The sequence below is a fragment of the Zingiber officinale genome, chromosome 8A, assembly GCF_018446385.1.
Source record: "Zingiber officinale cultivar Zhangliang chromosome 8A, Zo_v1.1, whole genome shotgun sequence".
Lineage (NCBI taxonomy): Eukaryota > Viridiplantae > Streptophyta > Magnoliopsida > Zingiberales > Zingiberaceae > Zingiber > Zingiber officinale.
The window spans coordinates 113,451,246-113,595,424 of NC_056000.1; the positions used below are offsets into that span (position 1 = coordinate 113,451,246).

Below are 144,179 nucleotides of genomic sequence, written 5' to 3' on the forward strand. Positions count from 1 at the left end.
AGCATGTTTCTTCGCTCGCGCTATCATCGTAGCTCGATCCGGACAATCAACGACCGATCGAATGACTGCCCACCGCCATATACCAAATGGAACGGTGACGCCCCTTCTTTGGCGCCGCTCGATGGCTCACAAGACGCCTAAGACTTCATCCGCCAACTTCCCCAAATGGTCGAGCCGAGCACGCAGACGGAGAATTTCCTGCATTTCACCGACTGCTGCTCGAGGATAGGCCACAGACGTGAAATGTTGCTCAATGCCGTAGCTCCTGCACCACTCTTCTAACATTTTCCCTGTGAACTGCCGCCCGTTGTCGGACACTAGTCGGCGGGGGATGCCGAACCGACAAATGATGTGTTGCCAGATGAATTTTTTAACCATTTGTTCAGTAATCTTTGCGAGTGGCTCGGCCTCCACCCACTTGGAGAAGTAGTCTACGCCACTAGTAAGCATTTCCTCTGCCCGGTCGCCATCGGAAATGGACCCACAATATCCATTCCCCATTGATCAAACGGACATGAGATGGTTGATGCCTTCATCTCCTCTGCCGGTCGGTGGATGAAGTTATGATACTTCTGGCATGAAAGGCATGTAGATACTGTCCGAGCGGCATCTGTTTGTAAGGTTGGCTAGTATCTCGCCAAGAGGATCTTCAACGAGCGCCGCCAGATGTCCTCCGATGATCCTTGATGTACTTCCCGGAGGATGTAAGTCGAGTCTTTCGAGCTTACATTTCAGCAAAGGGCTTTCTTGTAAAGCTGATCTCCGATGAGTGTAAACCGACCGACTCTTCTAAGGAGCCGGCCGCATATTCCTCGATGGTGTGGTCGAACGGAGGAATTCTATAATAGGTGTCCTCCACCACTTGGAAACGTGAGGCCTTGCATCCGTCGATATGCGCTACCAGCAGATTTTTCAATTGTTGTCAAGGGCGATCAGCTATCGAGCCTGCAAGTGGCTAACTCATCGCCCTGGTTCTCCGCCTGGGAATCTTCCTCAATAAGCACCTCTCGGAAAGCAATTTTGAGTTTTTCAAAGGCTCAACAGAGTTTGAGCCAACACGTTGATCCTGTGTGCCGAGAGTCGCCGAGCGCCAACCGGAATCCAAAGTGTCACCCGATCGGCTCCCACATGCCCGTGCATCCGCCATAAGGGCCTCATACCGCCTCATTGTTAGTAGCTTTGTAATCCAACCGGACGGATAGGTGCATCTTTTCTTCCCGAGGTGAGTAGTACTATTCCGATCCCACTTCCGAGCCGAGTGGAGGATCCATCCACATATATTCTCCACATAGCTTCCGGCTCGGCCTTTGCACTTCGGTCACAAAATCAGCCAAGGATTGGCTTTAATCACGAGCGGGTCCGATATTGGATGTCAAACTCGCTAATTTCGCCCACTGATGAGTCCGGACGCTCGATTCAACAAAGACTCTTCCGAGTGGACTGCCTGTCTCGACAATGATGGTGTGAGCCAAGAAATACGGCCAAGGCGACGAGCGGCTAGAACCAAAGCAAAGGCCAACTTCGAGCCTGTAACGAGACTCGTTTTTAAATGTGGCTCGGAAAATACACCTACCGCTTCTTCGCCGCTCACAAGTGCCGAGCCTAAAGATGCCAGCAATGATTATAGATACATAAAGTGACTCACCTCGCTGGCTTTGCCAAGACAGTGTAGAATTTAGATATGTTTTCAACTCTTCAAATGCTCGGGTCACACTCTTCATCCCACGAACTTAGTAGCCTTTTGCGCAGATCTTGAAGAATGGCAGTTCCGGCCAAGGTTTTGAGATGAATCGACAATGTGTTATCCGACCGGTCAACTGTTGTACCTTTGTGTTTCTAGGAGGAAGCATGTTTTACTGAGCTTTCACCTTGTCAGTTGGTTTCATTCCTGTCACTATATATCCCAAGAAATGCCTCCTTTGCTCCGAACAGCACTTCGGGGATTGACTTGACTTCATATGCTGCTCGGAAGGTTTCTTCCATGTCCTTGCAGAGATCTACCGCTCGGACGGATTTAATAAGAATATCGCCACATAAACTTCCGATTCCGCCCGATCCGCTCCGGAATACTTTGTTCATCAAGCGCTGATAGGTGGCCCCGACATTCTTCAATCCGAACGGCATCACTTTGTAGCAATAAGTGCCATCACCGGATTTACTTTTTCTTGATCTTCCCGAGCGAGCGGCACTTGATGATATCCTTGGTAGGCGCCAAGCATGCAGATTAATTCACACTGACCGAGAGTCCACCAAATGATCTATCCGGCAGAGGATAAAAATCCTTGGGACATGCTTTGTTCAAGTCCCGAAGTCGATGCAACTCTCCATTTGCCGCCCGCTTGAGACTAATACTACGCTAGCCCAACTCGAGAACCTGCACTCACAGACGCGCGCCTTCGTAAGTTTTTCATCGCCCGGATGATGGCATTCTCGCCGCATCAAATCTCTTTTTCTCTGCATGACGCCGAGCATCCGTCGGACATGTAACTCATGTCGCGCTATGCTCGTGAAATTCCTGCAATTCATGTGTCGACTGCATAAGACATCGTGATTTCGCTGAGGCATTGGATCGCCTTCTCCTTCTGCTCTTCCTCCGCATCCGAGGTGATAAAAGTGGCCTCCGATCGGGTTGATGGATATGAACTTCCTCCTTTCATCATAAATTAAAGCAGAGGTTTCTCGTTATGACGTGTACCTCGATTCGGTGCCTTCCGAGCAAGCTTCGCCCGAATCATCTCTATATAGCACCGCCGAGCTCTAGCCGATCTCCGTGCACTTCTCCTATTTGGTCCTCCACCGAACTTTATCTTCGGTGGAAGGTTGAGACAACCGCCGGAATTCGCCGAGCGCCGGCCGTCCCAAAATGACGTTGGATGACGGGAGTCGACCACCACGAAGTTTATTGTCCCGGTCCTCCCGAGCGGCTCTTCTCCCAACGAGGTGGCTAGCTTGATCTCGCCCACCGATCAACTTGCGTTCTGAAACCCGTAGAGCGGGTCGTCATGGGCAGCAGTTCGGCTCGATCAATTTGTAACCGATCGAACACCTTCTTGAATATGATGTTGACCGAGCTCCCTGTGTCAATAAATATGCGGTGTAATTTATTACCGCTTTGATGAGCAAGCCGTCATGGGGCACTTCTACTCCTTCTAAATCTCCGGCCCGAAAGTACTCCGATCCACTTGCCCGGCTTGGCTACAAATGATCACAGGATCTCGAACAACGCCCGCCTTTCTCGGCTCGCTTGAGTCTCCTCGGTCGGTCCTCCAGAATAACGCCGATCTCGCCCGAAGTATTGCTCCCTTCCTCCTCCCGAGTGGACGGTCGGGACTGCTTCTCCGACGCCCGCGATTCTCCTGCCTTGGGATCGTGCCGACGGGCGTTCGTGATGTCGCCCGTGCGGGTCCGGCCACCATAGGTCCTCCGCCTTCTCGCCGAGGGAGGAGACCGTGCTCGCTCTTCTCGAATGGATTAGTCACAAAGGGAAGACTTCGACAACTCGTGGTTGTGCGATCCGATCGTGGAAGGAGGCAATGCAGGGGTCCACTTCTTCTTCGGTTTGGGCCGCTCGCCTGCGTTGTGGTGGGGGGAGATCGAATTGCTTCCGCCCTCGGTCCTCTAGGTGGTCGCTGAGCGGCGTGCTGCTTCCGCTCGGCAGTAGAGTTTCCTTTTTCCGAGCGGCTTGCGCTTCTTCCACGCTTATGTATTCGTTGGCTCGATGCAACATGTGATCATAATCTCGGGCGGCTTTCGGATGAGCGACCAAGAAGTCACCATCTACCGTGCCTTGTGTGAAGGCGTTCATCATCGCCTCCGATGTGGCCGTTGGGATGTCCATTGCCACTTGGTTGAATCGCTGGATAAGCCCAAGCGATTCTTTGATCCTGCTTGATGGCGAACAGGCCGACACTTGTCTTCCGATAACGCCGATCGCTAGCAAAGTGGTGGAGGAAGGCCGCTCGAAAATCCTTGAAGCTTGTGATAGATCCGTCTGGCAACCTCCGGAACCACCGCTGAGCCGAGAGTGTGGTAAGAAAGACGCGGCATTTCACCCATCGGTATGATGGAGCGTGGCCGTGTTATCAAACTTACCAGATGATCATCCAGTCCGTTGTTCCGCTGTACTCGCCGATCGTCGGAGGCACGGAGTGCTTGGGCAGAGGGTCTCGAGAATAGCCTCCAAAATTGGCTGGCCCGCCGGAGATGAGTCCGCCGGGAGCCTTACCTTTCCGTCATCCCGCCTTGGTATTTCGTCCAAGAAGAACTCTATCTCTTCGAAAGCGGTTTGAGGTTCTGAATAAGGCCCGTGAAATGCGACAGAGTGGAGGTGCTTCCGCCGCCACCAGACGCAGATGTCGCCGGGTTGCTCCCGCTGTCTACCGCTCGCTTTTGTTCAACAAGTTGGCCCATATCTCACCGTAGGCCGAGCTCTTCCTCGAAAGCGCCACCGTGTTTTGTCGCCCACCGCCCATTGTTACCGATCGGATGCAGGAGCGCCCCACGACGGCGCCAATTTGATCCCGTCCAACCGGAATCAGTGGACGCTGGCACGCGGGCGCTCGCTAGATCCTCGAATGCTCCGGTGAACCGCAACTAAACCGAGCCGAGGGGTGTCCCGGCGACGGCCCGCCCCAAGTCAGCGAGGAATAACAAAAGGTGGCTTCAAGATGAAGATTTTTATACCTCAAAGGAGAAATGGAAGCCTTATATAGATCTCAAAGAAGCCTGGGCGTGCAATCAAAGCAACCACCGCTTTGACCATGCCTGTATGGGTCCGCTGGGGCCATGTCTAAATACGGATCTGCTGGAAACGTCCATGAGACCATACTGCTACTGTATCAGCCTCTCCATGATGTGACGGCAAGATCGTGCGATCTTGTGTACGGCCTAATCATTAGACATGCTTCGGCTGACATCTCATATCTTGAGTCGAGCGCATAGGCCGCTCGACCCCCTTTATACTCTCGCCCCTATTTTGGCCGAACGGACAACCCCCTCGGCCCTTGGCCCCTGCCGATCGGACTCTCGCTCGGCCCTTCGGTCTTCCTGCCTGGGCGTCGGAAACATGAGCCCATGGATGGGTTTATCTATAGCTCCGTTCGGACCTACCCATCCGCTCGGCTCGGCCATCCACCGCACAGCCTTTCATCGGTTCTCAGACTGAGACCCTTCAGGAAGTGGGTCCCCCCTTCTTACTGCCGGATCAGCTATGTAGCTCAAAGCACTTTTAGGCCACAACACATTTAGTTAACGTGACAACTCTATAATGGTCTTGTCATGTCAAGAATCCACCCTAAATACTAAACCTTAACCCTTAACCCTTAACTCTTAACCCCTAAACCCTTAACCCTTAATCCTTAAACCTTAACCCTTAACCCCTAAACCCTTAACCCTTAACCCTTAACTCTTAATCCTTAACCCTTAACCCCGACAACCTTAACCCTTAACCCCGAAACCGTTAACCATTGACCCTTAATCCTTAACCCTTAAACCTTAACATTTAACCCTAAACCCTAAACCCTTAAACATTAACCCTTAACCCTTAACCCTTAACCTTTAACCCTTAACCCCTAAACCCTTAACCCTTAACCTTTAATCATTAACCCTTAACCCTTAACCCCTAACCCCAAACCTCTAACTGTTAACCATTAACCATTAACCCATAACCGTTAAACGTTAACCCTTAACTGATAACCGATAACCGTTAAACGGTAACCGTTTATCGATAACCGTTAACCGTTAACCCTTAATCCTTAATCGTTAACTGTTAACCCTTAACCGTTAACTGTTAACCCTTAACCGTTAACTGTTAACCGATAACCGATAATCGATAGCCGTTAACCGTTAATCGTTAACCGTTAAACGTTAAACATTAAATGTTAAACGTTAAACGTTAAACGTTAAACATTAACCGTTAATTGTTAAACGTTAAACGTTAAACATTAACCGTTAACCCTTAAACGTTAAACGTTAACCATTAACCGTTAACCCCTAACTGTTAACACTTAACCGTTAATCGTTAACCGTTAACCCTTAACCGTTAACCCTTAACCATTAACCGTTAACTGATAACCGATAACGTTAACCATTAATCGTTAACCGTTAACTTTTATCCCTTAAACCTTAAACCTTAACCGTTAACCGTTAACCGTTAACTTAACCGTTAAACGTTAAACGTTAACCCTTAACCGTTAACCCTAAACCCTTAACTGTTAACCCTTAACCGGTAACCCTTAACTGTTAACCATTACCCGTTAACCCTTAACTGTTAACCGTTAACCATTAACCCTTAACCATTAACCCTTAACCCTTAACTGTTAACCGTTAACCGTTAATTGATAACCGATAACCTTAATCGTTATCCGTTAACTGTTAACCCTTAAACCTTAAACCTTAACCGTTAACCATTAACCGTTAATCGTTAAACGTTAACAGTTAACCTTAACCCTTAACCCTTAACCATTAACCATTAACCATTAAATGTTAAACGTTAAATGTTAACTCTTAACCGTTAATCGTTAATCGTTAACCCTAAACCCTAATCCCTGTTGTTATTGTTGCTCGATCATTTTCACTGCTTGGTATTGCACAAGCATCTCCAGCTCCTCCTGAGTGAGTGGTACGGTGGTTAGTCGTCTAGCGTCCTCCATCTTCTTGGCTCGGATGCAAGCTAGATTCCCATAGACGGCGCAAAACATGATTCTGTTTGAAAGTCGATGAGATGGATGCTGGAGATGTGGTGCTCCGTTGACCTCCTATAGACATTGCTTTGCTCCTACAACACAAGCAACGTCAGTGCCTAGCCCTCCAACACTCAAGTCAATTTCCAGCGAGGAAGAAGAAGAAGCAAAGAGCGTAGCAAAGAGAACTGTAGTGCAATAGTAAAATATCACTGCCGGAGGGCTCCTCTTATAGAGACGTATGCGCTTCTCGTCCAAGGGTTCCTCCACTTCCAACTTTACTGCCGGAGGAGGCGGAGCCGAGTGCGGGGTGGAATCAAATCGGCGCTTGCAGGAATCCGACGACCAAACCATTTCACTGGAAGATATCCAAAGTAGGAACCCTAGAACGCCCAGTTTCGCTGCTTCTTCGCAGCTTTTATGCTTCGATCGTGTAGAGGTATTTCGCAGAAACAGAGGTGGAGGGATCTATTCGCATGGAAGGTTGACCAATTTCGCAGAGGACGACGAAGAAATTCTTTAATAGGGAATAATCTTGACTTAATTTAGTAAGTTTTGCCCACGTGGCATATACATTGCTTAGAGTATCCCTCAGTGGAGAAATTTGGGAGGGATATATTTATAAATATTTTCTAATTTTAAAAATCTCATCTCAAAAGGGATAAGGTTGCGTACAATGGATCCTTACTCGAAATCCCGCATGGCGGGAGATTCTTGCTCCGGACTGTTATTAAATATCATGGCTGAAAAAGGATATTTTCTAAAATATTTCCTAATCTCAAATATGTTTTTGAAATGAGATATTTTTTCTAAGTATTTTTGAAATTTAAATATTTCTGTTGAAAAGAAAATATTATAGAGGAGTTTGAATGTACCTATGTTTTTAAAAAATAAAAAATAAAAAACTTTATATTTATATGGAATTTGGGATATTTAATAGATGGTTATGCCAATATTTAATTTAAGAGATATTAAATTATATAATATTTGAAATATTTAAAAAGTGAGATACAAACCAGCACTAAGTTCATTAAGCACAAAGACCATGTAGGTCACACATCACATTTAGCATATAGGCCAAAGCCCAATTAGCTCATTTAACTCATGTAGGCCATTTAGCACATTTAGCCAATTTAGCCCATTATGCCCATTTAGCCCATTTATCGCATTTAGCTCATGTAGGTCATTTCCCATTTGAACCCATGACCATTTAGCCAAAAGCCCATTTGGACAAAACCCATCTAGGCAAAAGCTCATTTAGCACAATAGCTATGTAGCCCAAAGCACACTTAGGCCACAACACATTTAGTTAACGTGACAACTCTATAATGGTCTTGTCACATCAAGAATCCACCCTAAATCCTAAACCTTAACCCTTACCCCCTAAACCCTTAATCCTTAACCCTTAACCCGTATCGTCCTTCACACTAACTGCATCTTTTGCTGGACTCCCTATGCTCCTATGTTCTTGCATACTTAGACACAAGGTTAAATACAATAAGTCAAGTATAACTCAGCAATAAAGGCAAGTAAAATTGCTCATCATTTTTCTTTTTGGTGGACCGTATCACATAAAGTTACAAACACAAATAGGAGGAAAATAATGCGCAGAAAAATTCTGCCCAAAACAGAAAGATTGAATAGATTGCAAATACAAGAAAAGAATAAGAATAATGCATAGACAAAAACTTCCACAAGAACATACAAATAATAACAGGAAGGAGAGATGTATCATTTACATAAACCACCAAATTTTTCCTTATAAAATCCTCACCTCCCATGCCCCAATCCTCAAACATGTGGTTGTCATCAACTCCATACAATACGATATGATACGGTATGATACGTGACGAGACAATCTATAATACTACGAAACGTGATGATATGATACGATACGATACGTTCCAATGCAATACGATACGATACGTTCCTATGCGATACGATACGATACGTTCCTGTACGATATCTTCATCATTTATTTCCTTTATCTTTTTCCTCCGATAATGTGCAATTTTTTGTTACAATATTTTCCTTTCCCCCTTGTGCGTCCATTTAGCACAAAGCCCATTTGGACAGCATGCAATTTAGCACAAAGCTCATTGAGCACAAAGACCATGTAGGCCACATCACATTTAGCATATAGGCCAAAACCCAAATAGCCCATTTAACTCATGTAGGCCAATTAGGTCATTTAACCCATTTAGCCTATTTATCTCATCAAGCCCATTTAGCCCATTTATCGCATTTAGCCCAAGTAGGTCATTGCCCATATGAACCCATGACCATTTAGCCGAAAGCCCATTTGGACAAAGGCCATCTACGCAAAAGCTCATTTAGCACAATAGTCAGGTAGCCCAAAGCACACTTAGACCACAACACATTTAGTTGAAGTGACAACTTTATAATGGTCTTGTCACATCAAAAATCAACCCTAAACACTAAATCTTAAACCCTTAACCCTTAACCCATAACCCATAACCCCTAAACCCTTAACCCTTAACCCTTAATCCTTAACCCTTAACCCTTAACCTCTTACCCTTAACCCATATTTCATAACCCTTAACCCTTACCCCTTAACCCTTAATCCTTAACCCTAAACCCCTTAACCCTTAACCCTTAATTTTTATCCCTAAACCCTAACCCCTAACCCCTAACTCCTAACACATAATCGTTAACCATTAACCCTGAACCCTTAACCCTTAACCATGAACCCTTAACCATTAAACATTAACCCTTAACTGATAACCAATAACCGTTAATTGTTAAACGTTAACCATTAACCAATAACCGTTAACCGATAACCGTTAACCCTTAATCCTTAACTGCTTACCGTTAACCCTTAATCCTTAACCGTTAACCGCTAATCGTTAACCGTTAACCCTTAACCGTTAACCGTTAACCCATATCCGTTAACCCTTAACCGATAACCCTTAACACTTAATCCTTAACCATTAATCGGTAACCATTATCCGAAAACCGATATCCGTTAACCGTTAATTGTTAACCGTTAACCTTAACCCTTAACCCTTAACCGTTAAACGTTAAATGTTAACCCTTACTCGTTAACCCTAAACCCTTAACCTTTAACTGTTAACCCTTAACCGTTAACCCTTAACTGTTAACCGTTACCCGTTAACCCTTAATTGTTAACCGTTAATCGTTAACCCTTAACCGTTAACCCTTAACCGTTAACCGTTAACCGTTAACCGTTAATCGTTAATTGATAACCAATAACCTTAACCGTTAACCGTTAACTGTTAACCCTTAACCCTTAAACCTTAACCGTTAACCTTTAAGCGTTAACCGTTAAACATTAACCGTTAACCGTTAACCTTAACCCTTAACCATTAGTCGTTAAACGTTAAATGTTAACCCTTAGCCGTTAACCATTAACCCTAAACCGTAAACCCTAAACCTTGTTGTTATTGTTGCTCGATAATTTCATTGCTTGGTCTTGCATAAGCATCTCCAGCTCCTCCTGAGTGAGTGTCACGGTGGTTAGTCGTCTAGCGTCCTCCATCTTCTTGTCTCGGATGCAAGCTAGATTCCCAGAAACGACGCTAAACATGATTCTGTCCGAAAGTCGATGAGATGAATGCTGGAGATGTGGTGCTCCGTTTACCTCCTATGGACTTTGCTGTGCTCCTACAACACAAGCAGCGTCAGTGCCTAGCCTTCCAACACTCAAGTCAATTTCCAGCGAGGAAGAAGAAGAAGCAAAGAGTGTAGCAAAGAGAAGTGTAGCAAAGAGAAGTGTAGCGCAATAGTAAAATATCACTGTCGGAGGGTTCCTCTTGTAGAGACGTATGCGCTTCTCGTCCAAGGGTTCCTCCACATCCAACTTCACTGCCGGAGGAGGGTAAGCCGAGTGCGGGATGGAATCAGATCGGCGCTTGTAGGAATCCGACGACCAAATCATTTCGCGGGAAGATATCCAAAGTAGGAACCCTACAACGCCCAGTTTCGCTGCTTCTTCACAGCTTTTACGCTTCAATCGCGTAGAGGTATTTCGCAGAAATAGAGGTGGAGGGATATATTCGCAAGGAAGGTGGACCAATTTCGCAGAGGACGACGAAGGGATTCTTTAATAGGGAATAATCTTGACTTAATTTAGTAAGTTTTGCCCACGTGGCATATATATTGCTTAGAGTATCCCTCAGTGGAGAAATTTGTGAGGGATATATTTCTAAATATTTTCTAATTTTAAATATCTCCTCTCAAAAGGGATAAGGTTGCGTACAATGGATCCTTACTCGGAATCTCGCATATCGGGAGATTCGTACACCGGACTGTTCTTAAATATCCCGGCTGAAAAAGGATATTTTCTAAAATATTTCCTAATCACAAATATTCTTTTTGGAAAGAGATATTTTTTCTAAGTATTTTTTAAATTTAAATATTCCTGTTGAAAAGGAAATATTATAGAGGAGTTTGAATGTATCTATGTTTTTAAAAAATAAAAAAAATAAAAACTTTATATTTATATGGAATTTGGGATATTTAATAGATGGTTATGTCAATATTTAATTTATGAGATATTAAATTATATAATTTTGAGATATTTAGAAAGTGAGATACAAATCAACACCAAGCTCATTGAGCATAAAGACCATGTAAGCCACATAACATTTAGCATATAGGCCAAAGCCCAATTAGCCTATTTAACTCATGTAGGTCATTTAGCCCATTTAGCCTATTTAACCCATTAAGCCCATTTAGCCCATTTATCGCATTTAGCCCATGTAGGTCATTGCCCTTTTGAACCCATGACTATTTAGCCGAAAGCCCATTTGGACAAAACTCATCTAGGCAAAAGCTCATTTAGCACAATAGCTTTGTAGCCCAAAGCACTCCACAACACATTCAGTTAACATGACAACTCTATAATGGTCGTGTCATGTCAAGAATCCACCCCAAATACTAAGCCTTAACCCTTAACCCTTACCCCCTAAACCCTTAACCCTTAATCCTTAACCCTTAATCCTTAACCCTTAACCCTTAACCCCTAAACCCTTAACCCTTAACCCCTAATCCTTAACCCTTAACCCTTGAACCCTTAACCCTTAACACTTAATCCTAAACCCTTAACCCCTAAACCGTTAACCATTGACTCTTAATCCTTAACCCTTAACCCTTAACATTTAACCCTTAACCCCTAAACGCTTAACCCTTAACCCTTAATCATTAACCCTTAACCCCTAACCCCTAAACCCTAACCGTTAACCCTTAACCGTTAACCCATAACTGTTAATCGTTAACCATTAACCCTTAACCATTAACCCTTAACTGTTAACAGTTAACCCTTAACCCTTAACCTTTAACCGTTAACAGTTAACAGTTAATCGTTAACTGATAACCGATAACATTAACCATTAATCGTTAACCGTTAACCGTTAAGTGTTAACCCTTAAACCTCAAACCTTAACCGTTAACCGTTAAACGTTAACCGTTAACCGTTAACCCTTAACCGTTAAATGTTAAATGTTAACCCTTAACTGTTAACCCTAAACCTTTAACCCTTAACTGTTAACCCTTAACCGTTAACCCTTAACTGTTAATCGTTCACCGTTAATTGATAACTGATAACTTTAACTGTTAACCGTTAACTGTGAACCCTTAACCCTTAACCGTTAAACGTTAAATGTTAACCCTTAACCGTTAACCGTTAACCCAAAACCCTAAACCCTGTTGTTATTGTTGCTCGATCATTTTCACTGCTTGGTCTTGCACAAGCATCTCCAGCTCCTCCTGAGTGAGTGTCACGGTGGTTAGTCGTCTAGCGTCCTCCATCTTCTTGGCTCGGATGCAAGCTATATTCCCACAGACGGCGCTAAACATGATTCTGTCCGAAAGTCGATGAGATGGATGCTGGAGATGTGGTGCTCCGTTGACCTCCTACAGACTTTGCTCTGCTCCTACAACACAAGCAGTGTCAGTGCTTAGACCTCCAACACTCAAGTCAGTTTCCAACGAGGAAGAAGAAGAAGCAAAGAGCGTAGCAAAGAGAACTGTAGCGCAATAGTAAAATATCACTGCCGGAGGGTTCCTCTTGTAGAGACGTATGCGCTTCTCGTCCAAGGGTTCCTCCACTTCCAACTTCACTACCGGAGGAGGCGGAGCAGAGTGCGGGGTGGAATCAGATCGGCACTTGCAGGAATCCGACGACCAAACCATTTTGCTGGAAGATATCCAAAGTAGGAACCCTAGAACGCCCAGTTTCGCTGCTTCTTCGCAGCTTTTACGCTTCGATTGTGTAGAGATATTTCGCAGAAACAGAGGTGGAGGGATCTATTCGCATGGAAGGTTGACCAATTTCGCAGAGGACGACGAAGGGATTCTTTAATAGGGAATAATCTTGACTTAATTTAGTAAGTTTTTGCCAACGTGGCATATACATTGCTTAGAGTATCTCTCAGTGGAGAAATTTGGGAGGGATATATATCTAAATATTTTCTAATTTTAAAAATCTCATCTCAAAAGGGATAAGGTTGCGTACAATGGATCCTTACTCGGGATCCCGCATGGCGGGAGATTCGTGCACTGGAATGTTCTTAAATATCCTGGCTGAAAAAGGATATTTTCTAAAATATTTCCTAATCTCAAATATTCTTTTTGGAAAGAGATATTTTTTCTAAGTATTCTTTAAATTTAAATATTCCTGTTGAAAAGGAAATATTATAGAGGAGTTTGAATGTATCTATGTTTTTAAAAAATAAAAAATAAAAAATTTTATATTTATATGGAATTTGGGATATTTAATAGATGGTTATGTCAAAATTTAATTTATGAAATATTAAATTATATAATATTTGAAATATTTAAAAAGTGAGATACAAACCAGCACTAAGCTCATTGAGCACAAAGACCATGTAGGCCACATCACATTTAGCATATAGGTCAAAGCCCAATTAGACCATTTAACGCATGTAGGCCATTTAGCCCAGTTAGCCTATTTAGCCCATTATGCCCATTTAACCCATTTATCGCATTTGGCCCATGTAGGTCATTACCCATTTGAACCCATGACCATTTAGCCGAAAGCCCATTTGGACAAAGCCCATCTAGGCAAAAGCTCATTTAGCACAATAGCTATGTAGCCCAAAGCACACTTAGGCCACAACACATTTAGTTAACGTGACAACTCTATAATGGTCTTGTCACGTCAAGAATCCACCTTAAACCCTAAACCTTAACTCTTTACCCTCAACCCTTACCCCCTAAACCCTTAATTCTTAACCCTTAACCCTTAACCCCTAAACCCTTAACCGTTAACCATTAATCCTTAACCATTAACCCCGAAACCCTTAAGCCTTAAACCCTTAACCCTTAACCCTTAATCCTTAACCTTTAACCTTTAACCCCTAAACCGTTAACCCTTGACCCTTAATCCTTAACCCTTATCCTTAACTCTTATCCCTTAACCCTTAACCTTTTACCCTTAACCCCTAAACCCTTAACCCTTAACCCTTAATCATTAACCCTTAACCCTTATCCCTTATCCCTTAACCCTTAACCCCTAACCCCAAACCCCTAACCGTTAACCGTTAACCCTTAACCCTTAACCGTTAAACGTTAACCCTTAACTGATAACCGATAACCAATAACCGTTAACCGTTAACCGATAACCGTTAACCGTTAACCCTTAATCCTTAACCGTTAACTCTTAACCCTTAATCGTTAACTGTTAACCGATAACCGATAATCGATAGTCGTTAATCGTTAACTGTCAAACGTTAAATGTTAAACGTTAAACATTAACCGTTAACTGTTAAACGTTAACTATTAACCATTAACCCTTAATCGCTAACTGTTAACCCTTAACTCCTAACTGTTAACACTTAACCGTTAACCGTTAACCACTACAATAAAAATGGCTTTTCGCAGCGTGCAAATTCACTTTTCGCAGGGTGCATTGCGCGCTGCATAGTTAAAAGCTGTTGAAAGTCATAAATTATCCGCGCCGTGTGTTTACGCGCTGCGGATAGTATTTTCTGTAGCGCGCAAAGCACGTCGTGGATACTATTATCCGCGGTGTGCAAAGCACGCTGCGGATACTATTATCCGCGGTGTGCAAAGCACGCTGCGGATACTATTATCCGCGGCGTGCAAAGCACACCGCGAATAGTATTTTCCGCAGCACGCAAAGCATGCCGCGGATAATAGTATTTTCCGTAGCACGCAAAGCACGCCGCAGATAATAGTATCCACGGCGTGCTTTGCGCGCTACAGAAAATACTATCCGCAACGCGCAAACGTATGCTGTTGATGATCTTAACTATATTAAAAAAAATGACAAAAATAATAAATTAAAATTTTACATCAAATTTAGTGCAAATCAAATCCATACAAAATTAATAAAAGTCATAGTTTTTCATTATACCACAAAAACTCAAAACATCTAAAACAATATATGAAATATCTAACAAACTAGTAATTACATAACGATAATTCAACTTACAATCCAAACAAATTAGTATAATATATATCAATCACACAATACTATAAATATAGATAACCATGCAACCGTGCTTTCTATTGCATCATCGAGAAACTGCATTTCATCATTTGGTCGAATTAGGTCCACCTGAAATTGAACACATGTACCAACTCACAAGTAAAAAACAACTTGAACACATGTACAAGGAGGTATAGAAAAAACATTTTAGGCTGTATAAATAGATATCTTAAGTATAAATTCTTATGAAAAACAAGATCAGTGGAATAAAATATTAAAGAAATCTAAAATGAGTGGGCATGCTTACTATTTTCTCTCCAACAGCTTGAGTACTAGGCTTCCCATTTTTTTTTTCTTGTGACCTTCAATCCAAACTTGTGATCTTGTAATTTTTGTATCTACCAGACTTGTCTTTTCCTTAAATATAGAAATATATACAAAATCATTACATCACAATTCAAAAGATACATATATCATTACTTATTACTTAAATTATACAAAATTAAAAATAATTATCATAATGTGAGTCAAACGAGCATAACCTACCTGAATGGAGAAGCCTCAAATCCTGTTAAGGCACTACCACAACAAATCTACTGATATTTTGAGCTAGAAAATCCAAATTGGATACGCTTCAGCTGTTACCGATAAGAATTAAATCCACATAATTATTTAACAAAGAACATACAAGAAACTAAGACGGGAAAGTGAAACTATTCGACCAGAAGGAACGACTACATAATATCTTTTCGATCTTGTAGCAGCAAATTAAACTCAGAAAAGCAAGTAGCATGGAAGTTCCATCTCAGATATGCTCGTTGAGAAGAACTACCTTAGCACAAATCATGGAGCTTTCTAGATATGTAGCAAGCCAACAGAGACCAAGCCAACACTCAGACGCCATCACAATGCAAGACCAAACACTACTGTGCGGAAAAGAATTAGTGCTATCAATTCAACAGTACATTAAAGACATGAATCTAGTGGAATGCTTATATATAACATGCTTGCGAATATAAGTAAATACCTCTTCGTTCAAAACACCATTTGAAGATTATCTAGGTCTGTGTATGCCATCTTAGGGTCCTCTGGCATTTTAGTATCAAATAGAGGAGTAGCCAGCTTGGGAGGGTTCTAAACAAAGGTGAATCACTCATTAAGACGAAAAATCTCCAAAACAATCAAACATGCAAGTTGAGATATGGAGATATCGGAATAGAGTAAAGCTGATTTTGGAAAGCAAGTTCTAAATATTATAAATAGTCATACTTTCTCAAATAAGATAACATATCCATTAATGGAGTTAAACTGATTTTGGAAAACAAGTGACAACGCATTGTCACTCTATGCTACGATATCACCATTAATGGAGTTAAACTAAGAAATGAAATAACAAAACATTAAATGAACCTAAACTAGTAAATGAAAGACGATGCAAATAAGGAAACCTATTCTAACTTAAACTAAGATTGTAATGAAATTAAAGACAACATAAAGTAAGCATTGAATTAAAAATATAGAGCATTAAAGAAATCTAATCTAACATATCCTAATTGCATTTAATCAAAACTAGAACCTAACAAAATTGAAAGAACAAGACAAAGTAAAAATTAAACAAGTTAAAACGCATCAAATTGAACCTAACGACTTAAAGAAACATTTCATCGAACACATTTTATGCATGAAACAAAGTAGATAAAGTGTGTACAATCTAAACATGAGGATCTAAGTTTGCTACAAACATTTAATAAGAATTAACAAACATCAACAGTAAACATAAAATAAACTAAGACTTCCAACCATAATTCACACTTCCGCTTCCGATTCCAACTACTACCCTCGTCGTCACATGAAGACCTGGCTTGGAACCCCCAAAGTCGGTGGACAGAAGCTCATTGCCGGTTGCTGCTTGCTTAGACAACGAAGATGATGCGAATCTTCCACCGAGGAACCCCCTCAGATGGAAGTTGACCGGACTGTCATGGAGATCCTACCGTGCTGCCTTCTTCTTGCTGCCAACTGAACCTCAGAAGCTAAGAGTGAAGGAAGAACGTCAGGAGGTGAAGGATCTCACCGGAGAACCCCTCCGGTGAGGTGGAGTTGGTCGGAATCGTCGCGGTCGCCCGCTGCTCCCTGCCGTGTTCGCCTATGCCCTCGCCATTGGAAATCTAGAAGAGGAAGTGGGCTGTGGAGGTCCGGCCGGCGACGAGGAAAGGGAAGATGAAGAAGTCGCCGGCCGGTTGTGAGGAAGGAAGAAGATGCGCTGGTGAGGAGAGTTGTCGCGCCCTAGCTGCTGGAAGAAGAAACGCGAGCCGACAGGGTGAGAAGAAGGGCACTGTGCGCGTGTTTGCTTAAGAGGGGAATTTCTCCTCATTTAATCTAGGTCGTCCATCTTTGTAAGGGAGATGATGAAGATCTGGCCGTCTGATTTAGCTGATGGAGAGATGAGTGGTTTGGATCAAGCTGCCTTTATTCTTAGATCCAAGGGTCCATAGCATTTAGATCTAATCAAGGGCAGGATGCTTAGATCAAAATGAAGGAGCAAGATATCTCTTGATCTAGATCAACGGTCCACACTGTTCTGCTTGATCTACCCCATTTGACATCCAAATCAAGTCAAATTCAGTCCGGTTTGACTCTAATCCATAGCTCTTTTGATTTCCTACAAAATCACATAAAAATATGAAATTAAATTCTATAATTTGTAGGAAATTTATAATTAAGTTCAAAATGAGTTTCTACTCACAAAATATAATATAAACACCAAATTAAGTATGTGAGAAGGTAAAAATTGCAAGAATAAGAGCCAAAATAATGCACCAAAATACTCATTATCAGGCTTCGGCGAAGGGCATCGCGTGAGAGGACTTTGGTGGAGGGCTTCGCGTGAGAGGGCTTCGGCGGCGGAGGAGTTTGCGTGAGTGAGAGGTCTCACGTTTAGGTTTTTTTAAACTTAACGTGAAAAAAATAATAATTTTTTTTTATTTTTTTAAACTAATTGCAGCATGCTGCATGCGGTTTGATAATTTTAAAAAGTATTCGCGGCGTGCCTATTTTTGCATGCCGTTATTGTTATTAAATATTTATAGTATTAACGACATACTTTTAATGTGCGCCGTTAATATCTGGACGTAATTTTTTTCCTTCTTTAAGTTTATATTATTAACAGCGCGCAACAATATGCACGCTGTTAATAATACTATTAACGACGTGCTTTTAATGTGCGCTGTTAATAGCAAGCTGCGAAAAGCTATTTTTGTTGTAGTGAACCGTTAACTGTTAACCGTTAACCCTTAACCGTTAACCATTAACCCTTAACCATTAACCGTTAACCGTTAACTGATAACCGATAACCTTAACCATTAATCGTTAACCGTTAACTGTTAACCCTTAAACCTTAAACCTTAACCGTTAACCGTTAACCGTTAACCGTTAACCCTTAAGCCTTAACCGTTAAACGTTAAACGTTAACCCTTAACCGTTAACCCTAAGGTTACGTTTGGTAGCCTGTAATCTACCTTGTAATGTAATCCAGATTACATTACAAAGTCGATTATTTTGTTTGGTTTGATTTAAAACTTGTAATGTAATGTAATCTGGATTACAAAAGGTAGTGAAGATTTGTAATCTGGATTACAAAGCAAATGCTATGTAATCCGATTACATTACGAGGTCATTGTTTCACCAAAGTTTAAATGTCGAATATACCCCTAGTTTGTTGTCGACCGCCGCCCGCCACCGGTCGCCGACCTTCGTCGCCGGCCGCCCGCCGCCGGCCGCCGGTCGTCGCCGGTCGCTGCCGGTCGCCGCCGGCCGCCGGTCGTCGCCGGTCGCTGCCGGTCGCCGCCGGCCGCCGATCGTCGACCGCCGATCGCCGTCCGCCTCCGCCACCGTTGCCCACTGGTCGTCGCCCGCCTGCCGTCGCCCATCGCCGCCGATTGGCGAAGACGGTGGCCTGCTACGGCGACCGACGGTGGCCTGCTGCGGCGACCGACGATAGCGGCGGCAGCTGGTTGCCGATGGCTGCCGCAAACTCCGGCAGAGGTGTGACGACCGCCGATAGAGGTCACAGGATATTTTTGTCATTTTATAATAATATGAATTACATTCCTTATAATAAATAATGGACATCAAACAAAAGAATGTAATCACCTTTGTAATCAAATATTACATACATTAAATTACCAAACGTAGTAATGTAATCAAGATTACATTACATTACATTACAAATTTGATTACATTACAAGCTAGATTACATTACACCCAACCAAACGTAGCCTAAACCCTTAACTGTTAACCCTTAACCGTTAACTGTTAACCGTTAACCCTTAACTGTTAACCATTACCCGTTAACCCTTAACTATTAACCGTTAACCGTTAACCGTTAACCCTTAACCGTTAACCGTTAACCGTTAATTGATAACCGATAACCTTAATCGTTATCCGTTAACTGTTAATCCTTAACCCTTAAACCTTAAACCTTAACCGTTAACCATTAAACGTTAACCGTTAAACGTTAACCGTTAAACGTTAACCGTTAAACGTTAACCATTAACCTTAACCCTTAACCCTTAACCATTAACCGTTAAACATTAAACGTTAAATGTTAACTCTTAACCGTTAATCGTTAACTGTTAACCCTAAACCCTAAACCCTATTGTTATTGTTGCTCGATCATTTTCACTGCTTGGTCTTGCACAAGTATCTCCAGCTCCTCCTGAGTGAGTGTCACGGTGGTTAGTCGTCTAGCGTCCTCCATCTTCTTGGCTCGGATGCAAGCTAGATTTCCACTGTAATACCTCGGTTCTGAGATTCTGGTTAAGTATGACTTAAAAGGTTAGATGGTACTATCCATATCACCAAGGTGCACCTTCCTTTTCGGAAGCCCAAACTTAAGAACTCCAAAGTTAAGCGTGCTTGGATTGGAGAAATCTGAGGATGGGTGACCTCCTGGGAGTTTTCCAGGGTGCGTGCAAGTGAGGACAAAGCACGCTGAAAGGACCTCCGGTGGTCTGTGGAGCTAGTCATCAAACCAATAGGTAATTCTAGTGTCGTTCCTGGTTCGGTCCGGGTGGGGCTCGCCCGGGCCAGGGCGTTACAGATGGTATCAGAGCGACCTTGCGACCGTGATTGCGCCTGTGGCAGGAGCACCTAGGGCACCACCTAGCGAGGGAGATTCTGGGATTTGTTTGTGGTGTGATTTATGGTTACACAACGAGGACGTTGTGTCTTTAAGTGGGGGTGATTGTAATACCTCGGTTCTGAGATTCTGGTTAAGTATGACTTAAAAGGTTAGATGGTACTATCCATATCACCAAGGTGCACCTTCCTTTTCGGAAGCCCAAACTTAAGAACTCCAAAGTTAAGCGTGCTTGGATTGGAGAAATCTGAGGATGGGTGACCTCCTGGGAGTTTTCCAGGGTGCGTGCAAGTGAGGACAAAGCACGCTGAAAGGACCTCCGGTGGTCTGTGGAGCTAGTCATCAAACCAATAGGTAATTCTAGTGTCGTTCCTGGTTCGGTCCGGGTGGGGCTCGCCCGGGCCAGGGCGTTACATCCACAGACGGCGCTAAACATGATTCTGTCTGAAAGTCGATGAGATGGATGCTGGAGATGTGGTGCTCCGTTTACCTCCTATGGACTTTGCTGTGCTCCTACAACACAAGCAGCGTCAGTGCCTAGCCTTCCAACACTCAAGTCAATTTCCAGCGAGGAAGAAGAAGAAGCAAAGAGCGTAGCAAAGAGAATTGTAGCGCAATAGTAAAATATCACTGCCGGAGGGTTCCTCTTGTAGAGACGTATGCGCTTCTCGTCCAAGGGTTCCTCCACTTCTAACTTTACTGCCGGAGGAGGCGGAGCCGAGTGCGGGGTGGAATTAAATCGGCGCTTGAAGGAATCCGACGACCAAACCATTTCGCTGGAAAATATTCAAAGTATGAACCCTAGAACGCCCAGTTTCGCTGCTTCTTCGCAGCTTTTACGCTTCGATCGCGTAGAGGTATTTCACAGAAACAGAGGTGGAGGGATCTATTCGCAAGGAAGGTTGACCAATTTCGCAGAGGACGACGAAGGAATTCTTTAATAGGGAATAATCTTGACTTAATTTAGTAAGTTTTGCCCACGTGGCATATACATTGCTTAGAGTATCCCTCAGTGGAGAAATTTGGGAGGGATATATTTATAAATATTTTCTAATTTTAAAAATATCATCTCAAAAGGGATAAGGTTGCGTACAATGGATCTTTACTCGGGATCCCGCATGGCGGGAGATTCATGCTCCGGACTGTTCTTAAATATCCCGACTGAAAAAGGATATTTTCTAAAATATTTCCTAATCTCAAATATTCTTTTTGGAAAGAGATATTTTTCTAAGTATTTTTGAAATTTAAATATTTCTGTTGAAAAGGAAATATTATAGATGAGTTTGAATTTATCTATGTTTTTAAAAAATAAAAAATAAAAAACTTTATATTTATATGGAATTTGGGATATTTAATAGATGGTTATGTCAATATTTAATTTATGAGTTATTAAATTATATAATATTTGAGATATTTAAAAAGTGAGATACAAACCAGCACCAAGCTCATTGAGCACAAAGACCATGTAGGCCACATCACATTTAGCATATAGGCCAAAGCCCAATTAGCCCATTTAACTCATGTAGGTCATGCTAAATTACCTGAATTGCATGTTTTTTGGTTAGATAATCTTTTATTTCATAATCATAAATTCTTTTGCAAAACAAAAACAATTTAACCATTAGGTGTTCTTGGGTGTTGTTTTTTGATCGTGTCAAGTGTATAAATACACAACAAAGATAAGGAATAAACAAACACAATGCCCTGAGTATTTTACATGATCTGAAGACTCTGCAACTAATCCACATGTCTCATCACACCCATAAATTTTCATTAGAATCACCACTTCATAAGAATTATTAGAGCAAATCTATTACAATGCCAACGCTGGATGTTTACTAGTACGACTCCCTTTAAAATACAATGAAGCATAAAGGTAAAGGAGAATACCAATAGCTTGAGTTGCCTTCAACCTTGATCCAATCCCTAGTATTAGAAATGTTATATAATGAACTCTATGTTGGAGCAATCTGAGCACCCTAAGTTTTGATGTTTTGACAAATGTTTAAGTTAGATTTATTGTTGTATTTGATATGCATTGTGAGTGTGCAGGATATAGGTACAACAAGGAAAGTCCAAGTGTGATCTTGGCAAAGGAGAAAAGTCCAAGGATGGGTCTTGGCGGTGTAAGTCCAAGTATGTAGTTTTGGCAACGTAAGTCCAAGTGTGACTTGGCAATGGATGAAGTCTCGGAGGTGAGGAGCCTCTTGGCAAAGGAAGACCTGACAATAAGGACAAGATCGAAGGAAGCTTCAGAAGGCAAGACGTGAAGGATGGGGAGACATCCGAGGGATGCGAGACTGATGAAGGAGGCTAGAAGGCTAGGTCTAGGTTGGTCGAGCGAGGATGAGTGTTGAGTGATTGTACTCGGGGCAAAATCTTATATTTCTAGGAGTACTGTAGCAGTAATGTAGCGACACTGTAGCGACACTGTAGCAGTCAACTGGTTACTATAGCAGTCGACTGGTAGCCGACCGTTGGGTAACGATCAGCTTCACTTAAAGGACCAGTCGACTGGTAGCGGGAAAATAACTTAGTGTTTTCCTCTCGAGTTCTATTTAATAGAGCTCCGGGTGCTTGAGCATGGTTGATGAAATAGAGGTGGTTAACCCCTATTAGTAGTCTTCCAAAGCCTCCAAGCTCTTCTTGTGATCTAAGAGTGTTTGGATCAAGGTTGTGGTGAGGTTTCTCCACCGAGAAGGAGGTTTGAGCTAGTCGGAGGTTTTCGGGGAGTCATCCACCGACGGATCGGGATCGTCCACCTTACGGACAGCCGTGGAGTAGGAGCCCTAATCTCCGAACCACGAAGTGACGATTTGGGTGAGACGTTATTCACCCCCCTCTAGCGGCGTCAAGGTCCCAACACTCTATAGTGGCCACATTTTGTTGGCATCAAGATGATTGAAAAAAAAATCCTCCAGTCACTTGATTAGATAAATTTTACCGTCAAAAGTCAATGACCATATCGCTAGTTGATTGAATTTCACCTTACTTAATTGCTTAAGCGCTTGATCCTATTTTCAGATTTGATAGCGAGATACATTATGATGGTCGATATGCTTCAACTAGAAACATATATTCCTCTCATACTATGTGAGTTGAAACACATATTTCCACCTAATTTTTTTGATTCAATGAAACATTTACCGATACATTTACCATACGAGGCACGAATAGCTAGTTTTGTGCAGTACATATGGATGCATCCATTCGAATGATTTTTGAAGAAATTAAATAATAACATTCGTAACAAAGCAAGAGTTGAAGGATCAATATGTAATACTTATCTAGTTAAAGAAGCATCTTCTTTATGCTTCTATTATTTTACTAATAATGTGAAAACTAGATATCGTAAGTGTCCTAAACATTCTTATGATGCTCAGTCAGTAGATCTATCAATACTTTCTATTTTCAAGTTTCCTGATAAGATAATAGGTGCACCTATTTCTAGATGGCTAACTCAACAAAAATATTATGCTACAAGAACATACATACTCTTAACTGTGATGAGGTCAAAACCTATATAAAGTAAGTTGACTTCTCTAATCAAACATTTATTCTATTTTATTTGTTTGCTTGATATCCTAATTGTCTTAAAATTACCTTCTTTCCCATCTTATATGAACAACAACTATATCTACAAAATCCATCAAGGGGTGCAAGTGAGATAGCTGAAAATTTAGAGATCGAATTTGCATTATGGTTTCAAATATATGTAAGTTAGAGAATTTTTGAAATTTTTTTTGTTCATGTCTATTAAGTCCGGTCTTAATTTATATCATAACTATTTTTATAGGTGGGAAACAGTAGAATATCAAATATGCAAGATGATGGGATAATGAATCTTGCATCAGGACCCCTCTGTAAAATAATAGTGTACTCTGATTACTATGTTAATGACCTCAAATTCCATGTGGCACAACGAGATTGACAGAGATTAACCTATAATTCTTGTGCTTACGTTAAAAGACTTGTCGACAACAATAACACTAGCTAGGCATGGCCTGTGCCATAGCCGTGTGGAATCCACACGACCAAGGTTTGCCAAGGCTCTGATCCGGTGGCATGGCCATATGGATTCACACAGCCAAGTTCAGGTTCGGCTCTAGAAAATTCACACAGTCAATGCTTGCTCCTTCTTTAGAATGTTGCCACGACCATGTGAAATTCACACGGCCAAGATCTGCTCCTCCTCTATTTAGTGGCATGGCTATGTGGAATCCACACTGCCGAGTCCTTTTCCTTCATTTATTCTTTGAGTCATCTACAAGTGTTGTTTTCGCTCCAAAAGCATGTTCTGTCAACACGAATACATACAAAGAGCAGATCTTTGACAAAGAAAAGCAATTATGATGAAAATATGATAAGAGGTGTAAAAGTGCATAGATCAAGCGCAAATAAAGTACATGAATATGCATCAAAATATGCATAAAATGTATATAATCTACACATACCATTAAGTTAGGTCATGTTGTATTTGATCCTTGCGTCTAAGTGTGCAGAAGCTTAGGAATACAAGAAGTTGAGTAGAAGATACAGCTAGCGAGAATGATGGCACAGGAAAGGAGTTGATGGGCTTGTGCATCCGAAAGATGAGGTATTGCAGAAGAGTACACCCGTAGACGAGAAGGATGTGTGTGACGTTCGAGGGATGAGAAGATAGGGAGGAAGTCTACTAGAGGAGAAAGTCAGAGTTGGATTTGGGTGAGCTTAACTCCGGTTAACCGGAGCATCACCCATGCAAAGAGATCAGCTAAGGAGTTGATCTGCCTCATGGAAGGCGTCTTTCATGACTTGGAAGGCGCCTTCAATGAACAGTGTCGAAGGCGTCTTCCAGCCTATAGAAGGTGTCTTCCAGTGACCGTTAGCCAAAGATTAAATTTTATCTTTAGCGATAAAATTTCTCTAATTGAAGGCGCTTTAAACCCTATTGAAAACCCCTTCTATCTTTATATAAAGTTTTTCAGAGGCTATAAAAAGACCCCTGGAATTAGAAAATATTCAACAACTTCTGTATTAATCTCCTAGCAACTTTCTGAGCTTTTTAAAGAGTGTATGAGACTTCTCCGCCTTCATCAAAGGAGATATTTTTTAATGGAGCTTTGCAACCACCTTAGATTAACAATTACCTAGGTTGTAACCAAGTAAAAATCCTAGTCTCTTATCTATTTCTTTTTAAGTTGTTACTGATGTTAATGTTGTATTTGGTTAACTAATATTGTGTCATTGCTAAAACTAGCTTGAGATTATTCTAACTTATTTTCAGGGCAATTCCCCCCCCCCCCCCCCCCCCCCCCCCCTCTTGCCAGTCCAATAGCACCAACATGGGGGACGTCGGTCGAGGGCTAGGTGATAAAGCAGACTCACCAAGAGTACTCTGTCTATGCCCAGTACATCGAGACTGTCAACCAAAATTATTAAGATAAAGTAATTAAAAATTTTGATGCATAATACAGAATTTACAAAAAAAAAAAAACTTACCATATTTAATAACATATCAGAATGTGTGTGAAATAAAATCGTAAATGTCACCTCTAATGACCTATAGAAAAAAATATAGTGCATTAACCGATATAATATATAAATTTAATAATAAGACAATATATAAATAATTAATTGAGCTATGAGAGTTTTGTAATTTAGCAGATTAAAACTAAATTTACTTATAAATAAAATATTATCATATAAATGGAATATCATATTTTTGTATGAATGTCGGATAATAAAATTTACTCATCATCATAAATCAAAATTCTTATTGTCATTCTCATCCTCTTCCTCCTCATCATCATTTGTTTCATCATCATCATCATCATTCTCATAAATTTCACTTGCATCCACATGTATCACTACTTCGTTGAGATCTCATAACGTTGAAATAATATATTCCTCGATCTGAAACATGTTCGCAACTTCCTCTTGTTGATATACAATGCCTTCCAACGTTCCTTAATTTTTCCCATGCTTTTGTTTTACAAACAACCCATCAATCTTATCACGTTTCAGACTAGAATATAAATAATATAATATAATACTTTAATCGCTTGTTGTGCCGACATAAATAGTTCATTTCTTTCATAGAATCTTTTATGATTTATTTCAACCAAATTATACTGCGGATGCACCTTCACCTCTCAAATCAACCATACATAAATAATATAACTCACATTTCTAGATCAAGGTATTATATCTCTATAATTTCATCTAGCAAACTATAAAAATCATTACATATACCTCTATCATTAGATGACTGAACACTTATTCCATTATTCATTATAGTATTTCCTATTCCATATTCTTGAGTGTGAAAATTATATCTATTTATGAAATATGTCGACCAAGTGCATACCAATACTTTTAGACCCCATAATAAATGAAATAATAATTATTACTTAAGGTGAACTTAATTATCATAAACCTAAAATTAAATAAATATATTTGTAAATCTATATATGTAAATCAAATTGAGATGGTCTACGTACATATAATTTGAGTGGTCGTCAAAAAAAATTATTATTATTATTTCTTAGTGATAGTGAATTATATGGCGTTTTTTTTTTTTTGATTTTGTGAAATGTCAAAGTCAAAACTTTGACACAGTGGTGTCTGCCGAAAACATGGGAAATGATCAAAACTATTGGCTTGAAAAAATAATGACATATTCGCATGCATAACCTGAACTAATTAAGATTTTTAGCTATTAGCAAAGTCCCCACGTTTCCCATCAACAAAGCAAAATATGCCTTCTTCTCTCAAGAATTATATTCTTTTTTGTCCGACAGAGTGTGATGTAATACTAAAACAATAAGAGGATAAAAATTTAAATTTTAGTAGAGATGAATATTTTGGATATTAATCGTATAAATTATATTTTAAATTTATTACCGTCTATTTTCAGATTAGTTAAAGGAAACTTGAACACCTAAATTATTTTTCTAGAAAACTGTGGCAGTTAAGAAGTAGAGCATTGACTATTCAAGCTGGGAAAATGGAAAATATAACTAATAAAGTTGTTTCTTATTTAGAGAGGATCAAAAATATATATACAAAATAAACAAAATATTTCTGTCGCGTGGGGCTTTAAAATTGTAAGAAAACAGTGTGCGTGCTTAATTCATATGTGCGATCATATATATAAATAGATCGAATTCGCACGATGTTAATTACTTAAGAGAAAGGTAAGCGAAGAAGTTCAAGCATGGAGTCGTCGCCGGAGCCGTGCACATTATTCTCGTCGACGCCGGTGCAATATCTTACGGTGTGGCGCAAGTCGCTGCTGTTCAACGGCCATGGCTACACGGTGTATGACGACGCCGACGGAAGCATCGTCTTCCGCGTCGAAGACTACGCCCACGACTGGCGCCGCCACGCCCTCCTCATGGACCGCCACGGCAACGTCCTCCTCACCGTTCGCCGCTGCCGCTGCAACGTACGGTATCGCATTGCATACTGCTTCTCGTTGATCATTTTGCTTCTCCGGCCATGCATGCATGACATCGAATTAATTTGCAATTGAAATCGTTATAAAAAATTCATGCTTGATGATTCTATGAGAATTTCTTCTTCATCGTATCATGTCCTATTAGGGATGACAATGGACGAACTTGTCATCCCATTTGTCTAATCAGAAAATCTCCATCCTCATCCTCTTAAATCTCTATCTTCATTTCCATCTCCGCTTCAAATGCCCATAGTCATTAATTGGCAAAAAAAAAAAAATAATAATAATTTTTAATATATTTGAGAAAACTAGTAATACCAAAATCTAATGACCTATAAATATTAATATTGATTAAATAATATATTTATAATAACGTTAATAATCTATGATTTAATAAATAAAAAATCAAACTCTATTATTATTATTATTATCAGGACTGATTTAGAGATGGTGATAATTTCTCCAAGACATAGTACCGTGGTACATATTATTTGTAGATAATATTATTTTGATAGATGAGACACGTGAAGGAGTAAATGTTAAACTAGAATCTTGGAGGGAAACAATAGAAGGGAAAGATTTCAAGCTTAGTAGATTAAAGACAGAATATATGGAATTTAAGTTTAGCAATATTAGAAGTAATGAAACAATATAATTGTTAAGATAGGAGAGGACGAGTTGCCCGAAATCGAGAGATTTAAATATTTAGGATCATTTTTACAAAATGATGGAGGGATTGAGAGAGATGTCTTACATAGAATACAAGCAGGATGGGTGAAATGGAAGGAGCGTCAAGTGTTTTATGTGACCGTAAAGTACCTATTAAACTTAAAGGTAAGTTCTATAAAACCGCAGTTAGACCTGCTATTTTATATGGAGCTGCATGTTGGGCTATGACTCGAGCACATGAGCAGAAGATAAGAGTTACAAAGATGAGGATGTTAAGGTAGATGTGTGGGCATACGAGGATAGACAAAATAAGAAATGAAAGTATTAAAGAGAAAGTCGGAGTTGCATCTATTGAGAAAAACTCCATGAGACACATTTAAGATGGTACGGACATATACTTAGATGACCAATAAATGCTCCAGTTAGGCGATGTAAAACTATGATAAACATGCATATCAAACGAGGAAGAGGAAGACCAAAAAAGACTTGGTTAGCAACAATAAAATAAGATAAAATTTATTTAAATATAGATGATGATATAATAGGAGATAGAGCTCAATGACGTAAAATAATTCATACAGCCAACCCCACCTAATAAGAAAAGATTTGATTACTATTATTGTTGATAACCTCTCCATACCATCTTCGTTCAACTATGAAAATTTGAAAAATTTATGAACCCAAATTCAGACCGAAAAGACTCCCCAAACCTACCTTGTTTTGAATTATTTTCCACGGCCCTGAATTCATGGAAGAAATTATGGAAACTATGTCCTACCTATTTGATCATAGGCGTTGTTAAAAATTAAATTGCCTGAATGAAAATATATGAAAAATGTTTCAAAAAATATGATATTTTAGCAAAGGGCCCACTTAGTTTTCTTGATCACGTACCAAATATTGCACCTATTTTTTAAAATATTAATACTTGACTAGAATCATACCTGTTAAGTACTTAAGATAAAATAAAAAGATAGTTGGCTATGATTAGCTAGTTATTAATTCTACAGAGTCTTTGTTATAAAATATATATGGCAAAAATTAAAAAGATGCATGTTCTTATTGGAATCTTTTAAAAGACGTTCATTTTTCATTTATTATCAAAAAAGTGTCACATTCAACCATTGTACATTTTATTTTTAAAATTATCCATGATTTTGGCACTGTTATAATAGTTTTACGTTTGTAGTTGCTAAACAATTCTTACAGCTAATAGCTACTACATAAATAGTTATGATTTCATAATTATTAAAACATAGATCTTTCAATTATGAAACATTATATTTTAGCAATTATAGTGTATATATAATTGTTACAATATGGACACTTGTAGTAACACTTTAACTCTTATCAATATTAATAATATTGGGATGTAGAAATTGCATAACTATCACAATTTGAGTATTTTATCACTGGTTAACATTGATCAATACTAGTTAATGTTGATCAATATTATATTATAGTAGCTACAAATTATAATTGGTACTTTATGTTTAATCAACATCAGTCAATATTGTATTATAGAAATTATAGTCTCTTACGTAGCTGCTATAAATGTGTACTTGTAACAGTTGTAAAATTATAGTCACTATAATTATGTAGCAGTTACTGGATTGTAACTACTATAATTTTGTAATAGTTAATGGATCATAACTGTTATAATTGCATAGTAAGTATGATTTTAATTTATTCAAAAATAAAGATAATATTGAAAAGTAAAATGTAGAATAATAGAATGGAGCGCTTTTTTATAATAAATGAAAAAGAAACGACCTTTTTGATTATTTAAATAAAAATACAAGATGTCCTCTTGATTTTTACCCAAATATAAATATAGTTATTTTTAACATGGGAGTGGACTTTGAATAGCTTAATATATACCTAATTATTGTCAAATTATACATACCTGATGCGGTGATTAGGAGAGATCTCATCCTGCTGTCTCGGTGGAGGTCAAAAGAGGTCAGAGTCATGACAGTCAACGTGTATAGGGCATCATCTAGACGGATGAAGCAGACCCTAACCGGGCAAAGCATTCCTTGACTGGGAGAAAGGATCTGATCCACCGTAGCCCTCGACACAGGGAGCAGTCAAAGATCTGACGCTCAAGGGAGAACGACGTGCAGGAGTCGAGCCGAGTGGCTATCCTGCTCGACCGAGTAGCGGACTCAACACCAGCTGAGCACGCAGACAATGAGATTCCGGTCGAGCGGCAATCTCGCTCGGCACGACGACAGATCACGACGGAGGATTTCCGACCGAGCGGCTATCCCACTCGGCCTGATAGCAGATAGTACACGGGCAGAGGATTTCCGATCGAGCGGCTATCTCGCTCGGCACGACAGTAGGCAGTACATGGGCAGAGGATTTTTGGCCGAGTGGCTATCCCGCTCTGCCCGTCAGCAGATAGTACATGGGCAGTGGACTTCCGGCTGAGCGGCTATCTCGCTCGGCCTAGCAACAGACAGCACGCGGACAAGGGAGTTCCGGTCGAGTGGCTACTCAGCTTGGCCAACCAACAGACGCGGCAGGATATCTTTTGATATCCTTTTGGGAACTTGTGCCGCTGACAGGCGGCATGGTCAGACAGAGGATCGTATGGCGGAAGCTTCCACTGTCACTTCATAGATATGCTCGGCCCGTTAAGGTATTGTATCAAGGACACTTTACTGATACATCTTTTCAAGGAAAGCTTTGAGATGCGTGCTCACATTGGAAAGTGTGCACGCGCGCTTCCGAAGGTTTATATAAAGGGGGTTCAAGTATCGGCAGAGGTATGCTTTACACGCGATTTCTACTATTGCGCTACAGTTCTCGTTGCTTCTTCTTGTTTCTTGCTTCGCTGGAGACTAACTGGAGCGTCGGTATCGGGTACCCCTTCCCTGGCTCAGCACTGACGCTGTTTGTGTTGTAGGCAAGAGCGAAGTCCACAGGAGGTGGACAGGAGCGCCACATCCTCAGTATCCATCTGATCGACTTTCGGACATGATCAATATCTAATAGTAATATATAGCAATGAAATATAACGTTATCAAACCTATTCATTAATCACTGTGTTAGCCAACTAATATCACTATAAATCAAATCATAACCACTTAATGATGTCCTAATTAATGTAAGCATGTTGTCTTTTCCAATCAAATACTTGAATGTTAACTTGCTCTTGCTGGCTAAACTCAAAGTAATCATTAATACGTGAATTCTCTCGGCAGATACTGAACTTGTGGGAGAGTTGGAAAGCCTACAAGGGAGACGAAGATGCACAGATGATCACTAAGGGTGAAAGGCGGAGGCCATTGTTTAAGGCAATTAAAGACTTGGGGAGTTCTAGTTGCACCATCTCCATGTTCACCGAACAAGGATCACCGAGGTCGCCTTCTTTAGGTTATCGGATGAGCTGGTCGCGGACGAAGGAATGGTTTACCATATATCAAGTTGCTCCAATAAACACACTCGTAGCTGAGGTACACTTGTAACTTAGTTTGTACTGCAAGGATGGATATATGTAGCTTGGCCTTGAATCTTAATTAATATGAAAATATACAACTTAATTGACAGGCAAGTAGAAAATATGGATCATCGACGCCGATGAAATTACTCGACAAAGATGTTCTAGCACTGAGGGTGTTCCCCGGAATGGATCGAGCATTAGCAATGGCAATGATAATGATAACAAATTCAATGAGATAGTTATGCATATGTAGAGCTAGAGACCATGTCATATCTGCCAATTTTTTTCAAATTGTAAGAGTAATCTCAGTTAATGGTCCATGTGGTGGAATTAGTATTTCCTTCTTTGTAGAACGACACAAATGAACAAATAAAACAAGATCGTTTTGCCGTGTAAAGAATGTTATTTGACTAGTAAATTACTTGGAAACTTTTTAGGTATCTCTAGGGCTAACATGGGAAAGTTTAATTAATTACGAAGATTATTTTTTTGTAATTTAATACCTCATTACAGAATCCTAATTATTTAGGTATTAAGATTTAATAGAACATATAAAAAAGAATTGAGGTTATGAAGGGCTTTCAGCGTCCGAATTACTTATAGTTTTTTATAATTACGTTTGATTTAAAAGTTTGGGAATGAGGGAATTGATTCATTCCTAAATTTTATATTTAGTTGATGAGAATAAAATTAAGATTTTGGAATGAAACTTAAAAATTTAGGTATGGATGAAACTTACCCCTTCCCTTGGGTTTTGATGGAAGGGAATAAGAAGTAAGTTTTGGACGAAAATACCCTTAGTATATGATCCGGTGGTAAGAGCGGCCCCCCCCCCTCTTGCAATGTCAACGCCAAGTGGAAGTCACCGGAGTAGCCGCCCATCCGGGGAGAGTGTGGTCCGACCGGACGGACGACCATGGACGGCCGGTCCGACCGGATTGCCGGTCGGCCGATGGAATCGAATACCCGGATGGGTCCGGCCGGCTCGCACTTATGGTCGGAAGGCACCCTATCAAACCGGGGTTCCGACGCTCAGTTAAAAAGGTCATGGACCAAGCTGACCTTTTGACCGACCACAGTCATAAAGCACCCCTGTTTATTAGTCTCCACAAAGCACAAGTAAACCACTGCGGATGTCCGGTCGGATGTTGAGGGAGATGTCCGCTCGGACGACAAGTTTGGAGTAAGGGAAAAGACCCGAGGATTTCTTCTCTGACAACCGGTAGGTTTCACATGTGTGTCATGCTCCAAATCTTGTGACAAGGGATTCTGCTGTCCCATCGAGGGCATGCTTTGACTATAGCGATATGGGTCAGGTAAGCTTTCTGACAGCCGCATACCTAGGAAAGGACAGAGGACACGTATGTACCTAGGTACGCGTGCCCAAACCCTTCACAAGCTCTATATAAAGAACCTCAGGTTTCGCCGGGGAGGTACGTATTCTGAGACTTTGGAAGCCACTTTGTTCATCGTAGCTTACCTGACTTGAGCGTCGGAGGGTCGCCGCCGGGAACCCCTTCCCGGCTCAACTTCTGTGCAGGTTAGCCGGAGCATCGCGCCACCAGTGGAGGATCTACATCAGCGAGCCGAAGAGCGCCACGTGCCCAGCGTCTGTTGACTTCTGGTTCGGACAGGATCAATTTGGCGCAACCGGAAGAAGTCCCGAGATTATGATCACATGCTGCATCGGGCCAACGAATACATAAACGTGGAAGAAGCGCAAGCCGCTCGGAAAAAGGAAACTCCAACCGAGCGCGCACCTGTTCATGCCGAGCGGAAACAGCACGCCGCTCAGCAGCCACCCAGAGGACCGAGGACCGAAGCAATTCGATCCCCCCACGCCAGATCGCACGTACAAGAAGTGGATGCCGCTCGGCCCAAGCCAAAGAAGAGGTGGACCCCTATGTTCTGCTCCTTCCACCAGACGGATACGCACAACACGAGGGATTATCGAAGTCTTCCCTTCGTGGCCAATCCCGTTCCCAGGAAAGCCGAACGACGGTCTCCTCCCATTGACAGGAGACAAAGGACCCATGAAGCCGACCGGGCCCGCACCGAGAGGCGACATCAACAGACACCCGATCGACACAGATCTCCGAGACAGGAGAATCGCCGGGCGTCTAGAGAACGGTCACGACCGTCCACTCGGGAAGAGGAAAACAGGAGCAATACTTCCCGGGGCGAGATCAACGTTATTGCTGGCGGGCCGACCGGAGGAGACTCCAACCGAGCCAGAAAAGCGGGCGTCCGACAGCTGCAGATCCACGCAGTCGGCTGTAGCCAAGAGAGGGCAAGTGGACCGGAAATCACTTTCGGGCCCGGGGATTTAGAAGGAGTAGAAGTGCCCCACGATGACGCTCTGCTCATTAAAGCGGTAATAGCAAATTATACTATTCACCGTATATTTGTTGACACAGGGAGCTCAGTCAACATCATATTCAAGAAGGCGTTCGATCAGCTGCAAATTGATCAAGCCGAGCTGCTTCCCATGATGACCCCGCTCTACGGGTTTACGGGCAACGAAGTTCAGCCGGTCGGACAAATTCGGCTGGCTACCTCATTGGGAGAAGAGCCACTCAGGAGGACTAGGGCAATAAACTTCGTGGTGGTAGACTCTCCTTCGTCCTACAACGTCATTTTGGGATGACCGGCGCTCGGCGAATTCCGAGCGGTTGTCTCAACCTTCCACCAGAAGATAAAGTTCCCCGTGGAGGACAAAGTAAGAGAAGTACGTGGAGATCAGCTAGCAGCTCGGCGGTGCTATATAGAGATGGTCCGAGCAGAAGCTTGTTCCGCTCGGAAGGCGCCCTGAATCGAGGTACACGCCATAACCGAGAAACCTCCTGCTTTAATTTATGATGAAAAGGAGGAGGTTCAGATCCATCCGACCCGATCGGAGGCCACGACTTTAATCGCTTCTGATCTGGAGGAGGAGCAGAAGGAGGAGCTGATCCAATGCCTCCAACGAAATCATGATGTTTTCGTCTGGTCGACACATGAGTTGCCCGGAATTTCGCCGAGCCTAGCGCAGCATGAGTTGCATGTCCGACCGGACGCTCGGCCAGTAAAGCAGAGAAAAAGGGATTTCAGTGCCGAGCAGAATGCCATCATCCGGGCGGAAGTAGAAAAACTTCTGGAGGCCGGCCATATACGCGAAGTGCAGTTCCCGAGCTGGCTGGCTAACGTAGTATTAGTCTCCAAGCCGGGTGGCAAGTGGAGAGTTTGCATCGATTTTCGGGACTTAAACAAAGCATGCCCCAAAGATTTTTTATCCCTTGCCCCGGATAGATCAGTTGGTGGACTCTACGGCCGGTTGCGAATTGATTTGCATGCTCGACGCATACCAAGGCTATCATCAGGTGCCGCTCGCCCGTGAAGATCAAGAAAAGGTTAGCTTTGTGACTGCCGACGGCACATATTGCTATAATGTGATGCCGTTCGGATTGAAGAATATCGGGGCCACCTATCAACGCTTGATGAACAAGGTGTTCAAGGAGCAGATCGGGCGTAATCTGGAAGTCTATGTGGACGACATTCTTATCAAATCCGTCCGAGCGGCCGATCTCTTCAAGGACATGGAAGAAACCTTCCGAACGCTACGCAAATATGGAGTCAAGCTAAATCCTCAGAAATGCTTGTTCGGAGCAAAAGGGGGGCGTTTCTTAGGATATATAGTGACCGAGCGGGGAATTGAAGCCAATCCCAGCAAGGTGAAAGCTCTGCAAGACATGCCGCCTCCTAGAAATACAAGGGAAGTACAACGGTTGACCGGTCGGATAACTGCTTTGTCCAGATTCATCTCCAAAACCGCCGACCGGAGCTTACCATTCTTCAAGATCCTGCGCAAGGCTACTAAGTTCCAGTGGGATGAAGAATGTGACCGAGCATTTGAAGAATTGAAAACATATCTAAATTCTCTACCTGTACTTGCCAAGCCGATCGGGGGTGAGTCACTTTATATTTATCTGTCGTCAACTGAACATGCTGTAGGCTCGGCACTTGTGAGGGCGAGCGGCGAAGAGCAGCCGGTGTATTTTCTAAGCCACATTTTGAAAGATGCTGAATCTCGTTACACTGGGCTCGAGAAGTTGGCCTTTGCTTTGGTTCTAGCCGCTCGGCGCCTTCGACCATATTTCTTGGCTCACACCATCATCGTCCGGACGAACAGTCCACTAGGAAGAGTGCTGTTGAATCCAGAAGCGTCCGGACGGCTCATCAAGTGGACGACAGAACTAAGTGAATTTGACATCCAATATCGGCCCCGCTCGGCGATCAAAGCGCAATCCTTGGCTGATTTTGTGACCGAAGTGCAGAGGCCAGAGCCGGAAGCTCTATGGAGAATATATGTGGATGGGTCCTCCACTCGGCTCGGAAGTGGGATTGGAATATTGCTGCTCTCACCTCAAGAAGAGAAGATGCACCTATCCGTCCGGCTGAATTACAAAGCTACCAACAACGAAGCAGAGTATGAGGCCCTCATAGCTGGATTGCAGGCAGCCCGACATGTGGGTGCCGGTCGGGTGACTCTTTATTCGGATTCACAGTTGGCCGCTCAACAACTTTCTGGTACCTTTGAAATCAACAGCGTTCGGCTTAAGCTCTACGCTGAAGCCTTTGAAAAACTCAAAGCCACTTTCCAAGAGGTCCTTATTCAAAAAATTCCCCGAACGGAGAACCAGGCAGCAGATGACTTGGCCAAGCTAGCAAGTTCTATAGTGCCGGTCACCATTCAGCAACCTATTGAAAAAGTACTGCTGGTAGCGCACGTCGACCGGATGGAAAGCCTCACGTTTCCAAGCGACTGGAGGACACCCATCATAGAGTTCCTCCGCTCGGAAGCCACACCGGCCGATCGGGATGAAGCCCAGCTGCTCAGGAGGAGGGTCGGTCGGTTCACACTTATCGGCGATCAGCTCTACAAGAAGGCTTTCTCTCGCCCGTTGTTGAAGTGTGTGAGCTCGGAAGATTCGGCTTACATCCTCCAGGAGGTACATCAAGGATCGTGCGGAGGACATCCGGGCGGACGATCACTAGCCAAGAAGATTCTGCTAGCTGGATACTTTTGGCCGACCTTACAAATGGACGCCGCTCGGACCGTCTCTACATGCCTTTCATGCCAGAAGTATCACAACTTCTCTCACCGACCGGCAGAGGTGATGAAAGAATCAACCATTTCATGTCCGTTCGATCAATGGGGAATGGATATTGTGGGTCCCTTTCCAATGGCGACCGGGCAGAGGAAATTTTTGCTGGTGGCGGTCGATTATTTCTCCAAGTGGGTAGAAGCCGAGCCACTAGCCAGGATCACCAAACAGATGGTCAAAAAATTCATATGACAACACATCATCTGTAGGTTCGGTATCCCTCGCCGATTGGTTTCCGACAATGGGCGGCAATTCACAGGGAAGGTGCTGGAAGATTGGTGCAAAAGCTACGGCATCGAGCAACACTTCACGTCCGTGGCTTACCCCCAAAGCAACGGTCAAGCCGAAGTAGCCAACCGGGAAATTCTCCGTATTCTGCGCGCTCGGCTCGACCACGTGGGAGGAAGTTGGCCGGATGAAGTGCCGGGCGTTTTATGGACCATCCGGACGACTCCTAAGGAAGGAACGGGCGTTACACCTTTTCATCTGGTGTACGGCGGTGAAGCGGTCATTCCGGTAGAAGTCGGCGTCGAGTCCGTCCGGGTCCAGTGTTATGATGAAGGCAACGCCGAGCGGAGGAATATGGAGCTGGATTTGGTTGACGAAGAGCGTGCCAAAGCATCCGTTCGGCTTATGGCGTACCGTCAACGAATGAAGCAAAACTATAACCGGCGCGTCATTCCCCGATCATTCCAGATCGGCGACCTTGTCTGGAAGAAAGTCAAGCCGGTCGGCGATGTCGGCAAGCTTGAAGCTCTATGGGCAGGTCCCTTCAAAATCATCGAAAAGCTCCGCTCGGGCGCGTATTATCTGGAGGATGAGGACGGCCGGCAGCTAGATAGGCCGTGGAGCGCGAACCACCTCCAGCCTTACCGGGCAGGGTGAAAGGTGTGCCTATGTAGATCATCCTGTGTACATTTTTCGACTGAATACTTGAAATGCAGAAATGAAAAGTCAAAAGAACGAATATAAGGCATCGTCATCAAGTAACGAAGGCCCCGCGCCGCTCGGCCGGAGGTGAATGGGCCGAGCCAATCGCTCGAGGAACGAAGGCCCCGCGCCGTTCGGCCGGAGGTAAAAGGGTCGAACCAAGCGCGCGAGTATCGAAGGCCCTGTACCGTCTGGACGGAGGGAAATTATCCGAGCCAAAGTGCTCGACGAAGCAGATCCTGAGCCGTTCGGCTAAACGTACGTTCTCCAAGTCGGGTGAAAGGTGCGCTAAATATAAATTTATATACTTTTTGGTCGCCTATGTACTTGCGATGCGGGAAGTAGAAAGATGAAAGCACATTGAGTATTCTCTGCTGAAAGGAAAGCCAAGGTTGCTCGACCTGGTAAGGAGTTAGCCTTAAAGGCCGTCTAGCCCAGACGTTAAACCGTAGAGCCGCGCCGACCGGCTATAAATATCCGTGCCGACGAGCTCCGTCGTTAAAAATAGAGAGCCGCGCCGTCCGGCTATAAATATCCGTGCCGACGAGCTCCGTCGTTAAAGATCGAGAGACGAGCCGACGTCTATAAATAATCCGAGCGGACGAACCGACGAGCTCCGTCGTTAAAGATCGAGAGCTGCGCCGTCCGGCTATAAATATCCGTGCCGACGAGCTCCGTCGTTAAAAATCGAGAGCCGCGCCGTCCGGCTATAAATATCCGTGCCGATGAGCTCCGTCGTTAAAGATCGAGAGACGAGTCGGCGTCTATAAATAATCCGAGCGGACGAACCGACGAGCTCCGTCGTTAAAAATCGAGAGCCGCGCCGTCCGGCTATAAATATCCGTGCCGACGAGCTCCGTCGTTAAAAATCGAGAGCCGCGCCGTCCGGCTATAAATATCCGTGCCGACGAGCTCCGTCGTTAAAGATCGAGAGACGAGCCGGCGTCTATAAATAATCCGAGCGGACGAACCGACGAGCTCCGTCGTTAAAAATCGAGAGCCGCGCCGACCGGCTATAAATATCCGTAACGACGAGCTCCGTCGTTAAAAATCGAGAGTCCCGCCGTCCGGCTATAAATATCCGTGCCGACGAGCTCCGTCGTTAAAGATCGAGAGACGAGCCGGCGTCTATAAATAATCCGAGCGGACGAACCGACGAGCTCCGTCGTTAAAAATCGAGAGCCGCGCAGTCCGGCTATAAATATCCGTGGTGACGAGCTCCGTCGTTAAAAATCGAGAGCCGCGCCGTCGGCTATAAATATCCGTGCCGACGAGCTCCGTCGTTAAAGATCGAGAGACGAGCCGGCGTCTATAAATAATCCGAGCGGACGAACCGACGAGCTCCGTCGTTAAAAATCGAGAGCCGCGCCGTCCGGCTATAAATATCCGTGACGACGAGCTCCGTCGTTAAAAATCGAGAGTCGCGCCGTCCGGCTATAAACATCCGTGCCGACGAGCTCCGTCGTTAAAGATCGAGAGCCGCGCCGTCCGGCTATAAACATCCGTGCCGACGAGCTCCGTCGTTAAAGATCGAGAGCCGCGCCGTCCGGCTATAAATATCCGTGTCGACGAGCTCCGTCGTTAAAGATCGAGAGCCGCGCCGTCCGGCTATAAATATCTGTGCCGTCGAGCTCCGACGTTAAATATCGAGAGACCGACGCTAAGTTCCGCTCAGACTCGAGGTATATAGGTTCTAATCGGCTTATAACGAGCGATTCTTACTAGCAACACAGAATGATATGAGGCCGAACGGAAGGGCTGGGGAAAACACTTGCGAGAATGCACCTCGAATGCCAAAGGTGTGATAGCAGACGAGTGGATAGCACAAGTATTAGCAAGGAGACAGTGCAAAAAGATAGAGTACACGAAAGGAAAGCATCTCATTAAAATTAAAACCTTAGGCCGAGTGGCCTAAGTACAAAAAGGTTCATGTTCAGCTAAGCGGCGATATTACAAGAATTACTCGATGTAGTCGTAGAGGTCCCTCGGAATGTTGTTAAGGAGCTCCACTTGATCGCCGGCCGGAATATTGGTGGAATCCGGAAGAAGGCCCTTCGACTTCAGGTAGGTCATAGTGGCCTTAATGGCCAAGTCGAAAGCCGAGTACATCCGCTCGCAAATTTTCTCCGAGAACTCGGGCGATCGGATGTGTCTTTGTCGGAGAGCGGCGACTCGGCTCGGCTCGGCATCCTGGTATTCTTTGAAGGTCGCCTGGGAGCTTGTGAGGGCCTCATTCAGCCGTTCAATCTTCTCCGCATCGGCCGAGCGGCCTGCCTTCTCCCGGTCAAGCTGCTCCGTCAGCTCCTTTATCTTCAACTCCAGACTCCGGGCCTCCACGTTTTTCTTCTCCAGATCGGAGATGGCTGTGTTCTTCCGAGTGGTGGCCAGAGTTATCTTTGTGTCAAGCGACTTGACTTGTCGCTCGGACTCGGCTAGGGCGTGGGCCTGGTCAGCTGTTTTCTTCTGCTCAGCAGCCAGCAGAGTTTGAGCTCTCTTTAGCTCTTTTTGCAGCTCAGAGTAGGAAGGGCCTTGGGAGCCGCTCGGACCGCCCACCGCCCGCAGTTGCCTTATCTCCTCGTCCGCCATAACCAGGCGGCTGGCAACTGCTATCTCTTCCACCCATCTCTGAAGCAAGAAGGCGCAGTTGTTAAAAGCCGAGCGGAAATATTCAGGCAAAACTTCAAAAAACAACAAACTTACCCCCGTAGCCGCTTGCATGTGGCTGTTGGCTAAGTTCTGGAGAGGGATCATTGCTACTCGCGCCCGAGCGTCGGCCCACATCTCGGCGAGGGGCCCTTTCAAAGTAATGGTGTGCTCGGGCGCGGTGGGCCGTTCGGCTTCTGGTAGCAACTCTTCAGTTGGAAGATGAAGAGTAACTCGTATTGTGCGGCCGTGACCAGGGATAGCCCGACCGGGATCAGAAGCTGGCGCAGAAAATCGCGAATGGATGGCCGAACGTTGGACTGAACGGCGAGCAGGGGGGAGAGTGTCGACCGGAGTGGCCTCGACCGGAGTAGTCAGCTCGTCCCAGTCAGAAGGCGTCCGGTCGGACGAGATGGTCTCGGGCACAGGCGCCTTGCCTTTAGCAGCCACGGCGGCCCGGTCGGAGGGTTGGACCGCGGAGGTAGCCGAGCGCAGCGGAGTTTCCACCCGGCGCCTCTTTTGCAGTGGCTGTTCCTCCTCCCAAACGGACCCTTCTTCTGGGGCCGTTGGTTCCCTGGATGGGGTAGCTCCGCTGGCTCCCTGCTGTTGGGAGGCCGGAGCAGCCGATTCAGCCTGGGTGCCGCTCTCTCCTTCGTGAGAACCGACCAGCTGAATACCCAGCGCCTCCATTTCCTTTGCTGCCGCGGCCTCCAGCGCCGCTGCCTTTCTCTTCAGGATGCCAGCCATCACCGAGTCCATGACGATGTCAGCTGCATGAAAAGAAAAAGAAATCAGTTAGCAATTAAAGCAAACGCCCAAGCAAAATTCTTACCGAAGCCGGTCGGAAGTGGGGTCCGTATAGGACTCAGCCCAAAAATGTACATCACTCCCTCGTGAAGAAGTTTGTTGATGTCAAGCCGCAGACCGGCTAGTACATTTGCGGTGTGAAGACTGACCTGCCACTGGGTCGGAAAGTTGGGCTGACTGGGCATGCGAATGTAGAAATAATAGTCCTTCCAATGTTTATTGGAAGTGGGTAGTTTATTGAAGAAGACCAGACCGGGCCGAGCTTGGAACATAAAGGTGCCCGGCTCGGCTTGCTTAGGGTAATAGAAATAAAAGAAGACCTCCGGTCGGAGGGGAATGTTGTGAATCTTAAACAAAACGACAACGCCGCAGAGGAGACGGAAGGTATTTGGTACTAAACTTCCGAGCGGCACGCCAAAATAATTACAGACGTCTGCTATAAAGGGATGCACAGGGAACTGCAGACCGGCGGTAAATTGGTCGCGAAAGACACAGAAATCACCGCGCGGCGGTCTGTGTGGCCGAGCGGCGGGACCAGCTAGACGAACTTCGAGATCCTCGGGGATTTCGAAATTGTCAGCCAGAATATCAAAATCCCGTTGTTCGAAACGGGATCGCATGGTAGTATACCATGGGCCTAGGGATTGTTCTTCGGGATGAGAGGAACTGGCCATGATCCGGATAGGAGAAATCAAAAAAGGAAGTTCCAAAGACGGAGAAAGGGAATTTCAAAGACTGGAGCTAGGGGAAGAAAGGCGAATTAGATACCAGAAAGGAAGGAGGAAAGACCTAAAACCTTACTGAGGGGAGATGGATCGAGGAAAGGCGCCGGAGAGCGTTAGGAGGCAGCAACAAGATCGCCGAAGCTCCAAAGCGCAGAGAGCAGCAGTAGAGGTAATGGAGGTGTGTGGAGATGAGAAGGAAACGAAGAATTTTTAGGGTGAGGGCCGGGCGGCCTCCACCGTCGGATCCAGGTCACGGGAATCAAAGCATACATCTAGCCGTTTATTTCGAATTGCTTCGATCACATCAAAATATCATGCAACCGCCTCCGTACTCTGGTGGCATTGCTCCACGTGGCAGTCAATCATTCGGAGCATTTAATGAAGGTATGATCGACCTTGATGTCGAAGATTGGCGCAGAACGCGAGGAGATCCGGTGAAGGCCATCGTTGATTCATTCAAGGATATTTCCGCGGCTGACCGAGCGGAGAGTATTAGCATGGAGGAGCCGTTCGGCTAGACTCACAGTCCAGTCAGTCGGACTATTCGCCTCCTTCGACTAGACTTGAATGGGAGGCAAGTGATCCGGTGGTAAGAGCGGGCCCCCCCCTATTGCAATGTCAACGCCAAGTGGAAGTCACCGGAGTAGCCGCCTATCCGGGGAGAGTGTGGTCCGACCGGACGGACGACCATGGACGGCCGGTCCGACCGGATTGCCGGCCGACCGATGGAATCGAATACCCGGATGGGTCCGGCCGGCTCGCACTTATGGTCGGAAGGCACCCTGTCAAACCGGGGTTCCGACGCTCAGTTAAAAAGGTCATGGACCGAGCTGACCTTTTGACCGACCACAGTCATAAAGCACCCCTGTTTATTAGTCTCCACAAAGCACAAGTAAACTACTGCGGATGTCCGGTCGGATGTTGAGGGAGATGTCCGCTCGGACGACAAGTTTGGAGTAAGGGAAAAGACCCGAGGATTTCTTCTCTGACAACCGGTAGGTTTCACGTGTGTGCCATGCTCCAAATCTTGTGACAGGGGATTCTGCTGTCCCATCGAGGGCATGCTTTGACTATAGCGATATGAGTCAGGTAAGCTTTCTGACAGCCGCATACCTAGGAAAGGACAGAGGACACGTATGCACCTAGGTACGCGTGCCCAAACCCTTCACAAGCTCTATATAAAGAACCTCAGGTTTCGCCGGGGAGGTACGTATTCTGAGACTTTGGAAGCCACTTTGTTCATCGTAGCTTACCTGACTTGAGCGTCGGAGGGTCGCCGCCGGGAACCCCTTCCCGGCTCGACTTCTGTGCAGGTTAGCCGGAGCATCGCGCCACCAGTGGAGGATCTACATCAGCGAGCCGAAGAGCGCCACGTGCCCAGCATCTGTTGACTTCTGGTTCGGACAGGATCAGTATATTTGTTCAATTTTTCTTTCATTTCACTCTCTCTCCTTGTTCTCTCTCATCATACTTTCTCTCTCCTCATTCTATTATTACATTTTCTCTCTCCTCATTCTCTCTCATCACACATTCTCTAACATTTTTTCTCTGTATTCTCTCTCATCACACACACGCATTCTCTAATTATTTTCTCTCTCCTCAATCTCTCCTCATTTTTTGATCATACTTTCTCTCTCATCAATCTCTCTTACCATACTCTCTCTCCATATTTTATCTCATCATAGTTTCTCTCTCTTCATTCTCTTTCATCATACTCTCTCTCCTGATTATTCTCTCTCATCACACATTCTCTATTATTTTCTCTCTGTATTCTCTCTCATTATTTTCTCTCTCTTCATTATCTCTTTATTTTTTCATCATACTTTCTCTCTCCTCAATCTCTCTTACCATACTCTCTCTCCATATTTTCTCTCATCACACATTTTCTCTCTTCATTCTCTTCCATCACACTCTCTCATCATTTTCTCTCATCACACTTTTCCCTCTCTTCATTTTTTCCATCATACTTTCTCTCTCATCACATTTTCTTATCATATTTTCTCTCCTTAATCTCTTATTTTCTTTCATCACACTTCTTCTCTCTTCATTTTTTCCCATCACTCTTTCTCTCTCAACACACTTTCTCTCTTATCATATTTTTTCTCTTCTCAATCTCTTCTATCACGCTCTCTTTTCTTATTTTCTCTCATCACACTTTCCCTCTCTTCATTTTTTTCCCATCACACTTTTTCTCTCATCACACTTTCTCTCTCATCATATCTTTTTCTCGCATTCAACTTTTTCTTCCATCTAATTTTTTCTCTTATTTTCCTCTAAGGGCAAAAAAAAAAAAAAAGGTCATTTCGATTGAAAATATTCAACTAACCAATCATTATTTTTAAGAATGATACCCAAGCTCATACTCATTTCATTCCACAATACTATGATACTCATTTCCATTCTGATTCCTAGGAGAGAACCAAACGCCACTAGTCTAACATATTTTATTTTCACTATAATTTTGATATTTAAATCTCACTCGAGCCACCAAAAAACCTGATCAAACCCAATTAGATCAAGGTTCAATAAATTAATTAACTCTTAACTAATCAAAATAATTTATTAATCTCATTCCGTTCTACTTTAAAAAAATATAATTACAGTTACTGATATTTACTGAACAATTAATTTCGAAACGCAAGGAATGTTGACATAAGAAATGATCACATGCCCCAAATGGGAAGCTTCATCGTTTAAAAGGACACAAGTCCTGAAAGTTGTTAATTCAAAAAGGGTTTTTGTAGTTGGGAAAAATCACTGATTGGTTGTTCCTTTTTGTTTTTTTTTTTATAATTCAAGTATCTTATTAATTCCAAAGGTGACGATCCGATCTCATAAAAAAAAATTTCACTGAAGATCATAATAAATCGGGAAGTACAAATCACAATACAACAACCCAGTCACAGTGGTTGTTCCTTTTTGTTTGCACATTAAGGAGCCTTTCAATTGTGTAGTTTATTCTTAGAGAGTTGATGGACTGCCCTTTTCGTTATAACACATTTATTTAATTAATTAAATTAATGAGTAAAGGAGTTTAAAGACAAGTAAGTTCAATGATAACACCCACATGGTATTTCGACTGATCAGAGAATTTCAGGGCTATGCCTATACATGGGTTTGCAATATAATTATTCCATTTTTAATAAAATTTTCTGAAATAAAATTATAAATATTTTGTATTCGATTGATTCCCATGTGATTAATCATACCAACCAGTAGATGAACCATCATCTTCAGCTCTGGTAGCTCTGATTCCCATATGATTAATCTTCACAAGCTAGCCGTCTTCAAACTAGTGTTTATCTCATCAACCCTTGAAAATTGACAATAATTTACAAAAGAATACATGAATAAAACAACAAAAGCATCTAAAGCAAATGTATATGACTCTGGTGGCAAAAGTTAAAGTCATCCCCTTAGTGGCCCCTCCAGGACGGTCTAAAATGAGATAAATCACGAGGACTTATTCAACCTTAGTCGAACGGCCTTCCTGAGACACGAAATAATCCGAAGCGGTATTTGAAAGGTACATGACACTCGAAATGATGGATGCTAGTTGGAATGGATGCTAGTTGGATTTAATGGAGAATGATGAAAAGATGAATGATCCTCCAACTTTATGTTGTTTCATACTCTCACTAGAGACCAGAGGTTTACAGAACTGAAAAGATTTTTTTTACCCCTTTAACCTTACGAAACAAAGCAAAGGAAAGGGAATGAAGCCACGCCATTTAAGAGAGCTCTTCGGTGTTGAACTTTTTCCAAGCTTCCTGTACCATGGCAATAAGAACATATTACAGATAATTTATGGAAATTTATGGAAACCACAAAGCGTAATAACCACTAGCAAGGTAATCATTCTTGGGGTGATAGATTAATCACTGGACAACTATGTCAAACGGTCCTAATAGTAATAGCTAGCTAGATATCTGAGCTTGCATGAGGCAAAAAAAAAAACACTGCAATATGCAATTTCACAGATGGGCAAGCGTAACAAATAGCCAAGGAAATTATATTTTCAGAAACAATTTCATCTGTTAATTTTCTCTGTGACGAGTATAAAAAATACATTTGATTCAGCAAAAAGGTAGATAACAAGCAATAAAAACCATCGTGTGACAAAGTTCTTCAAACCCTTAGATTATCAACTGATCCTCAACATTGTTACTGGGGAGCAGTAGCAGGCAAATATTTGAAAGTAATTCAGAAGGTACATCAAAAGTGCAAATCCACGGGAAGAACTACAGAGGTAAACTTGAATAGGTAATATGAGCTTTGTATGCATCTTAAGTTTCACAGTGGAAGTTGAATATGCACAAGGAAGAAAAACTATAGCAATTATCATGGCGCTCTTGATGACCGATGAGATTTTTACATGGGAATTTCATGATGAGCATTCCTGGGATAAACGAGTACCTTAAGAAGATCAAACACTTTCTCAGCAATATACTTTTGTTCAAGAGTTGCACCCCTCTGTTGCACCTTATCTGGATGGACACACAAGGTTGCCTTTCTATAAACTTTTTTCACTGCAGCAGCAGTGATCACATCCGTCAACGATACAGGTTCCCAGCCACATTCTGGCCAAAGTACCTGAATTCCGAAAATTGGAATGTCAATAGTGTTATGATGGCATATGGAAATCAAAGCTAGATCCCACGCTAAAAATACTGAATATCAACAACCCATGGGTTTTGTTGCAGCCAATAAAAATTATGAATGCTTACCATGCTTCACAAGAATCTGATATATAAAATAAAGATTTAATAAAATCAAACTAGTAACATGACAAGGAAGAAAAAAAACTGTGCAATAGAGTAAATATAAGTTTAGAAAAATGTAGCAATAAGAAATATAACATCATAAGTTTACTAAAGAGCGACAATTTCCAAGTCTAGGAGGATAGTAGCTGACATATTGCATTGTTGATAATAATGCACGTAAATTTCCTTCTTTCCCAGCAGCCCATTGTTTTATTTCAGCAGTTCGTACTCCTGCAATACTCTGAAACCAATAAGCATAGTTATGAGAAAACAAGCTGTTGGAATACATCAATCGCAATGATTGTCCATGATCTGTTTATGGACTGGTCGACAAATATTTAAAAAATTATAAGAGGCTTACTTGTCTTACAGCCTGCTCATGCTCAATTTGCATATCACGCTCATTTTTTTCTGACAAAGCTTTTGCCTGAATATAAGTATTTATGACATCAAAAATAGTAAAATTCTTGCATCTAATGATTGACCACATGAGAAGCTTGTTACAACTCTATAAAGGTACTGGGAAACAAAAATCCATACCACACGATTAAGAGTTCTCTGGTGCCGATCTAGCCTAGCTTTTCTTCTTTCTTCACTCTCTCCTTCAATTTCTTCAAATTCTACAGATGATGGAGGACCTAATATAAAGCAGGAAACATTAGCTATCTATAAAATATCTGCAAAATTGAAAATAAACGAAATTTGAACCAAGAACACTACCCCAAAAATCAAAAGGTTCATCATGCAAAAAACTAGGTGTGGAAGATGCCTTCTTGATGGTAGGCGAAGAGCGTTGAGAAGTCCTATTTGTCCCACCATTAATGCCTATGTCTTGAGCTGGAAAGTCAAAAATGGTTTCCTGGAGGATACAAATAATAATCATCTTCTCTGATATGAAGAATAATTGCCCCAAAAAATTTAACAAATATACTCACTGCTGAAGCTGCAGTCGGTTGCTTGCATGTAGTCCTTGCAGATTTACCCATAGAAAAGAAAGACTCGAGATCAGTAGTCTCTTTTGTTTCGAAAGCACCAAAAGGATCCTCCATTACAGTGGTTATTGGCTGAGATGATGAAACAGGAGGCTTCGGTAGGTTAATTTTTGGAGGATTCCTGTAAAACATTTCTATCATTAAGGAAATAAAAGCAAAGGATCCAATAGATGGCTGGAATAAGTTATGGTTGGATACACAGTCATAATAAAGCGCAAAGATTTAGTTTAATCAAATAAGCATATACATGGTTTAATCTATTCAGTTGTTTCATCTCATGATGGTAGTTCTTGTGCAAGAAGTAACCATATCAGATTATCAGCTCAATGCATATATCATAATGAGTTGCAAATAATTACTGTTAACTTCTTCAAATATAAGATGGACCATGACTAAGTATACAATTGTTTATTTAGGAAATTCCAGAACTTTGTTGAATGGTTCAGTAATTACAGCTTATAATTGTCAGACAAGTCCATTAGTATGCAATATTTTTAAGAAGCTAGACAGCTAGATCAAAGAGCATGCATTCCACCATCATGCATTCCACCATCTCACATGGGACACAAAACTTCCATCATTTATTCATAGATTCATATACTAAACTAGTATTTAAGGTCATTCGCATAAAAGTTCAAATAATCTAACCAAATTGTACCTCTTCTCGGGGGGCCGACTAGGCCAGCCAAACCCAGGAATCAACTTCTCAGTACCAGAAAAGTTCTGCTCTTTTCCGTCATTCAAACTCTTAGACTTTCTCGTTGGCTTTCCAAGATTCTCAAGAAGATCATCCATTGAAGGCTTTGGAGCATGATTTGATCCCGATGAGATGGAAAAGAATACGTCATCATCACCGTAGTTAACCGGCGAACTATTTACACCAGGAAACGCATCGAATACACCAGGCACAGAAGAGGATTTCACACCGGAGCCCCCAAAACCATCCAGTAAGGAATCAAAGACATCAGGCGGCGAGGAAGACGCCAACCCACCCGAGGAAGCCGCAGGATTCAAATGAACCGGCGGGCCCCCGAATATATCGTCGAAAGCTGGCTGGCTCCGGCTGCTGTGACTTCCAAGACCCAAATTACCGATAAACGGATCGCCGGAGGAGTCAGGGATGCCCCAGGAAACCGGATTACTCCAGGAGGATTTTTCGGCTGCCGATCGGGAAGCAAGATTAGCGGGCTTGGATGCGGCCATCGGGGCGGACTTGCCCTGCGGCCGCAAGCCGAAATCCCTGGCGAGGATGGTCGTGACCTCATCCATGGGATCAACAGAAGAAGACGAAGGTGGCGACGCAATCGTAATCTCCGGCGGGCAGCGGGCGGTGGAGGAGGGAGAACGAGATGGATCGCGGCGGTAGAGGAGGTCGTCGTTGTGATGAGGGTGGTATATCAACGTGTAAAATGCCAAAGGGCCAAGGCAAATATGTCGGTGAGGGGCCCCACCTGGGAACGCCTTTGTGATTGGTCAAACGTAAGTGTTTGCTGGTTTGGGAATGGGGAATCTGGGAAACCGGTCGCCCGCTGCTTTCGCTGGCCGATCCATTTACGTTGTGCCATTGTTATTGGTTGAAGTCTGTGTTCGCTATTGCAGGAGACACAGGATGTCATGGCTCCAAATCTGGACCGGATCAGATTGGGCCGGCCTCATGCCGGTCTGACAAATTGTAACATAACTCAATGGAAAGCAAAAGAAATAACGTGAAATACCATTGACAGCGTTGAGTTAAAATTCCAATCAAGAGTATCTCCGATATCAACAATATGATAGAAAGGCCCGACTCATAACTATATGGGTGATTGATGTAATCGATCTTGGGATTAATTTTAAGGGAATATAAAAATATTTTGTTGAATCTATGACCTTCTCTATATAAGAGTGTTGTATTAAGATAAGTATCTCCTATGATTTATCCCTATTCAAAGTATGTAGAGTCATCTAAAAATCCGCTAACGTGATAATTTTACCTTTTTGATGTAATATGATCGCCTTTGGGGCAATGGTACAAGACATCTTCTTAGTTTCTCAAACATCTAAGTATCAATTTTAATAAATTAACGGATAAATTTTCCTTAATAGGTGGTTGATCCTGGTGGAATGTTTGACATTCTGCTCTTTATATTTAGCAGATTATGTAAAGACAAGATTTAATCAATCATCAAGAAATGATAATACAAATATTGACTCAACATTTGCATTAGATGTGTTTAACATATCTGGCTATGCACTTGGAAAGGTCATTGCTACTAAGTTTGATATTGAGATATTAAAGAATGCACATCAATATGTGTTATTCAATTGTCATCGCTTACAATCTTATATAGAGTATGTTTATATAATTCATGCTGTTTAAATATATAACTATTTAGTCATCATTATTTATGAAATTAATATTACTAATTTGCAGTGAACATCGTGGAATTGTGCAACTAGTCATTCTCGTCTTCCATTACACCAAATTGAATGTATACATAGTGAAACTTTTGCCTCATGGTTTGCTAATCATGTAAGTTGTGTTGTAATAGTTATTAAAAATACATATTATTTTTTCAAATATAAATGAGTGAGTCCTTGTATAATTGATTGAAGATACAAATCTTCCAGAAGATGATCCTGTTTCAAATGATTTGAGATCACTTGCTAGAGGCCCAAATATCATTGGGATACAATATCATAAATTCGTTTCAAATGGATTTAGGTTTCATACAAAAGAAGTGGAACGTAAGAGGAAAACTCAAAATTATGGTGTGATTGTTAGGGCAACTACTTCAAGTTATTCAAGTATAAAAGATCACAATCCAGTATTAAGCGAACTTGATTATTATGGGATTTTGCAAAATGTGATTGAGTTGGATTATGGGGGAGGCCGAAAAGTTGCTTTATTTGAATGCAAGTGGGTCTCCAAAGGCAAACGACTAAAATTGGATGAAGATGGTTTTATGTTGACCAATTTTAAAGATGTTAGGCGTCATAATGAGCCTTATATTTTAGCATCTCAGGCTATGCAAGTATTTTATGTGGAAGATCCAAATAATTGTGATTGGCATGTCATTATCACGACTGATGCACGAGCGAAGTATAATATGCAGCCTATGGCAGATGTTGATACATATCTTCAAAGTTATATTTGTAATTCAGAAGATTGCAATGAACATGAAGAAGTAGTCTGGGTTCGTGATGATATTGCAGGAGTGGAAATTGATACTGCTTTATGAAGAGATTTTATCTAGTCTATGCATTATGTTTAGTCAATTATCATTGTAAAAACAGTAGAATAGATTCTTACTATATATGTTTGGAGGATATATGGTGATATGTATTTTCTCTTCATTTTTAACTATTGAGTTTTTATAATTTATAATATGTTACTAACTTTTATTTGTAGTAAGAATGGCTCTTAAGCGCCGAACTAAGAGAAAATCACCAAGTATAAGTAAAAATCACACTGATCATGAACAAGGTAATATCTCTTTTTATGCATGACAAATTTTAATAACTGATTGCGTTTATTCATATTTATCTTTTTTTTTATGAAATCAATACTTTTACAGATGGTCAAAACATAGAAGGTACCTTGAATGACCAAAGAGATGTAGTTTCAAATCAACTACATGTTGATGTGCAAGGTAATGTCCCACTTGTTAAAAAGTAGAGGCTATTGTTGCATAACATCCATAGTGAGGATATCCTGCTGTACTATTGTTGTTATTGCTATGTTTGGTATACCATCCTTCATATTTATCTTCCATGGATGCTGCTGTACTATTGTTGTTAATGTTATGCTTAGTATAATTTAACATCACGCTATAGTACTATTTATATGAACTTAGTATTATTTACTAATGCTATGCTTAGTATATGAACTTCCATGGTTCATATTTATTCATATTAATGCAGCAGCACCATCACGCTGCAGTTAACATCACGCTGCAGCGGCACCATCACGCTGCAACATAATGTTATGCAGCGTCACCATCTCAATTACCTTAGATAAGTGTTGTTCTTGACTGCCTTCTGCCCATATTTCCTGCACCGGTAGCCATCTTCAATGTGGAATAAATATCATAGTAAAAATGATGATTCATTTCATTGGAATTGCTATAAACTGATTACCTATTTAACTACATGCTTATTCTTACTATATATGTTTGGATGATATGTGTTGATATGTATTTCCTTTACATTTTTAACTATTGACCTTTTATTATTTATAATCTGTTAATAACTATTATTTGTTGTAGGAATGACTCTTAAGCGTCGAACTAAGAAGAAATCTCGTTTTAAACTTCAAGCTGAGTTAGATATGCAACCGCCAAGTATAAGTAAAAATCACACTGTTCATGAACAAGGTAATATTTATTTTTATGCATGACAAATTTAATAACTGATTGCGTTTATTCATATTTATCTTTTTTTTTTATGAAATCAATACTTTTACAGATGGTCAAAACATAGAAGGTACCTTGAATGACCAAAGAGATGTAGTTTCAAATCAACTACATGTTGATGTGCAAGGTAATGTCCCACTTGTTAAAAAGTAGAGGCTATTGTTGCATAACATCCATAGTGAGGATATCCTGCTGTACTATTGTTGTTATTGCTATGTTTGGTATACCATCCTTCATATTTATCTTCCATGGATGCTGCTGTACTATTGTTGTTAATGTTATGCTTAGTATAATTTAACATCACGCTACAATACTATTTATATGAACTTAGTATTATTTACTAATGCTATGCTTAGTATATGAACTTCCATGGTTCATATTTATTCATATTAATGCAGCAGCACCATCACGCTGCAGCGGCACCATCACGCTGCAACATAATGTTATGCAGCGTCACCATCTCAATTACCTTAGATAAGTGTTGTTCTTGACTGCCTTCTGCCCATATTTCCTGCACCGGTAGCCATCTTCAATGTGGAATAAATATCATATTAAAAATGATGATTCATTTCATTGGAATTGCTATAAACTGATTACCTATTTAACTACATGCTTATTCTTACAATATATGTTTGGATGATATGTGCTTATATGTATTTCCTTTCCATTTTTAACTATTGACCTTTTATTATTTATAATCTGTTAATAACTATTATTTGTTGTAGAAATGGCTCTTAAGCGTCGAACTAAGAGAAAATCTCATTTTAAACTTCAAGCTGAGTTAGATATGCAACCGCCAAGTATAAGTAAAAAATCACACAAATCATGAACAAGGTAATATCTATTTTTATGCATGACAAATTTAATAACTGATTGCGTTTATTCATATTTATCTTTTTTTTTATGAAATCAATATTTTTACAGATGGTGAAAACATAGAAGGTACCTTGAATGACCAAAGAGATGTAGTTTCAAATCAACTGCATGTTGATGTGCAAGGTAATGTCCCACTTGTTGAAAACATGTCTTCAGTTCCAGACCAGAATAATGATATGAACCAGGAATATAATGAAGGTAACATATATGAAGAATGCAATAATTTAATTGAATCATTATTTTAAAGTTGTATTATAACTTTTGTTTTTGTATAGCTAGTGATCATAATGTTAAGAGGAAAAAAAGAGGTCCTACATTTCTCAAAGAAATTTGGGGCTGACCAAGTACACTACCACGCATTAAAATTCTATGTGATGATATGGGACGTCCTATAGGAACCAAAAAAGAAAAATAAATTTACTGATTTCTTGGGTTCTTTAACAAGGAATGGTAAGTATTGTCCAATTGATATAGAAGATTGACACAAAATGTCAATGGACAAAAAGAAAGACATGTTAAATGTTATAAAGGTAACTGAATTACTTTGTATAATTTTAGGATTTAAAAATTATAATTTATGCAATAATAATTTGTCTATATATTTTTTTTTTACAGGATAAGTATGACCTTCCTTTAGGGATGGAAAATTGGACATTATGCTCAATAGCAAAAAAATGGAGAAATTGAAAGTCTGAACTAAAAAGAAAGTACTATGATTTTGAGTTGTCAATTCAAATTCTTTTACAACAAAGAGATGAAAGAGCTCAAGTAGAACAATATATGCGACTAGTTGCTTTTTGGAACACAGAAAAATCAAAGGTATGTATTTTATTTATTTAAAATATAATGTTAGTAGACTTTTATTTTATGTATTATGTGTAATTTAATATATTAGGAAAGAAGTGAAAAGAATAAAAATGCAAGAAAGCAAAGGATAATGAATCAAACCACGGGAAGGACATCTTTTTCTCAAGTGCAACAAACATTGGTAGATCTTTTTATCATATTATAATTTTATATGCATTTGATTATAGAAATTAGTAACCAAATATATTTCAGGAAAAAGAAAAGGGGCATCCTCCAACACGAGTTGAATTATTTCATGCATGTTTTACGCATGCTAATGGAACTCCCTCAAGTAATATTGTAAAAGAAAGATTGGTAAGATGGTTTATACTCTTCATTTATTTTATTTTAAAGTATTTTTTAATTATCATTATGTATTAACTAAATCTTAACATGTCTTGAGGGCTGCAATGAAAGAACTAGAAAATCAACTTCCTGAAGATTACAATGATCAAGTGAGCCCGAATGATATATTTGCTCAAATCATGAGACCAGACAGACCTGGTCGAGTACGTATGCTTGGTGATGGAATTAGCCCATCTGATTTATGGGAAGTAGTTCCTAGTCGTGGCACATGCAATCGACTAGTTATGGAACAGAATGTAAAGTTAGAACAGATGAATGAACAAATCAAAAAGCAAGGTCAACATATTACAATGTTAGAAACAAAGATTTCTGAACAATCAAGCACAAATCCTCTTTCAAATTGTAATAATAGTCGACACACTTCATCAAGTAGCAATCCACAAGGTTCTATTCCATCTCGTCCAACCTTACAGGTAAGATTTTTTTTTTAAATTTCTATTTTATTATATATTCTACATATCTTGAAAAATTGTTGTTATATCTTTCACTTTCATGTAGATTGGAAGTTCTGTCTTGATCAAAAGTTTATTTGATTCAACAAAAACTGTGGCAAAAGGATTGCTCCTTGACATGGATCCAAATAATATAGTAGGGAGACAAAAACTATGACCAAATTGATGTGAAGTACAAGTACTAGTTGTCCTAGAACCCCGAAGAAAATTTAATTAGACCTTATGATCTTTTACAAAGGTTTGAGGATGCACTTGGAGGACTGATAGCTTGGCCTTGTTATTTGGTATAATTTAAACATTTTAGTGAAATATGATTAATTTTTTATATTTATCATGTTATTAAAATTTTAAATAAATATGAAATGTATTTGCAGTTGACAATGTGCGAAGATTCTATTAGTGCATATAGAATAATACTTTATATGTTTCTCATTCGGTATGATTTTCAATCTTTTAAATTATGTTTATTAGGTTTATATTTTCATTGTTTAATTTACTTATACAAATTTATTGATTGTATTTGTAGGTGACAGGTACTTGGATTTTGCATATGATGGTTGAAAATGGTTGATAGTAAATTAGTTGGTTTTTTATTTTATAAGACTTTGTTAGTTTTAAAACTCAATGATTTGTTAGTATTTAGTTAACATTGGATTCAATACTTTTACATTAGTAATGCATTTGTATTTTTGTGATGATGGGATGAATTATATATGATGATATGGCGAATGGATTGGATATTTTGGATATAAAACATTTCTATTCTTGTTGTGATGATGGTTAAATTGTGATGATGTGTAACTTTTTCTATTATGTGATGAATGTTTTGTGTTCTGAATAAATATTATTAATTTATTGTGGTGTATTCTAAATGTTTCTATTTAATGTTTTTATAAAATATTATAATTAACATTTCATAATGTCATTATAGATTATATAAGATGACACTTTAAAATATCCTTATAAATTATCATTACTAACATAATTTATTGTCCTTATATAAAAATTTAAAACATTTATAATTGTCAATATAAATTAGTTTAGGTGACATTTATATTTGTCCTTATTGACATAATAAAAAGGCATGCATAAATGTCCATGAAATATGTTTTCGTAACATTTTCGATTGTCATTATATTCCTATATTTAAGACACTTTTGAAGTTAGCATAAATATTATATAATGACATTATACAAATGTCAGGAATGCTAGAGGGTCTATGCTAACACCGCATATCAATACATTTTTTGGTGGTGTCACCATAGCTTTAGTGTCACTAAAAGTATACTATAAGGGCATTTATGTGTGTCCTTAAAGACCTTAATTCTAGTAGTGTGTCCATTGTGAAGCTTCCCGAACTAGGTTGGGACAGTTATTCTATATATAAAGAGAGAGTTTTGATATCGTACACATCTTACCTTACGCACACACCATGAGCACCCTAATTTTTTATTATTTTAAAAAATTTGTATGTTAATACTATAATCCAACTCCTAAACTCTAAAGGCAAAAGTTTATTAGCATAATCGGGAGCTTAAAAGAAATTTTAAAAATTTAGTATTTTCGTTGATTGTCTATGCTGCCTAAGGATGCCACCCATGCCTGCCGCCCAAGCTAAAATCCTCCTTTCTATATAGATATATATACATACATGTTTCTGTTATCTTGGTGGCAGCGGTGAGTAATAGCCTGAACGCCTCTCACAGCTACTGAAATGACATATTTTTTAATCTCCCAGTTATGCCAATAAGTTTTTTCCTTTAGGGTTTAGAGGTTGAGTTATAGTATTATGTACAAAAAGATTTTCAAATAAAAAATAGGTGTGCACAGGGTGTGTAGAAGGTGTGCATGATATTAAAACTCTCTCTCTATATGTGTGTGTGTGTGTGTGTGAAAATGATATTCTGCCCGACTCACCCTACATGTTTGTGTGCAACTGAGGCGCCTCGATTGTTATACACGTTTTTTTGTTTTTTTTTTAGCTCGGTTAAGTTAATTAGATTTTACCTTAGGGTTCAAGGATTTGACTATAGTATTTAGGGTGCATATTTTTATTTTGATTTTTTTAAGTTTGGATTTAGTGTTTAGGATATATATATATATATATATATATATATATATATATATATATATATATATATATATATATATATATATATATATATATATATATATATATATATATACTCAGAAGTGACTCGGGTGCCTCAAGTCGCTTCTGGTAGCCCCAATCACTCAGGTGCATAACGTCACTCAAGGAATATGGTGTGCAACGTACACAGTGTATCATCTCTGTGTGTGTGTGTGTGTACACACACAGTACGGATTCAGCTTATGCACCTCCCGTATGTACCCACCTGAGTGGCCAAGCACCTAGAAGTGACTTTTGCACCCCGAGTCACTTTCGGGCACCTCGACCACCCAAGATGCACAACATCGCATAGGGAATGGTACACAGCATATCATTTCCCTCTCTATATAAATAGAAATGATACACTACAGACTCGGCTTGCGCACTTCCCGTGCACACCCAAGTGGTCGAGCGCTTGGAAGTGACTCGAGCACCCCGAGTGAATGCATACGAGATGCCCCAAGATACTTCCGAATAACCTGAGAGGTGACTACTAACCCATTGATTAGTAGTTTGATGGTCAACAATTATCTTGTCACAAGTTTGTTACCAATACTCACTTAAGGTTTTATACGAACTGTGATAAATTTGGCTCCCTTCTCACTCTATCCAAACTTTGAATTCGACTCCTTCGATAATCTAATCTCCACTTAATTTTGGGACTTAGTTTTCTCATTGCTCAAGATCAAGCATTGTTTATTATAAAAGACTATGCTATTTTTCTCTCTATGCCTATTGTCTCTCTAATTGTTTGTGACTACCCTTCTACCATCGGAAAGTGTGGTGATACCTTACAATGCAGAGACCCCCACCTATTCCTACCATTACTAATAATGATATACCTTCAACATCCACCTCTATTACTAATAATAATACATGCCACTATATAGATGAGACTTCTTGTAAAGGTTGTAAATGTTCCTATTTATTAACACAGAAACTATCATGTGCATTAGCATTCAACGAACTATAAGAAAACTAATAATACTTGGCTATACGAACCTTTATAAAAAGAAAATTTTTATAGAATATCCTAGTAACTTAAACTTAGACCTTCCAGAAGATTTACTTTCTCCCATTATTTACTACACTTAATAAAGACACAACCAGACCTAGATTCTTTCATATCTCGATTAGAAAAACTAGAAATCATATATGAGAATCCTACTAAATATTGGGAACGAGATAAGATCTACTGCAAATTAACAATAATAAATCCAGGCCATACCATAAAAAGCCCAAGACTTAAGATACATCTTTTTGGGAAGTAGAATAATGCACAATGCATATCAAGCAATTATTAGCTCTGAGAGTAATCCAAAGATCTACTTCTATGCATAGAAGTATAGCTTTCATAGTAAATAAAGGATCTGAACAAAAATGTGGATAGTCTAGAATGATTTTTTTAACTATAAAAGACTTAATAATAACTATCAGGAAGACGGATATAAGATACCTGACAAAGACTAACTTCTAAAAAAAAAAAATACAAAATTCAAAATGATACTCTAAATTTGATATAAAATCAGGATTTGGTAAGTTAAGATGCATCCTGATTCTATAGAATGTATGACTTTCTCATGTCTAGAAGGACACTTTAAATGATTAGTCATGTCATTTGGACTTAAGGTATCACCTCAAATATTCTAAAGAAAAATGGATGACATATTTAGAGATGTCTCTTTATTCATGTGTGTATACATTGATGACATCTTAGTTTTCTCAAAAATAAAAGATGAACATTACACTTATCTCCATATAATCTTTAACCTATTTGAAAAACATGGCCTTTTAGTATCTCGTAAAAAAATAAAACTAGCCACTAAACATATTGAATTTCTATGAGCAGAAATCAGACAAGGAAAATTTTCACTTCAACCTCATATTACTTCCAAAATATTGACTTTCTCGGATAAAATGAAAGACACAAAGATACTTAGAACTTCTAAAGTATGTACGATAATATCTAAAAGATATAGGAAAAATTAGTGGACTATTATACAATAAGACATCAAACATAGGATAGAAGTATTTTAACCAACAAGATATGGAACTAGTAAGATATATCAAATCAATGGTTAAAAGTATTCCAGTCTTAACACTTCCACTAGACAGTGATTACTTGGTGATAGAAACAAATGGATGTAAATTAGGATGGGGAGGAGTATTATTAAAAAAAACCTCAAAATATAATCCTAAAACCACAGAAGCTTTATGTAGATATGCTGCCCCTAGGGCGTAGCGCACACTATGGGCACATGACATCTCTGACGCAATGGTCAGGGGTCGATTCTCAGGAATTGACGACCTGAGGTTTACCTTACCATGCACCTATGGCATGTGTACCTATATGTACCTTCCTCCATATCCATAGGGCCAACACTAGGGGGTCATTAAGGTAGCGGATCTACCTTTTTTTATATAGATATGCTTCAGGAAAATATAAAGAGAAAGGACATTTGACTTCCTTAAATTATGAACTCTTAATAGTAATTTATTGCCTTGATTCACTCATGATTCTTATTTACAATAAGCAAGAAATTATTATTAGAACTGACTGTGAAGCAATTGTAAAATACAGCAAGCAAATAAAAGGATTAAGACAAACTTTAAACACCAAAAAATGACTTAAATTTATAGACACAATTATAAACAAAGAATTAAAAATTATTTGGAAACATATTAAGGCAATAAACAATTTCCTAGTAGATACTTTATCTAGACTTTTACATTAAACTTCACCAAATATTTCAGGATTATGGATAGACAAAAAAGGTATGAACTTTTGCCACAAAAATCATACGATTTGACAACCAAGCCTTACAACAATTCATACAATATGAGGACCAGTTCCACTTCAAGAGAATAACTTGATCATATACAAACTTGTTTACTTGACAACATCTGGAACATACCTACAGTATAAGGAAGCTCCAGTTATAAAATTACAGTGATCAATGCATTATTTAATTATTTTTGACAACAATACAAAGACCTATGGGCAAGAAATTCTCTTGTTACGCAGTCTTTTCCATAATACAAGGACGAAGTCAACCTAGCAATACAAAGATGTGAACATCCCTCTTACAAAGGCTTTTACTCTCTTGAAGAAGTTTTCACTTCTGCTAGGGCTAGTCTAGGCCCTAACTATTTCATTAGTACTTTACTAAACACAAAGAAAAAAAAAATTCCTAATGACAAATATTCAGACAGATGAAACATATGCCCAAGTTGTTGTTGAACCTAAGCCTAGAACAATGGTCAAACAACCTTTAGGCCTAATTCATAGGTCTAATTACTTGACTTTAGCAAACTTAAAGCCAAAACGGTTAATATATCAGGACAATGAACTTCATAATCTATACTATTGGGTTTTCCCAACAACATTCTTGAAGACATTAATACATATATTTATAGCTTGGCAGAAAATTCAACATTTCAAACTTTCTAGACTTATGTGAGTTACTCAAAATCCTACATATAAGTCCACCATAAGGTATGACCATAGTCTATGAAGCCAAGTTAAGCTATAAGCTTAAGTGTCAAAAACTTTCCAAAACATGTGACCAAACTAAAATTATGGTTGCCCATGCCAATTACTTTGTTCTTTCAGAAGAGAAAATATTGATTACGAAAAATACGTCTAGCAGAACTTTCGAGAAAAATTAATTATCCCCTTTACCCTAATAGACTATAGACTTCTACAAAAACTTTGGGTTCAGAATTTAGACTCTGTAAAAGACTTTTCTAAGAAATTATATGAGATTTTGGCTTAGGCCCTTAAAGAAGAAACTTTTATCATTTGTACCTTTGATAGTTCTTCTCCATAATGGATAGATTTAAAAATTGAGCCAACTAGACACCCAATTAAAATACATATTTATGAAATGAATGGACTCTAGCTAGACGTATCAGAATATACTTCTGACCTAGATCTAAAATAGACAACACCCGTTGACTCTGTTGATCAACTAAAGCACTGATGAGCTTTTGTCCAAGGAAACAATTGGTTTTGGGATCAAAATTATAACCCCTCAGAATATCTTCTAGTTGGTGAAACATATACAGAGAAGATTTCCTACCCCACAGATATGAGTACACAATCTTTCTCTTTCAACTTTACTACTCAACACAAGACTCTATACCAACACTATAGGAAGAAAAATATATAATGGATAGGAAAGAAAATGACCAACTCAACCAGATATGATATAACATATTTAGAGACCCATAACAGAGATGATACTCAGGCTAGGCCACTAGCTCCAGAGCTCTATTACTAGACTCTATTGGAGCACAAAACTTGAACAATATGTTGGAACCCTGAAGAAGGGGTAAGCAATGACATCATGATACCAAAAACGTAAGTCATGACGACATGAAGCATTATTTTCCATCGACAACTTTACTCACGGATAACAACTTTATTCTCCATTTTCTTGACACCTCATCTCCACTAAAATTATCCCCCCTTCAACTCTTCCTAAAATTAACACCTTATCTTTCTTCACCCTAAAGCAAACTCTCCCTCTCCTTCTATAAATACCTCTCTTCTCCATATGCTGAGGGCATCCAAGAAGTGTGCAAGTGTCTAAGTGTGTTTTCTAGTTTTTTTATAAGTATCTCCTGTAATGTCCTTATAATTTCCCTATGTAGGTTTGTAAAAAAAAAAAAAACCTAAGTAAGTTTGAAACTAGCTAAGTTAGCTTGTATACTTTCAATTTCCTAATTTGTACAATTTCCTATAAAATTTCTATGGCAAGTTAATAAAAAGTTTTGTTTTCGTCTCTTTGTCTTCGAAAGTTAGAAATTGTCTCGTGGTTTAACCTTGTAAAGTTTGTGATTAAGTTAGGTAGCAAGAGCTACTAAAAGTTCGTTATAGGATTCATAAAAGTTAGGGTAAAGTTTGAACAATAAAACATAACTAATAAGAAGAAAAAATGAGGAAAATATCCTAATTTTAGTAATTAGCATTCAATTAATATTCATAATTACTGTTTAAAATTAAGATTCATTTTTTATTGCTCATAATTAATGTTCATTTTTTTTATTATTCACCATCACTACTCTTTTTTTTTACTTTTAATAATTACTGTTCACATTTAAAAAATACAACTTTTTCACATGAACTGTTCACTTCTATGAACCACATTAATTATATATATATATATATATTATATATATATATATATATATATATTACACCTCTTGTGTGCACCTGAGTGACCGAGCACCGGAAGTGACTTGGGCGCTTCGACCACCCAGGTGCACAACATCACATAGGGAATGATACACATTGTATTATTTCTTTTTCTATATGTATCCCATGAGATAATAACACAACGACAGAGCGTCTTCTCAATTTACCAGATATCTAAGGATCGAGTTTTAGGTTCGGTGAATTAACGAATACATTTACTTTAATAGGTGGTTGACATAAGAATATTGGGCTGATGGGTTGCTCACTATGAGTGCTTCCTGATTTACACTAGTGATCGGTGAGAAACTTTAGTAGAACCAGATTGATCATCCTAGAATTAATCAGTGTAAGTTGGATAACTAATGCCAACTAAGAAAATGGAAACAATATGATAAAATATTATTTAAAAAAAATTCTTTTGATAGAAAAGATAATAAGATATGCCTAGGAAACCAAGAGGAAAGATTAATGGAGAATTTAAAAAATAAAAAATATAGTTTAATAGATAATTTATCATTTACTCCTAAATTTAATAATAGGAAGACAATTATGATTCTTAAATCTTTCATAACTTTCATCCTTCAAAAGCAAATCTAATAATACAAAGGCAATTATAATTCTTAAATCTATCATAACTTTCAACCTTCAAAATCAAATTAGCTATAAATGTTCATTAAATAATTATAAACAAATATTTCGGCCTCTCATTAATTAATTCTAAAACCTCTTGCAATGTACATTTTCATATGAAATAGTTATATAACTATTTTAATTACATGTTCTTAATTTATAAATATTATATATAATTATTTTGATTTTTGATTTTTCCTTTTTTTGACATAATATAGTCATTACTTTAACCGTCTACGAAATTATATGAATTTGAATGCTATAGGAGATAATTCAACATTGCGAAGACTCTGAGGGGCTGTGTAAAAATTTCGATATTTTGGGTGCAAATTCAAATTTGTTCTTTTTGTTTTTTTTTTTAAATTTGAAGATAGAGTAGAATATGATAAAATTTCTGGACCAATTTGAAACGTTCCCGCAAACTCTCTCTTCTCTCTCTTCTTATCATCTCTTTCTTCCTCTTTCCTTCTTCCATCACGAACGCCTGCCTCCTGCCATCTCTCTCTGTCTCTCTCTCGTTCGTTCCCTTCCAGTCCAAGAAACCTCCTTCTCCTTCCCGTTTCTGCAGAATCGATTAGGGTTCCCAATCTCCACTCCTCGATCTGGTCCCCCATTGCCCCCAATTCCTCAGATCTCGATCCGCAGCGTCTTCCCTCGAAAGTCGGATCTTCGAGTCCAAATCAGGCTCGGAGGTCGTACCTCTGTCCGACGCCTTGATTTCATCCGATCTGCTTCCCGGATCTCGGATTCGCCTCCTGCGGCCGGCAAGTTGGCGCCCCAACGCAGGGCGCAGCGCCACATGGGTGGTGGCCAGTTGCAGCAGGGCGCCGCCGGCGGCAGCGCGGCGGCCGCTCTGTATGACCATCACCCTGGCACTGCGGCTGGCCCCGGCGGCGAGGATGCTGTGATGGCACGGTGGCTCCAATCCGCTGGGCTTCAGCACCTGGCGTCGCCCATGGCGTCGTCTGACAATCGCGCGCTTCCGAATCTCCTGATGCAGGTGAAGCCGCTTTTATCCGACTCCGTGCTTCTTGATCCTTCATTCGTTTAGTCTAATAAACGGTCCGGTAAAGATTGTTTATCTTTTTTATTCTCTTTAATCTCAATAGTTAAATTTCCAATCGTAATCGTCTATCCATTTCTGGGTCATTTATTGTTGTTGTATGATAAATTGACTAGAAAAACTGTTTCATTTTGGTTATCAAAATGCATTTCAAATTTCCATTGTTATTTGTTTGTATCCTCAAACACCAAACAAAAAGTGATTTTCTTTTGTTATTAGTGTCTTTGACGTCTCAGTAAAAGGATCTGTGGAAAGCATATACTTTTGAATCAATGATTAAATGATTAATTGAGAATAAACTAGTAATTGAATGTTTGAGAGATGAATTTGGCAGGGCTATGGACCGCAGACTATGGAGGAGAAGCAGAAACTCTATAAGCTTTTCAGGAATTTGAATTTCAATGGGGAGTCTATTTCTGAACCCTATACTCCAACAGCACAAAGTCTGGGCAGCACGAGTGCAGCAGATGGTTTTTATTCACCTGAATTAAGAGGGGAATTTGGAGCGGGACTTTTGGATCTTCATGCAATGGATGACACTGAGCTTCTTTCAGATGTATGCTACTCAGAGATCTTGTGCATAATTAAAGCAATGTTGTTCAGTGTCACTACAGATTACAAAATATTAAAGTGTTTGCTGCCTAAACATTACACTACCAACTTCACCTAATTCTGTATGTATGTTTTAGACGAAAGTTTGTCAAATTAGCCTTGGAACAATAACTTGTAGACAACAACATGGCCATCTTCTTTCATCTAGTGATTTTTGTAGTTATCATTTCTTATCAGAAACTGTTAGACTTATTTTCTCTTTTCCCCTTATTTTGCAGCATGTCTTTTCCGAACCATTTGAGCCATCCCCGTTCTTTCCCACTAAGGGGCTTGATGATGAATACGATCCATCTTCTAAACAAGGGCGTGTGGATGGTAATATCAGGCCATTGGACAATGAAAAAGAGATTAACACTAAAGAGAACAATGTTGCAAAGATCAAAGTTGTGGTATGTTTAGAAATATGGGAATGCTTTCTCTAAAGTGTTGTCTTCTGATCTCCTCACACTTCTTATGTTATATAATTAGTTATTAAGTCTTTTTTTTTAAAATAAAAATGGAAAGTAAAGGCTAAAAGGACCAATATGCTTTAATATCAGTTCAGCACACTGTTTTTTTTTTTTTTTGCATTAATTGATTTATTAATAATTGTGATCATTAAACCTTGGAGAAAAACAGCTTCAGGTAGCAACTCATTTTGCGTGATGCGGAGTGTCTGAATACTAAAATGTTTTCATGTTATTTTGATAAGAACATGTGGGTTGCATGTCATCTTGGGGTGAATCTAGTCCATACCTTAGCAAGGTTCATACTGAAAGAGAAATGAAGTGGTGAATAAAGCCATTCCATGGGCAATTTGTCTTTGTGACAAGAATGCTTGATCAAAATGGAGAAATGAAGTGAAGACTTCTACTAAATACGATTGACAGAATATACAACATTCTCAAAATTCAAAATCATCAAGTTTATGTACATGCTAAATATGAGAATGGATATGTTGGAGTGTAGCAGTCATTTGCTAAATTCTTTTTTATTAATTTTTTTCCCTAAAGTATTATTCACAGGCTAAAACCTCAAAATGGTTGATATTTGTTATCAACTTGAGTATTTATGACATGGAGAAATTTGTTAGTTTTTGTAATGTAATGCTGCATTAGATGTCTGCTTATTTTTTTTGTTCCTTCATTTTTCATCATTTATAGGTCCGTAAAAGACCTCTAAACAAGAAAGAGAGATCCCGAAAGGAGGATGACATTGTCACTGTAAATGACAATGCTTGTTTAACTGTCCATGAGCCTAAGTTAAAGGTATTTTTTACTGCAGAAAGTTTTTTACAATTTGACTCTAGGTAATTAGTTTTCAGCCTCTTGTAAATGTTGTTGCTGAACTTGTAATGAATGCATGACTGAAAATGTTGTTGGCAAATACCAAATAGTTAACACCATAGTTTTTGTAAGATTTCTCGTTTGTTTTGCTATCATCCAAAATTTTCATGCCTGTTCTAATTTGGTAGGTTGATTTGACTGCATATGTGGAAAGACATGAGTTCTGTTTTGATGCTGTTTTGGATGAGCATGTTACTAATGATGAGGTAAGTAGGTCAGCAGCTGCTCTCTCTGTCATCGTCATTGTATCTGCTTCCTTGTGTATCCAATCATCAACAAAACAATCCCTTATAATATTCACATGATTATTATAATTATGTTCCTAAATATCTATAATAATTTGTCATGCAGGTATATCGTGCGACAGTTGAGCCAATTATACCCATCATCTTTGAGCGAACAAAAGCAACCTGCTTTGCTTATGGCCAAACAGGTGCCATTAGAAATATGATAACCTGGATCTATCATCTTTTTCTCACTATAATTTGAAGGCTGTTTTAGTATCTTTACCTTTTTCTTGCTGACCGTGATTCATTAATTTTAGAGATGTTTGCTTGATTTTTTTTTTTTGGATAAAGATTACAGCAATTTTCTAAAAAGTGTTGTAGGTGTTATAGACAAGGAACCACATATCACATATGTGGTCCTTTCAGGTGGTTCAGGTGCCTAGGCAGCCAGGCAGGAAATACCTATGTGGGATATGTGGGTTATCTATGTGATGAAAAGAGAAAATAACTGATTCAATTGATTTAATTATCAAAAACTTAATGAGGGTTTCTTGTCATGATTGCTTCCACTAAAGAGTAATTCTTGTGATTGTGAAACACTAAAATGTTTTTTATGTGGTATCATGTAACTTGCCACTTGCAAGTGTTAATTTGTTTAACAGTTTAGTTATTTAATTATATGCTCACTAATAAAGATCAGTGTATTTTACATTGTTAAATGCTGTGTTATACATTGGATAATTTGCATATACTTTTTCTATATAAAAATATGAACTAGATGGATTGATTGGGATACTTTGTTCAATATGTGTTCTCATCAAACTAGTAAAATATTCCCTTCATTAGAAATGTTCTCATCAAACTAAATCTTCGAGGTGCCTTCAGGGTTGGATTAGAGATAAGAAATTGTATGAGATAAATTATGTTCGTTTTAACTGCTGTCAAACTAGCTTCTCGACTTCTGCTTTTGTTTTGTTTTTTTCATTTAGGTGTTCACCTATTCAATTTAGATGCAATTTTCTTACCTTGTGGATTAAGTAAATGGAATAAACTTGGTACTAATTCTTGAATTACTAACTTTGTTATTTTTCTTACCTTGAGTATTCCACTTGGTTTATATTTGTTTAGGCAGTGGAAAGACATATACCATGCAACCTTTGCCGCTCCGAGCTGCAGAAGACATTGTTCGCTTGTTAAATCAACCTGTTTACCGCAATCAAAAGTTTAAACTATGGCTTAGTTACTTTGAGATATACGGTGGAAAGCTCTTTGATCTTCTTTGTGATCGAAGGTTGGATTGTCATTCTCTGATGTAAATTCACTTTATTTATCGTGTTTGTGTGTTGTTGGTTTAGATTTTTCCTTAGTGGTTATTTTTACGTAACCTAGCCACATTCCTCCGTGCCATGATAGTCAAGGTGCTTTTTCAAATGTTGCTCTATTATAATCATTGATCAATAAGGTGGTAATGACAAATTTCTGAATACAATATTAGATTTGAGTATTATTTTTTATGGCATGAAGGTTTGTTTTTTGTAGTTATTTATTGTTGGGTAACCTATCCTAAATTTGATACCCATCTCCTCATTTCATTTGCAAACCTATATTTATCTTATTTAACCTTCTTTTTTATATTCCTATTCTAACTCAAGTCATAACATATATGCCTCATACTAAATTATTATCCAACTGTTGTGACATGATATCTCAACTAATATTAATTAAATCCAACTTAGATGCCATGCCATTGGAAATTAAACCAAAGAAGAAAAAAAAACCCATGCCCTAATCAATATAAAAGCATGAAAATTGAGGGAGATGCATTTTAAGGGCAGTGATTTTTATTGGCATGGCATACGAGTTATTTTTAATTAATATTGTCTCTCTCACTCAGGCACACTCAAATAAGTGATTCATTTATGTTTGTTTAGTCTAAATTCCATTTGGTCAACTAACAATCAATGTCACTTGCAAACTACAGGATACAATTCATTAGGGATGGGGATAAAGGTAAAACAAATGAAAAATACGAAAGACAAATTAAGGGACATTGGGAAATGTTATGTTTCCTATGGTAGACGGAAAAGGGGGAATAAAAGGTGTTGAAGGAAAGGTGAGGTGGGATCCACTTTCTCCCCATTTCTTTGGAGAGAAATGGGGAGGGACAGAGATATTGAAATGAAGAACTAATTTCTTGCAAAAATATTGGAACATATACATGGAATAATTTGATACTGCCTTACATTCGGCAATAACATGCTTTTATGCTATCTGATTGACACATTATTTTTGAAAAATCTTCCTGCTATGTACATGAAAGAAGATATTGTGATGTCTTCGTGATCCTCATTTCTAAAGGTAATTTGTTCTTAGCTTAGTGATGACATTGCAATTCATTTTGACAATACTGACAGGAAACTTTGCATGAGAGAAGATGGGAAGCAACAAGTTTGCATTGTTGGACTACAGGAATTTGAGGTCACAGATGTTCTGATGGTTAAGGAATTTATTGAGAAAGGAAATGGTTCGAGAAGCACTGGTTCTACTGGAGCTAATGAGGAATCATCAAGATCCCATGCTATTTTGCAGCTGGCTATTAAGAAACACAAGGAAGTAGAAGATAACAGACGACAGAAAGAAAATAATGATTCACGAGGTGTCAAAGTCATTGGAAAGATTTCTTTTATTGATCTTGCTGGGAGTGAGCGAGGTGCTGATACAACAGACAATGATCGCCAAACAAGGTTAGTGAACAAGGGATCCTTTTTTTGTTTGTTTTGGTATATGTTCCATAATTTTAATATGTCATGTTAATTTGAGTCTTGCTATGATAGTATTTTCACAGTTCTGTTTCACTCTCCTTGTCAGAATTGAGGGAGCAGAAATAAACAAGAGTCTTTTGGCATTAAAGGAATGCATACGTGCCCTAGACAATGATCAACTACATATCCCTTTTAGAGGGAGCAAATTGACTGAGGTGCTTCGTGATTCTTTTGTTGGCAATTCAAGAACTGTCATGATTTCATGCATTTCTCCCAATGCCGGTTCTTGTGAACATACTCTGAACACATTGAGATATGCTGACAGGTATGGAAGTGTAACTTATTAACCTACACTATGGGTAAACTGTCCTAGCTGTTCATATTTGAGCTTTTGGCTGAGCAGGGTTAAAAGTCTGTCCAAGAGTGGAAATGCTAGAAAAGATCAGGCACCTGCACCATTGGTTCCTTCAGGCAAGGAATCAGCACCATCATCTCAATTTACAGTTGATGCTGATGAACAAAATCAAGGTCCGAATGCAGTGGAATTGCCCAAGAGTAATGCAGAATTTTTTTTTCAGGCTTCATCTGAGCTCGATAGGAATTCTCTTGGAATGACAAATTACTTCCCTAGCGGAAGGGAAGAGAGAATGCAAGTACCAGGTTCTTTCGATAGTGAAAGAGCTGAGATGAAATTTAAGAATGCTGGTTATGGAAATAAACCATATTCTATTCAGAATTCACTTGACACCCAAGATGAAGATAAAGTATCAAAGGTTTCCCCACCTCGTAGAAAATTGCCCAAAGAAGAAAAGAGTGAGAGACAGAACAACTGGTCTAGAAAAGAGAGTGGACCTCAGTTGGTATCTTCTAGTCATAAGCCGCAGCAAGGATTTGATTCTTCTTCTGAGATCCCATCAAAAAAGTATGATCAGGAAGTTTCATGTAATGATGATGAAATAAATGCACTACTTGAGGTATAAGTTTTTGATGGCTATAAGTTTTGATGCTTGTTGCTGTTTTGTCCATAATGTTGTTGTAACTTCCAGGAAGAGGATGCTCTTATAGCAGCTCATAGAAAGGAAATTGAGAATACAATGGAGATAGTACGTGAAGTAAGTTTGATAATTGAAACCATCTTTTTGTTCACTCGGCTAAGCAATTATCTCAGTGTTCAAGTGCTGATCGTAAGATTTTTTTTCAGCATTCAAACTGTGAACAATGCTATCCAATTGGCGCACATCATATTTCTTTTTTTTAACCTTTTATCATTGTAGTAGCTGTTTATTTACCTATCTTGGGACAAACACCGATTGACTAGATATTTGAGCTACCAACATGGATCTGTTGTCTTAAAGTTATTGAAATGCTACCTGAATATTTTAATGCATGTTCAATTAGCAATCCTGCCGACCCCACCTAGTGGGAAAAGGTTTGGTTGTTGTTGTTGTTGTATGTTCAATTAGCAATCCTCCCTTATGATTAAGTCTTGTGAATAAGAAAAGAAATTGACAACAGGATGGCATAGTCATAATCATTTCGGACAGTTCTGCAGTTCTAACCTATTCTTTCCTGCAAATCTGAACCATTGCCCATACTCCTTTTTTACCATTATGCACAGCCTATATGATGAGAATGGAGATAATAGCCTATCACTATTTGGTACCTACCAAATGTCATTTTAGTGGCATAATTCAATTTGAAGAAGTTATGTTTGGGATCTGATATAAGCATTGGAAGAACTGATAGATGACTAGTTATAACCCTGGATCTTGAACCTTCATTTTACTTTGGTTTAAATACTAAACATCGACCTATAAAATTCAAGTCCTTATTGCTTCTTCAATATTTATAGGCATGATATACTGGTAGTGTTGCATGATTTCTTGTGCTAGTCTTGTTAGTGATATAAGTATTTGAATAGCATATTGTTATGAGCACATCCCATGTATCTACTATACTTCTCACTGGATCTGAATTAACTAGGCGACCATGCTTTCTTTCTGCTTTGACCTGGATGTTTGTTTGTCCTATACAAATAGCATTCGTTAAACATTCGAAGTTTTATCTACTTTATGTATGGCTGGATATGTTCTAACTTATGTTGGTTTTCGTGCAGGAAATGAATTTGTTGGCTGAAATTGATCAACCAGGCAGTTTTATCGACAACTATGTAACTCAGCTGAACTTTGTTCTCTCGCGCAAGGCTGCTGGGCTGGTCAGCCTCCAGGCCCGGCTGGCGAGGTTCCAGCAACGCCTAAAAGAACACGAGATTCTTAGCAGGAAAAAAGGGCCCAAATAGTTTCCAATCAGCATTCATCATTTTCAGACTTCCTCTCTTTTGCTATTCTTCCTGGTAGGTCTGAAGGACCAACCACCCTACGAGAGCCTTTTGCCCTCTTGACCTGGATGGATACTTGCATTGGATCGGTGGGCTTCTGGCTGGCATGGAAAGGTGCCTGGATGGGAGTGTGAGTGGTTCTTCATGTTCCATCCGTTTGAATCCCCGATCATGTTGTTTATGATATGTTTGTTTGTTCCGAGCTACTTTTAGCGTGCCTAAATGGTGAGATGTGTGCAAAGTGTCTCGCAACGTGAGATAATAGTGATTACAAAGCTTGGCTACGTGACCAGGTTGTTATTTTATTGGATAATAACAATTTGAATGTTGTGGCAGGATGATGTGCTCGTTCTACAATTTGGAGCATTTGTTTTGCTTTAAGCCCTTTTGTGCAAAAGTTAGTAACGATGGAGTTTAAGGTTGCTATGCTGTAGTAAAATATTTTTCATGATTTATTTGTCTATTTTATTGGAGGACCAGTAATGCTGGATTGATTGGGATGAGTAATATTACTTTTGGCTCTAATAGTAAGGATGTAGTAGTACATGAGTATAAAATCTCGTGAAAATAATAAAATTACAAAAACAGAAAATAAAATAAAATTCTCATTAAGAAAAAAAATTCTATTTAGTAAAATTCTCATTAATTAAAATAAATTTATTACAATAAAAAGATGATTATTTTTACCTAAGAAATTGAAAGATTTCGTTGAAATTGTTCGTTTGTAAATTTTCCAAAAAGTTAATTATAGGTTCTTCTCTCCATCGGAACAATAGGGCTGTTGTGCTTATTACTAAACTTGTTGAAGAGATGAAATAGAACCAAGGTTTATCCTTTCGATCAGAGGTTGAATCGATCATCAGAAGAAGAATTAGGCCAAAAATTAGGATACATTCTGGGAAAATGAAATTTCCATAGAAGAGAAGCAAATGAAATGTTTTCATTAAAATTCTCATTTTTCATAGTTCGTCCCTAGTTTATGTTTTACTATGCTGTAGTACAATTGAACTCTTACTCAATTATAATAAGTCTCTCATCCTCTAATTAAATCCTAAAACTCCAAGAGCACGGTGCAACTCAATTATAGTAAGTCTGTCATCCTCTAATTAAATCTTAAAACTCTAAGAGCACGATGCAGCGATAGGGCATTTTCTCATTTAATGAGGGTTTAATTTTCACATTGGATATTCTACCTCTACGATACATGGGACGTTGCGATGATTAAGATATGAGATATTGTCATATGAGATGTTTAGATCGAATCTTAGAAATAAAAATCTCTATCTTTTCATTTCTTGAATAATTTAGATACCTAATTTTTCAAATCGAAATGAGAATAATTTAGATACCTAATTTTTCAAATCAATTAATCATAGAAGTGACATCTAATTTCAAGAATTTTTTTCATTGATAACTAAAATAAATCAAAAAGTATTTAGAAAGATTCTTCCAAACGAGTAACGTTCTTAAATTTTTATGGTCCCATTAAAAAAACAATAAAAAAAAATACTTACAGTACATTACAGCTGTGATTTAAATTTTAAATGCCTAATTAATGGTTTAGAGGTTTGCACCGTAACCCTGCACTAAAATAAAAAAAGAAAAATGATATGCTCAAGGAAAAAAATTCAAGGAAAAGCTCAAGAATAGATACATAAAGTCATGACCCATCATTTCACTTTTTGTGAGCCCCATAATTTTATGTGTCTATCCTTAAGCTTTTCCTTGAATTTTTTTCCTTGAACATATCATTGCTCATATAAAAAAAAATCACTCATTGAAGAAGGGGCACAAGTAATTGATTTGATTTTCTTTTCTTTATTCGAGAACACATCATGATCCATGGCACATGACCGAGATTTCTTTTTGTCATTTCATTCAGCTTTTCATGGGCCAAAATGATGAGAAGAAAATAACTTAATTTTTTTTGTACCGCGAGTCATCCTGTATTTGAGTGCGATCATATACACACAAGGACAGAGCCATGTTCAAGTTTACCTCTATCCGAGTTACAGCCAAGGACCGATAAAGGGATAAATTCATATTTACCATGAAAAAAAAAAAATACAAGAGCAGTCGAGGCCAGGGGTGACGGTGTGGCATCTATGCTGATGGTCCACAGCGAGAAATCAGTCCGGATAAATACCCGTACTAGCTCCGCTATTGTATACACACACGGGTTTTTTTTTTCACTCTGTACACCTGTGATGTACGTCCAGCATGGACGCCACCACACCTGTGATGGACAGCATGGACGTCCGGATAAATCATTCGTTTAGACTAATTCGAAATGGAATATAAACACTACTCGGCATGTGAAGAAAATTGCATTTAACTCGATCAAAATGTCAAATTGTGCACTTCGTTTTCAGTGTGGAAACATCACACGAGAATGACTAGAATAAGTTTCTTTGGAAGACTTGAATCCATCCTCTTCTGGGAAGTTAGATAATTTAAATTGTCACTATGTTTTGAAGTGAGATTTTATGTAACTTTGATGTACTAGCTATAAACTTTAAACATCCTATAGGAAGATTCATATTTTCATTAATTTATTTCAATTAATTTAAGACGCAAATTACTTAGAGAAATTCAAGAGATGGCCTGGTCAGCAAGGGTCGGACCTTGCCTAAAAGCTCCGGTCCAACCGCTTGGCCTCTCTCGGCAACCCCTTTAGTCTAAACCCATCAACAGTGAGCCCAAGTCTCCCAGAAGTAACACAGTGTACAAATTGAAAACAACTGATACCTACCAGAATGCTCTGTTTCTTTGAATCTTTTGTAACGTGGCGGAATGGACCCTTCTCATCGTCCATTGATTAGGACACAAATCAAGCTGTGTTTATTCTCTAGAAAAGGACTGGGAAACCAAGACAGTGAACCATAAAAGATTTCAAGATTTAATATTAGACAAGTGTTTACCCTTTAATAAGGCTTCTTTTGTCTTGAAACAATTGTCTTAGTACAGAGATAGGAACAGGAATCAGCAACATGAAAGTTCATAGCTTTATTATGACCTTTTTCTTCCTTTAAAAAGAAAATGAATCATCAGGATGAAAGATATAGCTGTATCATGACTTTTCTTTTCTTCTTTTTCTAAAGAGAAATATAAAGGGCAGATTCTCTTATTCAAGAAAAGTTGAGCTCGACCAAGAAGCTACCATGCTGATAGAGCCTCAAGACAAGCTTAAAAGAGATGAGCAAGATAATGAAAAGTCATACTGCAAAAACTAGTAAGCAAGATAATGAAACAAGAAAGGTACCTCAAACTTCCTTAGCTTAATTTGGCATTAATTAGAAACAAGAAAGTTTTTATTCCATCTCTTCAAATAAAAAAAAGAATCATCTATTTGTGTAGCTTAATTTGGCAGCTCAACTCAACTCAACTCAACTCAACTCATGAGATAAATACTAACACAGGTACCATTAAACAGGAATTAAAACAAAGAAATGACTGCCAATGCACAGATTTTAGAACAAAAACTTCTATTCTTCACATAAATGCCATGGCCCCTTGCCTTATATCCACCCCACTATTAAAGCTGTGCTACAATAATGAACACTTTCAGTAACAACTTATGCAAGAAACTTATAAATGCCATGGCCCCTTGCCTTTATCCTTTTCTCAACTCTTTCTTAAATTTCCTTGTGGTCTCTGATGACTACAAAATACTCTTTCATTTTTCATTCTTACTGATCTTATGTGTCCACATTCTAGAAATCAGAGAGGGGATCGACTAACAACCCAAACCAATAGTTTCTTCATTAATTCAATAATCTCCCCCTTACCCTTACCGAACTTTATGTGCTACCAATGGTTAAAGATACATAAACAAATCAACAATAATGAAGACTAGGTTTGTTTGAGTTGATCCAATTCCTTCTTCCCCTCCTATCTCTTCTAGATGAACACCTACTTGTACAAAACCCATTAACCATTAGAGATCAAGGAGAAATAACATAAACAGTGCATTTTCAGTATTTCATAGCTACAAGCCACAAGAAGTGCAGGAACCATTGACCATAAAATCTGGTGAAAACTGGAAACTACAAAGCCTAAAAAGATTTGTTTGTTTGTTTGTCTGTTTGCTTGCTTTTCTAAGATTTTCTTTTGAAAAAAAAAAGTTTGAGGGAGTGCATAGAATAAAAATGTTTTTTACACCGTCAATTCAACAATAGCATCAGTTCATACCAGCAAGAATGAGAATTATTTAAAAATCGAACACGACGACCAACTACATACCAAATTAGTCAGTTTTTTTTTCTCCACGAGAATCTCTCTTTCCCAGAGAGGAGTAGAGATCTAGGGTTTTCCCCTTCATCCCCGGCACTGGCTGATGGTGGAGCAGCTGCGGGAGTAGGGGTTGGCCTCGGCGCCGGGGCGACAGTTGTAGTAGGAGGCACCGCGGCGGGAGCAGGGGGTGGTGTCGCGCCTGAGAGCGCCGTAGCTGATGTAACCAGAGGTGGCGAGGATGCGACGGCTCGCCTGGGATCCGAGGTCGAACTCGTCGCCGGCGAGGCACTCCGCGATGGAGCCGCGGCAGCCGGAGAGAGAGGAGATCCAGCCGAGGGGAAGCGCGTTCGGCTCTCCACCGGCGGAGGCAGGGGCGAGGAGGACGGCGGCGAGGAGGAAGGCGAGTGAGAGGAGGGCGCCTCGCTGTAGCTTCGCCATTTGCGAGCTGTTAGGTGGAACCGAGTGGACGTCAATTCCTTTCTCCGTTGGGAAGATTGTCGTTGACTTGAAGCTTTTTTTATTAGAAATGTAGTGTCTGGACTTCGTCTAATATTTTGATAGTTTTAAGGGCAAAAATTAAAAGCCTCAAATAAAGAGAACATTAAGTCATTAACGGTGTGAAAAATCTCCCCCACCACAACTTAAATTTTATGTCGACCCGTGTCTGGGTAAAACTAAAGCGGAATATTTATTACCACTCCCTAATTAAATATAATAAATATAAATTATTTAATTAATTATTTTTATTTTTTTATAGATATAAAATATTTAAAAAAATATATAAAAAAATTAAAAGAAAATATATTCCTCCTAAATTCAACCAATTTAAAGAAAATATAGTATATTTTTTACGATTATTTTTTATGACTAATTGATTGGTATGACTTTCAATCGGTCAGATAGAAAAAGAATTATGTTTAATTTGATAGAAAATATATTATATTCTAATTTAAATATGTTGAATTTAGAAAGAATTGTATTTTTAGATTTTTTTATCTAAAGATAATTAGATAAATTGATATGTATTAGAATGTTACATACAAAGGGTAAGAACAAACTTTTTCTATCATAAGGATTAAGGAGGGAGAATGGTTTGTAAGAGGGAGTTTTAGTATAACTCGTAACAATAATATAATTATATCGATGCCCATTGTTGTTAAAAAATAATAAATACCTCTATGGTCCAGCGTTATTGTAATAGGCTAATAGCTATCAATAGTTACTATAAAAGCTATTCCTACGAAATGTCCAATTAATTAGAGGTAATAGATTTGCTATAATAAAATAGGAATTAATTTATGATAAACACATGTCTTTGGAAAAAATTCCTTCCACCCCTAGTCATCTAAGGGACTATAAGTTGATCCCATGATTTACCTCCCTTCATATAATTTAGGAATAAATTATGAGAGACATCGAATGTAATCACTATTTGTTATAATATAATATGTAGAAGCTATCAGTAGTTATTGTAATATGTTTATAATAAGTTTAAAATTAAGAATTTATGAGGTATAGTAGATAGAGCAGTTATTAGAAAAGTTATTCAGTAACTACTGTCTACTACGTGTTTAGCGTAAAGTTAGAGTTCAGTGCTGCCCCTAAATTTTGGATGTTTTTAAAGATGGTTTGTCCAAGTTTTTCCTTGATTGTAAATTAATCTAATTTAAAAAATTTATTTATTTCACAATGAAACATAGTTTGACTAGTAGATCATTGAACTGGGAAAACACATACTGCTTAACAAACGGCAAAGATACATAGTTTAGAAGACAAATTAACACTTGACGAAGAAGGAAAAGAAGATTACAGAGACTTAACTCGAGCCATTTATTATTGCCTACAGCGGCAATAACGCGCGCGCGCCATCTGTTCGACCAAATTGCACCCGACGAAAAAGCAGCACAACTCACTCCATGACGTTCATTTCACTGCGTCGTCGACGTTAATTTTGACGGCACTGGTCGATGGCGGAGCAGCTGCGGCTGTAGGGGTTGGCCTTCGCCCCCGGCTTGCAGTTGTAGTACGACGCCCCCTTCAGGCTGCACGGCGTCTTGCCCGGATTCAGCGCCCCGTAGCTGATGTAGCTGGACGACGTCATCCCCAGCATCCGCCGGTTCACCTCCGTGTCCAGGTCCCCGACCCCAGGCACTCCGCGATCGTCCCGCGGCACCCAGTCAGCAAGTACGGGAGCTACCCGAGAGGAAACTCACTCGCGCTGATGCTCCCGCCGGGGAGTAGCGCAGTGAGGAGGAGGAGGAGGAGGACGGCCGTTGGTCTAACTGCCATTTGATGGTGATTAAAGAGAAGAGGAGCACCTAATTAGCGAGTTGGGACTGGCACTTGGGCAATGCAGGGCTTTATAAAGGAGCTCCTAATTATTAGAATTATCTTTTATTTATAAAAAAGTTAAAATAACACCTCAATGTACTATTATAATAATTACAGATAAATTAAGCCGATTCAATTTAATTATACATAAAATATTTTGGACAAAAGTAGAGCGCCCCTTATTATTATTATTTTTTGAATTATTAAGGACGTCTCTTTTTAATTTTTTTTTATATCATCCCATCTGCTACTCCGGTACCATGTCTAAATTATGATTTGGTACTTTGTTTCCTTTTAATATCTCTCATCTAAATTTTAAATTCATCGGATATGTTGGAGTAGTTACAATTTCATAATTGTTACATTGCATTTAAAAAATATTCATGTTTTAGTAGCTATCAAACCGTAATTATTACAATACATATTTAACCTTGTTTACTTATCATTCACATTGTAATAATTACGATTTCGTAATTACTACAATATAGATTCAACTTGTTTACTTAACATTCATATTATAGTAATTTCAAAATTATAATTGTTATAACATGCACAGCAGTTAACCCTCGGTTCAAATGGGAGATAAGAATGAAAACAATGTATTAGAGAGCAATTGGGTAATCGTACATAAATGATCAAGTACTTTTGATTAAAAAAAAAAAAAAATCAAAAAGGGGCGTCTAGATTATTTTTTAAGAAATGGAGTGTCCTTTTATTTTTGCCCAAATATTTTTATATAAAAAATCTTGGGTAAAACTCAAAAGGACCCTTTAAATAAAAAAGAAATATTAAATGAATGTCCATTTTCTAAAAAAAAGCGCACAAATGGGTTCACCTCCCATGATTTTATTTTAAAAATACCTCTGCATTTAATGTTATTGTAGAAGCTATCCGACTAGCTTCTACAATGTGTAGATAGTACTGACTAGATTTTGTACATTGTAGAAGCTATGCAATAGCTACTACAAAGTATTTTGAGTGAGTTTATAATTAGAATTTAGGATTTATACCATATAGAAGTTACCAGTAGTTGTTACAATATGTTTAGTACAAGTTTAGGATTTCGGATTTAGAGTTGCAGTAGCTACATAATAGCTTCTACAAATGTTTTAAAGTGATTTTGATAAAGTTTAAATAATTTTAACCAAGTTGATAAATAATATTTTGATATAATAGTGTCCAAAGATCTTAAATTCTAAACCTTAAACTCTAAATACATTATAGCAGTTACTGAGTGGCTTTTACATATTATAGCAGCTACTAATAGTTTTTACATAGTATAAATCCTAAATTCTAATTCTAAACTCACCCTAAATACGTTATAGTGGTTACCCGATAACTTCTATAATGTGTAGAAGCAGGGACAGATACAAAAATTAGAGTTAGGGTGAGCTTGAATTTAATGTAATAAATTATATATTATTATTAAAAGATATAATAAATTATATAGATATATAACTAAAAAAAAGTCATTACATTATGTTCAAAGTTGTGTCCTCTAAGATTTTGAAACATAAAATTCATCTATAATAGAATCTACATCTATATCTTTAGCTAAATCTCGTTCAATATAGAGTGTCAAACAATTTTCAAGAAAATCATCCTCCATTTTATTACGAAGTGCCGTCTTCACATGCTTCATTGCTAAAAAAATCTCGCTCAGTAGTAGCGATAGAAACAGATAACGTCAAAATAAGATGAATCAATCTAGTCAACATAATGTAAACCTTTGACCATCCACTCTCAGTCAATTGTTGACACAACTTAACAAGTGTTGGAACCTTCAAATTTGTATGACATCAAGTTTATAATGTACCAATTCATACTCCAAAGCAACGATGTCTTGACTTGTGAAATCTTCAAGATAAAACTTCTTTACAAGTTTGCAAATATTATTACTATTGATTGAGTCAAATGAATTTTTATGATCTAAAGCTGTACTAAGAGAAAGTAGTTCCACTGATGACTCATTGAACCGAATATTTAACTTCATCAAGATGGAATCTATTGCTATATTAAAAACATCAAAGTAGTAATGATGCTCAACTATAGTTTGCTGATGAGAACGATTGATCTTATATAGGTAATTAAGGTCAGCCACATCAATTTCATTTCTCAAACAAAAAACTTTCACTTCATGAAGAAATTCTTCCCACTCGCATTCTCTAAGTTCTTGAAGGATAGTTTTGGTAGTAGAGACAAATGTAATAGCAGTCAAAATGTCTTGAGATTTTCTTTGAAGAATTTGACAAAGAGAATCTGTTGTTCTCATAATTTTATGCATTAAGTGAAAAATAAACACAAATTCAAAGCTTTCCATATTTCTGTAAATTCCCCGAACTCTAGCCTTAGCTCTTGCATTTGGAGAATAGTCACTTAGAACTTCAAAAACTTTGCAAATTGCGGCGTTCATACCTATCAAACTTTTTACTGAGTGATAGTGAGAACTCCAATGAGTAGCTTCTGGCTGTTGTAAATTACCAATCTGATTGACCCCACTTCTAAAATCACGTTCTCCAATTGACAACATATGTTCGATTTCATTTCTTTGTGCAGTATGCAACTCAACAATACGCTTAGTAGAAGAAGTGACAATATTGACAATATTGTCCAAATGAGAAAAGAATTCCCAAATAACAGTGACATCCTTGGCTGTAGAAACCAATGTAAGTTATAGTCGATGGGCAAAACAATGGATATAGTATGCATAAGGACAACCTCTGAGAAATAATGCCTAAAGTCCATTCCATGCGCCACGCATATTGCTAGCACCATCATATCCTTGGCCTCTAATTTTCTTAACTTGTAGGTCATGATGAATAAGAACATTTGATATTTCTTTTTTTAGATTCAATGAGGTAGTGTCACTAACACTTTTGATGGCAAAATATCTTTCTGTCAAAATCCCATGATTGTTCACAAACCTCAAGATAATGGCCATTTGCTCCCGTTTAGATATATCTTGTGCTTCATCAACAAGAATACAAAAGAATTTATCTCCAATTTCTTCAAGAACCATCTATCGTACTCTATTGGCCATAATATGTAAAATCTCTTTCTGAATTTCTAGAGCGATATATTAGGTATTTTTTTTTGGAGAATTTTCAAGTAGAACTTCATCAATTTCTATACTCATTTTTGCAAAAGCCTTCACCAATTCAAGAAAATTCCCACGATTAGATGAAGATAGAGATTCATCATTACTTCTAAAGGCACAACCTTGAAGTACTAACCAGCGAACAGTGACAATTGAGGTCCTCAAACGCAAACGATTTTTCTCCTTTTCTTCTTTAGGTTGAACATGAATCACATTATCAATATGTTGAGAGGGTCTCATCAAATTTTCAACCCTTCTCTCAGACATAGTATGAGGCGAAGAAGTTGCAGAACAAATATGGGCAAGAAATGCACATGTTTTTCCTTGGTTTACCCTTTTCCAATTGTCAAATCCTTCGTTGACCAGTGCTGAGATATTAGATGAATTAATATCATTCAGAAAAAGAAAACAATAAAGACAATATGTCGTATTTGTTGAAGGCGAATACTTTAACCAACGAAATTTCTAGAACCATATTTTCTGAAATCGACGATTTTGACTTCCAAATTTTGTAGCCGCATACTCCAACATATCTAGTTGATAAGGCCCCATCTTTAAATATGAACGTCTTATCTCATCTCGTATATTAACATGATATTCACATATTTGTTTTATTTTTCCCGGATCTCATTCAATACAAGCAGAGGATGACTGATGATCTTAGTTAGGAGAAGGAATTGAAGGAATTTGAATACTAGGAATGAGAAAATTCTCACTATATTGATGTTACATTGTAGTAGCAATTGAAGTGCTTTCACTAGTTTCACAATCTCTCTTTTTAAAGAAAAAGGATATTAATGTCTATCCTTTATTTGTAGCAGATTGATATTCCATTTTGAAATAGTTTAAATTATATCCCCTAAATAAATAATCAAATAAATAAACAATTAATGACTCAAAGAATTATGTGAGGGAATAGTTTGAGATAAAATATAAATTATAATCTTATTCTAAAATAAAATCCTAAAAGTTAAAGTCGACTGAATTGAAAACTAAGGATACTAATAAGTAAAATAATGACATTACTTTACTGATTACCAAAGTATATTTACTTTATTGATTACCAAAGTATGTCGAGAAAGTTAGCAACTAAAGTAATGACAAAATCACCTCTTTGTAAAAACTAAGGCGCTTTCGTCCTCACCCCTCGGAGTCGGAGAGATACTTAGATACACATACGTTGCTAGGGCTCATGCGACGGTGTTGTCGTGCCGATGCAGTGGAGTCACTCCACGTCTCCACGATTGGATGCCGAGTGTCGAGCGGTGCGCCTTCTAGTTCGCAGTGTTGTTAAACGACGCATTGTTGGAGATCAGGAGGAATCCGTCGAGTGATGGGATACACAAATGACAAAATAGAGAATTAAATATTCCATTTTTTTTGGGCGGATAGGGCTGGGCTATAGCCCAGTATAACCCTTGAATAGATCCGTCTATGGGTGAAAACAAAAGAAAACACTTCGTCTATCATTAAATATGAAGAAGCCAAGACGAAGAAGAACAGTCCATCTATCTTTAATGCACGGAAGTCAAGACAAAGAAGCCTTCCTCTGTCAATTAATATCATTAAATAAGGGCAAATGAATGATCACAAAGAAAGGTATAAAATGGTACGCTAGGTATAAAGAAAGACAAGATTTATCTATTTCTCAATTACTCATTCTCTCTTCTTGATTTTGACTTGAGAGTCAGAGGTCCAATGCTAGGGACCTCTTCTCTGGTTTAGTTTTGTTTTGTAAGATCAAGGTCTTCATCCTGTTAGTAGTCACTCCATCCCCGGCTTTCCAGCTTCCTTCATTCAGATAGGATCATTTTGACGCCGTATGTGGGAACGTAGCCTGCATCCAAATAAGAAGCTGGAAGACGCTGGACGACTCACAACAGTGACACTGATGCAAGAGGATCTCGATGCACTGATATAAGCTCGAGTGATGAAGATATTGGAGCAACAACAACAGACGTTGGCCGATCAGTGTTACGCTTCTGCAAGTGCATGGATACGTCATCAGTAATAAAAGATTATCGATCCCACAAGAATTGGTTATAAGCACTAGCAATTGTTCATATAGAATTAGCTAAACTACCGATGGTTTTAAGTGAACTTTTTCTTGAGAAGAAAAGAACTTGGGAAGTAGATGTGAGAACTGGCGAGAGAGTGAGAGAGAGTTTTACTTGGTTTGGGAAGAGCTCTAGGAGTTTGATTTCGTTGTGGTGGTAACTAATGTATCATATTCTATCCTTTCCTCATTGTTAATTAACATGTACTCATCGGAAGTTATAACTACTACCCTTAAGCCCTAAATAGAGAAGATCCCTGTGAAATCATGTTACGGTTAACCCCTATCACTAGGGTTCCTCGGTAGATCACAAGAATGCAAACCTGATCGGTATCATTAAGGATAGAGATAGGGGTTTGGTTTGGTTTCTTACTTCCTTGTGGAGGAATTACCTCTCCTTTTGAGGGAGTATCCTAGATATTCGTAAACGGATTATCCCTGTCACTAGGGCCCCTCGGGTATACAATCTACGATTCTCTCTTTATGAAATTAGCAATCCCAACACAATCAATTAATACGACATGACAAACAAGTCTCATGCATATCAAATTGAACAAGACAAGCAAAATCATTCAATGAGTGAAAGCATAAGCATGAATCTTATATCATAACCTATCCACAACTACTCCCTGATCCTAGAACAAAGAATCTACTCTATAGACGCAGGGGAAAAATCCAAAGGCATAGTATAATTAAACATTCAATCCCTAGACAAGAAGAGAGAAGGAATAGAGATGCTTATTTAATGACGTCGAGTGATCTTCGGATCCAATCCTTTGCTTCTGGAGTTGATGCGGTGATAGAGGTGATCTCAGATCGTCGAACAGAGTGTTGGTGCAACCTTAGGTCAAGGTTGACCTGGTTGACCCGACTCGAGTTGACGTGACTCGAGTTGTATTTTGATGTTTGACTTGGGAAGATTGTCGGTGCAACCTTAGGTCAAGGTTGACCTAGTTGAGTTGCATGTTGATGATTGACACTCGTGAGAGAGTTCTATTCTTGATATGGGACAAGAATAGATGTTTGGGAGATTATTGGTGCAACCGTAGGTCAAGGTTGACCTGGTTGACCGGATTCAGGAAAAGTCCAAGTATGGAGACTTGGCACGGAAAAGTCCAAGCAGGGAGCTTGGCACTGGAAAAGTCCAAGTATGGAGACTTGGCACGGAAAAGTCCAAGCAGGGAGCTTGGCACGCGAAAAGTCCAAGTATGGAGACTTGGCACGGGGAAAGTCCAAACAGGGAGTTTGGCACGGGGAAAAATCCTAGTGAGTGAAGCTAGGTGAAGGTGAAAGTCCTGGTGAGTGAAGCCAGGCATTCGGGAAAATCCTGGTGAGTGAAGCCAGGTGAAAATCCTAGTGAGTGAAGCTAGGTGAATGGGAAAGTCCTAACTGGGATGTTAGGCAGATTGGAAAGTCCTGGTGAGTGAAGCCAGGCAGTGAGAAAGTCCTAACTGGGATGTTAGGCAGTGTGGAAGTCCTGGTGAGTGAAGCCAGGCATTCGGGAAAGTCCTGGTGAGTGAAGCCAGGCAGTTTGGAAGTCCTGGTGAGTGAAGCCAGGCAGATTGGAAATCCTGGTGAGTGAAGCCAGGTGAAAACCCTAGTGAGTGAAGCTAGGTGAAAGTCCTGGTGAGTGAAGCCAGGCAAGGGAAAATCCAGATGGATCAAGGGTGATCGGACATCTGGTGTTGGGAAGTCCAAGAAGGAAGCTTGGCATGCGAAGAGAAAGGGTCAGGTAGTGGTTGACGGACACTTGGTGGAGAGTCTTAGCAGGTCAAGGGGACCGGATGCTAAGCATGATGTACCAACAGGTCAAGATTGACCGGATGTTGGTTTGAACTTGGTTTGGGCGAAAACCATGAGTGGATCGATCGGTGATCGATCCGGTGATCTGTGAATATTCGATCGGTGCGGTGACCGATCACTATCGATATCAGTGATAACTGATCGATGCGGTGACCGATCGAGTCGATCGAAGCCGAACAGGAGGCGAGGCGCGAGGGGCTGATCGGTCGGGGACCGACAAATCTGATCGGTCCCGCACCGATCAGAAGTTCCTGATCGGTCTATGGACCGATCAGAGGTTCTGATCGGTCCATGGACCGATCGGGGACGGAACAGAAGTCCTGATCGGTCCCGGACCGATCAGAGTTCGATCGAGTGGACCAATCAGGGACGGAACAGAAGCAAAGGCCTCTTCCCTGATCGGTCCACAGACCGATCAGGGTTCTAGCCGTTGCGACGCAACGGCTAGTTTCTTCTGTCTTCTTCGCAGGTTATAAAAGAGGTTGAGAAGCTACTGTTGGACTTCTTCTTCCTTCTTCTCTTCTACTAAAGAGCTGCTGTTCTAGTGCTTGAGCTTTGTTGAGCTCATCTTCACAAGCTTCGCGTGAGCTTCTCGACTGGGATCTCCTGCTGCTGTAGGTGTTCTGAGGAGCTGCTGCTTCAACGAATCCAGTCGGCGAGGAGGCAAGAAAACCTGTGTTTTTACATTCATTGTTCTTGTCTTCTTGTATTTCTTGTTGTATTCCTTTCTTGCTGTTGCAAGAATATTGTGGCGAGGTTTCTCCACCCACAAGGAGTATATTGTATTAGCCGGTTTTCCGGGGACTCATCCACCGACGGATTGATAGGCTTCGTCCACCTTACGGACACGCCGAGGAGTAGGAGTTTCATCTCCGAACCTCGTTACATCGACGAGTTGAGGTTTGGTTTGTTTTGCTTTCGTTTCCTTTTGTTATTTCCGCTGCTAACCTAATTTGTAGAAAGAAACGAGCAAAGATTTGGGGTCGGCTATTCACACCCCCCTCTCTAGCCGAGTACGAAGGATCCTAACAAGTGGTATCAGAGCGAGGTTGCTCTTCGTCGGATTCACACCCGTGGGAGCAAAGCTAGAGATGGATCAATTCGGAGAAGACATCACCATTCCACCCTTCTACAACGACAACTTCGCATATTGGAAGGTAAGGATGATGTATTTTCTTAGGACTAATATGTTGAATTGGTTTTGTGTACAAGAAGGTTTTACTCCTCCAATGGATAAAGAAGGAGAGCCTCTAGAGAAGAACAAGTGGACGAAGGAACAAGTCCACCAATCTACAATCAACAATGAGGTAACTAAAACAATTGAATTTTCATTACCTACTAATATTTTGTGTAAGATAGGTAAGTACAACAATGCCAAGGAATTATGGGATAACTTGGCCAAGTACCATGAGGAGAGCTCCACTTCAAGCCATGAAGAGGAGCCTAGTGAGCCAAGTAGCTCACATCATGGAGGGAGCGAATTGGGAGTTGAGGGCTACTCAACATCCAAGGAAGAAGAGGAGGAGAATTCCTCTTGTTCAAGTTCGGAGCAAGAAGAAGAAGTTTCCACCTCCGGAAGGGTTGAAGAAGAAAGCTCATCTCCATTCACAACTCTAGGTAACTCAAACACTGTGATTTCAAGCAAATTACACATAATGTGTTTTGAGTGTAGGAAACATGGACATTACAAGAGTAAGTGTCCAAAGAGGGTAAGAAAGACTCCACCGGCACCAAAGGTCAAGGAAGCCGGAGTCCCAACACGCAAAGGCAAGGAGCACATCGTGTGCTTCCAATGCAAGCAAAGGGGACACTATAGGAGCCATTGTCCGAGGGGGAGGCAACCTCACAAGGGCAAGAGACCGGGCACATCGATAGGGGGAGCTAAGGCAAACCCTAAGGTAATCTCTAAGGTTCATTATTGCAATTCTAATAAAACTCATGCTAGTAGTTTTGTTGCAATTGTTAATAATGATAAGCATGTTAACTTTAGGAACCAATACATGTGCTTAGGAGCTAAACATGTCAACCTAGCTAGGGATACTACTAGGAATGCTAACCCTAGGATTAACACCTCTAAGGTTAAGGAAAACCTAGGTAGAAATCCCAAGAAGACTAGACACATGCCTAGGAATATCTCAAGAGAAAATGACAAATTAAAACTTGAGGTATTAGAGAGGGAAAATCAAGTCTTGAGGTTAAGACTTGATAATTTAGAAAAGGCTCTTAAACACATGGAGAAGTCATCTCTAGGGTTTAAGAGTCAAAAACCCAAGTCCAAGGACAAGAAAGGTTTGGGTCACAAACCTAAGTCCCAAATGGTCAAGCCCACTTACCACAATGTTCCATTTGATTATGGAACAAAACCTAGGGCTAGGAAGACCATTACCAAGGTTACAAGGGGAGTCACCCCTATAGTTGACCTTGATGAGACCCAAATGACCAAGGCTTCAAAGCCTAAGAGGGTCATTAGGAGGGTTGCTAGGGAAGTTATCCCTAGTGAATATTTAGTGAACCCAATGAGCTCAAATAGGTATTGGGTTCCTAGGAGCATCTTCTCTACCCCATAAATGGGTTAGAGAGTGTCAACTCCAATAAGAAGGGTAGTTAACCCAACTTTGAGGAAATTGACACTCAAGGAGCATTTTCAAGGTTTTGTGAACCTTTGAAAATGAAAAGGAATTATCATTTACTCCTTGGAAGAGTAAAATGTGCCATCATGGAAAATGATGATGTTAATTTCAATTGGCACAATTTGAGGAAAACCTAGAGAAATACCATAATTGGGATTTTGGTTTTCTCTTAGGGATATATGGGCAATCTAGGGTTAGATTTTAAGTTAGCTAAGGCTAAGGATACTTAGATACGGATTTAGGTATTTTATTTGAGCTAACTTGCCATGATTGGTTGCCATATGCCATGCCATGACATCATATTTATTTTATTATCATTTGAAATGTCATGATAATACTTAGGCTAGTTTATATGTCATGTGTTAGTTTAGTTTCAAACTTTATGCCATGACATCATGACATTGGCACATGTTCTCATTTATGATACCATTTTATGCCATGTCATCATCTCTTGCATTAATAATCAATTGAATTGATTTAAGGATGAAAAACATATTTTGATATTGAGATCAAATTTGTGTTTAGAAAATGCATGAGACCTTAGCCTAAGATACCTAAACCCATATCTCACATCAAAATTGACATGGATGTGCTTGATACACTTTAGATGTGTGTGAGATATTAGGATCATGAATTAGGATCAAGGTGCATAGTTCTTGTACCTAGATGAGCCTAATTCAAGATATGGAGGATCATAGGGAAAGCTTGTGTACAAGTCATGTGCATATAGCCCTAAGATTATGGTCCTAAATTCAAATGGTTTTAAAAGCATTTTAAAATTGATTTGAAAAACCTTGATGAAGCTTTCCTAGTGATAGCATTCATCATTGAACATTGTGATACAAAGTTGAGTTAAACTTGAACTTTTTCAAAGTTTTTGAACTTTGTATCAAGATTGAAAAATGGAAACTACTTTCATAGAAAACTATTTTTCCATGGTAGTATATGTTATGAGGAATGTATCCTCAGAATTTCATCATTTTTCGAATTTTCTGAAATTTTCTAGGAGTTTCTGAATTTCGGAAGGAAATTCAAAAACTGATATCAGAGGTTGGGGACCGATCAGAAGGGAGTCTGATCGGTCCAGGCAGTTGTGGATCGGTCACTGTGACCGATCCAGGAAAGGGAGCGGTGCGATCTGGTGAAGGCCTGATCGGTCGGGGACCGATCCATGGGTTTCTGATCGGTCTGGGGACCGATCAGAGCGTGCCAGTTTCTGATTTCAGCTGTTGGTCTGAAATTTCAGCTGGAAGTTGGGTTTTTGTAGATTTCTAAAGGTTTGGAACTCCCAAAGACATTGTTGGTGCAATGGTCAAGGGGGAGTTGACCTTTAGGGGGAGTTTATACTCCTTAAGACTTTTGAGAATTAGTGATATGGGATTATCACTAAATTGATTGTTGAGTTTAGTATCAAGGGGGAAATTAAGAGTTTCAATGAAAGGTATGGGACTTTCATTAGGAAGAAATTCTTGACCTTGATACTCTCCTTTTTTCTTTTTGATGTGTGTCAAAAAGGGGAGAGTGTTTATTGGAGAATTATTGGAGAACCCAAGTTAGGTTATCGGGTTAACCTAAGCTAGGGAAAGAATGTCAAGGAATATTCAAGGAAGAACATTGGAATTCTTTTTGATGTATGTCAAAAAGGGGGAGAATTATTGGAGAACCCAAGTTAGGTTATCGGGTTAACCTAAGGGTAGAATGTCCAGAGAATGTTCAAGGAAGAACATTGGAATTCTTTTTGATGTATGTCAAAAAGGGGGAGAATTATTGGAGAACCCAAGTTAGGTTATCGGGTTAACCTAAGGGTAGAATGTCCAGAGAATGTTCAAGGAAAGAACATTGGACATTGGAAGATGATTGAAAACCTAAGTTAGGTTATCGGGTTAACCTAACTTGATTATGGTTTTGTCAAACATCAAAAAGGGGGAGATTGTTGGTGCAACCTTAGGTCAAGGTTGACCTGGTTGACCCGACTCGAGTTGACGTGACTCGAGTTGTATTTTGATGTTTGACTTGGGAAGATTGTCGGTGCAACCTTAGGTCAAGGTTGACCTAGTTGAGTTGCATGTTGATGATTGACACTCGTGAGAGAGTTCTATTCTTGATATGGGACAAGAATAGATGTTTGGGAGATTATTGGTGCAACCGTAGGTCAAGGTTGACCTGGTTGACCGGATTCGGGAAAAGTCCAAGTATGGAGACTTGGCACGGAAAAGTCAAGCAGGGAGCTTGGCCTGGAAAAGTCCAAGTATGGAGACTTGGCACGGAAAAGTCAAGCAGGGAGCTTGGCGCGCGAAAAGTCCAAGTATGGAGACTTGGCGGGGAAAAGTCCAAACAGGGAGTTTGGCACGGGAAAAATCCTAGTGAGTGAAGCTAGGTGAAGGTGAAAGTCCCAGTGAGTGAAGCCGGGCATTCGGGAAAATCCTGGTGAGTAGCCGGTGAAAATCCTAGTGAGTGAAGCTAGGTGAATGGGAAAGTCCTAACGGGATGTTAGGCGATTGGAAAGTCGTGAGTGAAGCAGGCGGTGAGAAAGTCCTAACTGGGATGTTAGGCGGTGTGGAAGTCTGGTGAGTGAAGCCGGGCATTGGAAAGTCCTGAGTGAAGCCAGGCAGATTGGAAATCTGGTGAGTGAAGCCGGTGAAACCCTAGTGAGTGAAGCTAGGTGAAAGTCCGGTGAGTGAAGCCGGCAGGAAAATCCAGATGGATCAAGGGTGATCGGACATCGGTGTTGGGAAGTCCAAGTAGATCAAGGGTGATCGATACTTGGCACGAAGAGGAAAGTCCAAGTGGGTCAAAGGATTGACCGGACACTTGGTGGAGAGTCTTAGCGGGTCAGGGACCGGATGCTAAGCATGATGTACCAACAGTCAAGATTGACCGGATGTTGGTTTGAACTTGGTTTGGGCGAAAACCATGAGTGGATCGATCGGTGATCGATCCGGTGATCTGAATATTCGATCGGTCCGGTGACCGATCGTGCATATCGATAGCATCTTGTGTGATAACGATCGATCGGTGACCGATCGAGTCGATCGAAGCGAGCGAGGCGCGAGGGGCTGATCGGTCGGGGACCGATCAGCATATCCTGATCGGTCCCGCACCGATCAGAGTTCCTGATCGGTCTATGGACCGATCAGGAGGATCGGTCCATGGACCGATCGGGGACCCCAGATCGATCGGTCCCAGACCGATCAGAGTTCTGATCGATGCGTGGACCAATCGTGACCAAGCAAAGGCCTCTTCCCGATCGGTCCACGGACCGATCGAGTTCTAGCCGTTGCGACGCAACGGCTAGTTTCTTCTTCTTCGCAGGTTATAAAAGAGGTTGAGAAGCTACTGTTGGACTTCTTCTTCCTTCTTCTCTTCTACTAAAGAGCTGCTGTTCTAGTGCTTGAGCTTTGTTGAGCTCATCTTCACAAGCTTCGCGTGAGCTTCTCGACTGGGATCTCCTGCTGCTGTAGGTGTTCTGAGGAGCTGCTGCTTCAACGAATCCAGTCGGCGAGGAGGCAAGAAAACCTGTGTTTTTACATTCATTGTTCTTGTCTTCTTGTATTTCTTGTTGTATTCCTTTCTTGCTGTTGCAAGAATATTGTGGCGAGGTTTCTCCACCCACAAGGAGTATATTGTATTAGCCGGTTTTCCGGGGACTCATCCACCGACGGATTGATAGGCTTCGTCCACCTTACGGACACGCCGAGGAGTAGGAGTTTCATCTCCGAACCTCGTTACATCGACGAGTTGAGGTTTGGTTTGTTTTGCTTTCGTTTCCTTTTGTTATTTCCGCTGCTAACCTAATTTGTAGAAAGAAACGAGCAAAGATTTGGGGTCGGCTATTCACACCCCCCTCTCTAGCCGAGTACGAAGGATCCTAACACAGAGGTCCGGGACGGTGTGGAACAACACCAAGATGTATCTCTCTTTTTTGGCTCCTCCCCCCTAAGGGGAAGGGTTAAGAGCCCTTTTATAGGCTAGGGCACGGGCGTCGCACGACTCGTGCCACGACCGTACGAGATCCGCACGGCCAGCTCCTCTCCTTCTTCGGGTAGAGTGGCACGACCGTGCGAGATCCGCACGACCATGTCTTCCTTCGACTCTGGTCGTGAGGCACGACTGTGCAAGGTCGCACGACCATGTGCTGCTCTCTCTCGGGAATGGCCACACGGCTGTGCAGGGTTACACGACCGGTGTCAAGTGATTTTCTGCTTTTGCTCCAATGTGTCGACAATCGCCGTTTTCGCTCTAAAAGTTATCCCTGTCAACACAAAACTAAACAAAGAGCATATCTCCGACAAAAGAGTAATTAATACTGAATAAACAATAGAAGAGATGATCGTGCAAAGAATATATACAAATAAAGCAAGTGAATGTGCGTTAAAACATGCATAAACGATCATAATATCTACGCACATCACACCCCCAGACTTGAACTTTTGCTTATCCTCAAGCAAAATGCTGCAATCTATGTTCATGAGTTCCTATAGTGTATCATAATCCCTATTGTATTCGCCTAACTCTATCAACTAGTTTCATTGATAAACATGTTTGTGGAGTAACCTAAGTATGACCTAAGCATAAGTTCTATGTGCTCGGTGTAATAAGTGACTCAAGCTCTTCAAGTTTCAATTTTCTGTCCTAGTCAAGTCGTCATACAATTGAGTTCCTAATGTTCCCGGTGATAGACACTTACTTACCACACACTTGGTTCGTTTCCCTTAAATTACACAAGGTTTCAAAGGATACTACTCGGAATCAAGAGAAACATAACATTTATTTCCCAAGTAACCTAACTCGATCTCAAAGGGATAAATTGTTAGTTTACACTTACGACAACTATTTTTTTTTATCCCTTATTCAACTTATATATATATATATATAACACTAATCACAAATGCAAGATGCAAATGTTGGAATTTAAATTTTTCCGAATGAGCTTCCATGATTCGAGGTTATCCAGTAACCAAAATATAACTAAGAAATCTCCATGGGAACACAAGTACTAAACAAATTGGATGAATCATAACTATTTCAAAATATTTCTACTATTCAAGCTTAAGTGAAGTGAAAGTAAGATTCTTAAGTTTAGGCCAAAACTTATACTAAATTCCGTATAATACTTAGCTTATTTCATACTACTAAAAATAGAGAGGTACACCAAATATACTAACACTATCTCTACGACACATGAACTAAGAAAATACATGTGCTAGTCATTTTGCTATTGGACAAGTCAGCAAAAGAAGTAGAAGGTTCGATGCTCTCAAATATGCCTCAAAACTATTCAACAGAAGCACGATGAAAAACTACAAGTGGGAAAAGAAAGTGCAATATGAAACTGAAAAATAAAATGAAATGCAAGTAGATAAAGCAAAATAAATAAATATACAGAAGGACAAGGAAAAAGACTCGACTCGACTCAGGTTGTGTAAACACAACAACCCCCCAGACTTAGACTTTTCAACATCCCGATGAAATCAAAACTGTGGTGGGGGAGGGGGATAAGGGGGTCCCCGTCGTGTGCCGGAGGGAAATCTAGGCATACCAGGGAGATAACCAATGTGTTGGTGATATTGGTAAAGAGCATCTATTTGTTGTCTAGTAATATCCATATCATCCATGAAATTCCTCATTCTTTCCTAGTCAACCTTATAATCGTGAACACATCCTGTCACCTGGCTATGAAAGTCTCTAGTAAACTGAAAATGGTCCTGTACCTCCCTATACTGGTCGTCAGACAACTTGAAGTGACCCTCTAACAATTGTTGTTGGTGGCGTGCTTCTCATGAAGCGAGTCTAAGGAGGCACGGAAATCAGAAAAATCAAATCTTGAAGGTCCCGTACCATAGGCAAAAGAGTGCCTAGCAGGTTCCAGATATTCGGAGGGTTGCGGGAGTCCTAATGACAAGGGCTCTAGGTGGTGCTCGGTATCTCCTACAAGGGAGGGAACAAACTCGAGTTCTGAATCAATCATCACCCAGTTTGCAGGGTTGCGAACTGAAGTGTGCTTGGGATAAGGAAGGGGTAATGGGAAACCATCGTTCCTAGGAAAAGCAAACCCATTTTTGTCCCGACAGATCATCTTCATTGCAAGACAAGAGTCGATGTCGATCTTATCATTACCATGAACGATCTCCAGCCCATCAAGCTCACAACCCAGATTTATTGCTATTTGGGTGATTAAACCGCCAAATACTATCATCCCCGAAGATGCTTTACCTGCTCTCAACAAGTTTTGTAAGAAATGAAACCCAGAATCAAAGTCGATTTTATTTAGCATCGCCCAAAGAGAATAAAGCTCCACCTTCCTAACCACCCCATCACTCTCACCTCGACCAAAGATTGTTTTGCTCATCACATGATGTAGGTATCTAAAAGTAGGATTTTGCATGCTTGATGCCTTTGCTCTAGAGGGTTCATAAGAGTTCTTTGATCCCGTGATTGAAGTCCAAAATTCATTCCAGTCAATAGTACCATCAAATCCACGGGCACCTCCAGTAGGTAAACCAAAACAAATATTAAAATCACTAAACGTCCACCGAATTTCTTTCTTTATCAACCTAAAAGTTATGACCCTAATGTAGTCATCCTCAGAAGAAAATTTAACATCAATTGAACTTAAAAATTCCAGGACTAGGCAGGGGTAAGTCGGTAAACGTGTGTACATCACGTCATGCCAATCAAAGGGGCTAATCATCCAATCTACGTCATTCCTAATCCCTAACATATCTATGGTGGTTGGACCCATATATCTAGTGCACACAATTTTTCTAGCAACAAAAATATCATATCTATCTTTATGTTCTTGATTTCTAAAAATAATATTAAATTTGTTGTCATTACCTTCGTCGTGTGCCACCCTTTTGCCTTCGCCTTTGGATGAAGAAGCCTTTCCCTTGCCTTTGTCTCCTCCCGGTGCATCTCCTTCGCCAACTCCACCGCTTCCTCTTTGGAGTCCCTTTAGGATTTGAGACATGATATGCAAAGCGAATTTGAGGACTTTCTTGTGGGTGGATGTGGATCTTGAAGATAGAGGAGGAGAAAGAAGAAGGATAGGGGAATTGTTCCTCTCTTTTCGGATTTGGGACTTGAAGAAAACTTAGATCTAGATCTAGATCTCAGTAAAGATGAGTCTTAGCTATAGGTAATGAAGGTTGATTAGGTGTAGTGGGGAAGAAAAGGTTTTTTTTTTTGGAGAGAAAGAGATGGGAAGTAGGGTTACTTAGGGTGGTTGGCGGCGCACATGGGCACGACCGTGTCTTAAAGACATGGCCTGGTTGATGGGGTCACCGCACGGCCGTGCTTGTTGGCACGACCCCTTCTTTCCTCCTCTCGGCCGAGATCGCACGACCGTGTCAATTGACACGACCCGTGCACTCTTCTCCTCGGGTAGCTTTGCACGACCATGCTAGATCCGCACGACCGTGTATTGTTCCTTCTCTACAAAGGCCACACGACCGTGTGGGTTCACACGGCCTGTGTCATTTCCTCCTCTGTTAGCTTCGCACGGTTGTGTAGATTCGCACGGCCGTGTAGATTCACATGGCCAACTCCGTTACACATGTAGTGTCTCACTCTCCTCCTTTTTGACCCTTCTGACGCTGCCACGCCCATGAAACGATCACGGCTAGCTCGTGGAGGCTAATGCACATCATGGAAACAAAGATCCAAGAATAAAAATACTTGATTGAACTAAAATAGAACAACAGGTGGATAACGAATTAAAATGAAACCCTTGGGTTACCTCCCAAGAAACGTTTGTTTTAGGTCTTTAGCTCAACCCCGTATCAGTTAATGTGGACTAAACCCATGGAAGCACGACTCTCCTCCTAAGGTTAATGCTCCAGTTTATGCCTTCAGTTTCACTCGTGCAGGACAAATATACTTTTTATTGCTTGTTGGGGGCGACCTCTCAAGTTTTGCCGAATCATACATCATGTCCGGCGTCCTCCCATGGAAACTGTATTCCTTAGCTTTGTGTATATTTGACTTACTAGCATTTCCTTGAAAAGAAGAGATGCAATTAGGAGAATCAGATAAATCGAATTCTAACCTTTCTTTACCGATCTCTAGGGATAACTTGTAACGTTTCACATCGATGAGGGCTCCAGCAGTGGCAAGGAATGGTCTTCCTAGGATGATTGAGATCTTGGGATCCTCCTCCATATCTAGGACAACAAAATCTGCTGGAACGATGCATCCACCTATCTCTACTGGCATGTCCTCCACTATACCCATTGGGTATCTACATAAATGACCAGCCAATTGTAATGCTATAGTAGTAAGTTTGATGTTTTGGAGTCCTAGTTTCTTACATAATGAGTATGGAAGTAGGCTGCCACTCGCTCTCAAGTGGCAGAAAGCCTTGTGTATGGGCTCAGAGCCTATCTTACACGGTATAGAAAAACTTCCTGGATCCTGGAGCTTCGGGGGAGTGTCTGTCGTGAGAAGAGCGCTACACTTCTCCGTCAATGCTACTGTCTCGAAGTCGCCCTTTTGTCTTTTGTTAGAAAGAATACCTTTTAAAAATTTGGTGAACTTCGACATTTGGTGTAGTGCGTCTATTAGAGGTACTTCAATGCAGATTTCTTTAATCTTTGCAGATTTCGACAACATATTAATAAAATCTCCAAGAGCTATTGATCTTTGCACAGACATCAAGGAGACCGACTAAACTCTGAGGGCTTGTGGAATAAAACTGAACCTGAACAAGTGCAAGTTCGGCATTATGAGCGGCAAGTTCCTGGGATACATCGTCACTGAGCAGGGGATCGAGGCGAATCTGAGCAAGGTCAAGGCTCTACAAGATATGCCACCGCCACACAACTTGAAGGAAGCCCAACGACTAACTCGGCGTATTACCGCTCTGTCCAGATTCATATCCAAATCATCCGACTGGACCTTACCATTCTTAAAGGTGCTGCGTCGGGCGACAAAATTTCAGTGGGATGCAGAGTGCGACCGAGTGTTCGAAGAGCTCAAAGATTATCTCAACTCCTTGCCTATATTAGCTAAGCTCAGCACAGGATAGCCGCTCTGGATCTATTTGTCGTCCACCAAGAATGCAGTCGGCTCTGCATTAGTTAAGAAAAATGGGTAAGAGCAACATCCCGTGTATTTTTTAAGTCATATATTGAAAGATGTTGAATCCCGCTACACTAGTCTGGAAAAGTTAGCTTACGCTTTGGTACTAGCTATTCGGAGACTCTGCCCGTACTTCCTCTCTCATCCAATAGTCGTGATAACCAACAGTACTTTGGGAAGAGTCTTTCTCAACCCAGAGACATTCGGCCAGCTGATTAAGTGGACAACCGAACTAAGTGAGTTCGACATCCAATACCAGCCCCGAACGCCGATAAAAGCTCAGGCCTTGGTTGATTTCATCACAGAAATCCAGAACGACGAGCCAAAAGTAACTTGGAGAATATATATTGATGGTTCTTCCATCCGACATGGCAGTGGGATCAGCATCCTGCTCATTTCTCCAAGGGAAGACCGAATGCAGCTTTCCGTTCAGCTAGATTATCGCGCCACCAACAATGAGACTGAGTATAAAGCCTTGATTACCAGCTTGCAAGCAGTGAGGCATGTTGGAGCCACAAAGGTTCTCATTCACTCGGACTCCCAGTTGGCCGCCCAGCAGCTAACGAGGGCGTTCGAGATTAGCAACCCCTAACTCAAGTTATATACAGAAGCCTTCGAGAAGCTAAAGACAAATTTTCAAGAAGTCACTATGCAGAAGATTCCTCGATCGGACAATCAAGCAGCAGATGAACTAGCTAAGTTAGCTAGTTCATTATCATCGGTTGTGATCAGCTAGCCAATCAAACAGGTTTCTTTGATGACACATATTGACCGGATGGAGGGAGTTGCTTTTCCGAGAGACTAGAAAACACCGTTAATCGAATTTCTTAGATTGGGTGTTACGCGAGCCGACCAGGAGGTGGCACATCTATTAAAAAAGAGGGACGGACAGTTCACCTTGGTCGGAGATCAGCTATACAAAAGAGTCTTCTCCAGGCCCTTGCTCAAGTGTGTTGGACCAGAGGACGCAGCGTACATTTTGCAAGAAGTGCACCAATGCTCCTGTGGAAGCCATCCAGGTGGCTGTTCGCTAGCTCTAAAGATTCTCCTGGTCGGATACTTCTGGCCAACTCTCTAAGAGGATGCCGCTCAGACGACAACTACATGTCTTTCCTACCAAAAGTATTACAATGTTTCGCATCGATCGACCAAAGAGATAAAGTCATCCACGACGTCTTGCCCATTCGACCAATGGGGCATGACCATAGTGGGGCCATTTCCCATGGAAACTGGTTAGCGAAGGTTCCTGCTCGTTGCTGTAGACTACTTTTCAAAAAGGGTGGAGGCTGAGCCCCTAGCAAAGATAAGTGAGAAGATAGTCATCAAGTTCATCTGGCAGAAAATCCTCTATCAGTTTGGCATCCCTCGTCGGCTCATCTCGGATAACGAGAGGCAATTCGCGGGTCAGAAGCTCAGGGAGTGGTGCGATGATTGTGACATCTAGCAAGCCTTCACCTTAGTCGCCTACCCCCAGAGCAACAGCCAGTCGGAGGTTACAAACCGGGAGATCCTCAAAGGCTTATGAACTCTGCTCGACCACACAGGAGGTAGCTGGGTCGACGAGCTCTCAAGTGTCTTGTGGGAACTTCGCAGGACTCCAAAGGAGGTGACCAGTGTAACACCATTCCAGCTGGTGTATGGAGGAGAAGAGGTGGTTCATGTAGAGGTTGGAGTAGAATCCGATCGGGTGCGACTCTACGATGAGGGAAATGGCGAGCGAAGGTTAATGGACCTCGACTTGGTGGATGAAGCATGGGATAAAGCGACCGTTCAACTAATGGCTTACCAACAACAGATGAGGCAGAACTACAACAGGAGGGTGATCCCGAGTTCCTTTCAGGTCGGTTATCTGGTGTGGAAAAAAATCAAGCCGGTTGGTGACGTCACCAAACTCGAGGCACCATGGGTGGGACCTTATAAGGTTGTACAGAAACTCTGCTCGGGGGCCTATTACTTGGAAAATGAAAATAGGAGACGACTCGAGCGACCATGGAGCGCGAATCATCTCCAATCATATATGCCTGGGTGAGGTGTGTGAGCAAATATAAATGTACTTGTGTATATGCCTTCTGGATGCAGGACCAACATGAATAAAAATCAAAGCTTTCCAGACTCTTGGGTTGACCAGGCCAAGTTAAAAGTCAAGCGGTGACTATAAACTCTTATCTCCATCCACGGTCAAGCGACAACCTTAAACCCTTGTCTCTATCAATGGTCGAGCGGCGACCTTAATGTTGGTGCAACCTTAGGTCAAGGTTGACCTGGTTGACCTGACTCGAGTTGACCTGACTCGAGTTGTATTTTGATGTTTGACTTAGGAAGATTGTTGGTGCAACCTTAGGTCAAGGTTGACCTAGTTGAGTTGTATTTTGATGTTTGACACTCGTGGAAGAGTTGTATTCTTGATAAGGGACAAGAATAAATGTTTGGGAGCTTGGCACGGGAAAAGTCCAAGTATGAAGACTTGACACTGGAAAAGTCCAAGTATGGAGACTTGGCACGGAAAAGTCCTAACTGGGATGTTAGGCAGTGTGGAAAGTCCTGGTGAGTGAAGCCAGGCAGTGGGAAAGTCCTAACTGAGATGTTAGGCAGTGTGGAAAGTCCTGGTGAGTGAAGCCAGGCAGTGGGAAAGTCCTAACTGGGATGTTATGCAGTTGGAAAGTCCTGGTGAGTGAAGCCAGGCAGTAAGAAAGTCCTAACTGGGATGTTAGGCAGTGTGAAAACCCTAGTGAGTGAAGCTAGGTGAAAGTCCTGGTGAGTGAAGCCGGGCAAGGGAAAATCCAGATGGATCAAGGGTGATCGGACATCTGGTGATGGGAAGTCCAAGTAGGTCATAGGAGTGACCGGATACTTGGTACGGAGAGAAAAGTCTAAGTGGGTCAAAGGGATTGACCGGACACTTAGCGGGGAGTCCTAGCAGGTCAAGGGAGTGACCGGATGCTAGGCGCAATGTACCAACAGGTCAAGATTGACCGGATGTTGGTTTGGACTTGGTTTGGGCGAAAACCATGAGCTGGATCGATCTGGTGATCGATCCAGTGATACCGAGAATATTCTGATCGGTCTGGTGACCGATCAGTAACACATCAGTAGCATACTGTGTGTTAACTGATCGGTCTGGTGACCGATCAGGAGTCGATCAGAAGCCGAACAGGAGCGAGGCGCAAGAGGGGCTGATCGGTCTGGGGACCGATCAGCACAAAGCCTGATCGGTCCAGGGACCGATCAGGAGATTCCCTGATCGGTCCATGGACCGATCAGGGACGGAAGAGAAGCGAAGGAGGAGGGAATGGATCGGTCTGTGGACCGATCCACATGGAGCCTGATCGGTCCACAGACCGATCCAGGCACTAGCCGTTGCGAGGCAACGGCTAGATTTCTTCTGTGTTTCTTCGCTGTCTTCTTCGCAGGTATAAAGGGGTCGAGAGCTGCTGCTGCGCTACAACTTCTTCCTCTTCTCTTCTGCTACAGAGCTGCTGTTGTGCTCTTGAGCTTTGCTGAGCTCTCATCGCTGCTGAAGCTCTGCGTGAGTTTCCTGCTGGTGTTCTAGCTGCTGGATCTGAGAAGCTGTTGCTTCATCAAGGTTCCAGTCGACAACAAGAGGCAAGCAAGTGTTTTACAATTTCTGTTGTTCTTGTTTGTTGTCTCTATTGTTGTACTCCTTTGTTTGCTGTTGCAAAAGACTGTGGCGAGGTTTCTCCACCCATAAGGAGTATTTATTAGCCGGGTTTCCGGGGATTCATCCATCGACGGATTGACAGGGCTCGTCCACCTTACGGACACGCCGAGGAGTAGGAGCCCTAATCTCCGAACCTCGTTACATCCTTGTGTTAAGGTTTGGTTTTCTTCTCTTTCGTTTCTTTGTTGTATTTTCCGCTGCGCTAACCCTAGTTTGTAGAAAGAAACGTGAGCGATTTGGGGTCGGCTATTCACACCCCCCTCTCTAGCCATACGAAGGATCCTAACAAGTGGTATCAGAGCGAGGTCGCTCTTCATCGGATCAACACCCGTGGGAGCAAAGCTAGAGAATGGATCTCTATGGAGAAGACATCACCATTCCACCCTTCTACGAATGCGGTGACTTCGCGTATTGGAAGGTAAGGATGAAGTACTTTCTTATGACTAACATAATGAATTGGTTTTGTGTACAAGAAGGTTTTATTCCTCCGGTGGATAAGGAAGGAAAACCACTTGAGAAGAAGGAGTGGACAAGAGAACAAATTCACAAATCCGAAATCAATGAAGAGGTAACGAGAATAATTGAATTTTCATTGCCTTCTAACATCTTGTGTAAGATAGGTTACAACAATGCTAAGGAATTATGGGATAACTTGGCCAAGTTCCATGAGGGAAGCTCAAATTCAAGCCATGAAGAGGAGCTAAGTGAGCCAAGTAGCTCACATCATGGAGGAGAGGAATTAGAAGTTGAGGGTTACTCAACATCTAAGGACGAAGAGGAGGAGAGTTCTTCTTCAAGTTCGGAGCAAGAAGAAGAAGCTTCTACCTCCGAAAGGGATGAAGAAGAGAGCTCGCATCCACCCTCAACCCTAGGTAACTCAAGCAATTTAAGTTCAATTAAATTACATATTATGTGCTTTGAGTGTAGGGAACATGGACATTACAAGAGTAAGTGTCCGAAGAGGGTAAGAAAGACTCCACCGGCGCCAAAGGTCAAGGAAGCCGGAGTCCCGAAACGCAAGGGCAAGGAGCACATCGTGTGCTTCCAATGCAAGCAAAGGGGACACTATAGGAGCCATTGTCCGAGGGGGAGGCAACCTCACAAGGGCAAGAGACCGGGCACAACGATAGGGGGAGCTAAGGCAAACCCTAAGGTAACCTCTAAGGTTCATTATTGCAATTCTAATAAAACTCATGCTAGTAGTTTTGTTGCAATTGTTAATAATGATAAGCATGTTAACTTTAGGAACCAATACATGTGCTTAGGAGCTAAACATGTTAGCCTAGGTAAGGATAACACTAGAAATACCAGCCCTAGGATTAACGCTTCTAAAGTTAAGGAAAACCTAGGTAGAAATCCCAAGAAGACTAGACACATGCCTAGGAATATCTCAAGAGAAAATGACAAATTAAAACTTGAGGTATTAGAGAGGGAAAATCAAGTCTTGAGGTCAAGACTTGATAATTTAGAAAAGGCTCTTAAAAACATGGAGAAGTCATCTCTAGGGTTTAAGAGTCAAAAATCCAAGTCCAAGGACAAGAAAGGTTTGGGTCACAAACCTAAGTCCCAAGTGGTCAAGCCCACTTATCATAGTGTTCCATTCGATTATGGAACAAAACCTAGGGCTAGGAAGACCACCACCAAGGTCACAAGGGGAGTCACCCCTAGAGTTGATCTTGATGAGTCCCAAATGACCAAGGCTTTAAAGCCTAAGAGGGTCATTAGGAGGGTTGCTAGGGAAGTCATCCCTAGTGAATATTTAGTGAACCCAATGAGCTCAAATAGGTATTGGGTTCCTAGGAGCATCTTCTCTATCCCATAAATGGGTTAGAGAGTGTCAACTCCAATAAGAAGGGCAGTTAACCCAACTTTGAGGAAATTGACACTCAAGGAGCATTTTCAAGGTTTTGAGAACTTTTGAAAATGAAATGGAATTATCATTTACTCCTTTGAAGAGTTAAATGTGCCTAAATATTGGAAATTTCATTTTTAATCTTATTTGGCACAATTTAAGAAAACCTAGAGAAATACCATAATTGGGATTTTGGTTTTCTCTTAGGGATATATGGGCAATCTAGGTTTAGATTTTAAGTTAGCAAAGGCTAAGGATACTTAGATAGGGAATTTAGGTATTTTATTTGTGCTAACTTGCCATGATTGGTTGCCATATGCCATGCCATGACATCATATTTATTGTATTATCATTTGAAATGTCATGATAATGCTTAGGCTAGTTTATATGTCATGTTTATTTAAGTTTCAAACTTTATGCCATGACATCATGACATTAGCACATATTTTCATTTATGATACCATTTTATGCCATGTCATCATCTCTTGCATTAATGATAAATGAAATTGATTTAAGGATGAAAAACACATTTTGATATTGAGATCAAATTTGTGTTTAGAAAATGCATGAGAACTTAGCCTAAGTTGACCTTAATCCATATCTCACATGAAATTGACTTGAATGTGGTTTGATACACCTTAGATGTGTGTGAGATATTAGGATCATGAGTTAGGATCAAGGTGCATAGTCTTTGTACCTAGATGACCCTAATTCAAGAAATTGAGGATTATAGGGAAAGCTTGTGTACAAGTCATGTACATCTAGCCCTAAGATTATGGTCCCAAATTCAAATGGTTTTAAAAGCATTTTAAAATTGATTTGAAAAACCTTGATGAAGCTTTCCTAGTGATAGCATTCATCATTGAACATTGTGATACAAAGTTGAGTTAAACTTGAACTATTTCAAAGTTTTAGAACTTTGTATCAAGATTGAAAAATGGAAGTTATTTTCATAGAAAACTATTTTTCCATGATAGTATATGTTATGAGGAATGTATCCTCAAAATTTCATAATTTTTCGAATTTTCTGGAATTTTCTAGGAGTTTCTGAATTTCGGGAAGGAAATTCAGAAATTCTGATATCAGTCTTGTGGACCGATCAGAGAGGATTCTGATCGGTCCAGGAAAGTATGGATCGGTCACTAGGACCGATCCAGGAGAGTGTGGATCGGTCTGGTGACCGATCCAGTGAAGGCTGATCGGTCTGGTGACCGATCGAGCGTGCCAATTTCTGATTTTCGACTGTTGTCTGAAATTTCAGTTATGGAAATGGTGTTTTGGATTTCTAAAGGTTTGGAACTCACAAAGACATTGTTGGTGCAATGGTCAAGGGGGAGTTGACTTTTAGGGGGAGTTTTTACTCCTTAAGACTTTTGAGGATTAGTGATATGGGATTATCGCTAAGTTGATTGTTGAGTTTAGTATCAAGGGGGAAATTAAGAGTTTCAATGAAAGGTATGGGACTTTCATTAGGAAGAAACTCTTGACCTTGATACCCTCTTTTTCTTTTTGATGTGTGTCAAAAAGGGGAGAGTGTTCATTGGAGAATTATTGGAGAACCCAAGTTAGGTTATCGGATTAACCTAAGCTAGGGGAAGAATGTCAAGGAATGTTCAAGGAAGAACATTGGAATTCTTTTTGATGTGTGTCAAAAAGGGGGAGAATTATTGGAGAACCCAAGTTAGGTTATCGGGTTAACCTAAGGGGAGAATGTCCAGAGAATGTTCAAGGAAAGAACATTGGACATTGGAAGATGGTTGGAAAACCTAAGTTAGGTTGTCGGGTTAACCTAACTTGATTATGGGTTTTGTCAAACATCAAAAAGGGGGAGATTGTTGGTGCAACCTTAGGTCAAGGTTGACCTGGTTGACCTGACTCGAGTTGTATTTTGATGTTTGACTTAGGAAGATTGTTGGTGCAACCTTAGGTCAAGGTTGACCTAGTTGAGTTGTATTTTGATGTTTGACACTCGTGGAAGAGTTGTATTCTTGATAAGGGACAAGAATAAATGTTTGGGAGCTTGTCACGGGAAAAGTCCAAGTATGAAGACTTGGCACTGGAAAAGTCCAAGTATGGAGACTTGGCACGGAAAAGTCCTAACTGGGATGTTAGGCAGTGTGGAAAGTCCTGGTGAGTGAAGCCAGGCAGTGGGAAAGTCCTAACTGGGATGTTAGGCAGTGTGGAAAGTCCTGGTGAGTGAAGCCAGGCAGTGGGAAAGTCCTAACTGGGATGTTAGGCAGTTGGAAAGTCCTGGTGAGTGAAGCCAGGCAGTAAGAAAGTCCTAACTGGGATGTTAGGCAGTGTGAAAACCCTAGTGAGTGAAGCTAGGTGAAAGTCCTGGTGAGTGAAGCCGGGCAAGGGAAAATCCAGATGGATCAAGGGTGATCGGACATCTGGTGATGGGAAGTCCAAGTAGGTCATAGGAGTGACCGGATACTTGGTACGGAGAGAAAAGTCTAAGTGGGTCAAAGGGATTGACCGGACACTTAGCGGGGAGTCCTAGCAGGTCAAGGGAGTGACCGGATGCTAGGCGCAATGTACCAACAGGTCAAGATTGACCGGATGTTGGTTTGGACTTGGTTTGGGCGAAAACCATGAGCTGGATCGATCTGGTGATCGATCCAGTGATACCGCGAATATTCTGATCGGTCTGGTGACCGATCAGTAACACATCAGTAGCATACTGTGTGATAACTGATCGGTCTGGTGACCGATCAGGAGTCGATCAGAAGCCGAACAGGAGCGAGGCGCAAGAGGGGCTGATCGGTCTGGGGACCTCCCCGGACCGATCAGGAGGTTCCCTGATCGGTCCATGGACCGATCAGGGACGGAACAGAAGCGAAGGAGGAGGGAATGGATCGGTCTGTGGACCGATCCACATGGAGCCTGATCGGTCCACAGACCGATCCAGGCACTAGCCGTTGCGACGCAACGGCTAGATTTCTTCTGTGTTTCTTCGCTGTCTTCTTCGCAGGTATAAAGGGGTCGAGAGCTGCTGCTGCATTACAACTTCTTCCTCTTCTCTTCTGCTACAGAGCTGCTGTTGTGCTCTTGAGCTTTGCTGAGCTCTCATCGCTGCTGAAGCTCTGCGTGAGTTTCCTGCTGGTGTTCTAGCTGCTGGATCTGAGAAGCTGCTGCTTCATCAAGGTTCCAGTCGACAACAAGAGGCAAGCAAGTGTTTTACAATTTCTGTTGTTCTTGTTTGTTGTCTCTATTGTTGTACTCCTTTGTTTGCTGTTGCAAAAGACTGTGGCGAGGTTTCTCCACCCATAAGGAGTATTTATTAGCCGGGTTTCCGGGGATTCATCCACCGACGGATTGACAGGGCTCGTCCACCTTACGGACACGCCGAGGAGTAGGAGCCCTAATCTCCGAACCTCGTTACATCCTTGTGTTAAGGTTTGGTTTTCTTCTCTTTCGTTTCTTTGTTGTATTTTCCGCTGCGCTAACCCTAGTTTGTAGAAAGAAACGTGAGCGATTTGGGGTCGGCTATTCACACCCCCCTCTCTAGCCGTACGAAGGATCCTAACACTTAAACCCCTATCTCCATCAACGGTCGAGTGACGACCTTAAACCCCCTGTCTTTATCAACGATCGAGCGGCGACCTTAAACTCCTGTCTCCATCAGCGATCGAGCGTCGACCTTAAACCCCTGTTGCTATCAACGGTCAAGCGACGACCTTAAACCCCTGTCTCCATCAATGGTCGAGTGATGACCTTAAACCCCTGTCTCCATCAACGATCGAGCGGTGACCTTAAACGCCTGTCTCCATCAATGGTCGAGCAGCGACCTTAAACCCTTATCTCTATCAACAGTCGAGCGGCGACCTTAAACCCCTATCGCCATCAACGGTCTAGCGACGACCTTAAACCCCTGTTGCCATCAACAGTCGAGCGACGACCTTAAACCCTTGTTGCCATCAACGGTCGAGTGGCGACCTTAAACCCCTGTCCCCATCAACGGTCGAGCGACGACCTTAAACCCTTGTCTCCATCAACGGTCGAGTGGTGACCTTAAACCCATTTCCACACTATAACGGTCAAGCGACAACCTTGAAAATAAAACAGATCGATCAGTTAAGTAGATAAGTTGTTGCCGATCTGAAGAAACATGAGGCCACACGAGTTTACGCGACACTTGAAAAACGAGTCAAAAAATTAAAATACTAGAAGAATATAAAAGTTATCCGGATGGACATGCATTCATAGGAACTTCAAAAGTTTTTACAGAAGCAGAACTCTCAACAGACTCACTCCAAATAATTTAAGACATCATCAGGCAGTGACTCAGTCAGCTTATCCCAATTGATGACCTTACTTGTAAGAGCAGCGGGGAGCTAGGTAGCCGCCTTCCCTAAGTTGGTGGAGCATCCCGTCGATCGCAAGGTCGAACAAATGAAGTGCCCGATCGGCGACCTTGTCATTAAAAGCATCCAAGCGGATGTAGGATTGCTTCATGAGTTCGAATCTACTTGACTCGACCTCCTAATAAGTCTCTAAGGCCATTCAGGAGGCTTCCAACTTTTCCTTCAGTGCCACGAGCTCCTCATCTTTTGCAGTGAGCAGGGTTTTCGTGGCATTCTGCTCGGCCGATCGCCCATCCTGCTCTGCCTTCAGGGTAGCCTCAGCATCCTTTAAGTTATGGGCCAACACTCGAAACTCTTTACTTTTGATCTCCAGATCTTCAATAGCCAGAGTTTCCTAGTGTTGGCCGAATGGATTTAGGATTCAAAGGTGCTGACTTGCTTATTAAGCCGAGCTAATTGGGTGGCCTGCTCGACATTTTTTTCCTTTCTCTGCCTCCAGCTGCTCGACGCTTTTAGCCAGATTGGCTCTTAGTTGAGCCATCTCAGTATTCTTCTGCTTCAGCTGCGCCTGAGAAGCAGATGATTGGTCGCTCGACGCCCTCAGCTGCTTAACCTCCTGCTCTAAAAAAGAAACTCTTTTGCATATGGCCATGCTCTCTACCCAATACTGCGAGGAATCAAAAAAATATAAGAGTCGATCGGAGATGAATTAAGAGCAAAAAAAACTTACCCCAGTGGACATCCGGGTATGGCTGTCCGCAAGGGCCCCCGGAGGCATGACTATTGCACGGGCTCGAGCATCCACCCATATCTACGCGAGCGACTCCTGGATAATTATCTGGTGCTCGGGATTCAGTGCCGTCTGACTCACGCCATTCCTTAGTCGGATGATGGATAACCACCGTTATGTGTCGCCTACCGCTGGGGCTAATTGGGCTGAGGTCGCTTTGCTGGACGGCCTAGACGTTAACGTCGGCTGGATGCCATAATTTTGAATCTTCGGTGGACGGACATGCATTCATAGGAACTTCAAAAGTTTTTACAGAAGCAGAACTCTCTACAGGCTCACTCCAGATAATCTAAGACATCATCAGGCAGCGACTCAGTCAGCTTATCCCAACTGATGACCTTACTTGTCAGAGCGGTGGGGAGGTAGCCTCCTTCCCTAAGTTGGTGGAGCATCCCGTCGATTGCAAGGTCGAACAGACGAAGTGCCCGATCGGCGAACTTGCCATTAAAAGCATCCGAGCGAATGTAGGATCGCTTCATGAGTTTGAACTGTTGGAGTGTATACTAAAAACCTAGCTTTTGTATAAACATTTATAAGAATCACATTGGTCAAGTGTCTACATTTATATATACCAAATGTAGATGTTCAATTAATTTATATTGTAGATAATATAGTGTGTGGTGTCACACACAGAAGATTATGTTATCGGTTCTTTATAAATTATAAACAGTAGCTCACGACTAAGATGGAAAGGAACAAACCATTGGAATAGTCATAGTATAATTAGGCATTAGTTTATCTTGACTAATAAATTACACTAGTACACTTTAAGTGTATTGAGCAGGACCATTTAAGGTAAGTTCTTTTTATACTGATTTAATAAAAGAACTAGACCTTAGTTATTATGGAAGTGTGTGCTCTTAATCCAAATATAATAACAAGCACATATATTTAATATTTATTTCTTTGACTTATCAAAGGGTGAGATTTAGTTCGATAAATCAAAATGCCCGATAAGTTGGGAAATAATGTTACTTATAGTGTGACTTGTTGATTATAGAAGGAAACTGTGTCCTAGTAATCTAGGTTGATAATGTCACCAAGAGGAGCTCATAAAGATTGTCATGTTAAACCCTGCAGGTGGACTTAGTCTGACATAACGATAAGGTTGAGTGGTACTACTCTTGGACTAAGATATTAATTAAATGAGTTGTCAGTAACTCACTTAATTAGTGGACATTCGACATCTTAAACATAGGGAGACTAACACACTCATAATAAGAAGGAGCCCAAAATGTAATTTGGGATTGGTGCAGTAGTTCAATAATAATTCTTTAGTGGTGTGAATTATTATTGATGAAGTTAAATTGTGTGTTCGGGGTGAACACGGGAAGCTTAATTTCATCGGGAGACCAAAACCAATTCCTCCTCTCGGTCCCTATCGTAGCCTCTTGTATATAGATATGTATACCCACCACATACACACCTTCTTACCCATCCTAATGGGGCCGGCCAAGCTAGCTTGGAACCCAAGCTAGGGCCGGCCAAGACCAAGTGGATGAGCCAAGTTGGTGGCCGGCCAAAGCTTGGGTCCCAAGCTTAGGTGGCCAACCACTAGAAAATTAAAAGAAATTTTTATTAAAATTATTTCTTATGTGGATATCATGGTTTTAAAAGAGAGTTTAAAATTTAAATCTTTCCTTTTATAGCTTTCTACAAAAGATTAAGAAAAGATTTGAAATCTTTCCTTATTTGTAGATTGAAAGGAGATTTTAATTTTGAGAAAACTTTCCTTTTTTAACCATGTTCATAATTTAAAAGAGAGTTTAAAAATTAAATATTCTCTTTTATTAGTTTCTACAAAAGATTAAGAAAAGATTTGATATCTTTCCTTATTTGTAGATTGAAAAGAGATTTTAATTTTTTAAAAGATAACTTTCCTTTTTGGAAATTATCCACATGTTCAAAAGAAAGATTTTAATTTATAAAATTTCTTTTTTACAAATCACCATGAAGGGAAAAATCATTGTAGAAATTTTTTATAAATTTCTGGAAACAAATTAGGAAGTTTTAATTCTTGTTTTAATTAAAACTTTCCTTGTTTTGGGGAGAAAGTGGTCGGCCAAGAAAATTGGAAAAAGAAAATTGATTTTTAATTAATTAATTTTTTCTTTTTCATGGCAAAAGAATTAAGGAAGTTTTTATTAAAATTTCCTTATTTGTCAAGACCAAGGATTATAAAAGAGGGGGTAGAGGTGCCTTAATGGCTAACAATTCTATTTTTTTCTTCCTCTCTTTTCTTCCTTGGTGTGGCCGACCCTAGGGTCTCCTCTTCTCCTTCTTTTCTCTTCCTCCTTTATGGCCGGCGGCATCAACTTAAGGGAAGTCCATGGTGGCCGGTTCTAGCTAGGAGAAGAAGGAGAGAAAGAAGGTTTCGTTTCTAGCATCCCTTGGAGCTTGGTGGTGGAGGCCGGACCTTTACTTCTCATGGAGAATTAATGGTGGCCGAATCTAGCTTGGAGAAGAAGGAGCTTGGTGGTTCTCGTCTCGGAAGATCGTTGCCCACACAATGTCCGAGATAAGAAGAGGAATATGGTAGAAGATCAAGAGGTCATTAAAGTTTACAAAGGAAGATATAATTAGTAATTAATTTCCGCATCATACTAGTTGTATTTCTTTTGTATGAATTCCAAGCACAAGAGGTATTAGATCTAGTTTTTCGAATTAGTTTTTCGAGTTTGTGTTTTCTTCTTTTTCGAATTTGTGATTCAATTGTTCTTTTTGGTTAACCTAGAGTTATTTAAGGAAATTAAATATTAGCTTTCCTTAAAAGGCTTTGTCTAGGCGGTGGTGGTTGCTCCCATATCCAAGAAGGCCATGTGCCTTGCCATGCAGTCCTGGAAGCCAATTTTGGAAATTAATATTTAATGAAATTAATAACATAGGTGGATTTGAATCAATAGTGTTAAGTTCCGCTTGCGATTCAAATCTAAACCATTAAGAACAGATAAGTTAAATTTGGAATCAATGATGTTAAGTTCCGTCTGCGATTTCTAATTTAACTTCTAAAGAACACAATAGGTTATTTAAGGAAAGGTTCGACACTTGTACAAAAAATTTTGTACAGTGGAACCGGTACGTTTTCCTAGGACTAACCAACAATTGGTATCAGAGCTAGGGTTTGCCTCTATGTGTTTAGAATTCAAATAGGTTATGCACATGTCATACATAATTTAGGCAGGATAATAGTAGGATGTGCTAACTTTTTGGTTGCAGGCTCCAACTATTATGGCTTATAGATGTTGTGTGTGATTGGACCCTTGGACATGTCAAGGGCAATATTTTGTGTGTGCATGATTGTATGTAACTAATACAGCAGGAGCTGTATTAGCCCTAGGATTTTAGAATTTTATTTTTGATCTAGATTACATGTACATTCCCTCGAGAAATATAGGATCGATATATGTAAAATTCTATTTTGTCGCGGATCGGGTGCTTGTGAGGCGTGGTACTTTTGGAGCACCAGAGGCGCAGCGGAATAAGAAGCAAGATGGATGCGACGATTCAACCAGATGGCGGTGGCTAAAGATGGCAGCAGCTAGGGTTGGAGCACATAGAGGACAGTGATGGAAAATGTCATAATAGTTGGAAAAATAATTTCCATATTTATTGCTTTTATTTACTGTAATGTGTATGTATGCATGTGATGTATGCTAAGATAGTTTAAAATTTCTCATTTTAAATAACTAAGTGGGAGAGGGATTTATTTGAATAAATTTCACTGTCTCCATTACTGGTTTGTAAGTAATACAAACAAACTTGCGCGTTGGCTCTGAGTGCCTTCCTCCATATCAGATGAGTTTGTTGCGGATCACTAGATCAAACTTCCATTTAGGATGACTATAGGAAATTAATTAAGAGCGTGTGATCTTCCCTATCGGAAGGGGCACGATCTTATTAATGGACTTAGTGTCAAGTAATGGTATACACTTAGGCACGTCTAATAGTATCCTCCCCATCGGAGTCACTGCTATTATTTGTGTGACTAAAGGAAAACCAACTATTAATTTGTCAAAAAGATAAGTTGACAAGATAATAAAATTAAAACCCCCTCTTACAAATGTCGAGTTTTTGTATACGCCCACATTATCGTGGCATACAAAATTCACGGTGTATGAGGTAATTTTATTTGTCAGGATGACAAGAAAATAAAATGGGAAAAACTAATCTTACAAATGTTTGGTTTTGTATACGTCCACACTATCGTGGCATACAAAATTCACGGTTTTTGAGGTAATTTTATTTGTCATAAAGATTTATTGACAAGATAATTAATGGGTAAAACTCTCCTCTTACAAATGTTCGAATTTGTATACGCCCACACTATCGTGGCATGCAAAATTCCCGGTATTTGAGGTGTTGGTGAATTTAAATAATATTGTTTGAGGAATCAATGTTATTTTAAATTCAAAGTTTTGATCAAAATATTTGATCAAAGATAGACCAACTATTAATTTTATTTGTCATGAAGTTAGAATGACGAGATAATAAAATTAATGGACAAAATCTCTTTTTGTATACATCCACACTATCGTGGCATACAAAATTCACGGGGATTTTAAAGTGTTGGTCTTGACCAAATATTTTTGTGATTCATAGGATTTTAAATGTTTGTCAATCCCCTAGTTGTTATAGAAAAGACTTAGTAGTCCCAATTATAATGATTGGAAATAGGACTTGGACATTAAGGTAGATTGTCTTCTTAGAACTGAGAACAATATATGTGTATTTAATTCATTGGTTGTTGAAACATGTTTAGTGGTGTTATCTACCAGTACCTGGAGTGTAGATACAGATGCCACTAATCACGTTTGTAATTCATTGCAGGGTTCCAGGAAACCCGACAGCTATATGAAAAGGAAAACACCATCTACATGGGCACTACTTCAAAAGTAGCAGCTGTTGCAGTGGGAGATGTTTATCCTCTAATAGGAATAAAATATGAATTTTCAGAAATTATCTTTACGTACTAAGTTTAGAAAGAATCTGATTTAGGTTTCTAAGCTATTAAAGAATAGATATTCTATTTATTTTGATAAACAAACTTGTTATCAAGAAAAATAGGGAAGTTATCTGTTCTGGTACGTTGGTTGACAATTTATAATCCAATAACTCCCACGATGCAATAAATGTAAATTAATAAGAGAAAGTAACCTTCGGAAATGAACCAATCATATTTTTTGGCATCTAAGGCTAGATTATATTAACTTGAGTAGGATTCAAAGGATAATAACCAATGAACTCTTGGGTTTATTGGTAGTGGAAATCTTTCTAACCTGCGAGTCTTACTTGGAAGGAAAAATAACCAAGAAGCTTTTAAAGGGGTATAGAGCCAAAGATATGTTGGAATTGGTTCATTCGGATTTGTGTAGACCTTTGACTATCCAGGCAAGAGGTTGTTTCGAATATTTGGTCTCTTTTATAGACGACTATTCGAGATAAGGACACATTTACTTGACTCGCCACAAGTCTAAGTACTTTGATTAGTTCAAAGAATACTAGGCTGATGTGGAGTAATGTCAAAGTAAAAGTATCAAGATACTACAGTGAAATAGTAGTAACAAGTACCTCTTAGGAGAGTTTAGGAGTCACTTATCGGAAGTCGGGATTTAATCCCAACTAACTGCACCTGGTACACCCCAACAGAATGGTGTAGTAGAAAGAAGGTATAAGACTCTTATAGAATAATTAGATCAATGATGAGTTATTCAGAAAATTACCAAAATCATTTTAAGAATATACACTGGAAACGGAAGTAAACATAGTACCTTCTAAGTCAGAACTCTCTACTCCCATAGAATTGCAGAATGGGCGTAAGCCTAGTCTGAGGCATAGTCCACGAGCTTGGCTTTGCCGGCCAGACATGCACACAACATAACTTGAGCTGCAAAAGAAAAGGAAAAATCAATTAGATTCAAAAGTTAGACCAAGAAGGAGCGTACCTAGGCTGGACGGACGCTTCGTGCATATCGAGCTCAAGCCGAACACGTAGAGAACTCCCTCATGCAGCAATTTGTGGATATGGTATTTTTGCTCGACCAATTGTGAAGCTGCGTGGAGGTAGTTCGATCGACTCTTGTATTTCTTGAGCTTTGGAGGATTCGACACCTCTAATTGCCACCTGGTCGAGAAATCTGGCCGCTCGAGAAATCGAACGAAAAAGTAGTATTCCCTCCAATGTTTATTGGAGGATGATATCTTATCGAAAAAGACCAAGCCCACTCGGGCTTGGAATAAGAAGGTCCCCTGCCCCGATAATTTGGGATAATAAAAATAATGGAAGAGCCAAGGAGTAAGGGAAATGCCATGTAGGCGAAATAGAACAACGATCCCGCACAATAGTCGAAAGGTGTTTGACACTAGTTGGTGAAGAGAAATATGGAAATATTTACAAACAACAGAAAAGAAAGGGTGGATCGAGAACTGTAGATCGGCGGTAAATTGGTCCCTAAAAAATGTTACGAAACCGAGCGGTGGTTTGTCCAGATGGTCAAAGGCAAAGGGAAGACCAATTTGATAGTTAGGCGGAATTTCATATGCAACCCTCAAACTCTCCGCATCGCCTGCGTCGAACCTAGACTCAATGGAAGTATACCAGAGTCCAGGGACGAGGACGAGAGATTGAGATGAGCTTGCCATCGAAAGAACAAGATTGATGATGAACGATAAACGAACACTAGACTGAATCAAGGAAGATCACACAGAATCAATCAAAGAAGCAGGAGATTATTGGAGTATAGGGAGATCACCGGTGAAGAAGCGGAATGCCACAACGGCGAAGCTCGAAGACGAAGGCATGAAGTGGAGAAGACGACGGGACACACGAGGCTTATAAACCTGACGATCGATCGCTCTCAACCATCCGATCCAAGGTTTCGAAAACCTCGAAGAAGATCTGACCGTGGAATTCAAAAAGATGCTAGTCACATTAGCAGAGGATATCCGCTTGTCTTATTAGGCGTGCGACGGTAGAAAGAGGGACATGTGGCATGCGGTTATCGAACAACATTTAATGAACTTAATTAAAAGGGATGGTCGTGTGCTCTGCCATAACTGTCAAGGATTTACATGAGCTTCGAGAAATATGGATGACGTCAGTGACGATCGCGATCGCTCGAAGAAGCACATTTGGAGAATTCTCAAAGTATTGCCGCTCATTGTCCCGCTCTGCATATGGGTGGCCGGACCGATCGTCCATTCGCCATGGTTAGAGAACAACCGAGCAGCGTTGGTTGATGCGCCGATTATATATTAGGTACTGAACACTCTGATCGAACGTAGAAATCGCCAAGGAAACCAATTGTCTAGTCAGTAGGACCTGTAGCCTCCTTTGACTAGACTTGAGGGGGAGGCTTGTGATGCAGCGATAAGGGAGAGCGCACTTATCACAGGTTAATTGATACGGTGTCGGTCAAAGTCAAGGTGGTTAGCGTCGGGGCGTACGGAAAGAGCCTCGACCAAAAGAAGCTGTCTAGTTATCCAGGTCAACAAAGGAGCGGTCGAGCGGATAACCCTTTCGGTCGGACGAATGGACAAACCCGTAGCCGGTTGTTTAGGTCGGCAGGAAAACAAGCCACTCGGACCGCCCGTCTGGCGCAAGGAATGACATTACACAGGAGGAGAAAACAAAAGAGAACACTCAGTCTATCATTAAATATGAAAAAGCCAAGACGAAGAAGAATAGTCCATCTATCTTTAATGCACGAAAGTCAAGACAAAGAAGCCTTCCTTTCACAATTAATATCATTAAATAAGGACAAATGAACGATCACAAAGAAATGTATAAAAGGGTACACCAGGTATAAGGAAAGATAAGATTTATCTATTTCTCAATTACTCATTCTCTCTTCCTAATTCCGACTTGAGCGTCGGACGGCCAACGCCAGGGATCCCTTCCCTGGTTTTGTTTTGTTTTGCAGGATTGAGGTCTTCATTCCATCAATAGTCACCCCATCCCCGTCTTTCCACTTCCTTCATTCAGACAGGATCAGGTAGGATTTGGATAGGATTTCATATCCTTCGTACGCATCACCATTTATTATATCTATATCCATACCCATCCCCATACCCATCGGGTATTTAACTTTCATACTCATCCCCATACCCGTTGGAGTTTCGGGTATCCATATCCTACCCATCATCCTATTACTCTCTACCATTCTCATTTTTTTTTAAAAAATTATTTCAATGTACTTGTTAGCTCTTCCTCGTCTTGCGCTCCTTCGATCAGGTGAATATTTCCCGTGTAAAAGAAGATGATGTTAGGACCAAAAGTAGCTAGAGGGGGGGGGGTGAATAGCTCGTCGCGTGCTTGTTGCTCGGTGTTGCTTGTTTCTTCAAGAATGCGCAGCGGAAAATACATAAACAAACACAAACACGCTAACACTAGGAGTTTACTTGGTATCCACCTCCAACGGAGATGACTAATCCAAGGATCCACACCACGCACGCACCCTCCACTATGAAAACACTCCTTTTCGGTAACTACCGAGGGCGGAGAAGCCCTACAAGACTCTCAGTACAAGAAGAAGAAAGGGTAGTAAAGAATAAGTAAAAGCTTACAAGAAATGCAGTAAAAACCCTAGCTTCTTCTTCTTCTCGTTGCAACTCGCCTCTTGACTTGGATGAACCTCCAAGAACCTTCAAGAACTGGCGGTGAGGAGCTTAGAGAGTGCTGGGGAGGAGCTGTGTTGAATCTGGAATGAATCGGTGAAGTTCTGCTGAAGAAATCGCACGCCAACAGCTATAAACGACGCCAACGGTCGAATTCCAATCGATTGGATTGCTCCCAATCGATTGGGGAGGCTTTGGATCGATCCACGGATCGATCCAGAGCGCCTCTGTGCTCTGGAAAAACTTCTGGATCGATCCACGGATCGATCCAGCACTTATCGCGCGAAGCAGCAGCGTCCCAATCGATCCACTGATCGATTGGGACCTCTGGATCGATCCACGGATCGATCCAGAGAGGTTCTGTTCGTGGGGACTCACCGGATCGATCGGTGGATCGATCCAAACCTGCTGGATCAATCCACGGATCAATCCAAACCTGCTGGATCAATCCACGGATCAATCCAAACCTTGGTTTTTGCCCAAAACCAAGCCCAAAGCCCCCTAAACCAACATCTAGTCAACCATGACTTGTTGGTACATAAGACCTAGCATCCGGTCACCCTTGGCCAGCTAGGACTCTCTCACCAAGTGTCTGGTCAATCCCTTTGACCCACTTGGATCTCTTCTTGCCAAGTATCCGGTCACTCCCTAAGACCTACTTGGACTTTTCTTCCTCGTGCCAAGTATCCGGTCAATCCCTTTGACCTACTTGGACTCTCACCAGATGTCTGGTCAACCTTGACCCATCTGGATTTCTCTTGCCTGGCTTCACTCACCAGGACTTTTCCAATTGCCTAGTTTCACTCACTAGGTCTTTCACCTGGCTTCACTCACCAGGATTTTTCTCCTGCCTAGCTTCACTCACTAGGACTTCCCAATTGCCTAGCTTCACTCACTAGGTCTTTCACCTGTCTTCACTCACCAGGATTTTCCTCCTGCCTGACATCCCAGTTAGGACTTCCCAGTCAAGTATCCGGTCATCCTTGACCTACTTGACTCTTCTTCAATCAATATCTTATTGTCAAACATCTAAACCCAAACCAAGACTCAGCTTGGTCAACCAGGTCAACCTTGACCTGAGGGATGTTGCACCAACAATCTCCCCCTTTTTGATGTTTGACAATACCACAATAACACTTACAATGCCACATGTAAGTTAGGTTAATCCCATAGCTTCATTCTTCATGCCACTAGGTAATGAAAGCATAAGTTAAGCTTTTCATTCTCCCCCTAAGAGGGAAAACTCCCTCTTAGATAATGAAAGCCTAACTTACTCCCTTTCACACGTCCTTTCATTCTCCCCCTATTGGCACACATCAACCTATGCCCTCTCTTTGGGCACACTTCAACAAATCCATTTGTTGAAAACTCTCCCCCTGAAGAGTTGCTCATCATTGGTTACAACTTCACTCGTTGAACCAACATGATAATGAAGGTCCCATACCCTTCATTTATCCTTAACTTCTTCCTCAATGTAGACAAATACCCAACCTTGAGCATGTTCTAACATCTTGAGTTCCCACTTGAAATAATGAGGATATCCACTCCCCATTTCAAGTTCAAAAGCTCGTCCATGAGCATTTTCTTTAAAGAAGGTTAACCACCTTCCAAGGTTCATGAAAATAATTTTCATGCCTTTAAAGAGTCCCTCCCCTAAAGACATGGTGGTAACTTCTGTCATTGCACCAACAATGACTTGGAATCCCTAAACCTTTAGGAAACCCAGATTTAGAAGTTTTGAGGTTCAAATGTTCAAAATTTGAAACAAACCTCAACCTAAACTTCAATGAAGTCTTCCTTAACCATTTCATCCTTGTTTTCAACACGAAAACACCCTTTTTATGTATACAAATGTATTTTAAGGGTTTGGAATGGTTACATAGACTAACCATGGTTCAAAGATGCTGAAGTCAGGCCTTCCCAGCCAAAATCAGCAACTTGGATCGATTGGAGTTGGGATCCAATCGATTGAACCAACCGAATCGATCCACTGATCGATTCAGTATGTGTGGATCGATCCACTGATCGATCCAGCGAGCTTCTGCTCGCAAGATTTACCTTCTGAATCGATCCACGGATCGATTCAGGAACTCCAATCGATCCATGGATCGATCGGAGTTCTGATAGTTGCTGAAATTCCATTTCAGTCAACTTCAGAAACCCCTAGAAAATTCTACAAAAATCCAAAAATCATGAAATTTCGTGTAGACATTATTTAGGGCATACTTAATCATGGAAAAATAGCTTTCTATGAAAATACTTTATATTTTCAAAGATTGACACAAACTTGAAAACTTGCAAAAACTTTAGCGTTTTCTTCAAGTTTGTGTCTAACTATTCAATGGTGATTACTATCAAAAGATAGCCTTCACTAAAGTTTTCCAAAAACATTTTAAAAACATTTTCAAAACCAATATCCCATCATGTTCCTTGGGCATAATGCACATGACTTGTACATTAGCTTTCCCAATGATGGGAAAACACATAACTATGTGTTTTGATGAATTTAAAACTCAAAAGAATGCACTAAATCAACATCTTGAGTTTTGTTCATCATCCTAACATCTCACTTGTATCTAATGTGCACTAAAACACATACAAGTCATCTTATAGGTCTTTGTGAGATGTAAGATTTTGGTTTTGCCCTATTCTAGGGATCATGCATATCTATCTAGGCATTTTGAGAGGTAGACATCCACAAAGGATGTTACTTGTTGATTTACTTGTTAAACAAATGTCACTTGTTTATTCCACTTGTTGTAAACAAATGCCACTTGTTTAACTAATGCCATATGTCCTTAATTTTTAAGGAAATAAACATAATGCATGATAATGTTATGGCATACATCAAAATAAAATAGCTTTCAAAAGAAAGATTCCTATAACTACATGATGTATGTATGGCATGACATGGTATTTTTGTATTTTTCATGATAAGTCATGAATGCAAAATACACATAAGATAAAATATGATGTCATGGCATATTATGAGCAAACAATCATGGCAAGGTTTAGCATAAATAAGATATACCTAGATTACCTATCTAAGTATCGTTAATCTTAGCTAATCCTAAAACTTAAACCCTAGATTGCCCAAAGTGCTTCAAGAGAGTGCCAAAACCTAAATGGGCATTTCTAATTCTCTTGATTAATTTATGCCAATTGAAATTAAGCATATCCTCAAATGTTGACATATTTCATTTTTCCACAAGAGTAGCACTTCAACATAAGGCTTCAATTTCCTTTAATTTTCTAAGAACATACCAAAATCCCAACTTGGTAGTTCTTATGATTTCACAATATGTGCCATTTTAAGATAAAATCAATTTTTCAACCATTAGGCACATTTAACTTTTTCCAATTTGTGTCACTTAAAATATCATCCAATTTATCAAATTGTGACACATTTTACTCTTCCCAAGAGTAAACATAAATCCACTTCATTTTCAAAGGTTAAGAATAACCTTGAAAATGCTCCTTGAGTGTCAATTTCTTCAAAGTTGGGTTAACTACCCTTCTTCTTAGAGTTGACACTCTCTAACCCATCTATGGGGTAGAGAAGATGCTCCTAGGAACCCAAAACCTATTGGTGCTCCTTGGATGCTCTAAGTATTCACTAGGGATAACTTCCTAGATACCTTTCTAGTGACCTCGTTTGGCTTCTTAGAAGCCTTGGTCACTTTTCTAGGTCAACTCTAGGGATAACCTCCCTTGTGACCTTGTTAGTGACTTTCTTAGACTTCTTAGAAGTCTTAGTCACATTGTTGTTGCAAAGATACTTCTAGGGATGACTTCCCTTGTATCCTTGACTTGACTTCTAGACTTAGGGTTGGTTCCATAGCTATATGGAACCCTATGGTAAGTAGGTACATCCTTTTTGATTTTAGGTTTGTATCCCAAACCTCTATGGCCCTTGGATGACCCTTGTTGTCCTAAACCTAGATTTTGCTCATTTTGCCCTTTAAGGATATTCTCCATCCTTTTTAGGGTCTTTTCTAGTTTGTCAAGTCTTGACCTCAAGACTTGATTTTCTATCATTAAATCCTTAGATTTTGATTTTTCATTACGCCCATGAGCATTTTTGTTTCTAGGCTTGTATCTATTATCCTTAGTGTTCTTGCCCAAATCTTTATCTACCTTTCTAGCCTTAGGGGTAGTAGATTTGGCATGTAGGGCCACATGCTTTTCCTTAATGCCCTCATGCTTCCTATTCTTATGATAAATTGCATTAAAATGATAAAAATTAGAACTATCATGCTTTTTACCATAATGCGAGGGAATAGGCTCAATAAAAGATACCTTCCTTTTTACCTTGGAGGCTCCCCCTTGACTAATGCCTCCTTGAGCCTTGACCATCTTCTTCCCCTTGAGGCATTGACTCCGGTAATGCCCCTTTTGATTGCAAGAGAAGCATATGATATGCTCCTTGCTCTTCTTTGTTCCGGGAGTGGTCTCCTTTGGCTTAACCTTGCCCTTTTGTGCCACTTGGCCCTTCTTCTTGGCCAATTTAGGGCATTTACTTTTGTAATGCCCATGTTCCCTACATTCAAAGCATATGATATGATTTTTATTATTAATTGAAATGTTTATACCTTCTTGTGTAGGGATGGCACTTGCTCCTCCATTTGATATTTCTTGAATTTCGGAGGTGGCACCATCTTCTTCTTCTTCACTTGGCCCGGATGTAGAAGCTTCTCCTTCTTCTTGATCCGGCGTCACCAAGGATTGCTCCCCCTCAATCCTAGAGGTGGAGGCTTCATCATCTTGAACTTGAAACAAGGAGTATGCTCCCTCCTTGTTCCCTTCGTTGCATTCCCTTGAGGATGAAGCTTCTTGGATTTCCTCTTCTTCGGAGGTTGAGCATCTCTCAACCTCGGAGTCCTCCTCTTGGTCTTGCTCCAAAGAGTCACCCTCTCTGGATTCTTCATAATCTTGTGAGAGGATCTCTTCATGAAGCTTGGCCAATTTGCTCCATAGCTCCTTTGCATCTTCAAACTCTCCAATTTTGCAAAGGATGGTGCTTGCAATAAATTGACCAAAAGCTTGGTCACTTTGTCATTTGCCTCGCACCTTTGGACTTGCTCCGGGCTCCATTTGCTTTTCTTTAGAACTTTGCCCTTTGAATTTCTTGGAGCCTTGAAGCCTTCCATTAGAGCAAACCATTGCTCTATCTTCATCATAAGAAAATTTTCGATTCTTGATTTCCAAGAATCGAAACTCGTAGAAGTGTATGGTGGAGCCACCCTTGTGTCAAATCCAAGCCCATCTTGGAATTGCATCTTGAAGTTGAGCTTGATAAAGTCTTGAACTTGAAAAATTTGCTCCAATTTCTTCACCCTCTAGCTTTTCTTATTTATGCTTGACCCTTCCGGCGATGATTCCGGTGAAGAGCGGCCTCGCTCTGATACCACTTGTTAGGACCAAAAGTAGCTAGAGGGGGGGGGTGAATAGCTCGTCGCGTGCTTGTTGCTCGGTGTTGCTTGTTTCTTCAAGAATGCGCAGTGGAAAATACATAAACAAACACAAACACGCTAACACTAGGAGTTTACTTGGTATCCATCTCCAACGAAGATGACTAATCCAAGGATCCACACCACGCACGCACCCTCCACTATGAAAACACTCCTTTTCGGTAACTACCGAGGGCGGAGAAGCCCTACAAGACTCTCAGTACAAGAAGAAGAAAGGGTAGTAAAGAATAAGCAAAAGCTTACAAGAAATGCAGTAAAAACCCTAGCTTCTTCTTCTTCTCGTTGCAACTCGCCTCTTGACTTGGATGAACCTCCAAGAACCTTCAAGAACTGGCGGTGAGGAGCTTAGAGAGTGCTGGGGAGGAGCTGTGTTCAATCTGGAATGAATCGGTGAAGTTCTGCTGAAGAAATCGCACGCCAACAGCTATAAACGACGCCAACGGTCGAATCCCAATTGGATTGCTCCCAATCGATTGGGGAGGCTTTGGATCGATCCACGGATCGATCCAGAGCGCCTCTGTGCTCTGGAAAAACTTCTGGATCGATCCACGGATCGATCCAGCACTTATCGCGCGAAGCAGCAGTGTCCCAATCGATCCACTGATCGATTGGGACCTCTGGATCGATCCACGGATCGATCCAGAGAGGTTCTGTTCGTGGGGACTCACCGGATCGATCGGTGGATCGATCCAAACCTGCTGGATCAATCCACGGATCAATCCAAACCTGCTGGATCAATCCACGGATCAATCCAAACCTGCTGGATCAATCCACGGATCAATCCAAACCTTGGTTTTTGCCCAAAACCAAGCCCAAAGCCCCCTAAACTAACATCTAGTCAACCATGACTTGTTGGTACATAAGACCTAGCATCCGGTCACCCTTGGCCAGCTAGGACTCTCTCACCAAGTGTCTGGTCAATCCCTTTGACCCACTTGGACTTTTCTCTTCTTGCCAAGTATCCGGTCACTCCCTAAGACCTACTTGGACTTTTCTTCCTCGTGCCAAGTATCCGGTCAATCCCTTTGACCTACTTGGACTCTCACCAGATGTCTGGTCAACCTTGACCCATCTGGATTTCTCTTGCCTGGCTTCACTCACCAGGACTTTTCCAATTGCCTAGTTTCACTCACTAGGTCTTTCACCTGGCTTCACTCACCAGAATTTTCCTCCTGCCTGACATCCCAGTTAGGACTTCCCAGTCAAGTATCCGGTCATCCTTGACCTACTTGACTCTTCTTCAATCAATATCTTATTGTCAAACATCTAAACCCAAACCAAGACTCAGCTTGGTCAACCAGGTCAACCTTGACCTGAGGGATGTTGCACCAACAGATGAGATATGTGTTGATGACTGAATAAAGAGACAAACTAGGTCTTTTTAGTGTCTAAGATGGAAAGCGGACTAAATTTTTTTCTTTCTCAATAAAAAATGTGTTGATATATATATATATATATATACACTACAAAAAATAAGGCATTTTGGGACAAAATTGGGGACGAATTTTTAAAAAAAATTCGTTGCAAAAATTTTTTCGTCCCAAAATGGTTGATGCCAACTTTTGGAACGAATTATGGATTGCTGCAAATTTGGGAACGAATTTGGGGACGAATAAAATTTTCGTCCCCAAATTCGTTGCAAAAAAGTATACAAATTTGCAACAAAAATGATTTTTGTTGCAAACTTAGGAACGAATTTGGGGACGAATTCACATAAATTTTCTGCCAAATTTGTCTCTATTTTTGCAACAAATTTGGGGACGAATTCGGTGACAAATTATATTTTGTTGCCAAGTTTGTCCCTAATATTGCAATGAATTTGGGGACAAATTCGGTGACAAAATTTTTTTTGTTGCCATTTTTGTTCCTAAGTTTGCAACGAATAATAAATTTGTTGCAAAACTGGCAACGAATTTTGCAACAAAAACTTGCTAAATTCTTTGATAATCATAAGATAAATTTTCGTCCCAGAATTCGTCCCAAATTCTGGGACAAAATTTGGGACGAATTTTGGGACGAATTTTGTTGATTCGTCCCAGAATTTGTCCCAGAATCTGGGACGAAATTTGGGACGAATCCACAAAATTCATCTCAGAATTCGTCGCAGATTCTGGGACGAATTTTGGGACGAATTTTGTGGATTCGTCCCAAAATTCGTCCCAGAATATGGGACAAAAATAATTTTGTCCCAAATTACGATAGAATTGAGACAAATCATTTTTGTTGCCAAATTCATTCCTATATCAAATATTTTTTTCCAGCTTCAATTTATTTCTGCAATACAATCCAAATACATAAAAACCAAATTCAAACAACAAATAATATGCATTCAACACATCCTAATTTAACATTCAACACATCCTAATTTAACATTCAACACATCAACTCATAATTCAAGAAATATAAAGATTTCAACAAAGTTTACAAGATCCATCTTGTTCAAGCTGCTAGAAAATATGATACAAAGTTCAACAACCCAATGTTTTATAAATCCATCATCCATCCAACAACACTAAGAATACATATAGTCATCTCCGTGTGCCACAAAATCTTTGATCCCCATCAAATCTCCTTTGCCTACATAACAACAAACAAATAAACTAGATCATGTGTAACAAGAAAGATTGTAAATATTATACGATATGGCCATGTAAAAAGAATAATTGGAAACAAAACATAAATGTGAAATTCCTTAAACATTCTAATAAAAGCCCTAATTCTAATAAAAGTCATATTTACCAACGATATGAATCATCCATGTCATAGCAACGGTAAATAAAATTATAAGAATTATTTTGAAGCTAAGTACATGTATCGTAACTATGATACAACCTAATATAATTGACACATCATATAGAGAGAAAGAGATAGAGATCTTGTGAAGTATGGTATTAGGGTTCAAATTTTCTCACTTAGTTAACTTTATTTTTCATTTTAATTTGCTGAATTTATAGTTTTGTCTTTGGTTGGTATTTAATGTAAACTAAAGGATGTTTAAAATAATTGTTCCTTTCATTGTGTCAACTAGTTGACAATTTCATATGAATAACTTTAGCACATTTTTAACAACTCTTTGCAAAATATTAAGGTAGGAGGATGCATCGTTATCTAGTAAAGAATTTTAGAATAGTGTGATTTAATTCTAGATGAAATATAGAACTTTTATGTATCTATATAGTTTTGAGACTGTACATAGATCAAATTCAGAACTTTTATGCATCATTATCAATGAAGACAAAACAAGAAAGAGCAGCTTATCAAAAAGAAGGAACACAATTAAACAACTATTTAAAGCTAACCTTAACATAATTATTTAAAGTTAACTTTATATAATTAAACAACTATAACATAATTATTTAAAGCTAACTTTATATATAGATAAGTAAATGCATATTAATAAACTTAGGAATACCGAAAAGAGGTGAACAAATACAGCTGTCTTCAACTACACTGAGATCACACCAAATTGAGACCTGCACAAACAACATTATCAAATCAGGACAAAAATAAAGTCAGCGTATTAAAGACTCCATTCATATTGCCTAGTTATACTTTAATTTTGTTACTGGTACACAACTAAGAATCATATAGATTAATCTACGTCAAAGATAAGTCATCTCATACATTGACAGTGGAACAGTGCAAGAAGACAACAGACTTAACCTACAAATGGCAGAGTTGAAAAGTTAAAAAACCATTGATTAATGTGTAAAGAAGTAAACATGAGAAAAAAAATTCATCATACATTATTAAAATCATCAAAAATCATCACCGCCATCATCGTTATCATCGTAGGCATCATCATCGTCATCATTGGGAGGATTCTGACTTTGAGCGGAGCTCAACTGAAGGTGTTGCATGATTAATTCTTGTTGTCGGCGCATATCTCTAATATCTTTCTCCAAATTAGCCCGTTGTAGGTCTCTTTGCACCCTTTCTTGGTCTCTTTGCGATATTATTTCCTTTAGATGGCTAACCTCATCAGTCAAGGTATTTATTTGGGTCGTAAGTGCTGATGTGGAGGAAGAAGTTCCAACTAATCTTTGGGTTCTACTCAAGGAACCCATCCTCAATATCCTTCCCCCTTTTGGTCCTCCACTGGCCTCTAACCATAAACTCAAATTATTGCCAACAGACTCCTCAGACCCCTGACTATCCATACCAGCTTGTGAGCATGTTTGGGATAGCTCGAGTTGATCATATTTTTCCTGTTTTGTAAAACACATACGATATTGATTAGATATAATAGAAACACATATAATATTAAGACAATAATGGTAGGTAACTAATTAAATTTAAACCATATATTAAGGTAAAATAAATATTAATTCCAACCTTGACTGCTTTTGCTCTCGCCCCACTCCATGTGTTATCTTTTTTTTTTAAAAGTGCGAGTGAAAGTATCAATGAAAGAAAGCTCCTTCCCTGTCTCCTTGGTCTAAAAAAACATTATTTCAAATAATGAAATAATTTGATATATATTAAAAATTTGTGAAAGAGTGAATCAATCTTATCGCGTTTCAAACTCGGATATGAAGAATAGAATACTTGAATTGCTTATTGTGCCAACACAAATGGTTCATATCTCTTATAAAATCTCTTATGATTTATTTCAACTAAATTATAATGTGGATGCACTTTCATCCCTCTAACAGGGTCAAACCAGCGACACATAAATAATATAACTTGCATTTGTGGTCCTGGGTATTCTACTTCTATTATTTCATCCAACAAACCATAAAAATCATAGCTTACACCTCCTTCATTGGATGACGATACGCACACCCAACTATTCATGGTATTCTTGCCCATTCCATAGTCTTGAGTATGAAAATTATATCCATTTATGAAATATGCTGGCCAAGTGCGTACGCATGAATTTGGACCCCATGACAGATGGATTAGCCATTCTTGCTCAAGGTGAGCTTGATTAGCTTGAACCTAAGGTCAAAACACAAATTGTTATAAGTATGCATATGTATCAACAAAATATAGATTTTTTACTTACATATGATTTGAACCATGCATCAAATTCTTCTTCACAAAATCGATCGAACTCTTGTGTCGATAATTCAGAATATAAGTTGGTAAATATCCTACTCAAAAAAACATATTGTTACACAAACAATTGATAAAATAAAAAAATTAAAAATAAAAATATATACTTACTCGTAATATGATGATACTTCTGGACAATTTAGTAAAATATATGTTTGGGCTGCCCGCCATTCTTTACCAGTTAAGTATCTTTGTTTACATGGTCCACTTGGTCGACCAAGGTAGTTAAAAATTGAAAATGAGGTAACATTTGGATCAATAGGACCCTCATCATTTCTGCCCGCTCTTCGCCTTTTGGATTGAACATGAGGTTCAAAATAATATGATGCAAAAGTGGTGACTTCCTCCACAATGTATGCATTAACAATAGAGGCTTCAACTCGTGCTTTATTTTTCACCTTTTTCTTCAAATGATATAAGAATCTGTTGAAGATATATAAAATTATATTAAATATATATATATAAATGATCCAAGAGTAGAAGTACTTTTTTTTGCATTCAAACAGTCGAATTATACAAATAAGACACTCTACCTTTCAAATGGATACATCCACCGAAAATGGACGGGTCCTCCAACTTTGGCCTCATATGGCAAGTGAATCAAAAGATGCTCCATGGAGTCAAAAAAAGAGGGTGGAAATATCATTTCTAAATTGCACAAAATGATTGGAATATCTCTCTCTAACTTCTCCATGTGTGAACGTCTCAAAACTGTTGAGCAAATATCATGTAGGAAAATACTTAACTCCGTAATCGCTCCCCATACAAATTGTGGTAAGAGTTCCTTAAAAGCAATAGGAATCAGTCTTTGCATTATGATATGACAATCATGACTTTTCATACCAATTAACTTCCATTCTTTCATATCGACACATCTTCCAAGATTAGAGACATACCCATCTGGAAATTTCAAAGATTTCAACCATTCACATAGGACACGTTTTTTATCCTTATTTAATGTATAAATTGCCTTTGGCTTTGGTCCTCTACTATTTTCATCGACATCAAGAGTGGGTCTTTTACATATGAGTCGCATATCTTTTCTTGCATTGAGATTATCTTTTGTTTTTTCGGTGATATCCATCACAGTATTTATCAGATTATCAAAAACATTCTTCTCAATATGCATTACATCGAGATTATGATGTATCAAATGACTAAACCAATACGGTAAATCCCAAAATATACTTCGTTTAGTCCATTTATGTGTACTCCCATGTTCATATGTTGTACCATATGGTTGTTCAATAACAGAGGGAAAGTGATGCACTCTGTACCAAATATCTTGACCTGTCAATCTCAATGGCGGAAGTGTTCTTTCGATCCTATTTTTAGTGAATTCATCTTTATTCTTTCTGAACTTATGATTTGTTGGTAAGAATTGCCTATGACAATCAAAATAACTTGGTTTCTTTCCGTGTTTCAATCTGAATGACTTTGATCTCTCCATACATATTGGGCATCCCAAGATCCTAGCAGTACTCTAACCTGATAGCATACCATAAGCTGGAAAGTCATTTAAGGTCCAAAGAAGAGCAGCCTTCAGTATAAACATCTGGTTAGAATGAACATCGTATGTAGGAACACCTTCATCCCATAGTTGTTTAAGTTCTGCTATCAGAGGTTGCATATAAATATCTATTAACTTCTTTGGATTTTGCGGACCTGGTACAACCAATGTTAAAAACATATAAGGTGTTTTCCTGCACATCCAAGGTGGAAGATTATACGACGTTAAGATAACTGGCCAACAAGAATAATTTCTTCCTGATTTACCAAACGGAGCAAATCCATCAGCACAAAGACATAATCTAATATTTCTAGTCTCCTTTGCAAAATCTGGATATGTTCTATCAAAATTTTTCCACGCATCTGCATCTGATGGATGACACATTAAACCCTCTTCTGTTTGATGAGTTGCATGCCAAGTCATGTGTTCCGCAGTTGCCTTTGATGCATACAATCTTTGTAACCTAGGAGTTAAAGGTAAATAAAACAACTGGCTGTGTGCTTTACGTCGTTGTTGACTCCTTCTGGTTGTCTTATACCTATCTTGATTACAGAATTTACAAACCTCTACATCTGCATCATCTCCCCAATATAACATACAACCATCTCTGCAAACATCAATTCTTTCAACTGGAAGACCTAAATCTTTCACCAGTTTTTTCATACTGTAAAAATCAAGAGGCAAATTGTGATCACGTGGCAATGTATCGTCAAACGGTTGAACAATATCATTAAAACAATCTTGCGACATATTATGATCTGCCTTTATATTTAATAATCTGGATGTAAGAGATAATTTAGTCTGACTGTCACAACCGGAATATAATGGTTCATTTGCAGCACTCAATACTTCTTGAAATTTGTAATATATTTCATCCAGACCTGGTACATCAGGCTCCTCCAACAGCAATGTATTAGTGGCAAACATTTGTTCACTTGTTGGAGGAAAACTAGAACTTGCACCAAGCGTCTCGGGAATATAATTCTGACAACTTGCATCAATTACCATCCTCTGATATGGATTGAATTGTTCATAATAACGCTGATCCCCAATAGCAGAGGCTTGAAAATTTCGTCCATAATCCTCATCAGATATGAACGGTTCGCCATGACTTCTCCAATTATAATAATTCGGAGTAAAACCAAATCTACAAAGATGTTCTTCAACTTTATCGGTGGGTAAAAATTTCCCATTGTGACATTTTCTACACGCGCACCTTATCTTCTTGCCATCCATATACATAACTTGAGTAGATGCAAAATTTAAAAATTGCCTCAGTCCAGTGATAAACTCAGGAGTTAACCCCTGATGATTAATTATAATAATTCGGAGTAAAACCAAATCTACAAAGATGTTCTTCAACTTTATCGGTGGGTAAAAATTTCCCATTGTGACATTTTCTACACGCGCACCTTATCTTCTTGCCATCCATATACATAACTTGAGTAGATGCAAAATTTAAAAATTGCCTCAGTCCAGTGATAAACTCAGGAGTTAACCCCTGATGATTAGACAAATTTTTGTTATACATCCAACTTCGCTCATTCTGCATTTTACCTGAATTCAACTATTCAGTTAAACATTATTAAAAGGTACTATAGATAAATCTTATCATTGAAGACAAAACAAAAACAACAGCTAATCAAAAAGAAGGAACGCAATTAATCAACTATAATATAATTATTTAAAGCTAACTTTATATACAAATTAGTAAATGCATAATAATGAACTTAAGAATACCGAAAAGAGGTCAACAAATACAGCTGCCTTCAACTACACTGAGAACACGCCAAAATGAGACCTGCACAAACAACATTATCAATTCAGACAGTAATTTTTGAATATTAACTTAAATTTCAGAAGGTGCACGACGGCAGCTATACGCCGTCCAGCCATCGCTAGGCAGCGGGCAGCCACACACCGGCCAGGCAGCGGCCTACCGGCGGCCAGACAAGGACTGCCGGCGGCCAAACAAAGCCAGCCGTAGGCAAGGCAGGGCCTGCCGAAGGCCATGCAGGACCTACCGGAGGCCAGGCAGGGCTTGGCAGCGGCGAAGTGGGCGAACTTGACGAGGGGAGCGATGGCGCTGTAGTAGTTGAAGGCTTGCGAGATGCGGCGCTGCGTGGCGGCGGCGGCATCGGCGGCTGTGGCAGCGAGCGGGGAGAGCGCTAAGGACGGAACTGACGATGCGAGCGCGGAGGGCGTCGGCGAGTCGGAGATGTGGCCGAAACCCTGGAAATCACAGCTGGGAAGGGGAACGGGGGAGAGAGGAAAGAAATGAGGGAAGGGAAAAAGAATCGGGTTGATTTTTAGATCTAGGGTTCTTAGGAACAAATATTTTTTGTTCCCAATTTCGTCCCTAAATTTGGGACGAATCCATGGATTCGTCCCAAATTTTGGGACAAATCTTGGATACGTCCCAAAATCTGGGACGAATTCAGAAATTTGTCCCAAAGTTTAAATTTTTTTTAAATAAAAGAGGAACAAAATCAAAAAGAATAAATACGGACCTAGAGACATCGGAATTTGATGAAACAAGTTTCTATATGCTCGTATCATTATCCTGAACGTAAATATATCAATAAAAATATTTTTTACCAAATATATATATTTTTGGAATTTTTTAATCCCAATTTGACCTAATTTGGTGTTAAAAATTCAAATCACTGAAAATATTAATTAAAAATTATGGATGATGATGTATTTAGGATCAGCTCAACGATACGGATGCATAGAAACTTGTTTCATCAAATTCCGATGTCTCTAGCTCCATATTTAAGCCTTAGGTGCTTGATTTTATTTATTTAAAAATATTTTCAGTTTTGGGACGAATCCTGGATTCGTCCCAAATTTTGGGATGAATCCAGAGATTCGTCCTAAAAATTTAATTATTTAAAAAAACAAAAACAAAATTGGACGCCTTAAATACGGACCTAGAGATATCGGAATTTGATGAAACAAGTTTCTATGCACTTGCATCATTGTCCTGATCGTAAATCTATCAATAAAAATATTTTTTTACCAAATATATATATTTTTGGAATTTTTTAATCCCAATTTAACCTAATTTGGTGTTAAAAATTCAAATCATTGAAAATATTAATTAAAAATTATGGATGATGACGTATTTAGGATCAGCTCAACGATACAGACGCATGGAAACTTGTTTCATCAAATTCTGATGTCTCTAGATCCATATTTAAGCTTTCGGACACTAATTTACAACCGTTCACTACACAACCCCTTTTTAGTTAGTATCAACCTATATATGTTTTAAAAAATATATACCTAGAGACATCAGAATTTGATGAAACAAGTTTCTATACATTCGTATCGTTGCCCTGATTGTAAATACATAAATAAAAATATTTTTGACCAAATATATTTATTTTTAGAATTTTTTAATCCCAATTTGACCTAATTGGGTGTTAAAAATTTAAATCACTGAAAATATTATTTAAAAATTATGGATGATGATGTATTTAGGATCAGATCAACGATACGGATGCATAGAAACTTGTTTCATCAAATTCCGATGTCTCTAGGTCCATATTTAAGCCTTAGGTGTTTGATTTTATTTATTTAAAAATATTTTCAGTTTTGGGACGAATTCTGGATTCGTCCCAAAAATTTAATTATTTAAAAAAAAAAATTGGACGCCTTAAATACGGACCTAGAGACATTAGAATTTGATGAAACAAGTTTCTATGTGCTCGTATCATTATCCTGATTGTAAATCTATCAATAAAAATATTTTTATACCAAATATATATATTTTTGGAATTTTTTAATCCCAATTTGACCTAATTTGGTGTTAAAAATTCAAATCACTGAAAATATTAATTAAAAATTATGGATGATGATGTATTTAGGATCAGCTCAATGATACGGATGCATGGAAACTTGTTTCATCAAATTCCGATGTGTCTAGGTCCATATTTAAGCATTAGGTGTTTGATTTTATTTATTTAAAAATATTTTTTCAGTTTTGGGACGAATCCTGGATTCGTCCCAAATTTTGGGACTAATCCAGGAATTCATCCCAAAGTTTTGGACAAATCCAGGAAATTGTCCCAAAGTTTGGGACGAATCTCTGGATTCGTCCCAAATTTTGGGACGAATCCAGAGATTCGTCCCAAAAATTTAATTATTTAAAAAAATAAAAACAAAATTGGACGCCTTAAATACGGACCTAGAGATATCGGAATTTGATGAAACAAGTTTCTATACACTCGTATCATTATCTTGATCGTAAATCTATCAATAAAAATATTTTTTTACCAAATATATATATTTTTGGAATTTTTTAATCCCAATTTGACCTAATTTGGTGCTAAAAATTCAAATCACTGAAAATATTAATTAAAAATTATGGATGATGACATATTTAGGATCAGCTCAACGATACGGATGCATGGAAACTCTTTTCATCAAATTCTGATGTCTCTAGATCCATATTTAAGCTTTCGGACACTAATTTACAACCGTTCACTACACAACCCCTTTTTAGTTAGTATCAACTTATATATGTTTTAAAAAATATATACCTAGAGACATTGAAATTTGATGAAACAAGTTTCTATACGTTCGTATCGTTGACCTGATTGTAAATACATAAATGAAAATATTTTTGACCAAATATATTTATTTTTAGAATTTTTAATTCCAATTTGACCTAATTTGGTGTTAAAAATTTAAATCACAGAAAATATTAATTAAAAATTATGGATGATGACGTATTTAGGATCATCTCAACGATACGGATGCATAGAAACTTGTTTCATCAAATTCCGATGTCTCTAGGTCCATATTAAGCCGTAGGTGTTTGATTTTATTTATTTACAAATATTTTCAGTTTTGGGACGAATCCAGGAATTCGTCCCAAAGTTTGGGACGAATCCAGAGATTCGTCCCAAAAATTTAATTATTTAAAAAGAAAATAAAATTGGACACCTTAAATACTGACCTAGAGACATCGGAATTTGATGAAACAAGTTTCTATGTGCTCGTATCATTATCCTGATCGTAAATATATCAATAAAAATATTTTTTACCAAATATATATATTTTTGGAATTTTTTAATCCCAATTTGACCTAATTTGGTGTTAAAAATTCAAATCACTGAAAATATTAATTAAAAATTATGGATGATGACGTATTTAGGATCAGCTCAATGATACGGACGCATGGAAACTTGTTTCATCAAATTTCGATGTCTCTAGGTCCATATTTAAGCCTTAGGTGTTTGATTTTATTTATTTAAAAATATTTTCAGTTTTGGGACGAATCTCTAGATTCGTCCCAAAAATTGGGACGAATCCAGAGATTCGTCCCAATAATTTAATTATTAAAAAAAAAACAAAATTGGATGCCTTAAATACGGACCTAGAGACATCTGAATTTGATGAAACAAGTTTCTATGTGCTCGTATCATTATCCTGATCGTAAATCTATCAATAAAAATATTTTTTACCAAATATATATATTTTTGGAATTTTTTAATCCCAATTTGACTTAATTTGGTGTTAAAAATTCAAATCACTGAAAATATTAATTAAAAATTATGGATGATGACGTATTTAGGATCAGCTCAACGATACGGACGCATGGAAACTTATTTCATCAAATTCCGATGTCTCTAGGTCCATATTTAAGTCTTAGGTGTTTGATTTTATTTATTTAAAAATATTTTCAGTTTTGGGACGAATCCAGGAATTCGTCCCAAAAATTTAATTATTTAAAAAAATAAAAACAAAATTGGACGCCTGAAATACGGACCTAGAGATATCGGAATTTGATGAAACAAGTTTCTATGCACTCGTATCATTATCTTGATCATAAATCTATCAATAAAAATATTTTTTTACCAAATATATATATTTTTGGAATTTTTTAATCCTAATTTGACCTAATTTGGTGTTAAAAATTCAAATCAGTGAAAATATTAATTAAAAATTATGGATGATGGCGTATTTAGGATTAGCTCAACGATACGGATGCATGGAAACTTGTTTCATCAAATTCTGATGTCTCTAGATCCATATTTAAGCTTTCGGACACTAATTTACAACCGTTCACTATACGACCCCTTTTTAGTTAGTATCAACCAATATATGTTTTAAAAAATATATACCTAGAGACATCGAAATTTGATGAAACAAGTTTCTATATGTTCGTATCGTTGCCCTGATTGTAAATACATAAATAAAAATATTTTTGACCAAATATATTTATTTTTAGAATTTTTAATCCCAATTTGACCTAATTTGGTGTTAAAAATTCAAATCACAGAAAATATTAATTAAAAATTATGGATGATGACGTATTTAGAATCAGCTCAACGATACGGACGCATAGAAACTTGTTTCATCAAATTCGGATGTCTCTAGGTCCATATTTAAGCCGTAGGTGTTTGATTTTATTTATTTACAAATATTTTCAGTTTTGGGACGAATCCAGAGATTCGTCCCAAAAATTTAATTATTTAAAAAAAAAAATAAAATTGGACACCTTAAATACAGACCTAGAGACATCGGAATTTGATGAAACAAGTTTCTATGTGCTCGTATCATTATTCTGAACATAAATCTATCAATAAAAATATTTTTTACCAAATATATATATTTTTGGAATTTTTTAATCCCAATTTGACCTAATTTGGTGTTAAAAATTCAAATCACTGAAAATATTAATTAAAAATTATGGATGATGACGTATTTAGGATCAGCTCAACGATACGGACGTATAGAAACTTATTTCATCAAATTTCGATGTCTCTAGGTACATATTTAAGCCTTAGGTGTTTGATTTTATTTATTTACAAATATTTTCAGTTTTGGGACGAATCCTGGATTCATCCCAAAAATTTAATTATTTTAAAAAAAACAAAATTGGACGCCTTAAACACGGACCTAGAGATATCAGAATTTAATGAAACAAGTTTCTATGCACTCGTATCATTGTCCTGATCGTAAATATATTAATAAAAATATTTTTTACGAAATATATATATTTTTTGGAATTTTTTAATCCCAATTTGATCAAATTTGGTGTTAAAAATTCAAATCACTGAAAATATTAATTAAAAATTATGGATGATGACGTATTTAGGATCACCTCAACGATACGGACGCATAGAAACTTGTTTCATCAAATTCCGATGTCTTTAGGTCCATATTTAAGTCTTAGGTGTTTGATTTTATTTATTTAAAAATATTTTCAGTTTTGGGATGAATCCTGGATTCGTCCCAAATTTTGGGATGAATCCAGGAATTCGTCCCAAAGTTTGGGACGAATCTCTGGATTCGTCCCAAATTTTGGGACAAATCCAGAGATTAGTCCCAAAAATTTAATTATTAAAAAAAAACAAAATTGGACGCGTTAAACACGGACCTAGAGTTATCGGAATTTGATAAAACAAGTTTCTGTGCACTCATATCATTGTCCTGATCGTAAAGCTATCAGTAAAAATATTTTTTACCAAATATATATATTTTTGGAATTTTTTAATCCCAATTTGACCTTATTTGGTGTTAAAAATTCAAATCACTGAAAATATTAATTAAAAATTATGGATGATGACGTATTTAGGATCAGCTCAACGATACGGACGCATGAAAACTTGTTTCATCAAATTCCGATATCTCTAGATCCATATTTAAGCTTTCGGACACCAATTTACAACCGTTCACTACACAACCCCTTTTTATTTAGTATCAACCTATATATGTTTTAAAAAATATATACCTAGAGACATCAGAATTTGATGAAACAAGTTTCTATATGTTCGTATCGTTGCCCTGATTGTAAATACATAAATAAAAATATTTTTGACCAAATATATTTATTTTTAGAATTTTTTAATCCCAATTTGACCTAATTGGGTGTTAAAAATTTAAATCACTGAAAATATTATTTAAAAATTATGGATGATGACGTATTTATGATCAGCTCAATGATACGGATGCATAGAAACTTGTTTTATCAAATTCCGATGTCTCTAGGTTCATATTTAAGGCTCAAGTGTTTGATTTTATTTATTTAAAAATATTTTCAGTTTTGGGACGAATCCTGGATTCGTCCCAAATTTTGGGACGAATCCAGGAATTTGTCCCAAAGTTTGGGACGAATCTCTGGATTCGTCCCAAAATTTGGGACGAATCCATAGATTCGTCCCAAAAATTTAATTATTTAAAAAAAAAACAAAATTGGACGCCTTAAATACGGACCTTGAGACATCGGAATTTGATGAAACAAATTTCTATGTGCTCGTATCATTATCCTGATCGTAAATCTATCAATAAAAATATTTTTTCCCAAATATATATATTTTTGGAATTTTTTAATCCCAATTTGACCTAATTTGGTGTTAAAAATTCAAATCACTGAAAATATTAATTAAAAATTATGGATGATGACGTATTTAGGATCAGCTCAACGATATGGACGTATGAAAACTTGTTTCATCAAATTCCGATGGCTTTAGGTCCATATTAGGTGTTTGATTTTATTTATTTAAAAATATTTTTAGTTTTGAGACGAATCCTGGATTCGTCCCAAAATTTGGGACGAAACCAGGAATTCGTCCCAAAGTTTGGGACGAATCCTCGATTCGTTCCCAAATCTGGGACGAATCCAGGATTTGTCCCTAAATTTGGGACAAATTTTTAATTCGTTCCAGATTTGGGGACGAATTTAGCAACGATTTTTTTTTATTTTGCAAACTTGAAACGAAATTTGTTTGTTGCAAATTTTGTTGGTTATTTGGGTCGAAATTTATTTTCGACCCGAAATTTGTCCCAATTTTGGGACGAATTTTTTTCGTTCCAAACTTTTGTCCCCAAAGTTATTTTTTTTTGTAGTGATATATATATATCAGGTAGGGTTTTATCACATCCGTCTCCATATCCATACCCGAAATATCCATACCCGAATACTCATTTACTATAATCGGGTATAAAAATTCCCTGCATATCTTCTTCCATTTTGATCAGATATCAAATTATTCATCGGATCCGAGTGAAATTGTCATTCCTAACCTGACATTGTTTACCATGAAATAAAAGACAAAAAAATATTATTTTTTTTAAAAATGTATATATATATATATATATATATATATTCGAAATTTCTATTTAATAAATTAATTATAAAAACTAATTTACTAAAAAAGGTCGATCTTAAGTTTGGATATAATTTGTATTAGATTATGGGATAGCTAATGAGCTAAATTGTTTCTATGAAATAGAAAATTTTATTTTATTCGAAAAAAGAAATTTTCGTGAAATTATTTTGTACTGGAATAATAATATGAATGACCCGCTATTCACTCGATTTTGGATTAATAATAAGATTATATAGGAGAGATGCTGAATGGTTCAGGATATGGCACTGGAATTATCATCAGAGTAATCCCTTCTGGACCAGGCAACACAGATAGGGTGGATTGAAGGTGCGGCGAAACCCTAGGAGAACAGGGTTTTAGCGGCTTTGAAGCTCAGGGGAAAAGAATAGCAAGTTGTATAATATTATTTATAGGCTGCCTTATTTATACTGTCGTTTATTTTATTTATTATATTCCAAATATTTCAATTTTTCCTAATTAGATTATTAGATTCTCATTATCCATATTTGTATATAATATATAAATAAACAATATACCACATATATAAAAATATATAACTTTTATTATCTAGTACAATTCAAAGAATATTTATTATATTATATATATTTTAAATTTTTATATCAATATATTAATAATTTATTAGCTCTCAGCCCTTTCTCTATGGGAGAAAAATAAAGGGAAAGATTGAGAGATTAGTGCGGGAAAGCACAAATAGAAAGGGGAATTTGGTCACCCGTGACAATAGATAAGTTTTCATAATTAATAATAACGTAACAAAAGGCATATTAGCCATTTTACTGATAGATCATTTCATTTGTAGGATCAATAGCAACAAAAGATATTTTATAGTCTGTCAATTTTCCTGATAAATCATTCCATTTCAGAATCAATAGCAACCAAAGACATATTACATCTTTATCGAATATTAGCACACATTTTAATACAAGTTAGCATTTTTTAGAACTAACAGCATCATTGAATATTAATAGTTGGATTCCGCTTTTACATTGACACTCAGGAGAATGCTTGACACGGGAAGAAGAAACATATAGTAGATTGGATTTGCAATGCTGAAAGTCACACTTAACCTATCTAGCCACGCTAGTTGTTCTGCTTCGCATCGAAGGCAACTCCATCCTGCGCATTAGTTTCCATTCCAAGCTAGAGGGCAAGTGCTTGCAAGTAGAAGGCTGTCGGCCACTCAGTCATGCATGCCCAAGCTTGCATAGCATCACGTAGGGCCAGGAAAAGGGGAAACTGACATCATTTTTGCTGAAAAGCAACACATCACATGGCTAGAGAAGTCGCAAAGTTTCTATTGGTTAGAAACCATGCACAAAATAGACTACCATGCAACTGGTGAAAGCCATTTGTGTGCAGGAGAAAATTGAATTCAATTGCAGGAAGAAGGCTAGTTTCGACTTGAAAAATGGAAATGCAGTATGGATTCTTTCTTTTATCCACCAATGGTTTTTTCAAGGCTTTTTTTAGCAGAACATTGGTGATTGTCATGCATGCAAGGCATATTGTTTTACCCACACCCTTAGAATGTCACAGACTTAAAAGTGCTTTCAGCAAATGTTAGTCGCCCCATGCGCTACTGAGGGCGCGGGGGGCTACAGTAGGAAGTAACAAGATCTAAATGCAGTGTGAGGAAATAAATAGATTTGGGAATAATAAGATTTAAAATGATAATACAAGGAAACATGCATATTAGGCGTTCACGACGTCTACTGTTTCATTCAATAACCAAAAAAGAAAAAAATCATTAAGAAAAAATATTTTACACAATATACATGACAAAGAGGCTAATCGAAGGGTTATAAGAGTCAATTACAATCATAGCACAATGTTGGAGGACATTCTTTAACAGAAAGGAGAAGAAATTGAGTCAAAGATGCAGCTTGAGGAAACAAATATGTTGGTACAGCGGAGGCCGGTAAAAGAGGGGTGAATTACGTGAAAATAAAAAAACTATATTCTCCTCGTGCTTTCAACTCAAAATAATAAGCAACTGTAAAATAAATAAAGAAACAGACTCAGTGATTTACTTGGTTACAATCAAAATGATTGTTAATCCAAGGCAGAAGAAAAGCGCTCTGAAAATATCTCCTTCTCTGAAGGCGGAGAAGCCTTTTACACAATGGAAAGTCCAGACAAGTTGCTAGGAATGACTACTGAGTTGAGGGAACAATTGTTTGAATAATTCCTAGCTCCAGGGGCCTTTATATGTATAACCTCTGGAAATTCTATCTCGGAGGTCCAAGGCGCCTCCAATAGAGGTCCAAGGCGCCTCCAAGGGAGTGAGCGGATAGAACTCTATCCGCAGTGAAAACGGTCATTTTGACCAGATGAAGGCGCCTTCATCAAGCCTTGAAGGCGCCTTCAAGGTGAAGGCGCCTTCAAATCATGATGAAGGCGCCTTGAGCTGCCTTTCCAGCTCGTTTTCTTCTTTGCTTCAACTTCCGAAGTTCCGTCCTTTTGGGTGATTCCAGCCAACCGAAATAGGGCTCACCCGAACCCAGTTTCCGGCCTTCTCCTCGAGCAGTCTTCCGACCCGGCTTAACGTCCCTCGAACGCCGTGTACGTTCTTCTTGCCCACCGATGTACTCTTCTGCAGCTCTCTCGTCCTTCGGACGCACCTAGCCCGTCGGCTCCCTTCCCGTGCCGTCCTTCTCGCTAGCTGCGTCTTCCGCTCAACTTCCTACGCTCCTAAGCTCCTGCACACTCAGACACAGGGATCAAACACAAGGCAGGACCTAACCAACTTAGTTGATCACATCAAAACAACGACGGGATCTAACAATCTCCCCCTTTTTGATGTGCATCAACCCAAGTTCAAGTTAGGGTAAAAATAGACAAACAGTAATTTTAAAGAAATTACTAAACTAGCATTTTTAAGCATAAATTTTACAATAAAAATAAATTACAACTATTTAATTAAGAGTTTAAACAGAATTTTTCAAAAATATTTTTAAAACTCAGAGTTTTGAAAAAAAATTCTCTCCCCCTAAACTTGTATGTTTCTCTCCCCCTTTGATCACAACAAAAATGGGGTAATAATAAGAGAATATGATATTTATTTAAAAAATATTTAGCAAATTCTTAAGTTAAAAACATTTTTGAGCAAAATAAATTTTTGAATTTTGAAAAAAAAAAATTTCTAAGTAAAATGACCTTAAAAAAATTCTAAGTAAAAATTTTGAAGATTTTCAAAGACAATATTTGAAAAACTTTTAAAGCATTATTTAATTCTTGTTTAATGCTTTTTCAGAAAGTTAATTAAACATTTTATTTCAATATTTCAGCTTTCAGGTCGTGGCGAGACACTAGGCCTTCTTGGTTATTGGAGCAGTAACCACTTCCTTAGACAAAGCCTCATAGAGAAATTTTAACGTTTAATTTTCTTACTGGAAGCTTTAATAATAAAAGAAACTTAGTCTAATAAAGCTTTTGGAACCCAATAGAGGTTCCTTTCTACTGGATTAATAAGAAACTTAGGGGGTATATACTTCTTGGGTATTTTCCTAAGTTGACCTTGATGATGTTTAACATACCAGTTTAATTTTCCATAAATCCTAAGTTTTGACTTTTGAAAAACATTTATTTTAAAACATACATCAGTTTTCAAATTTTCAATTTCTAATTTTAAATTATCATTTTTTGATTTTAATTTATCTAAAATTCTATTTAAGTTAACATTCTCTTTTTCTTATTTGAATAAATCTTTAGAAAGAGACTTAATAAATTGAAAAGATTGAGTCAGGGTTAGATTACGTACCTTACTTACCTGACTTGGTGATGGTCCCCCTTTACTGCAGCTTTCTTCCTTTGATGTTCCTCCCCCTTCATCTATGCTCATCTCTGAGCTTGACTCTTCTTCGAACTGATGGTTAGCCATTAGCGCTAACCCCGAGAAGGCTTTGACGTCTGATTCGGAAGAAGACGAATCTGACCAAGTGGCCTTCAGGTTCTTCTGTTTGGAGGAAGATTGTCGCTTTTCCTTTATCTTCCTTTTTTCTTCAATTTTGGGCAGTCATCTTTGATGTGCCCTTCTTCATTCCAGTTGTAGCAACGAACCGTTCTTCTCTTTCGCTCATGCCTCTTTGTCTACGATCTAAATTTATTAGAATTAAAAAACTTATTGAAATACTTTACCAGTAGTGCCACTTCTGATTGGTCGATCGAGGCTTTGGAGTCAGAATCGTTTGTTCTTACTTTTAAGGCAATGTTCTGACTTATTTTTTCCACTTCATTGGGCTCTGCAATCCGAGATTCGTGAAGTTTAAAAGTTGAAAATAAATTTTCTAAAGTACTTACCTCGAAGTCCTTAGAGATGTAGCATGCATCTACTAAGGACATCCATTCAGGAGTTCTGGGGAAGGCGTTGAGCGCGTACTGATCGAGTCTAGGTTCGTTACTTCTTCTCCAAGATTGCTTAGTTGAGTTATTAGCTCCTTAATCATTTCTTGGAGTTGCGCTACCGTCTCGCCGTTGTTCATCCGAAAGTTCGTTAACTGGGTCCGGAGGATGTCGCACCTCGCTAGCTTAGCTTCCGAGGTACCTTCGTGAAGCTCTAGGAATTTATCCCAGAGGTCTTTAGCGGAATTGTAGCTCCCGATCCGACTTACCTCCTGGGGCGGCAAAACGCTGAGTAGGTGGAACTCTGCTTTTCCGTTGGTGACAAAATCGGCTTGCTCCTTCTTGCTCCACTGATTCTCTTCTTTGTCTTTCGGAACTTCAAAATCATATTTCATAGTTAGTAAAATATTGAAGTCGGTTTTAAAAAAATACCTCCATCCGACGTTTCCATGTCGCAAAGTCTCCGTTGAACTTCGAGGGATGAATGCTTGTTCCGGGCATCGTCTTGATCTTCGTGCTTTAGTCGGCGGTTAGTCCTTCTGAGGTGGTCTGGCTCTAATACCAATTGTTGGTGCAGCGGAGGCCGGCAAGAGGGGGGTGAATTGCTTGAAAATAAAAGAACTATACCCTCCTCGTGCTTTCAACTCAAAATAATAAGCAACTGTAAAATAAACAAAGAAACAGACTTAGCGATTTACTTGGTTACAACCAAGATAGTTGTTAATCCAAGGCAGAAGAAAAGCGCTCTGAAAATATCTCCTTCTCTGAAGGCGGAGAAGCCTTTTACACAATGGAAAGTTCAGACAAGTTGCTAGGAATGACTACTGAGTTGAGGGAACAATTGTTTGAATAATTCCTAGCTCTAGGGGCCTTTATATAACCTCTAGAAATTCTATCTTGGAGGTCCAAGGCGCCTCCAATAGAGGTCCAAGCCGCCTCCAAGGGAGTGAGCGGATAGAACTCTATCCGCAGCGCAAACGGTCATTTTGACCAGATGAAGGCGCCTTCATCAAGCCTTGAAGGCACCTTCAAGGTGAAGGCGCCTTCAAGCCATGATGAAGGCGCCCTGAGCTGTCTTTCCAGCTCGTTTTCTTCTTTGCTTCAACTTCTGAAGTTTCGTCCTTTTGGGTGATTCCAGCCAATCGAAATAGGGCTCACCCAAATCCAGTTTCCGGCCTTCTCCTCGAGCAGTCTTCCGACCCGGCTTAACGTCCCTCAAACGCCGTGCATGTTCTTCTCGCCCACTGGTGTACTCTTCCGTAACTCTCTCGTCCTTCGGACGTACCAAGCCCGTCAGCTCCCTTCCCGTGCCATCCTTCTTGCAAGCTGCGTCTTCCGCTCGACTTCCTGCGCTCCTAAGCTCCTGCACACTCAAACACAAGGATCAAACACAAGGCAGGACCTAACCAACTTGGTTGATCACATCAAAACAATCACGGGGTCTAACAAAATATACATAAGTTGATATTCAAACTTAGTAACATACCTTGGAATAGTATTCAATAGCATTCTTCAAATCCTTATATATGAATGCAATGTCACTAAATTTCTTCTTGTTCAACGTCTCTCTTTTCTATTAGCTCTCAGAGTCAATTATGAGATAATTAACAACAGAACTTTTATATCATATTTTATTAATAAAAAGTAAAATTTATTATTATTATTATTATATTTACTTTAAATCTGTGTCAGATGAATAAATATAATAATGTTATAGGTGTTAGGATGTATACTAAAAGCCTAGCTTTTGGTATAAACATTTATCTAGAAATAAGAATCACATTGGTCAAATGTCTACATTTATGATAAATGTAGTTGTTCAATTAATTTATATTGAAAATAACATGGTGTGTGGTGTCACACATAGAGGATCATGTTATCAGTACCTTATAAATTATAAACAGTAGCTCACGACCAAGATGGAAAGGAGCAAACCATTGGAAGGTCGTAGTGTAATTAGGTATTAGTTTGTTTTAACTATATAATTACACTAGTACACTTAGAGTGTATTGAGTAGGACCATTAGAGGTCGTCTATTTTATACTGACTTTATAAAGGGACAAAGACCTCAGTTATTATGGAAGTGTGTACTCTTAATCCTAATATAATAACAAGCACATATATTTGATATTTATTTCTTTAATTTATCAATGGGTGAGATTTAGTTCGATAAATCAATAAGCCCGATAAGTTGGGAAATGATATCACTTATAGTGTGTGTTGTTGATTATAGAAGGAAACTGTGTCCTAGTAATCTAGGTTGAGAATGCCCTCAAGAGGAGCTCATAAGGATTGTCATGTTAAACCTTGCAGGTGGACTTAGTCCGACATGACGATAAGGTTGAGTGGTACTACTCTTGGACTAAGATATTAATTAAATGAGTTGTCAGTAACTCACTTAATTAGTGGACATTCGACATCTTAAACACAGGGAGACTAACACACTCATAATAAGAATGAGCCCAAAAATGTAATTTAGGATTGGTGCGGTAGTTCAATAATAATTCTTTAGTGGAATGAATTATTATTGATGAAATTAAATTGTGTGTTCGGGGCGAACACGGGATGTTTAATTTCATCGGGAGACCAAAACCAATTCCTCCTCTCGGTCCCTATCGTTGCCTCTTAATTATAGAGTACTATACCCACCTATACCCACCTTCTTACCCATCCTATAGGGGCCTAGCTTGGAGACCAAGCTAGGGCCGACCATGGTTTGGTTCATGGGTGAATTCATGTGGCCGGCCCTAGCTTGAACTCAAGCTTAGGTGGCCAACCCTATTAAAATAAAAAGGAATTTTAATTTTAAAATTTTTTCTTATGTGGATAACATGATTTAAAAGAGAGTTTAAAAAATTTAAATCTTTCCTTTTATAAGATTCTACAAAAGATTAAGAGAAGAGTTAAAATCTCTTTCCTTATTTGTAGATTAAAATGTTGATTTTAGTTTTGGTAAAAACTTTCCTTTTAATCATGTTCATGATTTAAAAGAAAGTTTAAAAGTTAAAAATTGTCTTTTATTAGTTTCTACAAAAGATTATGAAAAGATTTAATATCTTTTCTTATTTGTAGATTGAAAGGAGATTTTAATTTTTAGAGATAACTTTCCTTTGTGAAAATTA

General features: G+C 39.4%; 4 protein-coding genes and 3 long non-coding RNA genes across 9 annotated transcripts; 4 read left to right on the top strand and 3 right to left on the bottom strand.

Annotated features, from left to right (window-relative positions):
- Window positions 1-15,035: 15,035 nt before the first annotated feature.
- LOC122012511 lies at window positions 15,036-17,248 on the bottom strand. 3 transcript variants are annotated; one of them, XR_006120241.1, is made up of 6 exons: window positions 17,210-17,248; window positions 16,163-16,269; window positions 15,968-16,058; window positions 15,682-15,744; window positions 15,443-15,552; window positions 15,036-15,264 (listed from the first exon to the last, which is right to left on the bottom strand). It is a non-coding gene; the product is annotated as an uncharacterized LOC122012511 (long non-coding RNA). The 3 variants fall into 3 exon arrangements; XR_006120242.1 differs by lacking the exon at window positions 17,210-17,248 and adding an exon at window positions 16,936-17,001; XR_006120240.1 differs by lacking the exon at window positions 17,210-17,248 and having other exon boundaries at window positions 16,163-16,476.
- A 10,225-nt stretch (window positions 17,249-27,473) lies between these two features.
- LOC122011145 (protein LURP-one-related 5-like) lies at window positions 27,474-32,075 on the top strand. The gene is made up of 3 exons (XM_042567569.1): window positions 27,474-27,704; window positions 31,598-31,849; window positions 31,944-32,075. Exons 1-3 carry the CDS (start codon window positions 27,474-27,476, stop codon window positions 32,073-32,075), a joined length of 615 nt encoding a protein of 204 aa, XP_042423503.1.
- A 13,294-nt stretch (window positions 32,076-45,369) lies between these two features.
- Window positions 45,370-49,228, bottom strand: LOC122009983 (auxilin-related protein 2-like). The gene is made up of 8 exons (XM_042566311.1): window positions 48,499-49,228; window positions 47,784-47,961; window positions 47,569-47,707; window positions 47,389-47,486; window positions 47,210-47,275; window positions 47,000-47,089; window positions 46,502-46,678; window positions 45,370-45,855 (listed from the first exon to the last, which is right to left on the bottom strand). The coding sequence occupies exons 1-8, from the start codon at window positions 49,107-49,109 to the stop codon at window positions 45,817-45,819; spliced, it is 1,398 nt and encodes a 465-aa protein (XP_042422245.1). The 5' UTR covers window positions 49,110-49,228; the 3' UTR covers window positions 45,370-45,816.
- Window positions 49,229-51,149: 1,921 nt separating this feature from the next.
- LOC122012516 lies at window positions 51,150-51,588 on the top strand. The gene is made up of 2 exons (XR_006120243.1): window positions 51,150-51,306; window positions 51,398-51,588. It is a non-coding gene; the product is annotated as an uncharacterized LOC122012516 (long non-coding RNA).
- Window positions 51,589-53,835: 2,247 nt separating this feature from the next.
- On the top strand, window positions 53,836-54,259 carry LOC122012517. The gene is made up of 3 exons (XR_006120244.1): window positions 53,836-53,929; window positions 54,006-54,098; window positions 54,170-54,259. It is a non-coding gene; the product is annotated as an uncharacterized LOC122012517 (long non-coding RNA).
- An 8,930-nt stretch (window positions 54,260-63,189) lies between these two features.
- Window positions 63,190-71,419, top strand: LOC122009984 (kinesin-like protein KIN-13A). Its single transcript, XM_042566312.1, has 12 exons — window positions 63,190-63,735; window positions 64,133-64,354; window positions 64,629-64,799; window positions 65,553-65,657; window positions 65,864-65,941; window positions 66,087-66,168; window positions 67,091-67,253; window positions 68,377-68,706; window positions 68,831-69,049; window positions 69,128-69,698; window positions 69,771-69,836; window positions 70,841-71,419. The coding sequence occupies exons 1-12, from the start codon at window positions 63,535-63,537 to the stop codon at window positions 71,021-71,023; spliced, it is 2,391 nt and encodes a 796-aa protein (XP_042422246.1). The 5' UTR covers window positions 63,190-63,534; the 3' UTR covers window positions 71,024-71,419.
- Window positions 71,420-75,202: 3,783 nt separating this feature from the next.
- On the bottom strand, window positions 75,203-75,825 carry LOC122009985 (rapid alkalinization factor-like). Its single transcript, XM_042566313.1, has one exon. It carries the CDS (start codon window positions 75,731-75,733, stop codon window positions 75,380-75,382), a length of 354 nt encoding a protein of 117 aa, XP_042422247.1. The 5' UTR covers window positions 75,734-75,825; the 3' UTR covers window positions 75,203-75,379.
- Between the last annotated feature and the right edge of the window lie 68,354 nt (window positions 75,826-144,179).

What these genes read in the sequence shown, in the direction of transcription:
- LOC122009984 (XM_042566312.1), top strand. Translation starts at nt 63,535, where the DNA reads ATGGGTGGTGGCCAGTTGCAGCAGGGCGCCGCCGGCGGCAGCGCGGCG. An exon ending in TTGCAAAGATCAAAGTTGTG is followed by an intron (nt 64,800 to 65,552) that starts GTATGTTTAGAA and finishes CATCATTTATAG; the next exon opens with GTCCGTAAAAGACCTCTAAA. An exon ending in ACATTGAGATATGCTGACAG is followed by an intron (nt 69,050 to 69,127) that starts GTATGGAAGTGT and finishes TTGGCTGAGCAG; the next exon opens with GGTTAAAAGTCTGTCCAAGA.
- LOC122011145 (XM_042567569.1), top strand. Translation starts at nt 27,474, where the DNA reads ATGGAGTCGTCGCCGGAGCCGTGCACATTATTCTCGTCGACGCCGGTG. An exon ending in TTCGCCGCTGCCGCTGCAAC is followed by an intron (nt 27,705 to 31,597) that starts GTACGGTATCGC and finishes TTCTCTCGGCAG; the next exon opens with ATACTGAACTTGTGGGAGAG. An exon ending in TAAACACACTCGTAGCTGAG is followed by an intron (nt 31,850 to 31,943) that starts GTACACTTGTAA and finishes CTTAATTGACAG; the next exon opens with GCAAGTAGAAAATATGGATC.
- LOC122009983 (XM_042566311.1), bottom strand. Translation starts at nt 49,109, where the DNA reads ATGGATGAGGTCACGACCATCCTCGCCAGGGATTTCGGCTTGCGGCCG. An exon ending in TGAACCTTTTGATTTTTGGG is followed by an intron (nt 47,487 to 47,568) that starts GTAGTGTTCTTG and finishes GCTTTATATTAG; the next exon opens with GTCCTCCATCATCTGTAGAA. An exon ending in TATTATCAACAATGCAATAT is followed by an intron (nt 46,679 to 46,999) that starts GTCAGCTACTAT and finishes TTCGGAATTCAG; the next exon opens with GTACTTTGGCCAGAATGTGG.
- LOC122009985 (XM_042566313.1), bottom strand. Translation starts at nt 75,733, where the DNA reads ATGGCGAAGCTACAGCGAGGCGCCCTCCTCTCACTCGCCTTCCTCCTC.